Source organism: Natator depressus, chromosome 25, assembly GCF_965152275.1.
Source record: "Natator depressus isolate rNatDep1 chromosome 25, rNatDep2.hap1, whole genome shotgun sequence".
Classification (NCBI taxonomy): Eukaryota; Metazoa; Chordata; order Testudines; family Cheloniidae; genus Natator; species Natator depressus.
Genome location: NC_134258.1, coordinates 2,051,084 through 2,190,949, shown reverse-complemented (window position 1 = coordinate 2,190,949; position 139,866 = coordinate 2,051,084). Strand labels below are relative to the sequence as shown.

Sequence of the window (139,866 nt, the reverse complement as noted above, 5' to 3'; positions counted from 1 at the left end):
TCATTTCTGGCCCCATCCCAGAGTCTGCACCCTCAGCCAGAGCCCTCACCCCCTCCTGCACCCCAACCGCCTGCCCCAGCTCAGTGAAAGTGCGGGACAGCGAGCGACAGAGGGACAGAGGATGGCGCCTCCACGAAGGGGCAGGGCAGAGGTGTGGCCTCAGGGAAGAGGCAGGGCTTGAGTGATCAGAAAGTTGGCAACCTTATTCCCCAGCAGCCCAGCTTCTGCTTTCCTTCCCCCATTGTCTCATTCTTTGTCAGCTGCTGGGCTCTTTTTCCCTGGCTTTTCCAGTGGCTGCCCAGTCTCCCCCACCATTTGTGGGGGTCTCCCTCACCCCACAGTGGCCCCCCATGGATGCAATGTGCTGCTGCTGCTGCACAGCCCCAGGAAGCTGCGGTGGAGGCCTCTCCCTCGGTTGCTGCCCCATGCATGGCACTGAGGGGTTTGGGGGTCAGGGAGCCAGCACAGAGAAGGGGATGAGGAAGCCTTGGCTGTACCCTCAGAAGCCCTGGGAGTAGCCCGTAGTAGCAGAAAGGAGGCACTGGGGGGAAAGCCCAGTGCAGGAAGGGGGCACGAGTCTGACACACGGGGTGTAACAGCACTTGGGCTGGGTGTGCAATTCCCATCTTGCGGAAACACACCTGTGCTAATTCTTATCGAGCTAGTGTAACACCAGCAGACCCCCAATCTGCGGCGGGGGTCAAACCTGGGAACCCTGGAGCTTAATGCATGAGCTTCAAGATACATCTCTCTTGGCCAAGGCAGTAGCAGACTCATCACTGTCTAGCTGGTCTAGCTGCTACTAGAGGGGGACAGAGTGCCATACCAAGTAGGCGTGAGCTACACTAGCACGCTAAAAACTGAGGGTAGCTGTGGTGGTGGCTCATTGCCCTGGGGTTGACCCTATCCTGACCTGACACTAGGTAGGTACTGTGGGCAGCTAGCCCCTTCGACCGCTCGCATCCCGCGGCTACACTACATCTCAATCAGAGCGAGTGCTAGTCTGTCTCCTCGAGCTGGGAATCGCCTTCAGCTCGAAGTGCAGCCAGACCCTCAGAATCAGGGACCTTGGCAGGCAGGGCTTTACATGCTCTGCAAGAGGAAGGATGGCCTAGTGATTGGGGTGCTCACTTAGGATGTGGAAAACTTGGGTTCAATACTCTGCTCAGCCACAGACTGCCTGCGTGACCTTGGCCAAGTCACTCAGCCCAGCTGGATGTCAGTTCTTCTCTGTACAATAGAGACAACTGCCCTGCCCTGCCGCATCGGGGTACCATGAAGTGCTCCTGTATATGGTAATTGGAGTTGTATAAATATCTTGGGTAGACTAGAGCTGTGCTTTGTAGTGAGTATGTGAATTAAATACACCCAGGATGTTGAAAAGGGTTTTCGATGGGCATTGGCTTTTCACAGAAATGTCTGTGTGGCTCAGAAGGCTCATATTTCTTGAGGGAGCAATTCAGAACCAAAAGGTTTTGTTCCAGCTCCACCCCATCCACGATGAACACTCAGTTCTGTATCTGTAGCTGAAAAATCAGAAAATTCCAGGGGAAAATTTTGTTTTGATTGAAATGATTCATGGAGAAGAATTCCCATTTTTCTAGCAGCCCTGGTGGAAATCTCTTGAGCCAGAAACACTATCTCTGCCGGTGGCACAGGTGAGGCCTGTCCCCACAGAGTACTCTGTTAGGAGCCACTGATGTCTTTCACACCTGGGTCCCCATTCCCAAATCCGGTCTTCCCGCCACACTCTGCTCCCTCTAAGTTATCCGAGCTGGACAGCCACTGAATGCATCCAGTGAAGTGAGCTGTAGCTCACGAAAGCTTATGCTCAAATAAATTTGTCAGTGTCTGAGGTGCCACAAGTCCTCCTTTTCTTTTTACGGATACAGACTAACATGGCTGCTACTCTGAAGCCTGGAGGCAGTGGCTAGCCCTGTTCTGTGGGTTAGCGCTGCCCTCTGCTGTCTATCCAGCAATTTGCATTCATGTTTATTTTCCATTCTCTCGTCCAGCAGCAGTGGCAGGATTTAGAGCAGGGGCGGGCAAACTTTTTGGCCCGAGGGCCACATCTGGGTGGGAAAATTACATGCAGGACCATGAATGCAGGGCCAAGGCAGGGGGTTGGGATGCAGGAGGGAGTGTGGGGTATGGCAGAGGGTGCAGGAGGGGTGTGGCAGGGGGCGCAGGGCAGGGGGTTAGGACACAGGAGGGGTGCGGGGAGTACAAGGGAGCTCAGGGCAGGGGGTTGGGGTGCAGGAGGAGTTTGGGGTGCAGGCTCCGGCCTGGCACCACTTACCTGGAGCAGCTCCGGGGTGGTAGAGACGTGCAGCAGGGCTAAGACAGGCTCCCGCCTGCCCTGGCCCCACGCCACGCCGCTCCCGGAAGCGGCTGGCACCACGTCCCTGTGGCTCCTAGGGGAGGGGGGGCAGAGGGCTCCGCGCGCTGCCCTCCCCTGTGGGTACCTCCCCCGAAGCTTCCATTGGCTGCGGTTCCCCGTTCCTGGCCAATGGGAGCTGCGGGGGGCAGTGCCTGGAGGTGAGGGCTGTGCATGGAGTCCTCTGCCCCCCCTCCCCCAGGGGCCATAGGGATGTGGTGCCGGCCACTTCCAGAAGTGGCGTGGGGCCTGTGGTGCCACGGGGATGGCAATCCCGTGGGCCAGATTCAAAGCCCGGATGAGCCGGAACCAGCCTGTGGGCTGTAGTTTCCCCACTCCTGATTTAGAGACTGGGACTGAAATTTGAGGCCAGATGTTAAATACAGATAGAGCCACCTGAATCAAATGCAATGCCTTTGGCCCACTGCACTGTGTGGTCTCCGAGGCCCCTTTATGCCAGTGTGGTTGGAGGACCATAGGAATTACAGCATGAGCTAGAGCATGAGGCTGCTATAATTTACACTGTGGGCTAGACAGATGCTCAAACAACCCCAGAATACAGGACAACAAGGTGAAATCAATGATGTAACTGATTTACACCAGCTGGGGCACTGGCCAAGGGAGTACAAAGGCGCTATATAGCTACCTTTGTCCTAACTGTCCATCCCCCTGGTCCTGTGCTGCTCCGGGACAGGGCACCTCAGAATTGGGGCCATGGTGACTGATCACCCCGTGCTGTGGTGTCTAAGTGCTGACATAGCCTAAGAACTTCTCTGCTTTTTCTGCTGCTTCACACTTGAGATCCTGCCAGAACTGAGCAAAATGGCTGAGCTGGCAAACGCCTGCTGGTGTTAAAACCTTCTGTGAGATCTTAATGAAAACAGATTTTTTAACAGTTGTCCTGTACACCTAACAGGGAACAATGACCTCAGATGTGTCAGGGATGTACGTTAGGCGGATATATAATGGGTATAGAACCAACTTCTCACTCTCAGGTTAGACTAGCTCTGTTACCATGGGTGGTGGGGATAGGAGGCCAGGGGAGGCTAAGCCTCCCCAAACAGGACACGGCGCTCCTCCCTCTGGACGTGTGCTGGCCCGCTGCCGCCGCTAGGGTACTGGGGCCTTGGCCCCACCCACGCTCCACCCTGTGGCCCCACACACGCTGCTTCTCTTCCCACCTCCGCTCCACCTCTTGCCCCCGATGTGCCCCCACCTTCCATTCACGCCTCTCCACTCCTGGCTGGCGGGGAGGACCTCTGGGGCAAAGAGGAGTGAGCAGTGGGGGGGGGGGTCTTGGGGGAAGGGAACAAAGAGGCACGAATGGGAGGCAAGGGGCCTTGGGGGAGGAGGCCGAGTGGGGATGGGCCTCGGGGCAGAGCAGGGGTGGAGTGTGGGCAGGGCCTCAGGGGCATGCGGCGGAGTTGGGGTGGGCCTTGGGGTGGAGTAGGAGGTGTGGCCCCCCATTTCTAGGGAGCTTCCAGCACTTGCTCCCAGCCTCCCCAAATGCAGGAGTCACGTGCTGCCCATGTCCATTATGGGTACAAAGCCAACATCCCACCTCGACTCTGGTTCGGAATTTTTCCTCGAATGTGTCCCTCGGTTTGTTGCCAGCAGTGTGTGTGTGTGTGGGGGGGGGGGTGTCCTGAGCACAGCTGCTCTGAGAGCCATGAGATAAGTCTGTTGTTTTATTTAAGTGAAAATGGAAAATCAAACCAGTCTTGACATGACTGTGACGGCTCCCTTTAAAGCTTTGTCTAGACTGGGGGTACTCGCAACAAATGTTTTGGTGGCCTCAAAGTGCGGCCACCAACTCTTGCTGGTGGCCGCACTTACACTTTTTCCTAAAATTATTTATTTTTCCTAAAGTTAATAAAGTAATATGCACATATATACATCCAAATCATTGTCATTTATTTATGTAAGGTTTGGGGGGGTATTTTTTGCAGACTCGGTAATAAAAATCATGCACTGTTCTCTCTATTCTTTACTGGACGTAACAGACTAGAAAGACAAATAAGGTGCTTTGCACGTTCTTGTCTTTTTTATTATTGATTCTTTTGCTTTTTTGGTAAAAGTGGTTGTCTGTATAACAATTCTTAAGTAAATTTTAAAATGCTTTGACATAATAGAAGTCCAAATAATAATGAAAAACATACTTGGGTGGCTTGGGTCTGGGGAGAGGAAGGGAGGGGAAGGGAGACATGGCTGCATCTGGCCTGGGGCTCCTCCGGGCAGGTTGGGAGGCTTGGGGGTTCTCCAGGCAGGGGGCTTGTGGCTCCAGGTGCAGGGGGTCTCGGGGTTCCAGCTGCCGGGGGCAGGAGCACAGGCAGAAGGGGTGCAGTCAGGAGCTAGCCTCCCGAAAGTGGGGCTCCACCTGCTGCCCATGCTCCCCTGCCACAGACACCCCCGTGCCACCCGCAAGAACTCCCACTCGCTGATGGCTCACTGCTCACCTCCTCACTGCCCCGCTCACAGCCAGACCCCCCTGCCCTCTCCTCACCCTGCTGCTGGCTCACTGCTCACCTGCTTATTCTTCCCCCAGGGCCCCCTGCCTCCTCAACCCCCCCCCCCGCTCGCCTCCTCAACCCCCCCCCGCTCGCCTCCTCACTGCTCCGCTCACAGCCAGACCCCCCTGCCCACCTCCTCACTCTGCTGCTGGCTCGCTGCTCACCTCCTTACTCTTCCCCCAGGGCCTCTCGTCTCCTCAACCCTGCCTCTCGCCTCCTCAAACCCCCGCACTCGCCTCCTCACCCCCCTGCACTCGCCTCCTCAAACCCCCCCCCCCAGCTTGCCTCCTGCTTCCTCAACCCCCCCACCACCACTCACCTCCTGCCTCCTCACCCCAGTGAGATTGTTTTATGTGATGCACAATAGATATAATGATTTTCTTTTAAAGGGTTAAAGAACTGGCTGAAGACTACTATAGATCTATTAACTAGTCTACTAAGGGGTAAGGAATGGGAACTACTCAGTTGTCAGTCCCCATTCTGCCTTGGCAAACTCAATAGTATGATTGTCTGTCCAGAATAGCAACCTCATTTTAAGCCAGACGTGCAGAATAGCCCTTTGATGAGTTTTCAATGGCAGATCTCTAAGATTTCTGCAGGGAGGTACCCATCACCACTTTATTGACCCCTTCTCCAAACCTCCCCCTTTAATAATCAGGGCCCGGCCTTCAGCTGAAAGGGGACCTGGCTGCTCCCGACCCAGGGAGGAGAAGGGCCACTCTGTGTGCAAAGACACATGGCTGTTTTCAGCTTTGTCTGAAATGTCAAAGGAAAGTGGAAAAGCCCGTGACGTAAACCCGAAGCCTCTTCTCAGCTGCAATATGCGGGTGAGTCAGGGTGTGGGGGGGGAGGAGAGGGGGGCACTAGAGGTGAAATCATAGCTGAGAGGAATGGATGATGGATAGACTGGGTTGAGGTGGCAGAAATAACTCTCCAGTTCTACCAGTGAATGGATACAGAGACCTGATTCCTACTGGCGTTGCCTAGTTCTGAAGGGCACCGTATTCTGAGATCCTGGGTGTACAGACTCTAGCTTTGTCATGAGTACATGGCCAGAGCTTTTCCTGGCACCTAAAGGAATGATCTTCAGAATGAAAAGGTGTTTCTGAGCAATCATTTATTTTTCCCTCTTGTCCCTCTGGTAGCTACACCCCCAACTTCAGAAGAGCATCCACAGCAAAGCTCCCGGTGAGGCCAGTGGGGCAGGGATGAGCCCTATGACCACAAACATGAAAGGCAGAACGAAATTTGGGAGAGCCACTCTATCACACAGCCATGGAGCCAGTGAGTGTGTAACACCAGAGATGGGGAAAGTTCAAGCTAGGATCAGGCAGCTGAATCTGAGTCTGAGACGGGCAGCCCCATGGCCGGGTAGGAAATGGCGAGACATCAGATAAAGCACTGCCAGGACTTTCACTTCTGGGGAATCCATCTCCAGTGCTCACAACATGCTCATTACCAAGAAGAGACAGAACCAGTGACCAGCCCTCAAGGGCGGAACCACAGGTTCCAGGGTGATGCGTGGTGCGGTGTAAGAATGGAACAGAGCAAACTGAGAACAGAGGGAAGGAGGAGCAGAGAAGCTGACCCCACCCCCGGCCGAGCCCCCAGTAGCCACTGTAATACCCTAATGGGGCTCTGGAGCACCTGGTTGTGTGTGCACACAATTCTGGTACTACACTGATGAGCAAGTCAGACTAATCATTTACAAATCTAACCCCAGCTATGAACCAAGGAGGAGCTCTGAAGATCCCAACAGGTGAGATGGAGATCAAAGCCATTGCATTAGGGAGATTTTCTGGGTCTGAATGAGGGTTAAAATCACTTGTTCCGCTGCTCATGTGACATGCCATATCCTGTGCTTTGTTGTGTAGGTAATTGGACCATACTGAAGGGCTCATGTTTGATTTCTTGCTGGCAGTCTGGTGAGGATGAAGGGAAATCTTGTTTAACCTTTCATCTGAGTGCCGAGGAGCTTGCGGCTTGAAAGAGCATGAGTCAGTTTGGGCGAGTAAAGTAATGTAGATAGAAGCAGGAGCAGATAAGCCCCCACAAGCCCTTTTATTCAAACACCATTTCACTTTGATGTAGGTACTTTTTGCCTCCCAGTACACTAGAATGTGCATTTTATTGTTCTTCATAGCTCAGCTGGAGCCAAAAGCCCAACCGCCAAGGAGGCTGAGGAGCAAAAGCAGAGTTTTTCACATGCATGCTCTAGCGTGGCATCTGACGGCCTCCTCTGCCAGCCAACTTGTGGGGCAAGTGGGCCAAAGTGATGATCCCTTGGGTAGGATTTGCCGCAGCTGGGAATCTGTCTTGTTCCAGGTGAAAGGAGTTTTCTGATGCCTGAAAAAGCTGCTTTTCATTTTCAAGAAAATTTTCAAGCCAAAACAAAAAATGCTCCTGTGTTTATAGAATCTTCAGAATAGGGTGAAACTTTTCCAAGGAAACGTTTTTGGTGGGAAATGTAGATTTGGTGATGCCAAAACATTTTGCGAATTCATGTGGGTGTCACCCAATGATTTGTTTCATTTTTTTAAAAATTGAAATGTTTCATTGAAACACTTCCGTTTTTCCCTTCAAAATGACTTTTCATTTAGAAATTTCTCCTAATTTAAAATGTCCTTAATTCTCTCAGCACTGTTTCAAAATGCTTGGAATTGAGACAAAACATTTTGTTCAATCTGAAAAGATTTCTTTGTTTCAACTTTTCAATTCACTGAAAATTTCAAAACATTTTGTTTTTGGTTCAACACAAAATATTTTTTTTCTGGAATTGCCACAAAACTGAACCACCAGTCTCCCAGCTCCTCTTCAGAGCTGGGATTTCATAGCATTTAGTGCCAGAAGGGTCTGTCCTGATCATCTAGTCTGAACCCCTGCAGAACTCAGGCCAGAGAACCTCACCTACTGATTCTGCACTGACGCCAATATCTCATGGTTGAGCTAGAGTTGATCTGCTAGAAAGACCTGTCTTGATGTAAAGGCTCCAAGAGATGAAGAATTCACCATGGCCAGGAAAGTTGTTCCAATGGTTAATTTCTCCCAATGATTAATTGTACTTATTTCTAGTTTGAGTGTATCTAGCCTCAGCTTTCAGCCACTGGATCTTGTTAGGATTATGTCTACTAGGTTTAAGAGCCCTTTAGTATCAGAAAAGTTCTCCCTCTGTTGGTATTTGTACACTCTGACGCAGTCACTTCTTAGCATGCTCTCAGAGAAGCTAAACTGATCAAGTGCCTTAAAAGTCTCTCACAGACAAGTAGGTTTTGCAGATCTCAGATCTTGTGGCCTTTCTCTAAACCCTCTGCAATTTATCAATCAATTGCAATTCTCCAGCACTGACCTTTTCTTTCTTCCTTTTTTTTTTTTATACCCAGTTCTAATCAGAGTGCCAGACACCCCATGGCTCAGGCGCGCACTGGGAAAACGCTGGTGCACAGGGAAGCTACTAACATCCAAGGTCTGAATTATTCATAACAGAGACTGGACTTAATCCAGCTCTCGTTAGGCTGCTTCCAGCACCAAAGGAGAGGTAGGACCCCCAGCCATGGGAAGTCTAGTTGTCCTTACATGGCCCCACTCACCACAGTATCTAAGCAGCTGAGACTCTTCCAGTGGTACACCCTGTGAGGGGGGGCAGGGTGATCATCCCCATGGTGCAGATGGGAGATATAAAACACAGCAGAACTAAGTGACTTACACTGGGTCACATGGGAAGCCTGTAGCAGAGCAGGGAGATGAACTGGGAGTGGCTCCGTGCTAGGGAGAGGCCCTAACCACTGGGCCATCCTTCCACACATCAAAACACAGCCGTGGCTACCCGCAGATGATCTTACTGAACTGTGTGCAGACAGGCACAAGGCACAGAAAAAAGATCCTAGTAAAGAGGAGCCCTGCAAAGCCTGCATGAAGGGTGTCACTGTCTGGAACGGTTCACAGCTGTGAGTGTCCGCCTCAGGGCAGGCTGTCAGAAAACAGGGCAGACACCCCAAGCTGGCGGCGTGTTCTGTACTTAGATTTCACCAAACCAGTAACAAATGTGAACTCCTGGTCACTATCCCAGTCTTACCGTGGAGTCACAGACAGTCCCCTTAGGCCCTCCAGCCTATCCTGCCACCCAGACAAACTGAACTTTGTGATAAAAGGTTACTCAAACCTGAAATCACACCCCAGGTTGCTCCCAGTCCCAAGGGACCAGTGGCTTACCCCAGATCAGTTAGTACTCCAGACCTTACACCAAAGGCAGCCAATTCTGTAGTAAACTAACTATACGGTTTATTAGCTGAGAAAAAAGAATGAGAGTTATTGAGCAGTTAAAGAAGATAAAATATAATAACAAGTGTGTCACAGTTTGTAATTCCAAATGGTGGCAGTGATGTAATAAATTGCCAGTTTCCCAGGAGTCTTTTCCAGAGCTACCCAGAATAATTCTGGGGATCTACATCTTCTCATTCAGTTATTTTTCCCTGTTAGAATCCAAGCAGTCCAGAGATAAAGGAACTTTCTTTGAGTCCATATTAATAGTATCTTCACACAGAAAGAAAACTGACAGTGTCTGTACCCTTGTGGGTTTTTTCTTTGATGACTGATACTGAGGAATGCACTAAGAGTCCTTGACCTGGATCATCACACACAATGGCCATTTGTTTTGAAATTAGCATTTTCTGTTGAAGACCTTAAGTCCTTCATTAGCATTTCACAAGCTTTCTTTGGTGAGTAATTTAGGTACAGGGCTATACACAAATGTAAATGTTTGCTGTTGCATTATAATAAGACTAGCTAACAATACAAGTAATGATCCATTAGTTTTCATGAAGTTTAAACATCGGAATACACACTTATACATTAACAATCGCCTTGATCTACACTAACACAAGTGAATTGACCTGTGGCCTGGGACTGACCTAGTTTGCCAGCGTCACAAAGGGTAGGAGCAAAGCACCAGGTCTGGTGAGAAAATGGTTTTTTTTCCCATGGAAAATTTAAACTTCTCATTGAAAAACCAGAACATGACATTTTTGATGGGCCCCGCACAGCATGGTATCTAGGACATTAATGATCAGCAGCAATGCGGGGATAGGACACAGACTTTACAAGTGTGTTACAAGTGCAGATTCAGAGGCCTTGTCCTTAATTGTTCCATGGTTGGTTACAACTTTGTTAGCCACATTTAACAATCCGAAACACAGAACACGGTCACTACCCTGATATCCCCTGCTCCCAAGAGAAAACACCAGGCCTGGCCTTTGGGCTTGCAATGCACTATTGGACTCTTGGCCCTGGCCACCTTGTTGGTCTACAGCTACCAAGTCTCCTCTTGCCCGGCCCAACAGAAAACCCCGTGCCTAACCCCCGGCAAACAAACACCATCACCCCAACTCGGGCTGATTTGTTCCACCCGCTCAGCCACCCCCAGGTGGGTGAAAAGTTCACCCAAGTCCTGAGAACGTAGGTGCTGACTGGGGCCCACAATAGCCCTATTGCATTTACTGTGACGGGGGGATGGTGTAATTAGCTGGTGGGTCTTTCCTGTCCTTTCTCATGCAGCTGCTCTGCTAATCATCTGTTTTATCCCCCAGTCCTTCTGCTGGCAGCCACGCTGACATGACAGATACAGTCATAACAGTAAGCTGTCAGGAGGGAGCTCTGGTAGCTGTGACCAAACCTTCCCAGTTTAAGCTGTCTCTCTTCACGGCCCTTGTTCTTTGTGTTGCTGTGTTAATTCTGCAGGCCGAGTGCTCCTGGTGAATGCTGAGTGCTCTCCTCACATTTTGGCTCCTCACATGGTTTAACAGAAATAAATCTCTGTCAGTACCCAGCTCGTGCCAGCCCCATTCCAGACTCACAAGCTGTTGTGAAACAGAGGAGGGATTTAAGGCAAGTTAGAGGTGGGGACTCACAACGTTATCAGAAGAGAGTTTCCTGCATGGCAAACAACCAGAGAGTTCGGGGACAGGAAGGCAGCAGAGATCCTGCCCATTGGCAAGTTCCAACAGATGCAGAGCCATCATATGGAATCGAGAACAGCTGCCAAATAATCCAAGAGTGTCCCAAGCTGAGTATATGCATCTGCATCATTGAAGGGTGCCCCGGAGGGTTAGCTAGGCATGCAGCGCGCTGGGGAGGGATTTGTTCTGCAGGGGCAGGCCAAGAGGCTGAAGCAGAAGTGAAAGATGGGAAACCAAAGGCCAACTCACACAATATTGGGTGTTTTTCTTAAATTCCAGCTTCTGGAGTCCTGTGATTCTGGGAGAATCTAAGTTTTCATTTTAATAAAAAAAATATTTCTAGCCCTTGTGATTGTGGGCGAAAGCCTGAAAACATCACAGGAGTGTGAAAAGGCCCAAAGAAACAGCACCCAACAGCTACTATTTTGTAGAAATCTCATGATTTTGGGGGTTGGTGACTCGTGATTCTGGAACACTTGGGGTTGGGCTACTGGCAATCATGGAGCGTGCTCCAGGAACTAGCTCATCCTGTGCCCCCTCCCCAGGCAAAATGTGCCACAGGGACTGTTTGCAGCGTAGTCGTGTTGGTCACAGGCTATTACAGGGACAAAGGGGGTGAGGGAATAGCTCTTATGGGACCAACTTCTGTTGGTGGAAGAGACAAGCTTTCAAGCTCCACAGAGCTCTTCTGCAGGCCCTTAGGTGACCTGGAGCTTGCAAGCTAGTCTCTTCCATCAGCAGAAGGTGGTGGACAAAAGGCATTATCTCACCCACCGTGTCTCTTCCACAAGGCCTGGGCAGTTCAGAGACAGGAAGTGAATGGCCAGCCAACAACAATGTGCTGAGCCTTTAAAGCCTGGAGCGTCACAGCTCAGAAGACCCTCAGAAAGGGAACATTCAGGGTGAAGATAAGGAAGTGGCTCCTGGCAAGGAGTGGTATCAGATGGGAGAATCCCTCCCCAGGGAAAGGAGGGAGGTGCCAAAAGTGGACACAACACTCAGCAACGTCATGTCGGGGGACAGCTGTGCCTTAGCCCCAAGGAGATGGAGCAGCAGGTCTGATAGGCCTTTTCTGTCCCCCTCTAGTGGGATTCCAGGGCCCCTCCTGAGGAAGTTCAGACAGAAGGAGCTAGGGAGCTTGGATGGCTATGTAAACTTGAGAATTAGCATACAGTATGGAGTCTTTCCTGGGCATGCACAAGCAATGAGGGAGTGTCTAACATATTGCCAGCCAAGGCTTGGACCCTGGCACAGCAGGGGCTGAGCGATTGGTCTATTGCTTTTGGGCTCTCTGGCATTGCACGCCCATCATGAAGCCGTGTTTCCCTTGTTTTACATGCAGGCTTTTCCCCCCAAGGCTTCGGCGTGTTTATGGCAAATCAATGGCAGGAAGTCGCCCGGGCCGAGGGAGCTGGCGGAGCAGTGCTGACTTTGGGTCTGGAGACTAACCAAAGTAACACCCTGGACTTGAAAAGCACAGATGGCATTTTTCTCAGATTTGCTCCCTCCAAACTCTTGATAAGGCTGAAATGAAACTTTTCCCAAACAAAGGAGAAGCCTCCAACCTTTCCCATTTGTTGATTGGATAACTTGCCAAGTGGGCTAAATATTGACTGAGATAAAAGGCTGCACTCACTCCACTGTGCCAGCAGTAAATGCCACCTGCAGCTGATTAGTATCAGTGGGAACTGGAGGGAAGGTAACAAAAGGACAGGGGCTTTCAGCATTGGGACCATATTTCCCGATGCTGAATATGGGAAATTACTCATATTCAAGCGAGTTCAATGGCAATCAATCAGAACTATGCAGTACAAACGTTCAAATTAACATCAAGCTGACTGAGCCCCTGCTAAAAAGAAATACTGTGTAGTTGGATTCTTTTTATTAACCTTCTTATCTTTAAGGCTTTAGGGTTCACACAGGGCGGGATGATACACCACCCATATCCCCCCACACACACACGGGGAGAGGCGACAGACACACGCACACTTCCGTACGCCTCAGTCACACAGGGGGTGACCGACTGACTCGATCCTTCCTGCCCAGTGCTCTCTGTCTTCCATGCCGGGCTGGGCCCCCGCGACAGACCCATCTTTCCCAGTACCTGGCACCACATCTTGCCAAGGTAACATGTGGGGGGGCACGCAGAGTCACATGCCCTCTCACCCCACCCCACCGCCAATTTCTGCCAGGGTTCACACCAGAATGTGGCCAGCAGCAGCCTTTTGGCACTGTGCGGTGGGGAAGGGACAGGAAGGGATGCCCTGGCCCATGTCTTTGCAGAGCTCATCTATTCTTCTTCTGCCCCCTCCACCCGGCTGGAAGCTGCTTGTCCCTTCCTGTCCACACAGTGTCAAAAGGCAGCTAACACCTCCAGGCTGCTGCTGGCCACCCACCTAACTCAGCCGCCTCCTGTGTCCCCCCGCTCCCCACCCCCCAGCTACAGCGCGGGTAGGAAGGGGTTAAGCTCTAAGGATGCATTGTGCACCAGGGCCCAGGGAACCTGACTGCAGGGTCTTCAGCAAACTGGCCAGAGAGGTGGCTCAGCAGGGGAGGGTGCCTAGGGGACGGAGCAGCCCCACACTCCCTGGGGGCAGGACTTCGGGTGGGGGGGTGGGTGAAGAAGGTGCTAAGCCCCTGCCCTGGGGGCTGCCTTGCAGCCTGCAGGTTTGGGGCATGAACAGGCTGAAAATCGCTTCCAACCCCCTCCCCCACCCCCTCCCACTGCCACCACTCCAAAGCTTAGCTGAGGGGCTGAGGGGCGGAGAGGCTTCCCCGGTGCCAGTGCTGCATGGGGCTTCTGCACATGCAGGGCTCAGCTCCTCTGGGCCAGCGCCCCGGGCCAGAGACTCTTGGGCTTTCCCGGGGCACCGGCCCAGCCAGAGGCAGTGGGGGAAGGAAGGCGCCTGCAGGCCAGGCTGCTGGTGAGCTGAGCGCTCTGACCAGGGGCTGGTTCTCCACACAGCGCTTGGAATGGGACATGCCCCACCAGGGGAGATATGGAGGAGCAGTGTGGCTGCGGAGGGCGAAGGGGCAAAGCAGGGCGAGGACAGCGAGAGGGGGAGCACGTAAAGGGCTGATGGGTGAGCAGCAGAGGCGACATGTAACTGGCTGCTGCCTGGCGCCTGCCTGCACTCACCAACCACCGCAGCTCTCAGAGCACAACCAGTGCCGGCCGGAAATGGGATGTGGGGCAGGGCCCTGCTCGCTAAGAGCCAGCACCAGTGGTGGCTGCGCTGACGGACCGGCAGGGGGAGCAGCTGGCCCTGCATGCTGCATCTTTGCCCCGCCACCAGCCTTGCACACCCACCCCCATCGTCAGCCACTGGACCCCCCCACTCACTGCTGGTGGGAGGGCGGCTGGCAAGCAGGGAACTGGCCAGCAGCAGGATTCGCCAGTACTGACTGGGGGGAGACAGAAAATATGGGACAATTTGCCCGTTTTTAAGAAAAAGCTGGGACACCTGCAGGAGGGCTTAAATACAGGACTGTCCCTTTAAAAACGGGACCCTGGTCACCCTAGTTCAGCAGCTGTGCTAGGGACTGGTGAATTTCATGGTGGGAGCCTTCTGAAGACAGGGGAATATGGTCTGTTTGCAGGTTTGTCCAAATAACTCTAGGGAAATGAGAGGGTGCTTCGACTCCCCCTCCAGCCCTAGCACCAACACCAGTATACAGGAGCAGTCCCACTGTCTCTGTCTGCTCTATATCCCTGCAGATGCTGTGGTAATGCTCTGTTTAGACTGAACCTGTGAAGGCACAGAAATCAGGTGGTTCCCACAGTGAGACTAACTGGGCCCCAATGCACACGTTCGTTCAGCGCTTGGTGGGGATGGGGACTGATGCCAGCATTTTCGGGGGTGTTCCCTTATAGTGGGAGAGGAGGAACGGGGACCTTGCCTGTGCTGGGGGAGGGGAGAAGGGGCAGTTTATAATAGCCCCATCGTCTCGGCACCTGGACTCTTAGCCAAGAGGAAAGAGCTATTATCAAAAACCCAGACACAAGAGCAAGATTCCTAGCCCAGCTCGCTGGAGCTAAACTGATCTCAGAGTCCTGGCTGAACAGCTCTTACACTGAGCCCCGGCATTTCTGAAATGGGGGGTCTGGTCGGTGGGCGGGAGGGAGCGGGATCCAGGGGAGAGGGTCCCTGGCATGGTTACAGGGCTAGCTGCACCTCTCTGGGCTCTCTGGATTCACCCTCTCAGGTCTCAGGCCTCCTGCTTTCCCCTCTCAGGGTGGACTCCTATGATTCTCCCACTCTTGAACCATGCTTATCCATCAGCTTCTACAGGGTTCCTGCAGTTCTTCCCTTCAGAGTCTGCGACCAGAGCACTGCATTGACCCAAAACTATCTTCTGAAAACAAAGCGTTGTTTGTTTAACCATAGGAACACTGCATAGAATGAGACAAAAAGGTTTTAAAACAACAAAAGGTCTGCAGGCATGTCTACCTTCCCTGGAAGTTGCCTTCTATCCTTATCCTAGCCTAGCCCACTGAAGTCTGCATTCTCCCTTTCCTGGGCTGGATCTGCTGCCCAAAACCCCTCTGGGGAGTTCAGCTGGGTGTTGGAGATAGAACTTCACAGCATGTGGCTTTTGCATTGTCCCTGAGTGTTGGGAGCTGCGTGGCTCTCTGAAGCCATTGTCCTCTTTTCTTCCTACATGCAGCCAGCCTCTTCTTGAATTACCCCCACCTTTTCCTACAGCAATCAGAGCAGAGAGTATTCATTACAGGCAGCTGCAGATCCCCCACAGCCGCCTCTGAGAATGCCCTAGAGATCTCAGCCCCTGAGGCACGAATCCAGACTGACCCAGTAGCCCCCAACCACCACAGTAGGACACAGGAGAGAGGCAGGACAGAGGGACCATGGCCTACCCCAGCAATTTACCATCAGCTTCCCACTTTCCTTCTTTTCAAGGGCGGCTGTCCCTCTCTGGGCCCCCGGCTCCTTCAGGCTGACTCTGTAAAGGTCAAAGAGGGGTAGGAGGAATCATCCAGCTCACAGCAATGCCAGCCTGGCCCGCCCGTAGGGAGCTGTCTCTGAAAAGCTTCCGGTCTGAGTTCAGGCCCGTCTGAGTCTCTTGCCCCTGTGCTGTTTTCCTGGGGGAGGCAGGACTGGTCTCCTTGCTCCCTTCTCCCCGCCATGGCCAACAGCTCCTGGGACTCTTCCATCTTCCCCACAGCCTGACACGCTCCACAACCAGGCCCCAGAGGGCCGTGGTTTCACTCAGGCCTTGTCTACGCTGCCACTTGACGGCGCTGCCACGTTCTCACTCAGGGCTGTGAAAAAGCACTGGGGGGGGGGGTTTACAGCGCTGGGGTGGGGCTCTCTCCCAGCTCTCTGCTGTGACGACCCAGCCACGTTCAGGCACTGCGTTGCTAGTGAAGACACACCCCTGTCTGTGGGAACGAGCTTAGAACTTGCACAGACCCTCTTGTGCTGAATTGGGAGGGGTGAAGAGAAGTATCCGGCAGCTGCCCCAAAGAGCACTGGCATGGCGAATTCCTCTCCCAGGCTTGCGCTGCCGAGACAAGGCCAGAGCTGCCCTCCTGGGCAGGCACGGTCGTCCCTGCACTGTTACCTTGATGCTTGCTTTGCTCCCTCGTCCCACTTATTAATGGAGACAAGACCAGACCTACCAGCTGGCCCTTGCCAGGGCCCGGCCCTGCCCCCATGACCTTGCTCGGCTCCCTGCTCTGTCTGCGAAACCCTCGCAAAGGAGGCCAGACTGCGCTCGGGCTTGGCCCCCTTTCATGGGAAGCCTCAGCCCAAGCACAGCACCTGCTGTAGTCCCGCGGACTCCGCGGGAGTTACGCCAGCCGGGGAGCTGGCCCGGCACGTGTCGGCGAAGCTCTGGACTGTACCTGTCCCCAGACAGCGCAGTGTCTCACCCTGGGGCTTTGGTGGGGAGAGAGTGACCCGTACTCAGCCAGCACGCTGCCACTGGTGCCTGTGTGAGGACAGGGGTAACGCCAAACGTCGGACCATCACAGCCAGCGTGTGGGGGCGTAGGAACGGGGCGAGGGCTGGCATGTGGAACGTTGTGGGGTGGTAGGGACAGATGATCTGGCTGGTGTATGGGGCACTGTGTGGGGGTTGGGCCAATTGGGGGGCTGGTGCACTGGGTACTGTCTGGGGATTGGGGCAGTTGGGGGGCTGGTGTAAGGTGCATTGTGTGATGGTTGGGGCACTTTGGGGGCTGGTATATGGGGCACTGTGTGGGGGTTGGGGCAGTTGGGGGGCTGGTGAATGGGGCACCGTGTGGGGGTTGGGGAAGTTGGGGGGCTGGTGTATGGGGCACTGTGTGGGGGTTGGGTTAGCTGGGGGCTGGTGTATGGGGCACTGTGTGGGGGTTGGGCCAATTGGGGGGCTGGTGCACTGGGTACTGTCTGGGGATTGGGGCAGTTGGGAGCCTGGTGTAAGGTGCATTGTGTGATGGTTGGGGCAGTTTGGGGGCTGGTATATGGGGCACTGTGTGGGGGTTGGGGCAGTTGGGGAGCTGGTGTAAGGTGCATTGTGTGGGGGTGCAGGCAGTTCGGGGGCTGGTGCATGGGGCACTGTGTGGGGGTTGGGGCATTTGGGCTGGCTAGCGTATGGGGCACTGTGTGGAGATTAGGGTTGTTGGGGGGCTGGTGTATCTGGCACTGTATGGCAGTTGGGGCAGTTTGGGGGCTGGTGTGTGGGGCACTGTGTGGAGACTGGAGCAGTTGGGCAGCTGGTCTAGGGAACACTGTGGGGGGTGAGGGCAGTTGGGGGGGCTCATGTGTGGGCAGGGGTGTAATTAACTTAAAGGACTTACCAGTACACGGGAGCCCTGAGCAGGAGTGTGGGGCCTTACCCAGAAGGGGCGGGGCTTTAAAGTTTTAAAGGGCCCGGGGCTCCGGCTGTCACACTGGCGGCAGGGAGCCCCGGGCCCTTTAAATCACCGCTGGAGCCCCCCAGTAGCAGTAGCTGCAGTGGCGGCCGGGAGCCCCGGGCTCGGGCTGAGATTTAAAGGGCTCAGGGCTCCGCTGCGGTCGCAGTGGCTGGTGCCCCGGGCCCTTTAAATCGTTGCCCGAGCCCGGGGCTCCCGGCTGCAGCTGCTACCCCGGGGCTCCGGCAGCAGGGCTCTGGCAGCGATTTAAAGGGCCGGGGGCTGCGGTGGTTGCTGGGAGTCCCGGGCCCTTTAAATCACTGGTCTGGGGAAGCTGCCCCCTTCCAGTACGGTCGGCTGTGTACCGGCTTTTGCCCGTACACCGTACCGGACCGTACCAGCTTACTTTCACCTCTGTGTATGGGGCACTGTGTGGAGATTTGGGAAGTTGCAGGGCTGGTGTATGGGGTACTCTGTGGGGGATGGGGCAGTTTTGGGGGCTGGTGTAAGGAGCACTGTGTGCGGTTGGGGCAGTTGGGGGGCTGATGCATGGGGCACTGTGTGGGGGTTGGGGCATTTGGGAGGTTTGTGTATGGGACACTGTGTGGGGGATGGCACAGTTGGGGGTCTGCTGCATGGGACACTGTGTGGGGGTTGAGGTCTGGTACATGGGGCACTGTGCGGGGGTTGGGGCTGGCGCATGGGGCACTGTGTGGGGGTTGGGTCAGTTTGGGGGCTGGTACATGGAGCACTTTGCGGGGGTTAGGGCAGTTGGGGGGCTGGTACATGGAGCACTGTGTGGGGGTTGGGGCTGTTGGGGAGCTGCTGCATGGGACACTTTATGGGAGTTGGGACGCTGGTGTATGGGGCACTGTGTGGGGGTTGGGTCAGTTTGGGGGCTGGTATATGGAGCACTTTGCGGGGGCTAGGGCAGTTGGGGGGACGGTGCATGGGGCACTGTGGGGATGAGCTTGTTCAATAACACTGCCGTTTTTGTACTGCTCTGCAGCTGGTGTTAAATTCCTAAGGGGAGGGATTCGAGGCTGGATGCTGCAGCTCAGGAAACAAATGTCCCATCCGTCCCCCTGCCCCAGCCTGCAGACACAAAGGGGCAGGAGACATCCTGCTCAGGGCTTACCCCATGTGCAGCTCAGCAGAGGACCAGAAACCCCCCCTTGCTGCTCGCCTTGGTTTATTTATTGAGGTGCACAGGCTTTCCCATCGGGGGACGGGGGCAGACACAGAACATAGGGCCTGACTCTCCCCTCCTCCCACATGTGTGGCCATTCACACCTGTGCGCAGTAAATGTGAAATGTAACCACGTCCGAATGGCCGCATTTCGCATGCTCTTTATACAAAAAGAAAAGGAGGACTTGTGGCACCTTAGAGACTAACAAATTTATTTGAGCATAAGCTTTCGTGAGCTACAGCCCACTTCATCGGATGCATTCAGTGGACTCTAAGGTGCCACAAGTACCCCTTTTCTTTTTGTGAATACAGACTAACATGGCTGCTACTCTGAAACCGCTCTTTATACAGTCAGTGAGGATGCAGGGTGCCAGGCAGTGAAGACCCAGTCCCCAAAGAGCTGACAGGCTGGAGGCCCTGGTGGGTGCAGCGCAGCATAAACAATCCCTGATTAGCTCCAACTGCCAGGCAACAGCTCAAAGAAGATAACAGACCTCTTTCCAGGTGCACCTTGAATAAACACAGTGCTGTGCCTGGTTCTCTCCTTCAGCTGAGAGAACCAGGTCAGCTGTCAGGGAACTGATACCGGCTCCCTGATTCTCTGGGCAGGCCTGTTCTCCTGGGCTCTTCTAACGCATGTCAGCAGCATGTGCAAACACAATGGAGGTAGCCGTGTTCTCTGGGCATCTGTGGGGGTAGAACCTGGCCTGTAGAACAGTTATTCTGCAAGAAGGAAGGAACCCAGCTTGACTCTCAGGTCCCAGACCTGAGTGCAAAGCTGGCCAGTGCATTTATATGCAAATTACTGAAAGTCAGTAAACATGGACGTAATGATGCCATCATTACAGGGTCACTCTTAAGATGTCTTTTACCCTAAGACAATTTTAAAAACAGTTCAGTGTCCGAAAGCCAACCTTGGCAGGTTGACAGCCGCAACGAGCAGTAACTGCGCTGCAGATTTAGACTAAAATATTACTTCTTAAATAACCAAAATACCTGTGTTTAGAAATAACACTGGGAGCTCTGAGTCTATGGCATGGGTGGATGGGGGGATTTGCTTTAGGAAAATTTAAATAGAAATCGAATTTAGGAATTAAGAACACAGAGAGATCATAGAATCATAGAATATCAGGGTTGGAAGGGACCTCAGGAGGTCATCTAGTCCAACCCCCTGCTCAAAGCAGGACCAATCCCCAATCAAATCATCCCAGCCAAGGCTTTGTCAAGCCTGACCTTAAAAACTTCCAAGGAAGGAGATTCTACCACCTCCCTAGGTAACTCATTCCAGTGTTTCACCACCCTCCTAGTGAAAAAGTTTTTCCTAATATCCAACCTAAACCTCCCCCACTGCAACTTGAGACCATTACTCCTTGTCCTGTCCTCTTCTACCACTGAGAATAGCCTAGAACCATCCTCTCTGGAACCACCTCTCAGGTAGTTGAAAGCAGCTATCAAATCCCCCCTCATTCTTCTCTTCTGCAGACTAAACAATCCCAGTTCCCTCAGCCTCTCCTCATAAGTCATGTGTTCCAGACCCCTAATCATTTTTGTTGCCCTTCGCTGGACTCTCTCCAATTTATCCACATCCTTCTTGTAGTGTGGGGCCCAAAACTGGACACAGTACTCCAGATGAGGCCTCACCAATGTCGAATAGAGGGGAACGATCATGTCCCTCGATCTGCTCGCTATGCCCCTACTTATACATCCCAAAATGCCATTGGCCTTCTTGGCAACAAGGGCACACTGCTGACTCATATCCAGCTTCTCGTCCACTGTAACCCTAGGTCCTTTTCCGCAGAACTGCTGCCTAGCCATTCGGTCCCTAGTTTGTAGCTGTGCATTGGGTTCTTCCGTCCTAAGTGCAGGACCCTGCACTTATCCTTATTGAACCTCATCAGGTTTCTTTTGGCCCAATCCTCCAATTTGTCTAGGTCCCTCTGTATCCTATCTCTGCCCTCCAACGTATCTACCACTCCTCCCAGTTTAGTGTCATCCGCAAATTTGCTGAGAGTGCAATCCACACCATCCTCCAGATCATTTATGAAGATATTGAACAAAACCAGCCCCAGGACCGACCCCTGGGGCACTCCACTTGACACCGGCTGCCAACTAGACATGGAGCCATTGATCACTACCCGTTGAGCCCGACAATCTAGCCAACCTTCTACCCACCTTATAGTACATTCATCCAGCCCATACTTCTTTAACTTGCTGACAAGAATACTGTGGGAGACCGTGTCAAAAGCTTTGCTAAAGTCAAGGAACAATACATCCACTGCTTTCCCTTCATCCACAGAATCAGTAATCTCATCATAGAAGGCGATTAGATTAGTCAGGCATGACCTTCCCTTGGTGAATCCATGCTGACTGTTCCTGATCACTTTCCTCTCCTCTAAGGCTTCAGAATTGATTCCTTGAGGACCTGCTCCATGATTTTTCCGGGGACTGAGGTGAGGCTGACTGGCCTGTAGTTCCCAGGATCCTCCTTCTTCCCTTTTTTAAAGATTGGCTCTACATTAGCCTTTTTCCAGTCATCTGGGACTTCCCCCGTTCACCACGAGTTTTCAAAGATAATGGCCAATGGCTCTGCAATCACATCCGCCAATTCCTTTAGCACTCTCGGATGCAACTCGTCCGGCCCCATGGACTTGTGCACGTCCAGCTTTTCTAAATAGTCCCTAACCACCTCTTTCTCCACAGAGGGCTGGCCATCTACTCCCCATGTTGCGATGCCCAGCGCAGCAGTCTGGGAGCTGTCCTTGTTATATAGATGGCTTCTATTATTGGCCCTTCTAGTTTCCTCACTTTGAAATGAGCAATGGAGATTATCTAGTCCAACCCCCCGCTCAAAGCGGGACCAATCCCCAATTTTTGCCCCAGATCCCTAAATGGCCCCCTCAAGGATTGAACTCACAACCCTGGGTTTAGGAGGCCAATGGTCAAACCACTGAGCTATCCCTCCAACATTCATTGACTTTAGCAAAGCTTTTGACACGTTCTCCCACGGTATTCTTGCCAGTAAGTTAAAGAAGTATGGGCTGGATGAATGGACGATAAGGTGGATAGAAAGCTGGCTAGATTGTCGGGCTCAAAAGGTAGTGATCAATGGCTCCATGTCTAGTTGGCAGCCGGTATCAAGTGGAGTGCCCCAAGGGTCGGTCCTCGGGCCGGTTTTGTTCAATATCTTCATTAATGATCTGGAGGATGGTGTGGATTGCACCCTCAGCAAGTTTGCAGATGACACTAAACTGGGAGGAGAGGTGGATACGCTGGAGGGTAGGGATAGGATACAGAGGGACCTAGACAAATTAGAGGATTGGGTCAAAAGAAATCTGATGAGGTTCAACAAGGACAAGTGCAGAGTCCTGCAATTACGACGGAAGAATCCCATGCACCGCTACAGACTAGGGACCGAATGGCTAGGCAGCAGTTCTGCAGAAAAAGACCTAGGGGTTACAGTGGACGAGAAGCTGGATATGAGTCAACAGTGTGCCCTTGTTGCCAAGAAGGCCAATGGCATTTTGGGCTGTATAAGTAGGGGCATTGCCAGCAGATCAAGGGATGTGATCGATCCCCTCTATTTGACATTGGTGAGGCCTCATCTGGAGTACTGTGTCCAGTTTTGGGCCCCACACTACAAGAGGGATGTGGAAAAATTGGAAAGAGTCCAGCGGAGGGCAACAAAAATGATTAGGGGACTGGAACACATGAGTTATGAGGAGAGGCTGAGGGAACTGGGGTTGTTTAGTCTGCGGAAGAGAAGAATGAGGGGGGATTTGATAGTTGCTTTCAACTACCTGAAAGGGGGTTCCAAAGAGGATGGATCTAGACTGTTCTCAGTGGTAACTGATGACAGAACAAGGAGTAATGGTCTCAAGTTGCAGTGGGGGAGGTTTAGGTTGGATATTAGGAAAAACTTTTTCACTAGGAGGGTGGTGAAACACTGGAATGCGTTACCTAGGGAGGTGGTGGAATCTCCTTCCTTAGGTATTTTTAAGGTCAGGCTTGACAAAGCCCTGGCTGGGATGATTTAGTTGGGGATTGGTCCTGCTTTGAACAGGGGGTTGGACTAGACCTCCTGAGGTCCCTTCCAACCCTGATATTCTATGATTCTATGAATTTAAGAGTAGGTGCAAAACTGGTAACATTTGCCTGTGTAATACTATTGGGAGTCACCAGATGGCACTATCTCAGAAAGTCTTGCTTATTTATAGGAGTTAAAAATTACAGTAATGCTTATCAGTCAGCACTAATGCGGTTCTTTGGAGAAGCATCGCATACCACCAGCAATGTCTGTTTTGTCTTGAACTAACTAAAATCATTCATAGGTACAGAGCTGCTGCAGAAACAGTACGCAGTGCCAGAACATTACCGCTTGGTTTGGACCTCTCTTTTCGTGCCCCCTCATACTAACAATGACAATTCACTCAAAGGATCAAAAAAATGTCGAGATACAAGAGTTCCATCCTTCAGCAGCCACCCACGGTCCTCAACATAGCCCCTGGGCTATCTGGGGGGCCCCATGCCTCTACCTCATGTTGTGCCTCTCTCCGTGCACCGTTGCCCCATGTCTCCTTCGGGTAGCAGCAGGTTGCAGAATTAAGATGAACTGGGCCCTTTATACCTCTTGCAAGCTATTGTTTCAGGCTGTCAGCAGACTCCAGCAGGTATCAATTACACTCAGTTTAGGAAAAAGAACAGGAGGACTTGTGGCACCTTAGAGACTAACCAACTTATTTGAGCATAAGCTTTCGTGAGCTACAGCTCACTTCATCAGATGCATTCAGTGGAAAATATAGTGGGGAGATTTTATATACACAGAGAACATGAAACAATGGGTGTTACCATACAGACTGTAACAAGAGTGATCAGGTAAGGTGAGCTATTACCAGCAGAAGAGCGGGTGGGGGGTGGGGGGGGACCTTTTGCAGTGGTAATCAAGGTGGGCCATTTCCAGCAGTTGACAAGAAAGGCTTTTCTTTGTATCCATGAGGAGGATTAGAAATATAAAGCTGAGATTCTCATCTCATTGTTTCAGAGTAGCAGCCGTGTTAGTCTGTATTCGCAAAAAGAAAAGGAGGACTTGTGGCACCTTAGAGACTAACCAATTTATTTGAGCATAAGCTTTTGTGAGCTACAGCTCACTTCACTGGATGCATAAAGTGGAAAATGCAGTGAGGATGTTTTATACACACAGACCATGAAAAAATGGGTGTTTACCACTTCAAAAGGTTTTCTCTCCTCCCACCCCACTCTTCTGCTGATAATAGCTTATCTAAAGTGATCACTCGCCTTACAATGTGTATGATAATCAAGGTGGGCCATTTCCAGCACACTGTGTGGCTCCAGGAGCTAGAGTCATAGGCATGGGCTAATAGTGTCTATACTTTAATCAAACCCTGCTACCATGTATCACCCTGGAAGCACAAGACCCAAGAGTGAAACTCCAGCACTGATGAGAATGGGCACTTTCCATTAAAAGAACATCTTTAAATAGGGATGAAGGGGGGCCAAAAGTACAACTGGGTTCAAAAGAGAACTAGGTAAGTTCATGGAGGACGAGTCCATCAATGGCTATTAGCCAAGATGATCCGGGACTCAATCCCATGGTCTGGGCAACCCTAAACCCTTGACTGCCAGAAGCTGGGAAGGTAAAACAGAGGTGGATCACTCCAGCTTCCCTGTTCTGTGCACTCCTCCTGAATCAGGTACTGGCCTCTGCCAGAGACAGGATACTGGATTAGATGGACCATTGGTCTGACCCAGTATGGCCGTTCTTACATTCATATTTAAACATTTTATTAAAGTTAATGTTTAAAATCAAATTTACACAAGTTAAGAAAGAAGGTACTGTACATCTGGGGTCAGGCTTGGGTTATGAGGGATTACAAGAGTCGGTTACAAGGTTCACAAGACACATTCATAGTACATAACCAGCATAGACCCAGATTGGGGTGCGGGAGTTTTAAAACGTCAGTGGATAAGTGATCTCAGGTAAGCCACCCATAGAATGTATTTAGAATCCAAGTTGGTGTTGGTGTAGTGAATAAGGACGTGGGTGGGGTGTGTCCCTTGGTTTGTCAGGGAAGGAAGGAAGTGGGTTATTTTCCCTGACTGCCGGTCTCGATTACTCGACCTGGTACTGGCGGGGTCCCGTCATGTGCTCCGTGTATATGTCTCTGGACCACCATGAGCTGTCTCATGAAGCTACACTTGGGCTTTTGCCAGCACAATTATATGGGGTGGGGTGGAAATCCCCTCCATAGCCATGCTGGCACCACTTTTAAATGTAGACAAGGCCTTAGGAAGAATCACTGTGGTGTGTCCTGCAGCCTGCTGTGTCCCTGCAGCACCTGGAGCAATGGCGGCCTGATCTCACTTGGGGTCCCCTAGGTGTCACCCTAACGCAAATAACAATGAACAGGCGCTGCAAAGTCCCTGAGCCCAGAGCTGACACTCCAGAGGTCCATTGCTGGCTGTCTGGGCAAGGCCAGCCTGGTTGGTACAGCGCCTAGCACAGGCGGGCCCCGGCCCCTCGCTGGGCGCTGCTGTAATGCAAACAAAGACCTAATCCCCCGCTGACAAGCCAGGCGGCGGGGAGGCTGCAGCCAGGCAGCGCCGTGGGCGAGCTCCGCAGTAGCTTGCGCGGGCTCCCCAGCTTTGCAGGGGTCGCGGCGGCTTTGCCCCGCGGGTGCGGCGGAGCCGGCTGCGGGCAATGCCCAGCGCCCTCCCCCAGCGCCGCTCGGACCCCAGCTCCGCGCCCGGCCCGGCGCATTCCTGGCAGGCAGCGCCCCCGGGCGGGTCCCACCCCTGGCGCGCAATTGGCCAGATGTGAGCGGAGGGGAACGGCGGGGCCGGCCGAGCCGCAGCCAGTGTCGCGGGGCGCTGCGCGGGGCGCGCCGGGCCGGACGGGAGGCGGCAGCTGCAGGTCAGGAGGGATTCTCTGGGCGGCGCGGAGAGCCGGGGCTCGGGGCAGCTCGCGGCGCTGGGTTCGCGGGGAGCGGGCAGGCCGGGGCCCCGGGCTGCTGGGCGCGGCGAGGCGAGCCGGGCGCGGCTCTGGCAGCCGGCGAGCCCCGCGCCGAGCCCAGTCCCGCTTGCACAGGTGCAGCGGGGGCCGGGGACCCGCCGGTGCCTGACTTCGGGGACCGGTCCTGAGGCTGAGCAGGGCCAGGCGCCCCGGGGCGAACGGCGCTGGCCGCTCTGGAGCCGCTGGGCTCCGCTCCCAGCCGGCCCCTGGCGGAGCCGCGGGCTGGTGCCCCACGTGGGTCCGTGTCTGAGGTGTGGACGGGCCCCGGAGGGCTGGGAGCCTGTCCCCTGGCTCCGCGCTCAGACACCGGGGGCTCCGGGCTGCCCGCTCAATGGCCCCCGCTTGGAGCCTCCCTGACTAGCTTAGAAGCCGCCACGGGGCTTTCCCGGGGGCTGCTTTGGTGAGCGCTGCGGCGGGGGCGCTGGAGCAGAGCCCTGGGTCCATCCCCAAACCCCAGCTCCTGAGAGGAGCCCAGGGCTGGAGGTTTCTCCTCAGGGGCGCTGGAACAATTTTTATAGTGGGGTGCTGAGAGCCATTGAACCAAACTAAACTCTGTATATAATGGAAATGGCTTCAAGCCAGGGGATGCTGCGGCACCCCCCCAAACCCCCAATTCCAGCGCCTATGTTCCTCCTTCCTTGCCTTTGCTTTGAATGGCTCGGAAATGCTAGCCACAGACGGGGGGTAGTCCCCAAAGAGCAGTCAGCTCTGCTCATGGGGAGCTCCCATCCCTGGCCATGGCTGTGTGGAGCGGGGCAGAGGTGAGATCCTGTCTCACACCCAGTTCATGGGGTAGCTCGTTTACGTCCATGGGGCCTTCACACCACAGTGGTGGGCACTTCTGAAAGGCAGGGAGGAGGAAAGACAGGCAGATAGGTTCTGTCCAGGTTTCATGTGACTGACATTCCTATGGTACCTTGTACAGAAGTGCCTCGCTGTGTCCAGATTAGCCACTCCATACATGAAGTACGGATGTCAATGAAATACTATCTTAGGCACCATATTTATCTATGGTTCATATAGAAATGCCCTCCCTGCCCTGGGCCAGTGGCTCTGTTAGACGCCTATCAGAATCTTGCCAGAAGGACCCTGTCAGCTGGAGCTCACTCTGGGGTTTGGCAGCTCTGAGTGGTTTTGCAGAGAAAGGTGGAGAGTGATCCAGTGGCTGCAAGTTGAAGCTAGACAAAGTCAAAGTGGAAATAAACTGTACATTTTTAATGGGGAGAGTACTTAACCACTGGAACAATTTACCAGGGGTTATGGTGGATTCTCCATCAATGACCGTTTTTAGATCAAGACTGGACGTTATTCGAAAAGCTCGGTATTAGGAATTATTTTGGGGAAGTTCTGTGGACTGCGCTATACACGCAGCCAGGCTAGATGATCAGTCATCTCTTCAGGGCTTAGGATCTATGAATCTATAAGTGTGGGAATTTGGCAAGGAGCGACTTGATCCCCAGCTTCCCATAACTGCCTAGGTTCCTGCAGCTACAGTCTGAACCTCCTGCTGCTCTGTCCTTTCTTGTCTGTCTGATGCAAATGATACCAGAAAAATGGATTATTTGCAAAGGCTGATGATTTTGTGTCCACTGTTATTAAGCAGTAATAAAAGGAACAAAGTGGAAAGACGGTGAGGGTAAGAATCTGTTCTTCTCCAGTTTTCTGGAAGACCATTTAAAAAGAATACAATGACACGGCCCTAGTGTAAGGGAATGTCCGCTGGAAATACCCACCCCAGGAAGGGGGAGATCTTCCCATACTGAAATCAAATGCAAGGCTTGTTAGGTTAGACTTGTGGGGCCATATCCTCCAATGGTGTAACTCACTGTTGCTCTATTGAAGCTAAAGGAGCAATGCTGATTTACACTGTAAATCTGGCCGCTGTGTTTAAGGAAACATATGTAGATTCCAAGAGGCAGAGGAATGGAACAGGCCAGACCCACTTTGGGAGTGAACCCTTTTAGCTCCCACAAGGTATCTGGGTTGCAACCAAATTGCTCTGCTTTTCTGTATTGATTTTATCCTCTACAGAGGAGAGAGTTGTTATGGGCTGAATGGCCTCAGCTGTTATGGCTGAACCTGAATTCTGCAGGGTGGACAGGCCACCATTTCCCCTGTACTAAGGCTCCAATCCTGTTGATTACCTCGTCCCGCCATGAAGGGCCTCTATGTCCCACTGAACCACCTCAGATTCACTTTCCCAGGATAATTGCTCTCCCTGGAGACACGCCAGCTGCCATAAGTGCATACACCTGCCATCGACGCCGTTGTTAGTCAGAACGCACATAGCACTGGAGCTCTGCAAGGCATTGTGCAGACGGCTACATGAGAGGTACCTGTGAGGATCCCTTCATTGATGCCATACACAAGGTCTCAGATATTGCAGTGGTGCGGCCCATGTCGGTGGCTGCACAGTTCATTGGGCTAAGCCCTTCGTGCCTAATGAGGATACAGGTGGGGTGGGTGCACATCATAGCAAAGGAGAGATTCTCTCACAAAGGCAGGAGAGGTTAGCTAAGGTCCTCCCAGAGCTTTGGGAAAGTGCTCAGTAATAGGAAGAGAGAACAAGGGCTTTTATTGTTGCCTGCAGTAGGTTTATTGCTGAAGCACAAACATGTTATCTCGGACTGTGAAACAGCAGTTAATTTGCCCCACCCTTTCATAAGAATCCTAGGCCAACCACAGTATCAATTCATAACCACTGGGCCTGATTCTGAACCCCTTGCCCCCATTTGACACAGGTTGGACTCTATTGTTCTCAACGAGGCTACTCCTGATTCTCCCCAGGGTTAGTGAGTTCTGACTCAAGCCTGGTTGTATGAAGTATAATTTAGCAGCAGGGCCCTGGTTACAAAGTCCAGCAAGGCCATTCAGGGCTGCTGGAAACGCGTGGCTGTGGGGTTCGCTGGCACACTCTTTCTAGTGTCTGATGAAAACCTGCTTGCTGGAAAGCTGCAGCCTAGGAACCTGTTTGAACTTGTACAGTTGTTCCTGGTGGTAGAGTTAAATTATTGGGTATTAAACACAGTTGTAAAGTCTGATGAACGTTCATCCCCAAGGGAAAGAAAAAGGAAAATGAAAACATGGCTGGCAGTTTAGAGTTTATACTGTGTATACATGTGCCTGGAGACAGAAACACGCACGTGTGTCAACCCAGCTTGGGTATGCAAACGTACCTGCATGCGTTCAAAGGAGGTGTGTGCACGTGCAAATGTATATGTGAACCCACGTAGTAATAACTGCAAGCACACCTTTAGACACGGGCCCTGCTGAACCGAGACATTCTCAGATGAATACAAATACACATACATGTGCCCAGCCCACACATATACAAACGTGCAGGTTTTCACAGATTGTGTGCGCACATTCTGACCCAGGTAATGTAAATCACGAGTCATCCCGGCTGAAAGTGTGCGTTTACTCTTTGTAAAATGTAACCATTTCATCTACAGACACTTTACTCCTGACTCTCCCATTGGTCTCACGTAGCCTGGGTCACCTGCTGCAAGCCCGTTCATTCGTCTCCCGTTGGTGGGAGATGCTCACTGTGCTTTTGCTGTTGGATTGGTTCAGGTTCAAGCCATTGTCTGTTTCGTTATATGTAGATTCCAGGAATTGACAGGAGCCTGCAGAGAGGGGGATGGATGGATGTCCTGTTTTACTGGACCATGTGCATGCATAAAACTAAATAACTAGAAATGTTGGGCCAGATCCAAGCTGGTGTAAATCAGCATGCCACTTACACCAGCTGAAGATCTGGCCCAGGTGTCACAAGCTCAGGATGGTCCAACAGTCCCTTTGCAGCAGAGCCTTTTTTGCGTTAGTGTAGACAGGCCCACTGTCCTGCAGAAGGAAGAGGGTTAGATTGTGACGATGATAACTCCATAAATCATTATTTCACCCTGGAATTAGACGACTGAGGGTATTCAAGCTTGCCTCCTTCCCTCCAGTCCTGACTTCAGTGAGTCAGACCAGCTACACCCCTTCCGATGTGGCTCTGGCTCCTGAACGCACTTTGGAATAGTTGAGAACCTTAACAAACATGCCTGGGATGTATGTCCCTGGGTTGTCTTGGAGACGACATGTGGGCCTCTCAGACCACTCTTACCTTCCTGCTGTCAGTCAGACAAAGCAGGGAGCATTCCCCTGCAGACTGATATGTGGTATGTCAGGCTCACTGGTGGGTCCTGGAGAAGAGGTGAGAAGTGAGGTGCATGGAGAAGGCCATATGTGGAACCAGCCTCTAAGATGGAACAAGAAACTACTGACAAGTGAGCCTGTAACTTCAGCACCAGGTCCAATGCTACAACAGCTAACAAGGCAATTGCCCAGGGAGGCATTCGGGTCAGAGGTCTGGGCATGACTGAAGGACCTCTCTGCTGCGTACTCAGCATGGTTACTGCTCTCCAGTGGAGTACAATGAATTCTATGGTGAGGGACACACAAGACGTTTCCAGATTACATCATGGGCCTCCAGGTCTGGAGAGTGCACTTTTAAGCCCCCAACTAATTGCAGGCGTAAACGACCTTTACACACTTGGGCCCAATGTTTCCAAGGGTGGCCACTGCTTTGGGGAGCCTAACCATGGAACTGTGCAGACACAAGTCAGAGAGCTTCTGGAGAGTGATTTGATTCGCAGAGTGCACTGTAAGAGGTCCAGCGGGATGCATGTTTACAGCCAATGGAAGGGGAAGGTGATGGCAGGAGAACACGAGGGAGGAAACAATTGTCTTGTGTGGAGGATGTGGTATCCTGGGAGCATCAAAAGGACCATTCATCTCCAGAGATTCACAGAGGATAGTACGGGGCTGGCTACTTTGGTTGCAAACCTCCTGTATTGGAGAGGACACATGAGACGAATCTGAGACACCGAGTGCCTGGCGTGGCAGAGCCACCCCCAGCTCCCCTGGACAGCAGCCTGCATTACATCCCTTCTGAAAAGCAGGCCCGAGCAAGCTGTGCAGCCAGCCCATCTACCCTGCTCCAAGCTTCCCCTGCTGTTCTCGCCTGGCTGGGGCCTGGCACTCCCAGCCTTGCTCTGGCAGCTCTTGGTGAGGATTTCTGCCCGCTCGCTGGAGAGGAAGCAGCCTGCTTGCTCAGTGGTTTCCCTTTAACTCTGGAACAGCCTCAGCGCTGGATCTTCAGAGTTTATCTCCATGACCCAGCTCAAGGGGAAATGTGCTTTGCAAAGATAAATCAGCCTGGGGCTGCTCTGGGCACTGTCCCCCTCACGCTCTTGATGACCTCAATGATTTGGCAGAGAGCGAGGATCAGCTGGAGCCCACTTCTCGGTCACTTATCCCACTCGAAATCACCTGGAGAAGCATTCCCGGGTTCCCAGGAGCAGACTGTGCTGCCGCTGGGGGGAGCAAACATCAGAGTGACCTCTCTGGAAAGTGGCTTAAAGGAATTTGAAGCTTTTACAAAAGCCACATAATCCCACACCCCATCTGACAACACACTCCAGACTCCCCCCAAAACACACGGAGCCCACCCAGACCTGCTGCAGCCTGGAAAGCCAGAAAATTCAGAGTTAAGTTTCCATCTATCACAATGTGCTGAAACATGAGACCGCCTCCTCTTCTCCCACCTGCCAGAGAACCTGCCACTCCATCCCTCAGACAGAGCCCCTGGCATGGCTCCTGTCCCATTGGAGTGGGACAGCCTTGGACCAAGGATGCCTGCTGATCCTGTTGAGCAGGACTGAGTGCTGCTCAGTTTTAAACCCATCCCTGGACCGGGAGTATAACACTGAGCTCGTGCCTTCACCTTTCCCTCCCACTCACCAGCCCGAGCACAGCTTTATCTCACCTGGTCCTGTGTCAAGCTGGTACCTACAGTTCTCTGCATCCCACTTGCCCAGCCCTGTGCTAAGCTGGGATCTACAGCTCCCATCCCAGTGGACATTCTGTACGAGGTCTGTGCTGTCCCCCTGCCATGGCAGCCTCTTTCCGGTGGGCCCATGAGCTCAGAGCCTTCCTGCCGTTTAAGGATTCTGCCACTGAGCCTTGGGACGGCCGGTGACAGAGCCGTGGCCCTGTAGGACACTCTGCTGAAATACGGGGTGTTTCAGCTCTCCCTACCGCACTCCTGGCCCTCCTTCGCAGAAGTGATTTCAGTTTAATCCTGCAGCTGGTGTGAGCCCCCCCCCCTTCAAACGCTTTGTGCTGGCTCACGAACCTTCTGTTTGGGCTTACGTTCCACTGTCTATCTGAACTGTGGGTTCTTTAATGCAACTGTGGTGTTGTTTGATGGAATCCTGAATGGTGTGATGCGATCAGGTTGTTATCTGGTTATTATGTAGGAAGAGCAAAGTGTGTGTGTGTGCGCGCATGTATATACCATTGACCCCTGCTGGGCTTGGACATACACTGGGCTAGCTTACCAAGAGGGTATATACAGGCTCTAATGCTGCTCTCAGCTGGTGTCTCCTGTCTGTGTTTAATGCACAGTGAGATCTAGGTGCTAGTGGAGATTGTCCTGTGGCACGTGATGGAGAGCAGAGAACCCTGCATTCTGCTCCCTAGGCTGCCTGGGTGCAGCTTAGCTTGCAGCCTTGGTGTATGCATGCTTGCAGGCAGCCACAGTGATTCTGTCTCACTTACTGAAGGAGGGAGAGGGATGCTTGGAAACCTAGAGAGAGAAACGATGGACACCTACAAGCAGGCAGAAGGAGAAGGATGAGAGGCTGAAAGAGAAGGCAAAAAGCCATCAGCCACGGACCCAGCAGCCCAGCCAAGGGCACGGTCACTATTATGTATTATTTATTTGCACTATGCTGGAGTCTCGAGATTCCAGCTGAACTCAAGGGCCTTCTTGTGCTAAGCCCTGTACACACACAGTGAGAGAGAGCACCTGCCCCGGAGCGTTTATAGTCCAACTAGAGACTACCCAGCAGAGTCGAATGGAACCAGTCCCAGTAGGGCTGATCCCAAATGTTCAAGAACCAGGAGTCAGGCCCTCAAATATGAGAGTGGCTTTGACATCATGAGATTTTTAAAGATTTTTTTTTCTTTTTAGCTTTCTGAGCTTTTAGGTTGCACTGTCTAGGGTCACATGTCCAACTTTACTCCACAGCCAGGAGGGCTAGAAATGTTTTTCATAAATATAAGCTGAGATTTGCCTGTATTCACCTGCCTCCAGGAGCTGGGGCTTTGCCCCAATATCACGGCACTCATGATAAAATTGTGAGAGTTGGCAGCACTGCAGTCTGTTTCTGCTAGACAGAAGGTGTGGTAGGGGCCAATATTCCAGGGCCTTGGCCCTCAGCTGACAACAGTAAATCTTCTCAATCAGGGTTTTGAACAGGGACTCTGAGAACAGCTTCCTTGAGCCTGGCGCCTACCTGATCTTAGTCAAAAAAGGACAATGGGTGGCTTTGTGCAGCCAAGGTTTGGACCTGGCAAGAAACCAATACAAACCAGTAGGGCAGGAGGCAGGCAGGGTGTCAGTTCACACAGTTTCTATGAATGATCCCTGGTTAGGTCTTCGGTCTGCTCCAGGAGTTAAGGCTTTTACTGCCATCCCCTGGATGGGCCCGGTACATCTCCCCACACATGGTTATGAGTAATGGCCGGTCTTTTCCTTGCAACCCCAACTTGGGAGCCAGCTCCATCTCGGATAGCAACATGGCTGCATTTCAGGGTGGGCTCAGTCCTTCATGTACAGTAACAGGCAATCGGGTGACGTTCTAAGTGCTTTGGGATCCTTGAGGATGAGACTGTGTCGGGGCAGCGAGCAAGAGACCAGGCAAGGCAGATGCTGGGGGAGCTGGAGTGGAGGAGAAGGTCTCATTAAGGTCAGTGCCTTCCACATGTAGCTTGATTCTGCAGCTGTGCATGTGGCCACAAGATTCTCCTTATCCTCAGGTGTCTGCAGTAAAGCCGCTCGCTGCCCTGTCAATTCCCACAAATGCTCTCGCCTCCTCTGACTCCTCCTCTCCACCCTGTGCTCTTCTCCTGGGACGCTCCCCTCCTTCTCCCTTAGAAGGTCTGCACATGGGCAAAGGGCCTGCAAGGTCTCCTAGAGCATGGCTCCACATTTATTTCTGTCCCTTGGGCAAGGGCTGCTCCCCTGTCCCCTCAGCTGGACACAGGACCTCTCCAGCTGCAGACCTTCCATGGGCTGAGGAGGAGAGTTCTCTGTTCCTGCCACAGCTGCGGAAGGTTCCTGCGGGGCTGTACAAATCCAGGGGGGGTACCATATAAAAGTGGGAGCCTGCTGCATAACTTAGGTGCAGTGTGCTGCAAAGGATTTGGGACCTCACTTGTGGCCATTAAAAACACAGCAAGGAACATTCAGAGAAATAAAGACAGAGAACCGGGGCCTGGTCTGTCCACAGTGCTTTGTGCCAGTGTCACTCAACTGACTTGGAATCAGGCCCCAGGAGCCCCCAGATTTCTCCACACACCTGCTGCTTACCAGGCGAGAAATGCAGAGTCTGTGTCCAGGCTCTGTTCCACTTGCACATTCCCCAGTCTTGGCTCCCTGGACATTTCCTGCCATTGTACATGGTTTGGGAATGTGACTCACAGTGGACGTGTTTATGGGAGCTGGGCTGCATTGAATTCTCCGCTGCCTGGCCCGGGAGGGTTTGCAGCGATGCTGTATGGAGCTGGCCCTGCTTCCTGAGCTTTGCACAGATGGCCACAGAGTGTTTTCATTTTTATAGCCGAGGCCAACTCCTCAAGAACAGTCCAGCCCTTTGAACTCATGGGGGGACGGACTGGAAAATCAGGGGGAGGTCCATGAACTGTCCCCACAAAGGCCAGAGAAGGGCAGCACAGTCCCAGAGCTAGTGACTGCTTGGGCAGCTGATGAGCCCTGTCGTTCCCCATCTAAACATCCGAAATGAGGAGAAAGAGCCGAGCAAAGCACGTGCTTGTGTCTGGGGGAGCCGGGGGCTCCGTTTCCACCCCTGCATTTAAAAATAACAGCACAGCTTCCTCTCTAGCAGGGTCCATGGGAAGTGCCAAAGAAGGGCTTGGAGGTGACTTAGTGCTGTTGTGTGAGAAACCCCGGAGCGCAGGAAACTGGAGAACAGACCTGCCCAGCATTTGCGGTGATTTCTAGAGGGGAGACGTGCTGAGAGCTAAGGCCAGGAAACTCTTCCAAACCAGGGGTGTTTGCTCAGATACAGCAGGGGTGGTGGGAAGGGCCAGTGTGTGTGTGCTGAAAGATGAAGGGCCAGATTTTCAAATTCTCATCTCTTGTGTAGGCACCTGAAGAGCTGGGTGCTAAGCCTTGGAAAGCGTGGCCTAGAACTCCTCCCAGGTGCGAAGGAAGTCTCTGAAATGAGCGAGCCCCTTATATCCCCCCATGCCGATTGAGGCACGGTTCGGTGGCATCCCCTTCCAGTCTATTGTGATGGTGAGAGGCGCTGGTGAGCGTGCAGCGACCTCTGTGCTAAGGAGTGACCCGGCGAGGCCTCTCAGCAGGGTCACTGGTTCTCCTCTTGCTCCTGCTGGGCTAAATGGGGAGTAACTCTGCTGAAGTCAGTTGTGTTCCCCAGTGGGAGTGAGGGACTGAGCCACCTGAGTTACACAAAGAATGAGTCACTGGGCTGGCACTCAGGAGACATGGGTTCTAATCCTGGCTCTGCCATTGGCCTTGAGCTTGACCCTGGTGCACTCACTGGCTCTGCTGCCCATCCTGCTGTGTAAACTAGACTGGTCACTGGGGCAGGGATTGTCCCATGCAGTGGGGATTGGCTGCTACTGAAATAGAGCTCGAGGAGAATAAGGGGAGGTGCTGGGCTGGGCGCGGTCACCCCTCCTCAGAAAAGGCAGCTGCGCGGTGGAGAGGGACTTCGCCAGAGCTACTGTCCTGGTTCCATTTTCTTGGCCGTGCTGGTTAATGTTTCACTGGGGCAGCCGATGCCACGTGTCTGACACACGGATCACTGCTCTCCCTGGGGAGGAATCGCTCTTTGCAGACAGACTTGATTGGATTCAGGACTGGAGAGGATGGGGGTCTCTGCCCCAGGTACCATGCCCACCTGCTGAAATGGCTGGTAGAGGGGCTAGGATCCTGCCTCAGTGACATCTGGCCCCTTTTGGTTTCAGCTCTGTGCACTCTTACTCTGGATTGTTCCTGAATGTGTCATCCAGTCAAAGAAAGGAGCAAACTAAAGAACGGTGGGCCAGGGTTAACACTGCTGCCTCTACAGTGTGATGTGGCTATTGCAGATCATAGAATCATAGACTATCAGGGTTGGAATGGACCTCAGGAGGTCATCTAGTCCAACCCCCTGCTCAAAGCAGGACCAATCCCCAACTAAATCATCCCAGCCAGGGCTTTGTAAAGCCTGACCTTAAAAACTTCTAGGGAAGGAGATTCCACCACCTCCCTAGGTAATGCATTCCAGTGTTTCACCACTCTCCTAGTGAAAAAGTTTTTCCTAATATCCAACCTAAACCTCCCCCACTGCAACTTGAGACCATTACTCCTTGTTCTGTCATCAGTTACCACTGAGAACAGTCTAGATCCATCTTCTTTGGAACCCCCTTTCAGGTAGTTGAAAGCAGCTATCAAATCTCCCCTTATTCTTCTCTTCTGAAGACTAAACATCCCCCATGTGTTCCAGTCCCCTAATCATTTTTGTTGCCCTCCGCTGGACTCTTTCCAATTTTTCCACATCTTTCTTGTAGTGTGGGGCCCAAAACTGGACACAGTACTCCAGATGAGGCCTCACCAATGTCGAATAGAGGGGAACGATCACCTCCCTCGATCTGCTGGCAATGCCCCTACATATACATCCCCAAATGCCATTGGCCTTCTTGGCAACAAGGGTACACTGTTGACTCATATCCAGCTTCTCGTCCACTGTCACCCCTAGGTCCTTTTCTGCAGAACTGCTGCCTAGCCATTCGGTCCCTAGTCTGTAGCGGTGCATTGGGTTCTTCCGTCCTAAGTGCAGGACCCTGCACTTATCCTTGTTGAACCTCATCAGATTTCTTTTGGCCCAATCCTCCAATTTGTCTAGGTCCCTCTGTATCCTATCCCTGTCCTCCAGCGTATCTACCACTCCTCCTAGTTTAGTATCATCCGCAAATTTGCTGAGAGTGCAATCCACACCATCCTCCAGATCATTTATGAAGATATTGAACAAAACCGGCCCCAGGACCAACCCTTGGGGCACTCCACTTGATACTGGCTGCCAACTAGACATGGAGCCATTGATCACGACCCGCTGAGCCCGACAATCTAGCCAACTTTCTACGCATCTTCTCGTCCATTCATCCTGCCCATACTTCTTTAACTTGCTGGCAAGAATATTGTGGGAGACCGTGTCAAAAGCTTTGCTAAAGTCAAGGAACAACACATCCACTGCTTTCTCCTCAACCACTCAGCCAGTTATCTCGTCAGAGAAGGCAATTAGATTAGTCAGGCATGACTTGCCCTTGGTGAATCCATGCTGACTGTTCCTGATCACTTTCCTCTCCTCTAAGGCTTCAGAATTGATTCCTTGAGGACCTGCTCCATGATTTTTCCAGGGACTGAGGTGAGGCTGACTGGCCTGTAGTTCCCCGGATCCTCCTCCTACCCTTTTTTAAAGATGGGCACTACATTAGCCTTTTTCCAGTTGTCCGGGACTTCCCCCGATCGCCAGGAGTTTTCAAAGATAATGGCCAATGGCTCTGCAATCACATCCGCCAACTCCTTTAGCACTCTCGGATGCAACGCATCCGGCCCCATGGGCTTGTGCTCATCCAGCTTTTCTAATTAGTCCCTAACCACTTCTTTCTCCACAGAGGGCTGGTCACCTCCTCCCCATGCTGTGCTGCCCGGTGCAGTAGTTTGGGAGCTGACCTTGTTCGGGAAGACAGAGGCAAAAAAAGCATTGAGTACATTAGCTTTTTCCACATCCTCTGTCACTAGGTTGCCTCCCTCATTCAGTAAGGGGCCCACACTTTCCTTGTCTTTCTTCTTGTTGCTAACATACCTGAAGAAACCCTTCTTGTTACTCTTAACATCTCTTGCTATCTGCAACTCCAGGTGTGATTTGGCCTTCCCGTATCCCCCAGAACTATGGGGAGGTGATGCTGCCCAGTGGGTAGAGCACTGATTGAGACTTGCGAGACCTGAAATTCTGTTTGCAGCTTTGCCACTCGCTGACCTGCTAAATGACCCTGGGCAAGTGACTTCACCACTTTGTGCCTCAGTTTCCCCATCTGTTACAAACTGACTTGTTTGTAAATTGATTTGAGATTCTCTGATGAAAAGAGCAAGGTTTTATGATTAGATATACCCAGCTTCCTAGCACATTAGCAGCCACTAAGACCATTCTCACTATCTCCATTTTAAATAGATCTAATCAACTGGTGAAAACCCCTAATGCAAACAGGCTTAAACCAGCTAAACCCTCAGTTCAATTGGTTTAGCTTCATTCAATAATTTACCCATGCAAGCCAAAGCAATTTAAGAAAGGGTTAAACCTGTCCAAGTGCATCTACATGAGGAGTATGCACTGGTTTAACTAGATTAGTTTTAAAAGATGTAGTTTAACCTTCGCAACTTTTCTACTATAGACAAGCCCTTAGTGACCTAACCAAGAATAGTAACCAGTGCGAGGCCTAAAAAATATGCTTTAGTTCAGTGGTTTTCAGCCTGTGGTCCATGGACCTCTGGCGGGCCAGAGACTAAGGGCATGGCTACACTTGCAGATGTAGAGCACTTTGAGATAAACCAGCCTTCGTAGAGCACACTGACAGCTGTAGCCATGGAGTCAGAGCGCTCTACGTGCCTTGCCAGTGTGAATGGGTCGTGAGCTAGGGTGCCCGGGGCTCCTTTTTTGCACTGTAACTCGCAAGTGTAGCCAAGCCCTAAGTCTAAGATTTCCAAAGGGGTCGCACCTCCATTCGAAAATTTTTAGGGGTCCGCAAATGAAAAAAGGTTGGAAACCACTGGGCTAGTTCAAAAGGGTCTTATCAAAAGGGGGAAGTTCTCTGGTCCAGGTTATGCAGGAGGTCAGACCAGATAATCACAATGGTCCCTTCTCGCTTTATTGTCTATGAAAGTGGCTGAGATGCTGAACTGCTCTTCAGCAAGAGAAATATTGGAAAGACGTTTGGCCAACGAGGTAAGTAATGAGGACCTGGTAAGAGAGAGAGAAAGCACAGAACATCCAGAGAATGATAACTCATTCAAATCCATCTTGATTGTCTGGTCCAGAAGCTGTGTCCCCCAGAACAATGAGGGAATGCGCTAAGAAATGTGGTACTGTACCATTGACGACTGAAAAGTCATGGAAAACCACGGAGCTACCAGGAGATTGGAAAAAGCAAACGTGGTTCTGATTTTCAAAAGAAGTCAGATGAGTGATCCTGGTTCTGAGGACTTGGGAATTTTCTGTAACATTTTCATGAATCCTATGTGTGCCCCAGTTTCCCCTATATGCTGTACTGTTATCCAGTGGGTGGGACAGAACTGCTTGTTCTCGGGGCAGGCTAAGAGACATAGGTATGAATAAAAAGAAAAAAGAAAAGGAGTACCTGTGGCACCTTAGAGACTAACCAGTTTATTTGAGCATGAGCTTTCGTGAGCTACAGCTCACTTCATCGGATGCATAGCATATCGTGGAAACTGCAGAAGACCTTCTCTGAGCCTGGATGGGTCATTGGAAAAAGACTGGCTGAGGCCAACCCCATATCAGTGGAAAATCTCTGAAGACAATGACAAAGCCAGTCACCAGGACACTGACACCAAGCAATCATGGGGGAGGGGGATCTCCCCACCTCTCATCAGGGAAGCTTGAGAACAAAGGACTGGGAGGGGTGAGGTGGGGGCATCAGAGCTGGCTGCTGGAAGTAGTCAGGGCTCTCACCTGATAGACAGACAGACAGACAGAGCTTGAACAGTGGGGTTCACTGCAGCTTGGCTGGGCTCTGGGCTGACCGGGATGGTCTCTGTTTGGACCTTCACTTCTCTGCTAAGCTAAGGACTCACCATGCAGCCTTCCAGGTAATGAAAAATCCCAACTGTTTTGACAGCGCTGTGTGTGTCACTGCAAATGCTTGGTGAGGTGCAGTAATGCCTGCAGAGTGCACACATCTCGCCCGGTCTCAGCTGGACTCGCTGAACAGAGCTCAGGGGGTGACGCAGGAGGGCTGAAGTCCCATAGGTCCAGTCTCAGGAGGGGGTGGCGTGGCTCACTCTGGAGGAAGAGCGATGCCCCTGGGGGTCTGCCACACTGAAGGGTTCCTCCTAGGGACTGTTCCAAAGCTGGGGGCGTAGCCCCAATCCTGTGGATCTGTGACATGGGCCGTGATCTTCCAGTCAATTTAACTTCTCCCCAGGGTTGATCGACACATAACAGTGGTATCAGTTTAAACCAGCTGGAGTAAACACAGCAAGGCTGCCCTCACCGTGTCTGTCGCACCTTGAGGCTACAGCAATTCTGCCAGTCTAGCACCCGATTTCTGCTAGCAACTACCTGGGTAGCTAGGAGAGGGGACCAGGAATCCACCCCACCCTCGCACCTCTGCACAGGGGCTGACCAGAATCTCCTTTGGGAATGTCGCCATGCAACAGGGGCAGGGAGGGACTGGGTCACAGCAGCAGAGTGGTGCAGCGGGAGCTAGGGTACCTTGCTCATCTGGAGCTTGGCTCCAAGAAGAACAGACTCTGCTAGGATTCCTCCTGGCAGCTTCATGTGTAGTGCAATCTCTGACGTGCCAGGACTCCTTGCCCGTGACTGCAAGTGCTGTGAGATGGGACTGGACTCTAGGAGAAACCCACTCTCCCTGGCTGGCAGATGACATGGATGCAAGTTCTGGCTGGAGGGCGGGAGGGAGGACAGGGCAGCTGGGATATTTTCAAAGGCAGAGTGGCTGAGCCCTGGATTGTCTCCCAGACAGTTTGTTTGAAGGCTGAAGCTCCTCAGGAAGTCTGGGATGGAGTGCGGAAGGTTTTTCCTGGCATGCTCCCCGCACAGGATAGAGCCAGGTTTCCCAGCGGATGGGAGCTGCTCCACTGTTTCCCTTCTCTCAGGAAGCAGGGTAATTAATTGTGATGCAAGAGATGGCTACATAGCTATTGGTCTGTCACTGTCCCTTTTCCTCTGGTCTGATTTATTCTGTGTGTGAAACCCCGCGGGAGGGTTAGCCTGCCCTGGAGTCTGCTGGAGGAAGAAGTGTTAAGATCTAAGTAGAAGGATGTTAGTGATTTCCCAGCATGCTCTGATGCTTTTAGACTGTAGAAAGAGGGAAACTTTCAAAAGCACCTAAGGAAATTGTGCTCCTAAATCCCTTTGGCTTTTGATGGCATTTGTGCTCCTAAATACCTAAGATGCTTTTGAAAATCACCCCAAAGAGGTTTAAAGCAGGTGTTTCTCTAAAGGCCCGTATGTGGCCAGGTTACTAACAGAAGCACTCGCTCACCATGCCGAGGAGTGCAGTAAAAATGCCTGGAGAGACAGACAGACGTGCCCTTTGGAGGGCAGGGAGCATGGGAACACCAGATGAAGACAACCAGTAAAAAATACAGGGTCAGGGTCTGCTTGGAGCCTCAGGGGATGGGGAAGCCCCTTAGGGAGATAGTTACTGCTGCAAGTTTCTCTGCTTGGCCCCAGCACAAGTTAGAGCAACCTGGGGGCTGCTCTAATGCGTGCTGGCCAGTAGTGGTCCCTGAAGAACCATCCACCAAGCTGCGCAAAGCTGGATTGTGATATGTTCCAGCCACTCCTCCTCTCCTCCTGGCCCCCAAGATTCCTTCTGCACCAGGGGCTGCTGGGAGGGAAGCTTAAGAGCTGGCTCTGTCAGCTGGCTCTGTCCGCCTGGCCTCTGAGAGTCAAGCTGGGCCCTCCCAGCCTTCATGTCATCACCAGTAATAGAGATTCTGCAGCCAAGCTAGGCCCCTGGTGACACCTGTGCAATCCCTTTGGTGTGGATGGATTTGCACAGGTCAGCAAGTGGAACGTAATAAGCCCGTCGCTGGTTGATTTGTTATTAGCTTGGATTTGTAAGAAACCCTGAGGCCGGGTGATTGCCCCATGCAGGAATAGAGCCCCGCTCGTTCCCCCAGAGCTGGCTTGACAGAGCTAGCAGGGGTAAGAAGCAGCACACACTTGTTTTGGTCACTCAGGTCGGTGGATGTGGCCCAGAGGTGTGGGGAGGCAGCCTTCTGGGGTTATTTTAAGGAGTCACTGTTCAGAGAAGAGCAGCATTTAGTGACGAGTTAGATCACAGGATCTGCTTCATGGGGCCAGAAGACAGACAGAGGGGGAAGGAGCTGCCTGCTTCCCTCCACCCTGAACGTGCTGCCTTGACCTGGAACCTGTCACGGTGGAGTTGGTGGAGTTCCTCAGCCTTCCTGCACTGCCTTGCTCAGGCTGAACGTCTCCAGGACACAGATTTCCTTGCTCGGAGCAGCTTCCTCTCTGGGATGTTTTCTAAAGGCTGCTGTCTGCATGGAGATGCTGCTGTCCTCGAGCACAGGCCGTGCAGCTCTCTGAAAGGCCTGGATTTACTGTGACTCAAGGGAGGAAAGTCCTGCAGTGTCTGATTCCTCACGGTGCGTCCCAGAGCCTGGCGGGTGCTCTGGCAGATAACGGCACCAGGCTTTTCTGTCTAAGTGAGCAGAGAGACTCAGGTAGTCCTGCCTTCCGGGAGTATGTGATGAGCCAGTGGCCGCCCTCAAGCCACACTCCTGGCAGCAGGAGCCTTTGTGTGAGGGACTGTCAAGGCAGTTCTCCTGGCTTTGGTATGGTCTCTTGGCTGCCGGAGAATGTCTGTCTCCCTCCCCTCCTTTCCCATGCAGTAGATGCAAACAGGGTGAGGTTCACCCCTGGGCATGGGGCCAACCCGAGTCCTGTGCTCCTTGTATGTCCCGCTTGAACCCTCTGAAAGGAACAGAAGCTGTGCACAGGCCCGGTGCAGGGGAGGAGAATTTCACCCAGGGCATTACTCTGCCCATATTTGAAATGCATAGGGCCCCTCCACTCCCAGGATGGGGCCAGAGCAGCACTCTGCATGGGGGTGCCAGGAGACCCCCCTTCCTCAGATTTATATAACCACCTTCCACTGCATCAGAGTTCGATGCTCTGGGTGGTAATGTCCTCTCAGCCTTCAAACCTGCCAGCGTGTGCTGCCAGCTGTGGAAATCCATGACTTCTTTCCCCTGGGAGGAAGGATGGTCCAGAGGCTAGACCCTGCTCTGCCACAGACTTCCTGTGTGACCTTGGGCAACAAGAAGGGTTTCATCAGGTATGTTAGCAACAAGAAGAAGTCAAGGGAAGTGTGGGCCCCTGACTGAATGGGGGAGGCAACCTAGGGACAGAGGATGTGGGAAAAGCTTATGTACTCACCTTTTTTTTTTTGCCTCTGTCTTCATGAACAAGGTCAGCTCCCAGACTCCTGCACTGGGCAGTACAGAATGGGGAGGAGGTGACCAGCCCTCTGTGGAGAAAGAAGTGGTTCGGGACTATTTAGAAAAGCTGGATGAGCACAAGTCCATGGGGCCGGATGCGCTGCATCCGAGAGTGCTAAAGGAGTTGGCGGATGTGATTGCAGAGCCATTGGCCATTATCTTTGAAAACTCCTGGTGATCGGGGGAGGTCCCGGACGACTGGAAAAAGGCTAATGTAGTGCCCATCTTTAAAAAAAAGGAAGAAGGAGGATCCTGGGAACTACAGGCCAGTCAGCCTCACCTCAGTCCCCGGAAAAATCATGGAGCAGGTCCTCAAGGAATCAATCCTGAAGCACTTAGAGGAGAGGAAAGTGATCAGGAACAGTCAGCATGGATTCACCAAGGGAAGGTCATGCCTGACTAATCTAATCGCCTTCTATGATGAGATTACTGGTTCTGTGGATGAAGGGAAAACAGTGGATGTATTGTTTCTTGACTTTAGCAAAGCTTTTGACACGGTCTCCCACAGTATTCTTGTCAGCAAGTTAAAGAAGTATGGGCTGGATGAATGCACTATAAGGTGGGTAGAAAGTTGGCTAGATTGTCGGGCTCAACGGGTAGTGATCATTGGCTCCATGTCTAGTTGGCAGCCGGTATCAAGTGGAGTGCCCCAAGGGTCGGTCCCGGGGCCGGTTTTGTTCAATATCTTCATAAATGATCTGGAGGATGGTGTGGATTGCACCCTCAGCAAGTTTGCAGATGACACTAAACTGGGAGGAGTGGTAGATACAGTGGCAGGTAGGGTTAGGATACAGAGGGACCTAGACAAATTGGAGGATTGGGCCAAAAGAAATCTGATGAGGTTCAACAAGGATAAGTACAGGGTCCTGCACTTAGGACGGAAGAATCCCATGCACAGCTACAGACTAGGGACCGAATGGCTAGGCAGCAGTTCTGCGGAAAAGGACCTAGGGGTGACAGTGGACGAGAAGCTGGATATGAGTCAACAGTGTGCCCTTGTTGCCAAGAAGGCCAATGGCATTTTGGGATGTATAAGTAGGGGCAGATCAAGGGACGTGATTGTTCCCCTCTATTCGATATTGGTGAGACCTCATCTGGAGTACTGTGTCCAGTTTTGGGCCCCACACTACAAGAAGGATGTGGAAAAATCGGAGAGAGTCCAGCGAAGGGCAACAAAAATGATTAGGGGTCTGGAACACATGACTTATGAGGAGAGGCTGAGGGAACTGGGATTGTTTAGTCTGCGGAAGAGAAGAATGAGGGGGGATTTGATAGCTGCTTTCAACTGCCTGAAAGGGGGTTCCAAAGAGGATGGATCTAGACTGTTCTCAGTGGTAGCAGATGACTGAAGTAGGAGCAATGGTCTCAAATTGCAGTGGGGGAGGTTTAGGTTGGATATTAGGAAAAACTTTTTCACTAGGAGGGTGGTGAAACACTGGAATGCGTTACCTAGGGAGGTGGCGGAATCTCCTTCCCTAGTGGTTTTTAAGGCCCGGCTTGACAAAGCCCTGGCTGGGATGATTTAGTTGGGGATTGGTCCTGCTTTGAGCAGGCGGTGGGACTAGAACCTCCTGAGGTCCCTTCCAATCCTGAGGTTCTGTGGTTCTATGAAGCCACTGGCTCCCTGTGTCTCAGTTGCCATCTACCCTGCCCTGCCTCACGAGTGGTTGGGAGGGTAAGCACAGTACCGCCTGGCAGGTGCTCAGATATCGTGATGAGAGGGTCAGATATGTACCTTAGATAGATGGATAAACATCTGACAGATGCGCAGAATGTGGGCCATCTGAGCTTTGTTGCATGGCCCACCATAAGTGCCAGATCATGACTATTACTCGCTGTTGTTTTCTCACTGTGTCAATGCAATAATCAATGTTTTTCTGAAAGAGGAAACTGGGAAACCAGAAGTTTTGTCTTGGGCAGCTGTAAGCTCTGCCCATATGGCCCATCCTTAGTGCTTTGAACACAGGACTTTCAGATCCCCAGACTGCTACCACGTGAGGTGAAGGGGCAACTCATATTCTTTGTGGACTTACCATTAGGATGTGTGTGACATTCCCTTTGCCAGTGGGTTACACAATTATTTGCCAGACAGCAGTAGAATGCATGTGATCGGGAACCTGGGCGTCTCTTCCTGGCTTTGTGAGGGTAGGGTAGAGACAGGACAGCCACGCACATAGATCTGGTACAATCAGTCTGGACGGCAGTGTGGCTGAGTGGCAGAAATCTGGGTTCTATTCTGCACTCTGCCAGAAATGATCTTGTGTAACCTCTCATTTAGTGTGTTTATCAAACGAGGGAATGGTACTGCCTAGGACAGGACATGGGGCTTCGCCCGATTGCAAGAGCTGGGAAGTGCATAGTGACATGAACAGCAATCAGTAGCTGGGATACTTCAGCGCAGGGTCTCCTTGCTCCTAGTTCAGTGCGCTTTCCCCTAAGCTGCAGAGCATTCGGATGGTAGGTTGGTCTGTCTGTCCTCTGCAGAACAGGGAACCCGATTGAGCTGCATTGTGGAATACCCTGCAAAATTTGGGAGCTCCGGCCTTGGTGCAGTTGGACTGTGCTGTCAATCTAGTGTAAATCTAAAGTGACCCATCTGAATTCAGTGGGGATGTTACTGGGAGCAAAATCTAACCCAGTGTGTTTGGGAGCCTGCGTCGCTCAGGAGGACACAAAGTGGGAGAATATTGATGGGCTTTGTTGGCTGCTTGGGGCTGGCTGCGGAAGGCGCTGGGATTCTGCAGGGCTGCATGTAACACAGCCTGGCCTTGAGGGCAGGACCAGCTGGAACGAGGCTGCGGAGCTGTGGCAATGGGAAGGAAAGTGATGTTATTCTCGTGGCCACAGTGTTTCCTTGCAGCAGCTGGGGGAAAATCCAGGGTGACTGGTGGGTTTCCGTGCTGGCTGCTCCCCTCAGCCTCCGTCTGTCCGGAACAGACTTGTGTACAAAGCTGGCTGTGGCCTTTCAGCTTTAACTTGTGAACTCGCTGCCTGGCAGTTGGGAGGGGGAAGTGCCTGGTCCAGAGCTCCACGCTGCGTGGTCTGTCTGCACCACACCACTCCTGATAACAGTGGGCCGAGCCCTGCTCGAGTGGCATGCGAGAGCTTTGGGACGGGCTTGGAGGCTGAAGTAGTGACACTCAACTCAATGTCATTCTGCCCTAATCCCAGAAGAGCCTCCCGGAGCCTCCCGGAACTGGCAGCGGTGGTCTCCAGGAGACATCGTGCCAGCAGAGGGTCTGATCTGACTCCCGCTCCAGTCAGTGGAGAGACCCAGCAGGATCCGGATCAGGCCCCTGGAGAAGTGGGAACCTGAGTGGCTGCTAGCTGCCTGGGTCTCAGACTGGACAAATAGGGCTAATCGACGGGGGGCGGAACAAACCCAGACACAGATTCAGGGCTGCCCCACTGATGTGGCGCCAGGCCGTACCCGTCAGACCTTGGTCTGGCAAAGGTTGTTCCAGCCCTGTTGGCTGGGGGCATCTGACTTCCTGGATACCGATCAGTGTCTGGGCACCTGCCAGGGCAGCAGCATTGCCCAGAGCACTGATTCAGCTGCACCTGGCTAGCCGGTTGTGACCTTTCCTCCTGCAGGCAAGCCCTGGCCCCTGGAGGCTGGATCCCAGCTGTGCACTGTCCGGGGGTTGCACCTCGAAGCCGTTCTGGAGCTGGTGCCAGACGCCGTGTGTGCCTCTCACGGTGACTCAGGGCTGGTTGCCAGGCATTCCTTGTTGTAGTTCAGAGGGACCGTGTCCCCAGCGCTGCCTCTGACCTACTCCTTCCATCCCGGCCCCATGTGTGGCTCCCGGTCTCTGCTGGCCCAGACTGGGAGGGCAGGGGATGCTATGCAGATTAGGCTGGAACCCCACCATCCAGGCAGGACGAGGAGCCCCTTTAGGTACCGATCCCAAGCGAATTTTCCCCTGGCCAAGCGCTGGTGACTTTTGCCATTTCCATGATGTCTGTATGTGGGGCATGGCTCACTGAACAGCTGGGAAGGTCAGGGAGGGCCTTGGCAGAGGTTTAAGGCCCTTTCATCTGTAAAACTGGCAAGTCTGCCATGTGCCAGATGCGTTCGAGGACTTGGGTGGAGTCCAGCAAACATAGCAGATAGCGGTTACTATATTGTGCTTGCAGGTGTGGCTGGAGCACCTGCAGCGCTCCTGGGAAGAGCCCCTGGGCTGGAGGCCTTTACGAAAAGCTCAGGTGAAGCCTGGAAGGAATATTGGAACAGCTGTAGCAAGCAGGGGTACAGGACTGGAGAATGAATGCCCATGAGCAGCGGTAAGGTTCAAACCTCCTGTCTTTGGCCATAGGTATCACACCTTCTCTAGGCACATGGGGCCTATAAACAAGGAAACCCACAAGCTCCAAATGCATGTTCTCTGTGAATGTAACTGATTCCTCGAGGAACTGGCAGGCTGCATTAGGCTGCTGTCTAATGTCTGTAATTAGCCGTGTAATTATAGGGCTTAGAGCAGGGCACTTCATTGCCATCGTGTCTGAAAAAGTATTCTCTGCTGTCAGAGGGAGCTGGTTTGAAGCTCTTCTGCTGGCAATTCCCAAAGCAGGTGCGACTCTGTTAGCTGGCTGTTGTTCCAGAGAGCAAGCCCTCCTCTTCTCTTAGCAGCCCACGCGGCAGCTGTGCCGTGTCCACCCACTAGGAGCGCTGAGATCTGGGCTCCCAGGGGCTGCTTAGTTCCCCAGTGACTAATCCTTGTAGGCGGAGGTGTGAGATTTCTGATCAGCAGCAACAGCATCACTGCCCAGCGTGGCCCCTGGGTGCAGGCAACCAGACTCAGCACCAAGGGCAGGCACCTTTGAACGGCTAAGAAGCTGGCTATCTGGGCACTGCTACGCCCTCTGCTTTGGGAATTCACGACCCCCGCTGTGTTCACACACTGCAATGGTTAGTGGCACTAGGAGGCAGGCTAGCCGCAGAGACCCAGCACCTTCATTCCTGGCTCAGTCACTCAGATCAGTCTGAGGCTGCTCAGACATCTAGAAACCTGCCCCGATGCTTGCAGAAAACTGCAGGGGGTGATTGACGACGACCCCTGGCTGAGGCTGCTGATTGGCTTCTTGCTCCCATGAATGGGTCACACAGCTAGTCTGTATTACCGCTCCCTGCTATGATTGTTCCCCCCACCAAGCCTGCTCTTCTTGACCTCTCAGGTCTGGTGGCTCTGATCTTTAAGCTCCCTGGGTCAGGAATTGTCACATTTATGCAGCACCTAGCACAATGGGGCAGGGATTTCCTCTAAGGTACTTACCTGGCTCCATCACCGTAGGAGCTGAGCCCTACACAATCTTTAATGTATTTACCCTGTGCGGTAGGACAGAGCTCTCCGCCCTGGCATAGTCTGGGCAATGGCACCTCTGTTTCCCCCTTGTGGTCCGGCATGGGAACCCACTCTAGGTACCTGGCTCCTCAGATGACCCCTCTCTTGGGTGGAGAACTGCTTCTGTCTCCTTCCTGACCAAGGTTTTTCCCCGCTGCATACTTCCCTGCCTACACTGTGTTATTCCACAGCAAGACAGATGGCCTGAACAGGTTTTTGCTCACTCTTTGAAGGCTATGATGACCGGCATAATTACCCACAGGCACAAGTTACCTCACAGCGCTTTCTAAGCATGTACGTTTATTCTTAAGGTTAAAGCATTACAGAGAAAACACCACACTGAAAACAATAAGAACCTCCACCCATGCCAGTAAACTTATTCCCAATTCCAGCCAGGCTCTGGCTGGTGACCAGCCCTTTCAACGCCACCCAGGGATTTTTCTGTGGTCACAAGTTCATAACAGCTGCTAGCTCAGAACAAGCCCACCCATGACTCTGCTAGGACGTCCGTTTATCCAATTTTGTGTGTGTGATCTGCAGAGCCCGTGAATAAGTAACCAGCCAGACAGTGGGTTTCTCTGCAAGGCCTAGCTTTGCAAGAACGGGACCAGAGGTGAGTAATCTTCATTCCCCGCCTCCCAAGTATTTCCTGGGAAACTCACCCAACAACAGTTCAGTCTCGTCTGGCCCATTCTTTTACGAATCGTTTGACGCTCAAAGCACTTCCTATGTAGTTTTGGCTCCCCCTTAAAGGGGCTACAGACAGTCCCACGATAACATTCAACATTTGCACTGTTAATACAATGACCTAGGAAGACACTGAAACTTACTTTGGTGAGGTTTCTCCAACAGAGTGCAGGAAATCGCCATGTTTGTCACAGTCCCCGTTTTACAGAGAGGTGACCAAGTGGCAGAGAGGCCAAGGCCCAGACCCGAAAGGGTATGGAAGGCTCCTAACTCCCATTGGAATCAGTGGCAGTTAAGAGCCAAAATACCTTTGAGGAGCTGGGGCTAAGCAACTTGCCTAGAGCAGCAAATTGAACCTGGGTCTCCTGTGCCCCAGGCTCATGCCCTTACCATGGGGCCAGACTTCCTCTTCCGGGGAGTCCTCTACATGCTTCAGCAGCAGAAGTTATATAGTTATAACTTGTTCCGCAGGTTTGTCCCAGTGATAAGAGTCCCAGATACTGGGCTATTTCTAACAAATTTATTTGAGCATAAGCTTTCATGAGCTACAGCTCACTTCATTGGACGCATCCGATGAAGTGAGCTGTAGCTCACGAAAGCTTATGCTCAAATAAATTGGTTAGTCTCCTAAGGTGCCACAAGTCCTCCTTTTCTTTTTACAGATATAGACTAACATGGCTGCTACTCTGAAACCTGGGCTATTTCTGTGTGTCCGTGACTTTAATAGAGCAGTGTTTCCCAAATGGTGGATTGCTGGCCCAGTGTGAAGAGGAGGGCCCAGGTGGTGGAGGCTGAAGAGCGTGCCTGCCCTGCACTCATCCTGCAGTGGTGGCTGGGACCTGCTCTGGTGTACGGGGTTGCAGCACCACTCGGGTTTGGCCTGGCTGCCCCTTCATCATGGCCATATATAACACAAGAGAAAGTAACTATTCAAAGAAATTGAAAGATCGGCAAACTGATCAAAGGGAATGCTTTCCCCACCCAATGACCAGTGGAACTCACTGCCACAAGATATCACTTAGAGCAGGATTCAAACTGAGAATTGACATTTCTGTGGATAATGGGCCCATCCATCATCACACTAGGCAGACGGGCTATAAACCTTCCAGCTTCAGGGTATAAGCCAACCACTAAGTGACAGGGAGTAGGAGCAAACATTCCCTATGAGCAGGATCACCAGGGGGTTCTTGCACCTTCCTCTGAAACACCTGATCCTGGTTGCTGCTGGACACAGGACCCCGGCCTAGCTGGACCCTGCTCTGACCCCATCTGGACCTGGCTGGGGGCACACAAGGTCTGGGCTGGCATGTCCTGTTCTCAGGGGCAGATGCAGAGTCTGGGCCACAGGCCAATGCCAGTCCTGCTGTCAGCAGCTTCCCTGATCTGATTTTCTTCCTTTCTGATCAGGAGCAGAGTGTGGTGCCCCCTGCTGCCAGCTGCAAGTATTGCAGCTATCAGACAAAACCTGCCTTCCCCCTCCCCAACACTGGGTTTTTCTTGTAAACATACTGCAGAGTGTTTAAAGAATAAACATCTCCTCTGATAATGCTGGAGATCTCTTAGTCCATGCACAACCCGTGCCAGTCCTCCTTGAAGAGAGATTCCCACCCCCTGCCTTGCCCGGGTGGCTGGTAGAGTCTTTCCCTAATGGTCACCCTCATTTTTCCATTTCTTATTTTTATCCCCTTTTATCCTGGCAGCTCCCAGCCTGCCTTTTGGACCCTTGTATGCCCCACATCACTGCAGGCTCTGAGCACATCACAATCATTAGTCCTCCCCACACTTGGCCAGGCAGGGACGGATCATTGTTCCCATTTCACAAATGGGGGAGCCGAGGGAGGCACAAAGAAATTAAGTGACTTGCCTGAGGTCACACACAGTCTGTGGCTGAGCTGAGAATTAAACCTGGGTCTCTTGTGTCCCAGCTGTAATCACAGGCTTCTCCTCTGGCATGCCGGAGCCCCATGATCTCCACGGGAGACAGGGTGTGCCAGAGCCTAGAGATTTCAGATTTCTGTATGCGTCCATCAGGTGAAACCTGTACGTGCATCAGTCCAAAGATGGACTGTACCTGCCGAGAATGGGGTGGAGGGGAGGACCGGAGTAAGGGCAGTGGCTTTAGCAGATGTTACTGAGCATGCTCACGAGCTGCAAATCTGGGGGTGCACATGACCCTGCATGACACACATACCCCCATCGCCTCTGCATTGGTCTCTCATGTCACTGACATGTTTGGCGTGACCATTATTTGGAACAATTCTGCAGTCACTGTGGATAGCAGCACATCCACGTATCCTTGGTGTAGGAAAATTCAGGGGAATCTAAGTAGCTCTGGCACATTCAGGAGACTCTGAAACTGAGGGATATGCTGCCACGTGGCTGTGTTACATCTCGTTCCTAGTGAGGGGTTGAAACCAAACCCCAGATCTCAGCATCCTGGACTTCGGGGAGTCCAAACCTAGCTGCAGATTTCACCCCAAACTCTGGATCCAGCCCCACTGCCCTTTGCGGGAGTCAAAATCCAGAAGCGGAGCCAAGTCTGGTGACTGGTGCCCATCTCCAGGTGTAGCAGGAGGAGGAGGACCCCAGTGGGAAGCTGGGGCTGTGCTATGTTTGAGATACTGCTGCATTCACTTTGGATGGGGTTTGTTTCGCATTCTGTGCATGGGCTTGTTCTAATCAGCGGCCTGTGGGACGCAGTACATCTCTGTTGTGATTGGCTGAGCGGCTTTCAGTGATGTATCACATCTGATAAGAGGGTTGTTTTTGGAGCTGAAGTTTATCATGAGCTGTTGGGGCTGGGGTGCTGGCTGCTCCGATCTGGCACTGGTTCTGGGAATTACAAACTCCCCTCCCTTTCGCTCCCCAAACGGCGGGGTTGTTTGTTCCAGCAATTTCCCACAAAAGCAAACATCGCTGTTCCTGCAGCGCCGGTGCAGTCGGCCAGCAGATGCAGACAGATGTTTCAGCAGGTCAGCGCTGAACAACTGCATGTTCCCTGCTCCCCAGCTAATTAACTCACTTCTTGGAATTCTTTCAAAAACAGATTTTTTCCCCCACATTTCATGGAATTCTCTGACTCGCTTCTGGAGCTCTGCTCAGTTTCACTGCCCTGATCTCTCCCTCTCGTGCTCTTACCCCCTTCCCTCCTCACTCCATGTTCCCCCGCCGCAGGGAAGGAGGCAAGGCCTTGGCTACAATGTTACTGATCCCCATTTGCTCTCAACTCCAGCCCGCCATGTGCATCTGAACATCGGGTTAGAAAATCTGTCTTTGATCGACTGTGCAGCCCCAGCACTCCCTGCCATGGGCTCAGGGGTGGGATACTGCTGGGGCCCGGGAGAGCTCAGTCCCATACGACCAGAAATTCCCGTCCTTGCAGATCTGCATGGCCTGAACACGCTGCTGAAGGAGCCATTCCTGCTGCAGGTCACCTTGGACGCTGCAAGTGGAAAGCCATTGAACCTGTGGAAACCCTCCTGCTCAGGGGGTGTGGTCACCAGGAAATTATTACAGGCTGTGTGCCTCTCGCTCCTTTAGTTTAGCTCACACCAGCCAGACTGCACCCCCTGCAACTGCCTGGTGACACGCTCTGAGGTTCCTGCTAGCTGCCCCTGCTCTGGCGCTGGGAGTGTGGTTCTCAACATGTCCTCATGCCATGCATAGTGCTAGCCCGCCCCACCCAGCCCTGGCAGCCAGGAGCCACTGGGAATGGTCGGACATTGCTTGAGCCACCTTTATCAGTGCAGGATGTTGGAGCAGATGCTCTAGAAGCTAGTCAGGTGATCTGGTCACATGGGCACGAGAACACAGGAACCCCACCTGAGCCAACAGGGAAGAGACAAGTGGGACTCTCATCAGACCCTGCCGAGTCCATTGGACGCCGTGATCTCCCCTGGGGCAGCAGCCTTGTCATTGGTCATTTGCATTTTAGCCGCCTCAGGCTGGGTATAAAACAACCTGTCTTGGTCCCAGACAATCATTTCCTTAGAAGCGAGCATCCAAGTTCCATAAAGCCCCAGGCTACACCCTTGGAATCCGCACCCAGCTCCGAGTTTAGCTTCTCTGACCTGAACGAGTTACCCTGATTGTCCTGTGGCTAGCTGGGGAGGGTGACGGAGGCATCTGGGAGGTGTCTCTGGGGCATCTTCTAATGAGCCTTCACTGTGATGGCAATATGCCAAGTACACGGATTAATAGAAACACTAAAATTGTTCAGCTGTGCACCCCTCCGTGACCCATTTACTTTTCTCTTCCTCTTCTTTTTCTCCTCTCATCCTCTCCCTCTGCTTCTCCTCCCTCCTCATCTTCACGATCTGGCCATGCAAAGGGTGAGAAGAATTCCAGGCCCTCTTGTGGCCTAAGCTCCTCAAAAGTCTGATTTGCTGCTTCTTGCATCCCTGGCTACTGTCCCTTCCCATGCACCCTCCCTGGCAATGACTGAGATTAGGCCTCATCTCTGGCACCTCTTGTGTTATCAGGGGAGCAGGGGCAGCGTTCTCTCTCTCTCTCTCTCTGCACCTAGTATGGAATTGCTCCATGTACAAGGAGCTAATTTTAGCAGGCATGACTCATAGAGCAGCAGCTCGGTGGAGAGCTCATGAACAGCCCCTTGCAACAGAGATAACCAGCGAATGCTGAGTGTGGCGAGATGTGGACAAGGTGAACGGAAAGCCCTCCACACCGACCTCTACATTGACACTTGGAGCAGGGCAGTCTCTGGCTTCTGCTTCAGGCCCAAAGCGACCCACTGGCCACCCTTCCATTTATGGTTCCTGCTCTGAGCCTGTCAGACATCCAGGAAACCTCCATCACTCTTCATGTAACCATAGTTAGGCTCCAACTGTCCTCATGAAGACCCAACCCACAACTGATGGGAGATGCCCTAGATCCAGCAAACCTTGGGAACGAAGCAGGGAGACTAACAGGCCAGAAGTGAAAAGTGGGAGATCTTCATTTGCCTGGCAGGATTTCTGGACTGACACTAGATCACTGGTGCAGGAACCAAGCTACATAATAGGAAGTAGGGATGTAAATATCGGGTTAAAAAGTTAACTGGTTAAACGATTAAAATTATATCATTTAACTGCTTAACCGTTAACTGATGTCACTCAGGCGGTGGGCTGGCGTGGAGAGGCAGGAGCTGGGGTCCTGCCAGGGCTGGGGTCTCGCCAGCCCGGTGCAGCTGGGGCTGGGCACGGTGCAGCTCACCCAGCAGGGCCGGGGCCGCTCCAGCCCGCCCACCACGGCCGGGGATGGTGTCCCGCAGGCACGGCTGGGGCTGGGGTTCCGCCAGCCGGCCAGGCGCAGCCAACCACGGGGGTTAACGGTTAAGGTCCAGTTAACGGTAAGCCTAATGCTTATCAGTTAACTGGTTAACCTTTTACATCCCTAATAGGAAGTCTGCTTTATGCTGCACTGGGGGTGCAAAGCAACCTCAACCCAGCTGGAGACAGCCCAAGATCTGCACCAGCCTCTTCATGCTTCAGTCTGCCTTTAGGAGACTGCAGCATTACAATATGTGTGTTGCTGAAGCCCAAAAAGACCAACATTGTGTCCTCCCCAAAGCAGAGAGAATGGAACAGACGCAGGCCTGTTACCTGGGAAGTACAAGCTGTCTCTTTTGGTGTCCCTCAGTTTGATCACAACAATGCCTCTATAGTAGCCAGAGTGGTATAGAAAACTACAGCCAATTCTGTAACCAGGAGCCCAATAGAAGCCAGTTCCCCCTGCAGTGCAGCCGAACCCAGCTGAAACAGAGACTCAGCCTGCTACATAAGGCCTTAAAGCAGGGCAAAGTCCCAATGGACAAAGCTCCTGCCAGGCCAGCCCCGCGCCGAACCTCCACATCACCTTGTCCAAACTTCCCCTCGACACCAATGAGATCCCTTGAGCCCCGCTGCCATCCTGGAGGGGAGGGCTGCTGGAGAGGCCTGGGCTGGCAGGGGAGAAGTGGGATATGAGCTGTGGGGAGGGAAGTGGCCATGGTGTCCTGGGCCTGAATGTCTCTGTCCATGTGCTGCACGGAACAGGCACAGAGTGAAATGCTCGTAAGGCCCCAGCCCCCGCTGCGGGTGAGGGTGTCATCAGCAGTGGAGAGCAAACCTCCCTTTGAGGTGGGAGACAGGCCAAAAAGCCTTTCAAACGTTCCAGAAACGGCTTAGAAAACATTCCAGAAATGCACTTACAACCCCAGGCCTTGCAGACAGTTTGATTCTAAAAATGTCCCTGGTGCCCAGGGAGCCAGGCTGCAGCGGGAACTGAGAAGCTGAGAGTGGCCCCCCCATAAGAGCTCATTTCAGTGTGTGCATCATGTCCCACTTCACCGCCCTCTCTCCAGCCAGCCCCAGGCCCTGCTCAGACAGAAACCCCTCCACCTCCATTTTGTTATCTTAACTATGGCCGCAGGGCCTAGTGGCCAGGGTCCTGGTCTGGGACTTGGGAGACCCGTGTTCATAAGACCGGCCATACTGCATCAGACCAATGGTCCATGTAGCCCAGTTTCCTATCTCCAACAATGGCCAGTGCTAGAACTTTTGGGGGAGTGCACAGAACAGGGCAACTATAGAGAGATCCACCCTTGTCTTCCCCTCCCAGCTTCTGGCAGTCAGAGGTTTCAGGACAACCAGAGCATGAGGCTGCATCCCTGGCCATCTGAGATAATAGCCATTGATGGACCTATCCTCTGTGAACTTATCTAGTTCTTTTTTGAACCAGTTATACCTTTGGCCTAGCAATGAGTTCTACAGATTAATTGTGCATTGTGTGAAAAAGTGTTTCCTTCTGTTGTATTAAATCTGCTGTCTATGAATTTCATCGGGTGACCCCTCTTGTTTTTGTATTGTGGGAAATGCTAAATAACTCTGTGCACTTTTTCCACACTATGATTTTATAGACCTCTATCGTATCCCCCCTCAACCATTTCTTTTTCTAACCTGAACAGTCTCTTTAGACTGTCCTCATATGAAAACCATTTCATATGCTCGATCATCTTTGTTTCCCTTCTCTGGACCTTTTCCAGTTCCACTCTGTCCTTTTTGGAATGAGGTGACCAGAACTGGACACAGTATTCAAGGGGTGGGCGCACCATAGATCTGTGCACCATAACAGCTGTGTGCCCTTGGGTGAGTCATTTCCTCTCTCCGTGTCTCAGATTCCCCTGTACTCCCAGTCTTCAGCAGATAGGGCGGCTCTTGCTCAAGCCTCCTCCTTGTCTCCAGGACGGTTTTCTCCACACACAGATTTTGCATTAGGGATCTTGGGGAAGGTGATCTTTATTGTAAAGCATTTTAATAATCATCCCTACCTCTTATATGGTGCTTTTCATCAATAGATCTCAAAGTGCTTTACAGATAAGGTCAGTGTCATTCTCCCCATCTTATAAATGAGGAAACTGAGGCACAGAAAGGTGACATGCACCTATGGTCACCTAGCAGCAGAGCCAGGACTAGAACCCAGGTCTCCTGAGCCTCAGTCCAGTGCTCTCTCCAGCAGCCCTTACGCTACCTCAAGATCTCCAGCTGACAAGTCCTGAACAGAAGCTGGGGCATGGCACAGATTGCCCTTTCTCTGATGCAATTGGTTCCTGTTCAGGGTGGAGGGGCCCGAGCAGGGTCTTCTCCTCCTTTACCTTTCAGGTTATATTTTCTTTTCCAAGTTTCCACTTCAGGTCTCCTCCTTCTCTCTGTTCCCCAGAATGCATTGCGGAGTCTAGCTGCAATTTCCCCTAACCCTCCTATGCTGTGCTTTGAGGCAAGCTGCCTAGAGTGTGTGGGGGGTGGCTAAAGACTTCCAGGGCAGGAGCCAAGACAAATCCTGTGGAATGGAGTTGGGGAAAGGAAGACAGAGGGTGGGAAACGCAGGCTCCTGGCTCCCGCTGCGTCGAGTGTTCCATGAGGCCGTCTCTGCAGGAGGAGGAATGCTGAGTCTGTCTGGGCACAGAGCTCTGTGAGGGAGGTGGGTTGCACCGTGTGATGTGGCGGGAGGCTGTTTCCTTGTGATTGGGGTTTCTTTGTGATGTTTTGACGTATGAAGTGGAATTGGGGTGTGAAGCTGGGAGGGCAGTTGGGGTGGCATAGACGGGCTTCCTTCCAGTCTGTGCTGCTGAGAGTCACAACCCATCTACCGGGAGGGAATTCACTCCAGCTTGTATTGTCTTTTCAGATTTGCAGTCCGCTGGTCTATGGTTTTATGATCCCCTAAGAGAAGATGGCACAGCCCATACACCTGAACCAGAATCTCCCAGGTAAAGACACAGGCAGCTCCTACCTAAGGGGTACCAAGATAATGTGTTCTCCTAGTGCTCACCTCTGAATGTAGAGATGGGGCACCCCCTGCTTTCCCACAGAAGGAGATGAAAGGGGGTGACCAACCTCTTCCATGAATGCAAATGGCAGGGGCTGCAGACTAATCAGAGCCGTCAGCACCTCCAAGGCTGCAGCCAGGGCTGGCCTTAGGGAAAACAGCACCCTGGGCGAACTTGTGTTTTGGCGCCCCACCCCCCATCACTCCTGGCCCCCACAGGCTCCCTGGGCTTTCCCCCACCTTCCCCCCCCACATCACCTCTGGGCCCCGCTGCCTCCCCTAGTGTTTAATTTGTATTGAAAGAGCTGCCAGAGGCTAGACCTCAGCCCTGGCACAAATTAAGCACTGGCAGGGTGGCCTGATGCTGGCTGGGCACCCAGCTCTGAAGGCAACGCTGCCAGCAGCAGCCACGCAGAAGTAAGGGTGGCCTGGCATATGGTGTATTGCCACCTTTCTGCGCTGCTGCTGTGGCTTGTGGTGCCTGATGCTCGGCATGTGGCTTTGCGCTATCACATGGGGGCTGCATCTTGCCAGAGCCCATGGCCCTCCTGGCTCACCCAGGGCACCATTTCAGATCTGGGGGGAGTAAACTTTAACCATGATTCCAGGGACTGCAAAATATTCCGAATCCCAAGCCTTGAAGTATCCGTTTTGGAGCTTTAACTTAGATATCAGAAACACACATTTGATACTTTGTACACTATCTTTATTAGAGATACATGAAAATAAATAAAATCCGCTTAAAATCTGTGTTACTCCCATTATCTACTGTAGTCAGTTGTTTTTCACTAAAAACATAATTTTAACATATGTGATAAGGGTTTTTTTCTCTTTTATTAAGAAAGGGAATTTAATTTTCTAATTATTTTGGCATTTACATTTACCAATCACAATCATGTGTGACTCACTGACATTGGACTCCATCATTGCTATTGGTATCAGAGCTGGAACTGCGTTTATTTTCATGCAAATTTTAAGTTATTTTACAGATATAACTAAAAATACAATTTGAAATAAACGACCTTCATCTGCCCAGTGTCTATAGTTCTGTGTTTAGCTAACGTTTTTTAAACGGGCACTGCTATGGTTAGTACAAGCTAAAGTTACATTCTAGGAGGATACTATTATTGGATTGTACCACTTTAAATAATGACTGACAAAGCACAATATGACAATAACAGTAATAATGATAATTACTCCAGCCAGGACAGGTTAGGCATTTTAGACCTCACTACTCAAAGAATTCAATGAAAGCATAAAGAGAAGAAATAAAATGACGAAATGCACAGACCAGTCAAAACACTAAAATAACAGCACTTTGAAAGAATAAAATGACGGAGAATATATGTGCATTGCAGGAAGTACCAACAAGTAACAACAACAAGATAAGTATGTGTTGGGGGGCGATGAGTGTGAGAGAGACAGCGTGTCTGAGCTGGGGGAGTGTGTGGGAGACCTTTAAGAGAGCGGCACTCACCAGTCTGAAGGTTTCTTCAGACACAGCAGCAGCTGCCAGCAGCTCCGTCCCTCTCTTGGTGAGCCCTGTCCTCACACACACACCCCTCTCTGTGGAGATGGGGTACATAGGTGGGGGGCAAGGGACACCCTGACATCAGCACCCCTCCTCCCTCTGCCTCGTACAGCAAATGGGAAGCTTCCAGGAACAGTTGGCAGGGGACAGGAGCCGCGGAGCTGCAGACACCAGCAGAGCAGCAGGGGGAGGGGCATCCCTGCTCCGGAGGTGCCCTGTTTATAACGTTACCCTGGGCTTTCTCCCAGTTCACCCCTATGTAAGGCTTCCTCTGGCTGCAGCTGTATCTGTCTGTGGGCTGTTGGTAGAGCTGAGCAAAACCCAGCATTTCCACCCAGCAGGAAATTCCTGTGTGTCAACATTTGTTTTCACACAAATTGGGATGAAAAGTTGAAATTTTGAACTTTTTCATAAAATGGAAAGTCTGAGAAATTTTGATTTGGAAATGTTGAATCCTTTCACTTTGTTCAAATGACTCGAAATGCTTCTTTCCAGTCATTTTAACATGAAACTGCGTGGACTTGTTGTGGTGCATTGCCTCATGGGATTTCAGGAGCCTGATGCTCCCATTCTCCCTATGAACCAGACTCCCTGTCCAGACTACATCTCCCATGATGCACCACACAGCTTGGGCTGAGGGAAATCTACCCTGCATTATGGGAGATGCAGTCCTCCAGGGAGGTTGGCTCATCGGAGAGAACGCAGGGGCAGAGGCTGAACTACAAGGCCCTGTGCTTTAGGGAAATGCAGTTTAATGTTTTATTGAACAGATTTGAAATGACCTGTTTTGGATCAGTTCAACAAAATGAAATATTCTGATTTGGGTCAAACACAGACAAAATGGAATATTTTATTTTGATTGATCACTGATGGGAAATTGAAAATTTTTGGTAAAATCAAGATTTTCCCACTGAAAACTTCAACTTTGTGGAAACTGCATTTTATGTCAGAAAATCACTGTGGCAGAAAATTCCCAACAAGCTCTACAATGATTCTAGTCGGGATTCAGCGCTAATCCAGTGGGAGGGTTGCACACCTGAGTCAAGTGGAGAGTGGACCCTGGGGGTCAGACACCCTCGCTGTCTGTCCATTCGTGCTAATGACAGAGGGTTTCCCTCAGATGCTCCGGGGCTGGGCCATACACCTGATTTGACTGGCAGCTGCACCAGGCAGGGATGGGGAGCTGGGCACCACCACCCCCTCGCTGCTCCTCTCTACCTTAACCCCAGAGTGAAGGCCTTTTCATGAAGCGTAGACTCCTAACTTCTCTCTGGGTCTGATCCACACCTATTGCCACCACTGCCCTCAATGGGCATTGGATCAGGCCCTAGGTCACTTTGTCTCATGGCTCTGTCCCTGCTGAATGTGCCCCAGTTCAGCATCCTCTGACCATGGACTGACCGGGCTGCTTCCCCTCCCTCTTAAAGACCCTGAATTAATCCTCACCCTCTAATTTGGGTGTGACACTCACATGGGTCCAGAGCAGAGGGCACCTGGGGTTATTCCAGACCCCTGCTTCCCATCTTCTGCCAGGTGAGAAAGCTCCAGGCCTTTTCGTCTAGTCTGGGCACCTACGTGAACTTTCTGTGGCATCAAACACTCACCCTGCGTCCAGCAGGAAAAGCTGAGAACGTGCAGACACACGGGTGCTGGAACAATGTGTATAGTGGGGGTGCTGAGAGCCATTGAACCGAACTGTAAACTCTGTATGTGATGGAAATCACTTCAAGCCAGGGAGTGTGGCAGCCCCCCTAGTTCCAGCACCTCTGGAGACAGGGACAGGAGATGGGTTTGACGAACTTGGTCTTTCTTGACTGTACCAATGGTTTCCCTTTGGCTTTCCTGGCAGATTTAGGTGGCCCCTTCTTGTACAGAGATCAGGACGATGGGGAGAAGAGCTCCTACTCTGTGGAAACCCCCTACGGCTTCCTGCTAGACCTCGATTTTCTGAAATATGTCGATGACATTGAGAGTGGCCAAACTCTCAAGAAGGTGCCATTGTACCGGAAAGCGAAAGGGCCCAAGCAGCAGCCCAGTTCCCTGAGAAGCCCCAGTGGCCACACCAGTGGATGGACCTCCACCGAGTCCCTGGCATCCACGGCCAGCGAGGAGGGAAGGAACGTGCTCTTATTATCTCCATGCATCAGAACGCAGTCTGGGTCCTCAGAAATGAGAGAGCCCCTGAGCAAACAGGCTTCCAACCCTGTGTCTCCAACTCCAGTTATAAATCTCCTCCCACCCCCTGCCCCCAAATCCTTCATGCAAAATCCCCGGGTGGAGAAAACCTTGCAAGAGACAAGTAGGAGGTTAGAGCTCGAGCAGCTCCATTTGCTGATTAGTGGAGGTGCCCAGATGCCTGGGCCACCCAGCAGTCCCTCTAAAACATGCATCTCCGTCTCCAGTACCGCTTCTTTTCACCAGACCCACTCCTCCTCTGCTGTCCCTTCGAATGGAAATGGGGACAGCCAAGCCACACCTCCGACGGGCTCTATGAGAATAAGCCCTTTGAATTCTGGAAGGAGCACCCCAGCCACCAACATCAGCCCAGCGCATTTGCAGCATGTGCGGGAGCAGATGGCTGCTGCCCTCAAACAACTCAAAGAGCTGGAGGAACAAGTCAAGACGATCCCAGTCCTAGAAATGAGAATCTGCAAACTGAAACGGGAGAAGGAGAAGCTGATGGCGGGTTTGCAGGAGCCACCCCTGCCCGAAATGAGCGAGGCTTCTGTATTCAGCTTTCCATCCAGATCTCTTGGCGCAGGGGTTGCCAGGGCAAGCCAGGAGGCTCCCGTGGAACTGGAAAGGGAACTAGAGTCAGTGAAGGCTCGAGCAAGTAAAATCACGGAATTAAGGAGACTCACTGAGAAATTGTCTGCTTCGGACAGGAACGTGCGAGCCAGCAGTGCGGCTGCCCGCCCCGCAAGGACCATGGAGAAAGCGTGTAAGTCTGTAGGTGTGGGTGAGGAGGTGAACATGAACGAGGCTGTGTTCTACTACCGATCTCAGAAGCCATGCCATGAGATTCCCGTCGGCCAAGAGACTGAGACCAAGGATGCTGCAGTTTGGGTCGTGGAGTCCCTGTTAGGGCTTCCTACGGAAGCAGAGAAGGAAATGGAGCTGCTGCAGCACACGATTGGCCACCAGAGAGAGGTCATCACCATGATGGAAGGGCACTTGAAGGATGCGACTAAGGAGCTTGAGGAGTTAAGAGTAGAGGTTTGTTCTAGAAGGCCAAGAACTTTGATAGATAAGGAAATAATGGCCAAGCCTCAGATGGTAGAAGCACACGCAGAGGCTGTGGTACCAATGCAGAGCCAGGGGGTGGGCAGCCACCTGGAAATGATCGATAAGGGTGTGGATTGCTCATCACTGATGTTGTGCAGTGTTGGAGTCAACTGCAATTTGGAAAGTAGAGAAGTTGCTGTAGGTCCAGATTCAACAGCCCAGTACGAAGAGAAGGATACCCAAGCTGATCTAGAGGCAGGAATCGATGCAGCAATGGAAGAAACCGACCAAGGTGTGGCTGGTGATAAGACAAAACAAACCCCCAGTGGTGCCGGAGAAGGTGGAAACCAGATGGACGTTGCTGAGTCTGGCGTCACCAGTGGAACTAAGACCGCCATGCCTCGGGGAGGGACAGGGACAGTGGAGCAAGGTTCACGTTTAATTCCCCAGGACTCCAGGAAAGGCGTGCACGGGTCTATGTGTGCACCACAGGAAATGCCTTTGGAGAAGGACAGTAGCACTCCTCTGAGTCCTGGGCCTGGTGAGTCACTTACGCCAGCATCTGCTGCCTGCTGACAAGCCTCGCCCCTGCTCAGGCCCTGGCAGAACACGCCCATTTGCATTTCTTTTCAAGCAGTAATTGGACAGAAACCAGGCTGTTAGCTGGAGCCTGAACCCCCAGGATCCTGGTTCTCCACTCACTCACACCGGTTTCACACCGTCCCATTAACTTCAATGGAGCTACTCAGCGGTGTCAGTGAGAGGAGACCCAAGGTCCCTCCTTCCAACCTGAGAGGAGGCTGTGTTGATCAGGCACCTGGGCAGATGACCTCATCATAGGTCATGTGACAGCGATTCTAGTAACCACGTGCTTCCAGCCCCCCAGTGAATCAGCCCAGAGGTTTGTGGGGTGAGTGAGGATCTGCAGGCTGGGGAGGGGGAGCGCTGTGTTTGTGCAGAGCAGGACAGGTGGAGCCATTGTGTGTGGGGGGGAGGGGTAAGAGCGGCAGGGATTGTGCGCTTGTGTTTGGGGGCACAGGACCTGGGCATGGCTAGGAGCTCCCACACCAGGGCAGGCAGCCATTGAGAAATTGAGCCCCGAGTGCTATGGGTTAGAGCTGCCCTCCTCGGCACATGCAGGACGCGGCCCGAGCCCGGGGCTCTGCTGAAGCTCAGGGTGTCCAGACGGATGGCGCAGCAGATTCCCCTGTGCTTTGTTACTGTCTAGTGAGACGAAGGCAGAACAAATTCCAGGCCTTCGGGGCGGGAGACGGAGCTACAAGTGGCGAATCCCCCAGCCCAGCAGGCTCTGGGCAGGAAGGCTCCTTGCCCAAACCCAGCCTGTTCTCACCCCCAGCCTCTCCTGGACAGCCTCCCGTCCCCACCCAAACTCCTTTCCAGGAACTTGGGGTAGGGGGGTGGGTGGAGTAAGACTCTGGCCCTGTGTCTGTGCCAGAGGCTGGGCTTTCCGCCGTGTGACTTTCCCATCTCTGTTTCCTCAGGCGCCCTGAAGTCGATCATGAAGAAGCGAGATGGGTTTCCGAAGAGTGAGGCCGAGGGCGGGAGGAAGAGTCTGCAGTTCGTGGGGGTGCTGAACGGGGAGTACGTGCCCTTCATTCCATCTCTTGCCAGGGTGCAAGCTCCAGCACTCGCAGATCTCTGTAAACCTGACCACGTCCCAGTCCCACAGCAGGGCAAGAAGCTGCCATGATTGCAACACGCCATGTGTGTGTTGGGGGCAGGGAGCAGCGTGACCTCAGCTCTCCCTCTGCACAGTACGGGTGCCATGGGAGAAGGTGGCAGATCTCACTGCAGTGCCCTGACTCTGCTTTCCCTCACGGCAGGTACGAGAGCACGTCCAGTGAGGAGGAGGAGGAGGACAGTGGAGACAGCTCCTCTGAGAAGATTTCACCCACCAGCTCTGACAGCGACGCGGAGGGCGACGCGAACACCTGGAACGAGGAGATTGGTGTGAACCCGGGTGAGACTGCGAGCAGCGTGGAGGGTCCAGAGCCAGGCACAGAGCAGAGGAAGAGAAAAGGGGAGCACGAACTGGGGACAGAGAGCGCACCAGCCGTGGACCCCACCGAGGTGAAAGAGAAGTAAGTGCAGTGTAGCCTCCCCAGGGCTGGAATTCCTGCCTGGCACCCACCAGCAGCCAAGCTTAGTCAGAAAGGGCCAGTTATATGAGAGCGGTCCAGCCCGAAACCCTCTGGAGCCAGAGGGGAGTGGGGCTGGAGGAGGAGTTGTCTACAGCTCCTTCCACAGAAACATCTCCCTCTCAGCAGCGTCCAGGGAATCTGGGCCCAAGCTGGCCAAAAAAGCCAATTTTATTTCTGTGAAAATGTCCAAGGAAATGATTTTGTTCTAATTTTGCAATAGAAAATTCCTTCCCTCCCCCAGTGAACACCACAAAACAGAGCCACAACGTTCATCTCGTTTCTGACTCTTTGTGGCCACAACTGGACCCATTTGGTGAAACATTTGAATTGTATTTTTTTGACAGGAAAAATAATTGAGTTTAAAAAATCCGGCCAGCCCTAATCTCAGCTGAATTGGTTAGTAAATGGATTGGCCATTGAAACTTATCCTCCCACCCCACCCCACCCCAGGGCAAGCCAGCATCTCCCAGCTGGGCGCTGCCTGCAGAGGCTGTTAGAGCCATCACTCGTGGCAACCGGTGAAGCTAAGGTTGCTAAACAGTTTGCATTCTCCCCCCATTTCCACATGCTCCTAGCTTTGTAAAACATTCCCCCTTGGGGGCTGGCATCTGCCCTGGTTGGGCTCTGCTAGAAGGTGAATCCTTCAGGAAATTGGAGCAAAACTCTGCCAGCTGTATCTGTGTTATGGGGGGTGCAGGGGGGAATTCTCCCTGCTTGGTGTTTTGAGTAGGGTTTCATTAAAACAGTGGAAAGTTGAAAACAGGCCTGGGTGCAAACTACTCTGGGGACATTGTTCTGTTGGGGGAAAAAACAGATTTCAGTTTAGCAACCTGCCCCTTTGAAATCTGTGGTGAAGCATGCACAAAGAAAGCCTCCTTCGATCTGCAGGTGCACCCAGTTTGCTAAAGCTGCAGTAACAGCTCCTAGGGCCAGAGGGAGGAAGTGCACTGCCCTTGGCTGAGGCTCCTAGCAAGAAAAGCCATAACTCCTCCAGGGGCAATCAGGGGAGCATGTGTCCAGGAGAGCCTTGCTGTACTTTTGAGAAGGGGTAGCATGTGTTCCCCCGTGCAGCCCTTCCCCTGAATGACTGGAAAACCATTCATAAACGGCAAGGTACAAGATACATGTAATTTAGACAGAAAACAAATAGGAGGGAACATGATAAGGGTATAGGAAATAATGAATGGTACAGAAAAGATGGATCGGTCACTACTGAAACAAGAACAAAGACACCTCCAAGGCAGAAAATTTAAAACGGAAATAGGGAGACTTCCTTTTTACACAACACTCACTGCCTCTGGATATAATTGAGGGCAGTTGCACAGCAGGATTAAAAAATAGATACAACGTTTATAGGAGAACATCCACATTGGCTAGGATTAAAAAACCCACAAAGCTTGGAATGGATAAAAACCCCATGCCTTGGGCATCAGCCAACCACTAAATGATGAGTTAGGAAGACATTTCTGCTGTGACCATGTTATACCATAATTGTCCACTTTAGGGTTTTTGCATCTGAGACTGGCCAGTGTTGGAGACGGGATACTAAACTAGATGGAGCTTTGGTCTAACCCAGCTGGGCAATCCCTCTATTCCGGTGTCGTTGCTTGCTAGGGCCTGTAGTCATTTCTCTGGGAGCTCCTGGGAAGCAGAGACTGAAACACACGCTCCCTCAGTGCTGCAGTCCGGGAGCCTTTGGGCCCACGCAGAACACAAATGGGATTCTGAATGATGGAAATAACGGCATAATAATAAGGGCAACCCCCCAGGAAGGCAGGAATCCAGATCGGCCCTTTGACCCCTCTAGCCTGACCCTCCCTGCTGCACCGGCTCAGATATTTGTGCCTTTACTCTGGGATCCAGTCTCTGGCTGTTACCAATGTCTGATGTGTCAGAATCCCATGCCCAACACCTGAGTGTTGACAGCGTCCCTGCTGCAGAAGAGGAGGGATAATCTTGTGGCTCTGGTACTTGCCTGAGACCCAGACATTTTGGTTCAATGCCTCACTCCGTTCCATGCTCCCTGTGTGACCCTGGGGGAGCCGTGGGCCCTCCTATCTGGGCCTCGGTTTCCTGTCTGCAAAACGGGAAGTAGCAGATGAATCTGTGAATGTTTGTGAGGTGCTGAAATCCGCTGGCAAGGGGAGCCACCGATGCATCTGGCCAGTAGTGCCAGGGTGTACGGAGGGAGAGGTCATGGCTGTCTCCACTCATGCCTGGAAGCAGCACATGGATCGTTTTCTTTTCTCCGAACAACCTGTTGAGTCTGTTGCTGATGAATTCCCCCTGCCCCACACCTCCCGTTTTGTGCTTTAATTAGCAACTAACTCAACTGCTGCAACCCCCCCCCCCCCCCCAGCCTGTTCTGCCAGAGATTGAAAAGCAGTTCCTGGCTGCTCCTCGCGCCCTGAGGCGTGGCTAGAAGCTGGCCTGATGTTTATGCACATGTCCGTCAGGAACTCTAGGATCATGTTGTTAGCCAGCATCTGCGCCCACTCGAGGCCTGCCCCTGCTGTTCTGCAGGCCACCTCCTTCTCTGGGGTAACACTGCAGACAACTCTGTCCCACTGCTGCTTTTCACAGGTTTGAACTGAGCCCAAGGATGAGAGAGGCCTGCATAATTGTGAAGCACCACCTCAGCCATCCCAGTGCCGTGAAGAGCAAAGAGGTGGTGAGTAGCAGGGGGTGCCGAGAGGTGGAGCAACTGGGCTTGCCCTAGGTGGTCACTTCTGCGGTGCCCATAATCGGCAACACTGTGCATGAGGAAAAGATCTGTGAGCCAGGACAAAGGAAGACTAGTCGTTCCCCTGCATGCCACACGCTGGACGCCCTGCTCGCCCCGGAGCGCCCCTTTGGGTGTTGGGGGGCGTATTTTGCTCTCGTGCAGAAGGAATTGTTCTGGGCAGGTCTCTGGCCTGTCATGCAGGAGGTCAGATGAGATGATCACCGTGGGTCCCTTTGGCCTAGGAATCTATGAATCCCACCCCCAACCCCTCCCTGTCCTTCTCTGTGCTGCATGAGCCTTGGAGTCATGGTCTGAGTCACTAACCCCTCCTTCTGGCTGGGCTCAGCCTGCCATTCCAGGCATCACAGACCCTGAGAGACTGGAGGCTGAACAGTCTGTGCTCCCTGCATCCCCATAACCCCACAGGATTTATCCAGGGCTCTCTTACCCAGCACACACAATCCCCTCAGCATGCTGGGAAAGCCCTGCGGCCAGGTACAGAGCCAGCTGCTGCCTGCTACCCATGTCTCCAGAAATCTGTGCCTTCCCTCCTGGGGCTTCCTGTCCATGGCCACTCCCAGCCCAGGGAATGCCTAGCGCCACGTGTAAGGCTTCAGTCCAGAAGGTTCAGCACTGGCCTGTCCTCCAGGGCCTTGGTGCAGCTCGGATCCGTGCCATGTTATCGAGGGGGAGAGGTGTAAGGAATTGCACTGCTTTGCATTTGTGGCAATGGGAGGACTTGGCTGGGGATGGCGCAGGCTAGGGCCACAGCTGCTCGTGGGAACGTGGCTCCCCGGGCTTTGTGTTAGGGTGAAACTTAGCAGAGGAAGTGCTGAGAGCAGAAAGGGCTTTGGCTGATGAGCACGTTCCCTTGGAGATAAGCATTTCCCAGCTTGAGGCCTGCCCTTCTCCTTCCCCAGCTGTCCAGCAGCAGCATCCTCCTCCAGGAGTGGTTCCGAGTGTCCAGCCAGAAGTCCTCCGTCCCAGAGATGGTCGCCAACCATCTCCTGGCCTTCACGGAGGTCTCTCCGGGAATGCTGGCCCATGTGGTCAATCTCTCGGATGGGAACGGTAACACAGCTCTCCACTACAGCGTCTCACACTCCAACTTCCAGATCGTGCAGCTGCTCCTCGACACTGGTTAGTAGCCTTCTGCTTACCCCTGGGGCCCTATGTAATCCTGTTGAGCCGGGAAGTGGGGATGGCTCAGCTGAGGGTTCTGCATTAGGAGACGGGAGCTGAGACCTTGGATCCCTTTCCAACAGCTGCCCTGCTCCCTGGGCTCCTCTTGGCTGCTGCTCCCCAGCCCTCCCAGGAAACACACCCATCCGGGAGCCCTGACCCACCACCTCCTCCTGGCAGCCGTATCTCCCTCTCCTAACGCCCCCTAGTGGCCAGGCTCTAGCCCGAGAAACTAGCCTGTGCTCGAGGTGTAGAACGCGTCACTGGCCCATACCCTGCGGTTACAGAGACATGTCAGGTGAATTAGGCCTGAAAATGAACCTATTACACAAGCATTTCCCTGCCCTCAGCATCCATCCCAGGGTCCCCCATTCCTCTGCCAGCAGATTCCTGCGGTGGTCGAATCTGTTGCAGGAGAGCTGCCCATGGGCACTGCAGGGCGGGTGCAGTTACAAACACATGGACGGGGTGTTGGTGTCTGTGCTGTGACAAGGGGCCTGATCTCGCTGCCCTCATTCGTGCCCCACCTGCAGTCCAAGGTGCCACCTGAGTACAGAGTGCAAGACGCAGCCCCGGCAGTGGCCATTGCAGGGGCATGTGAAAGTGGGTCCCTGTGCAGAGCACTGTTCAGTGCAGCCATTAGGCATTTGTCATGAGCTCAGGTAGCTGAAGTAGCTTCTGCGGGCCCTGACGTGGCCCACCCCGGCAGGGTGGGGAACAGAACAGGAGATTCCATGCGGCAGCAGATCCTCCCGTCCCAGTCTTGCTCCATGCCCTGCATAGAGCCGCTCAGGGCTCCGTGCTGCACAGAGCATGTCAAACCTCCTTTGCAGCCCTATGAACCCAGCAAGGGGTTCCCCGCAGGACCGCAGCTGTGGAGGAGGGGGGTGGGTTTCCCCTTACATGCCCAGCAAACATGGACCATAGGGAACAAGGCCTTTCCAAACTGCAGAGCAGCCCACGGCGAGTGGGTCTGACCCCTCGCCTGAGAAGGGTGGGGCCGTGCGGTCTGGTGACCGCACCATGGCCTAGCAGGTCCAGCGCAAGAGGTGCTCTGCATCCAACGCACAGTGAGCATTGCCGTCCAGAATGCAGACTTCCCAGCGCGCAATAGCTCAGCAGCCGCAGTCCTTGACTTGAGACAAGCTCTTGGAATCAGAACCGAGGGCAGTTTGGCCTGCTGGGGTCTACAGCACTCCCCCACTTCTCTTTCTGCAGGGGTTTGCAACGTTGACCATCAGAATAAAGCCGGCTACACGGCCCTCATGCTGGCCGCTCTGGCCTCGGTGGAACACGAAGATGATATGAACGTGGTCAGGAGACTCTTCAGCATGGGAAACGTCAATGCCAAGGCGAGCCAGGTCAGCGCGAGCAGGGCTGCTCCCTGCAGCACAGTCACCTCTACTCGAAACCCCCAGATTCAGCCCTGCTGAGCTCCCAGGCCGTGCCACTGCCCTCCACTGTTGGAAAGAACAGCTTGTGAGCAGGTGGGCCGGCTCACCTGAGTAACATGGCTCCTTTCTGTCCCCTGATTGGTTGCCCTAAGTTTTGGAAGCTTGTCAAGGTTCCTCCCCCACTCTGAACTCTAGGGTACAGATGTGGGGACCTGCATGAAAAACCTCCTAAGCTTATCTTTACCAGCTTAGGTCAAAACTTCCCCAAGGTACAAAATATTCCACCCTTTTGTCCTTGGATTGGCCGCTACCACCACCAAACAAATACTGGTTACTGGGGAAGAGCTGTTTGGACACGTCTTTCCCCCCAAAATACCTCCCAAAAACCTTGCACCCTACTTCCTGGACAAGGTTTGGTAAAAAGCCTCACCAATTTGCCTAGGTGACTACAGACCCAGACCCTTGGATCTTAAGAACAATGAAAAAGCATTCAGTTTTCTTACAAGAAGACTTTTAATAAAAATAGAAGTAATTAGAAATAAGAAATCCCCCCTGTAAAATCAGGATGGTAAATACCTTACAGGGTAATTAGATTCAAAACATAGAGAACCCCTCTAGGCAAAAACCTTAAGTTACAAAAAAGATACACAGACAGAAATAGTTATTCTATTCAGCACAATTCTTTTCTCAGCCATTTAAAGAAATCATAATCTAACACATACCTAGCTAGATTACTTACTAAAAGTTCTAAGGCTTCATTCCTGGTCTATCTCCGGCAAAGACAAAATGTAGACAGAACACACAAACCCTTTGTTTCTCTCCCTCCTCCCAGCTTTTGAAAGTATCTTGTCTCCTCATTGGTCATTTTGGTCAGGTGCCAGCGAGGTTACCTTTAGCTTCTTAACCCTTTACAGGTGAGAGGAGATTTCCTCTGGCCAGGAGGGATTTTAAAGGGGTTTACCCTTCCCTTTCTATTTATGACACGCCCCCCAAATCTCAGCTAGGGTGAAACACTGGCTGGGATTTCTTCCTGGAGCTCTAGGAAAACAGAGTTAATAAGACACATGCATCTCTAAATATACCACCAAGTACATAAAGACTAACAATATTTTCCACATCTCAAGGACGATTTTAACCAGTTGATTCTGGGAAACTTTCACGTGAGAGTGCATCAGCCACTTTGTTAGAAGCTCCTGAGATGTGTTGGATGTCGAAATCAAAATCTTGGAGAGCTAAACTCCACCGAAGAAGTTTTTTGTTAGTTTCTTTGACGGTGTGAAGCCACTTCAGTGCAGCATGGTCGGTTTGCAGGTGGAAACGCCGTCCCCAAACATATGGGCGTAGCTTTTCCAGAGCGTAGACAATGGCGTAACATTCTTTTTCAGTGATTGACCAGTTGCTTTCCCTCTCAGACAGTTTTTTGCTGAGAAACACTACAGGGTGGAATTCTTGATCAGGTCCTTTCTGCATTAAAACTGCTCCCACACCACGCTCGGACGCATCTGTGGTTACTAGGAACGGTTTGTCAAAGTCTGGGGCCCTTAGTACAGGGTCAGACATGAGTGTCGCTTTAAGCTTGTTAAAGGCCTTCTGACACTTTTCGGTCCACTGCACAGCATTTGGCTGTTTCTTTTTGGTTAGGTCTGTCAGTGGGGCGGCGATTTGGCTGTAGTGCGGTACAAATCGTCTGTAATAACCGGCCAAGCCTAAAAAGGATTGAACCTGTTTCTTTGACTTTGGGACAGGCCACTTTTGGATAGCATCCACTTTGGCCTGTAGGGGGCTGATAGTTCCTTGACCCCCCTGGTGTCCAAGGTAAGTCACTTTGTTTAGGCCTATTTGACACTTCTTAGCCTTAACAGTTAGTCCTGCCTCCCTTATGCGCTCAAGGACTTTTTGTAGATGTTCCAGGTGGTCTGCCCAGGAATCCGAAAATATGGCCACATCATCAAGGTAGGCGACTGCATATTCTCCTAATCCCGCTAGGAGACCATCTACAAGTCTTTGGAAGGTGGCGGGTGCATTTCGCAGCCCGAAAGGGAGTACATTAAATTCATACAGCCCGAGATGTGTGGTGAAGGCTGACCTTTCCTTGGCAGATTCATCTAGCAGTACCTGCCAGTACCCCTTGGTTAAGTCCAAGGTAGAGATGAACTGGGCCCGTCCCAGTTTCTCTAATAGTTCATCTGTGCGTGGCATTGGATAGTTGTCTGGGCGAGTTACAGCATTTAGCTTACGGTAGTCCACGCAAAAACGTATTTCCCCATCTGGTTTGGGAACTAGAACCACTGGAGATGCCCATGCACTTTCAGAGGGGCGGATTACACCCATCTGTAACATATCCTGGATCTCCCGTTCTATAGCAGTTTTAGCTTGAGGAGACACTCGGTAAGGTTGGACTCTAATTGGGCGAGCATTACCTGTGTCAATGGAGTGGTATGCCCGTTCAGTCAGTCCTGGGGTGGCTGAGAACGTTGGCGCGTAGCTAGTGCACAGCTCCTGGATCTGCTGTCGCTGCATACGCCCAAGGGTCATGGAGAGGTTCACCTCTTCCACACCACCAGCACATTTCCCTTCGTAGTAGACACCTTCAGGCCACTCAGCGTCGTCTCCTCCCTGGGCTGTAAACTGACAAACCTTTAATTCTCTGGAATAAAAGGGCTTTAGAGAATTAATATGGTACACCTTAGGCTTTCGGTTGAAGGTGGGGAATGCTATGAGATAATTAACAGCTCCCAGGCGCTCCTGGACCGTGAATGGCCCTTCCCACGATGCTTCCATTTTATGGGCCTGGAGCGCCTTTAAGACCATGACCTGGTCCCCTACTTTGAAGGAACGCTCTCTGGCATGTTTATCATACCAGGCTTTTTGCTCTTTTTGAGCATCCTGTAAGTTTTCTTTAGCAAGGGCTAAAGAGGTTCGGAGGGTGTTTTGTAGGTTGGTTACAAAGTCCAGAATGTTAGTTCCTGGAGAAGGTGTAAATCCCTCCCATTGCTGCTTCACCAACTGCAATGGCCCCTTAACCTCACGGCCATATACAAGTTCAAATGGGGAAAACCCTAAACTGGGGTGTGGTACAGCTCTGTAGGCAAAGAGCAACTGCTGCAACACTAGGTCCCAATCATTGGAGTGCTCATTTACGAATTTACGTATCATGGCCCCCAAAGTTCCATTAAACTTCTCCACCATGCCATTTGTTTGATGGTGGTAAGGAGTGGCAACCAAGTGATTTACCCCATGAGCTTCCCAAAGGTTTTTCATAGTTCCTGCCAGGAAATTAGTCCCTGCATCTGTGAGGATGTCGGAGGGCCAACCTACCCTGGCAAAAATGTCTGCTAGTGCCTGGCACACACTGTTAGCCCTGGTGTTGCTTAGAGCTACTGCTTCCGGCCATCGGGTGGCAAAATCCATGAAAGTCAGTATGTACCGCTTTCCTCTGGGTGTCTTTTTCGGAAAAGGACCCAGAATATCCACAGCTACTCGCTGAAATGGAACTTCAATGATGGGGAGTGGCTGGAGAGGGGCTTTGACCTGGTCTTGGGGCTTTCCCACTCTTTGGCACACCTCACAAGACTGGACATAGGTAGAAACATCCTTGCCCATTCCCTCCCAGTGGAATGACCCCCCCAAACGGTCTTTGGTCCGGTTCACCCCAGCATGACCACTAGGGTGGTCATGGGCTAAGCTCAAGAGCTTGGCCCGGTATTTAGTTGGAACTACCAACTGTCTCTGAGGATGCCAGTCTTCCTGGTGTCCACCAGAAAGAGTTTCCTTGTATAAAAGTCCTCTTTCTACAACAAACCTGGATCGATTAGAAGAGCTGAGAGGCGGTGGGTTGCTCCGTGCCGCCGTCCAAGCTCTCTGGAGGCTTTCATCTGCTTCCTGTTCGGTCTGGAACTGTTCCCTCGATGCTGGAGACATCAGTTCCTCATTGGATTGTGGACCTAGGCTTGGTCCCTCTGGAAGCGATATAGGGGATGGAGCTGTTTCTGTTGACTGTGAACCGCTCTCCGCTGGTGCACTATGTTGGGGTTCAGGCTCCGGCTGAGCCTCTTGTGTCGGGTTATCGGCTGCTGCCAGTTCAGGGTCGGTGGGGCCCTCTGGTGTTGAGGTTGCAAGTACTGGATTCAGTGCTGGCAATGGGTCTGGTGTTGGTTGTTCGGCTGGTTCCGGTTCTGGGACTTGTTCCGTCTGGGTCTCTGGGACTGGATCCACTACTGCTGTTGCAGACATTGGTCTGGGGTCCGGGTCCATCACCTCTGACCAGGTCCTGATAGAAGTTTCCGGAACAGAGCTAGGCCTCACGGCTTGTTTAGCCTGGCTGCGGGTGACCGTTCCCACCCTCTTGGCCTGCTTCACATGATTGGCCAAGTCTTCCCCCAACAGCATGGGGATGGGATAATCATCATAGACTGCAAAAGTCCACATTCCTGACCAGCCCTTGTACTGGACAGGCAACTTGGCTGTAGGCAAATCGAAAGAGTTGGACTTGAAGGGTTGAATCGTCACTTGGATCTCTGGGTTGATTAACTTGGGGTCCACTAAGGAAGCATGGATAGCTGACACTTGTGCTCCGGTGTCCCTCCACACGGTGACCTTCTTCCCGCCCACACTCACAGTTTCCCTCCGCTCCAAGGGTATCTGGGAGGTATCTGGGCCTGTGGACCTCTGGTGCGATTCCGGTGCAATGAACTGTAATCTTTTGGGGTTCTTGGGGCAGTGGGCCTTTACATGCCCCAGCTCGTTACATTTAAAACATCGTCCAGCTGACGGGTCACTGGGGCGAGGAGGGTTGCTGGAGAACGGGGTGGTGGGACGATAAGGGGTCTGGAGGGTTCTTTGGGAGGTAGGTGGGGCTTTGGGCGGCCCCCGGTAATAGGGTGTGGTCTGGGGTTGTCCCTTCTGGTCTCCGCTCCAACTGCGACCAGTTTTCTTCTTCTCTGCCACCTCCACCCATCTGGCTCCAATTTCTCCTGCCTCGATTACAGTTTTGGGCTTCCCATCTAGGATGTATCTTTCTATTTCCTCAGGAACACCCTCTAAGAATTGTTCCATTTGCATTAGGAAGGGCAAATTTACTGGAGATTCAACACTTGCTCCGGATATCCAGGCATCCCAATGTTTCACAATGTGGTAGGCATGTCGGGTAAATGACACGTCTGGTTTCCACCTTAGGGCTCTGAACCTCCGACGAGACTGCTCGGGTGTTATCCCCATTCTGACTCTCGCCTTGGATTTAAACAGTTCATACTTGTTCATGTGTTCTTTAGGCATTTCAGCTGCCACCTCAGCTAAGGGTCCACTGAGCTGCGGCCTCAGCTCTACCATGTATTGGTCAGTAGAGATGTTGTACCCAAGGCAGGCCCTTTCGAAGTTTTCTAAGAAGGCCTCAGTATCATCACCTGCCTTGTAGGTGGGGAACTTTCTGGGATGGGGAGTGGTACCTGGAGAAGGATTGCTAGGGTTTGTTGGTATATTCTGCTGAGCCTTTACCTTCTCCATCTCCAGTGCATGCTTCCTCTCTTTTTCCTTCTCCTCCTCCACATGCTTCCTCTCTTTTTCCTTCTCCTCCTCCACATGCTTCCTCTCTTTTTCCTTCTCCTCCTCCACATGCTTCCTCTCTTTTTCCTTCTCCTCCTCCACATGCTTCCTTGCCTCCATTTCCCTCCTGTGGGCAGCCTCCTGTACCTCCTTTTCCAGCTGCATGAGTTCTATCTGTCTTTCATGTTCCTTTTGTTTTTCCTCAGCCTGAAATCTGGCTAATTCCATCTTTTGTTGTGCTGTGGATTCTGTCATCCTAACCTCTCTGTTTTTAACTAACTTTACACCCGAGGCTTAGAAATAAACAAACAAAACTTGGCTGTAAAATTTTGCTGTGCTGGAATAGAATACCTATTCTCTGATAGTGATTGTCAGCCTACAGAAAAAGACAATTCCCTTGTCTCTGCTCTGGGCCCGAATCAAAGCAAAAACTTCCAACTACTTTGAAACCTGTTTACCCAGCCCAAAGAAAAAACAAGTTTCCTTTTTAAACTTGTGCTCCTTGTAAAAAATCAAAATCCAAAAAAAAAACCCCTGCCACTTTTGTCTCCAGGCAAATGGGTAGAACACCCCTCCTTCTATTTACTTTTAGGGAAACAAAAAACTCTGGGTTGGAAGACTGTGAATTTCCCTGCAGGAGTTAAGTACCCTGCCTCCAGGCAAAGAAAACCTGCAATTCACAAAGATAATCCCCTTTTGTCTCTGCTTGGCCACAAAGCAGAGAAAAACAAGCTGCTTTCAGTTTCAGCAGCTTCTGGACTTCCTTTTTTTTTAAAATCTGTATTTCTAGTTCAAAAAAATCTCAACTGGATCTCAAAATGATTTCAGGTTAATCCCACCACTATGCCACCATGTCAAGGTTCCTCCCCCACTCTGAACTCTAGGGTACAGATGTGGGGACCTGCATGAAAAACCTCCTAAGCTTATCTTTACCAGCTTAGGTCAAAACTTCCCCAAGGTACAAAATATTCCACCCTTTTGTCCTTGGATTGGCCGCTACCACCACCAAACAAATACTGGTTACTGGGGAAGAGCTGTTTGGACACGTCTTTCCCCCCAAAATACCTCCCAAAAACCTTGCACCCTACTTCCTGGACAAGGTTTGGTAAAAAGCCTCACCAATTTGCCTAGGTGACTACAGACCCAGACCCTTGGATCTTAAGAACAATGAAAAAGCATTCAGTTTTCTTACAAGAAGACTTTTAATAAAAATAGAAGTAATTAGAAATAAGAAATCCCCCCTGTAAAATCAGGATGGTAAATACCTTACAGGGTAATTAGATTCAAAACATAGAGAACCCCTCTAGGCAAAAACCTTAAGTTACAAAAAAGATACACAGACAGAAATAGTTATTCTATTCAGCACAATTCTTTTCTCAGCCATTTAAAGAAATCATAATCTAACACATACCTAGCTAGATTACTTACTAAAAGTTCTAAGGCTTCATTCCTGGTCTATCTCCGGCAAAGACAAAATGTAGACAGAACACACAAACCCTTTGTTTCTCTCCCTCCTCCCAGCTTTTGAAAGTATCTTGTCTCCTCATTGGTCATTTTGGTCAGGTGCCAGCGAGGTTACCTTTAGCTTCTTAACCCTTTACAGGTGAGAGGAGATTTCCTCTGGCCAGGAGGGATTTTAAAGGGGTTTACCCTTCCCTTTCTATTTATGACAAAGCTACTCCTGGTTTGGACCAAAACAAGCTTTGTTTTACCCCATGATCTCTGGGTGGACAGGCTGGCTGCAGGCGGCTCCCCACGGGGCCAGGAACACGAGCCAAGCCAGCTTACTGCAGAGTCTCCGAGAGCTTTCCAAATAGCGCTTGTCACTGTCAGCAGCTGCGGACCGGATCCTGCGTGTGCTCTGTGCTGAGCACCCCATGCTCTGTCGCTGGCAGGACCAAGCATGTTCCTTGTTGAGATTTGCCTTCTGTGTGATGCTGCCCCTTTTCCGTGCATGGGGCCCTGAGGGAACCAGGACTTGGGGGGAAGGAGGGTAGCCGGCAGACTTGGGGGATGGGCAAAGACATACAGGTCCTCGGGGGAGAAGACCCCGGGGAAGTGGAAAGAATCCCTCCTCCCCCTGTGGGGCACATGAGCCATGGCTGAGTAGTCCCCGTCCTCTCCCTGCAGTCGTTACCCCCTCTGGCCTAGTCTGAGTCTGTGGGTCCTGGGGACATGTCTATCTAGGAGAGGTCCAGCTGCTACTAATATCCCCTCTCCCAGCTGGAGGGGACCAGGCCAGGTCTCTTCTGAGTCTCCGCCTGCATTCGGCTCCCCTCACTCTCCCCTTGCTTGCAGGCTGGCCAGACGGCGCTGATGCTGGCAGTCAGCCACGGCAGGCAGGAGATGGTCGAAGCTGTGCTGGCCTGCGGAGCCGACGTCAACCTGCAGGACGAGGAGGGCTCCACAGCCCTGATGTGCGCCTGCGAGCACGGGCGAGTGGAGACCGTAAGGCTGCTCCTGGCCCAGCCAGCTTGTGAAGTCTCCATTGTGGATAACGTAAGTCACTGCCTGCCCCAAGGGACCACAGTGCTGGGTTCTCTCCACTGCCGCATCATGCTGCATACGTTGATGTGCAGCCACCTCGCCAGCCCACTGTATGACAGAGCTGGGTCAATTGCTCCGGGCTGGGGATTTTCACCTTTTGTTGGCCTGCAAATTATCCACAAACAGAGTTTGATTTTTCCCCGTGTATTTGCTGTCAGTGATTGTTTGACTAACCCCTTTATGTGAACAAACTTCAGCCTGTCGGGAGCTCACAAACCGCCCACTTGGCCTAGTCACCCAACATGGCATCTGATTGATCATCTCCAGCCTCAGGTAGTGTTTCTGCTGCCTGATGGACTAACCGGGAATAGAGCACAGTGCTTGCCCTTGTTGGCACGTGAAACCAAGGATTGTAAAGATCAGCTGTGCCCTGAACATTCAGATACTGCAAGGCCAGAGGGGCCCATAGTCTGATTTATACAACACAGGCCAGAGAACTGCCCCATGGAAGCACATGGAAACACAAACCCCTTCAAACAAACAGCCCACAACAAGGGGGCCAACCCGGCTGAAGCCGGCAGCTGCACTCCATGGCCAGGCCAAAATCAAGAGGGGAGGTGGGTCTGGCAGGCCCTGCTTTTTAAAAGCCACGCCGGTTCCCATTTAGAACCTGTCTCCTATGTCATCACACCATCCTTTATGCCGGCCCCCGGACCTTTACCTGGGAGAGAAGTTCAGTAACTTGCCCAGCCTGTCAGGTCCTGGCGTTTGCTGCCTGTTCCAGGGCGTTGAAAGCTCCGAACGCTCAGTATTGTGTTACTGAAACTGTACCGCTGTGAGCTCTCTGAGGAACCCTTTTCCTTTTCTTCCCTAGGATGGGAATAACGCTGTGGCCATCGCTCTGGAGGCCGGTCACAGCAACATTGCAGTATTGATTTACGCTCACCTCAACAACTCCAAAGCACAGTCACCCGTGAGTACCCAAAGGCTCCCCCAATGGAAACCATGACAACTTTGGCCCCATCTAGACCGTCCAAAGTGCTGTGTAGGAAACAGGTCACCATGCTCACCGGGACCGGCTGAAAACACAGTCCAGACATTTCCCAAGCTGGCTTTTAAATGCAAATGACTGCTGAACTCTCACTGGGTGATAGGCCAGGGGGGTTAGCAGAGGTCCCAGCATTGGCCCTCTCCAAGCTGGGAGGCTTATGAAAACCTGAGACAACAGCATGGTGAACTGACTACAAATAAATCCAGCCTGGATCTCTCAGGAATTGAACTCTGTGCTGCCATCTTATAAAAGGGAGGGATCTTGCAGGGTGGGGTTCAGGGAGGAATAACAAGAAGTCACCCAATGGATCTGCCTAAAGGCAAGGTTAAGATGGATAGGAACTAACCTTTCCCATCAAGGTTAGTGGCGAGGTCTCCCAAGGGAAGTGGTGAAAGCCCCAGCCTTGGAATTGTTTAACCCTTGAGCAAGACCGAGCTCCAGGGTAGGCTCTGTGCGGACCAGCCTGCCCAGGCTGAGGGAGAATTATTTGTATTGAATATATTAGGAATTGTTAAGCGGGCAAAACAAAAGCTGGGATTTCCCATATGTGCGAGAACTATTCATGAGAACATAAGAATGGCAACACTGGGCCAGACCAAAGGTCCATCTACCCAGTATCCTGTCTTCTGACAGTGGCCAATGCGAGATTCTTCAGAGGGAATTGACAGCACAGGGCAATCGTCAAGTGATCCGCTCTCCAATGTATGTGAAACTGGCTTCTGACACCCAGGAAAGGGAGAATTCGGAAAAGGCATCTTTCAGAATGGCCTCAGAACTATGTGCCATCCACCTCAATGAGTTTGTGCTAAGGTCCCACTTGGTGTTTCATTGGCTTAGTGTGGTGTCACTCAACCACCTGGTGGAGAGATGAGGGGGTGGAGTTCTAAGGAACATCCCAGAAGTTCCTCTCTAGCGCTCAGCTCTTCTGAAATGCAGTTGTTATTTTTCCATCTTGCCTCTAGACTCAGTAATTATTGCTCTCAATCAGAACAGCAGCTTTACCTAGTGCCCCAGTGACATACGCATACAAATGCATGTAAATCACAATACATAGGAGGAAAGCAGAATCTAGGAAGTAAATTACATTATTATATTTGAAATAATTATTAAACTGTATGCGATTTTCTGCTGTTTGGTGCTGATTGTATTATAAAGTTGGACTAACTGCCAGAGTTTTCAGCATATGTCCTAGCGCTGCAGCACTGACACACGAGGAAGACTAAGAGCTAGGCTGGTATTTCTCAGGGTGGTTCTTAGCTGGGATGCATATTTTGGGTGAAAGTTTGAAGCAGACAGGTTCAGCCATTAGGGAGTTCTCTGAGTTTGGAAGCGGAGGGGTAATTTCATGCACTCAGATATATTTTCAGATGCTTTTTTTTGCACTTAGTTGACTCTGAAGCAGCATTAAACTTTTAATTGTGTCCTGTCCTTGGGCCGGGTGTAAGAGCCACTCTGCTGAATTGATGAAATTAGAAGAGATTTTTTTTTAAACCCCCGTCCAGGCTTCTTCTGCAGTGACTGGCGTTCTTCCCGGGGCTCTCCCAGAGATGCCCAGCTGGGTTACACCCAAGAGAAGGGGTGACTCGTAATATAGATGAAAAATTCTCATAAGGCATCAACAAGGAATTGGCTACTGAGCAGAGCTTATTTGCATGCTCCCCAGACTGACCTGCTGGGGCTTGTCCTCCCACTGCCCTAGCTGAACAGCACATTGGGGGCTGGATCGAGAGGATCCCTTTGGTCCCACACACAGGAATGGAGGCTGTTGTTTCTGCATCCTAGAAAAGTTTAGTGACTGATGTTCTCTCTCTCTGCAGCAGGGGACCCCACCGATAGCCTTGAAGAGCTCTAGCAACCTAACGAAGAAGCATTAGAGCAGCCTTCACATCTCAGGCAGCTGGATTCTCCGGGCAGTTACTCTTCATAGTCCTGAAATTGGAAACTCCCCCATAATCTCATAACATCCAAGAACTCGAGCCAGGTCCATATGTTGGATCATCGCCCAAGGTTCCGTGTGTTTATATTCCTGTCCAGTGTGACAGGCATCTATTCTCAGCCTAATTAACCCAATCTCCACTGAAGGGAAGCAACTTGCACTAATCTGTGTCATGGGTGCTGCTTGTAGAGTGCAACTGCTTACAGTGAAACAGAGGGTCACTTCCAGCATTTCCTCTCTCCTCCCCACCTTGATGCTCGTCTAGGCTGAACTGGGCAAGTTGCCCTACACGGGGCAGCCGTGAGCACTGTTTATAACATCATACTGAGAGCTGGTAGAAAAGTTGGGTTTCACCATGGAGATTTTCAGCAAAAATAGGAAAAAATCATCTGTATCTAAATTTTCCACAGAAAATTTCAATTTTTCAGTGGAAACTTGAATCCCAAAATACCTGAGGCTGAAAACAAAACAAAAGGCCAAAAATGAAAAGTTTGATGGGGAAATGCAGCTGTAGTTGCTCAGGTCCCGTTCTCCTTTGCGGGCTGTGTGGTTCTGCTGCTTTACGGCAGGGACACTCTGTCGTGCCAAGAACTCTTATTTAGCATTTGAAACCTAACTGGGGGTGGTGGCTGGGCTGCTGGTCACTGCCCTGCTGCCAGTTCCTGCAACGTGTCTGGCTGCCACTTCCTGGGTTTGGGCCCTTGCCATGCATATGTATGACTTCATTAGCATACTCCACGTCTTTCCTTTTTTTTTTCTTTTTTTAACAACTAAACAAACAAACCAATACCCTCATCGTGCATACCGTGGGGAGATGTGATTCTGCTGCTGCTCAGTAGCTTTCAATGAGTCTTTTTGGTTTTTTTGACCATTGGGTCGTAGTGTGTTCTCACCTCCGCTGGGAGTCTTGGAACAGCATCAGTTTCCCTTGGTCAAGCCGGCGTGTTTCCTGGATAACCGACCCAGGTATCCAATGATCTTGTGTCTGATAGGTCCACATCCCTTGCAGTCCCAGCAGGCGGCATCCCTTTGCTCGGTGTCGGTCTTATCATCAGGATGTTCCTAGTTTGGTGTGTAGGTGGCTTTACTATTAAGTCCTGCACTGTATGTGGAGGTAGCTCATCCGAGACGTTTATCACCAGTACCGGGAAGAGATGCTTGTGGCTCTGTCTCAGCAAAAATCCTTCTTTTGCTCTCATGTGATCTTGGAGCAACCGGACAAATCACCTCAGCCTTATCCCCCCATGAACCATTATTCCAAATGTCAACGGATTCCCCAGGGCGTCGTTTCCTCGGGGGCACCGCGGTTTTGTCGTAGTAGTACATTTTTATGCCTTCATCTTTCGCTTTCCTTCCATATCTGTTGGTGCCTCTGTTCTTTAGCTGCCCTCTGTTTGATCTTAAGCTGAGAACGTTGATTTCGTACCTAACACCCTAGCACAAGCTCTACAGGCAACTTACCACATTCTAAACACTCTTAGTTTTCATGCCCCATTCTGCAAGGCCAGGTTCCGAAAGGCAGAAGTTTGAAGCAGTATCTGCCAAAAGGAGAGTTACAAGTACTGTACACAGCCGTGAGCTCTAAGAGATCTAGAAGGGTGAAAATGTTGGCACCTGCCATCTCTCCCAAGATTTCATGTAGGTCCGTCTGTGATAATGCTCCCTTCTTATGTTAGTGTTTAATTCCTTGGGTTTGAGACACAAGCGAAAGATCCAGATTTCTTTTGTACTATCACCAGTGAGTGCACCCAGTCTGTGGGTTCCTCAGCCCTTTCAGTTACTTCCATGGCTTGGAGACATTGCAGTTCTTCCTGGAGTCTGCCTCTCAGGGCCACAGGTACCTTCCTGGCTGTGTGTTTTAAACGGTTTACATCCTTCTTCAAAGTTATTTTATGCATGACTGCCAATTTTCCCAAGCCTTTGAACACATCTGTATCTGTATCTACTGAAGTTTTGATGCCTTGCGACAAGTTGTGTCCTGTATTAATCAGCTTGCATATTAGTCCCAACTGTTGACCTGATTCCAGGCCCAAGATAGGTGTTCTATGTCCTATAAGAAAGATGTATTTAGTCTTTTCTTTCTTATATGTGAGAATGAGCCAGCATCAGCCCACCACAGGACTACGGAGTCCATTATAAGCTGTCCGGACATTTGCCTGTTTTGTCAGTGGGGTCTTGTATTTTAAAGTTCACACCGTTGTGCTGGTTGTACATTGGGGTCCATGCTTGTATCTACATTATATGTGATTTGTGAGCCATTAGTATTCCGAGTGATGAACCAATTCTTGTCTACTGGCAGCTTTATGGTATCAACGTGCACTGGCTCCTCACTGGAGCTATCACCATATTCCTGCATTGCATCCACCATTTTCTGTTGGCTGCATTGGTTAGCAAAATGGTTGTACTTGAGACACACACTGCACTTCTGTCCAAATGCTGGGCATTGTTTGTACACAAGTTTGGTTCCACATGTCCCACGTTTGTTCGGAATGGCCCTTCCACAGACATTTTTTTTTGCCCTTTCTTATATTGATTGGTGTCAGTTTATCACTTTTGTGTATGTGCGTCTCCTTGTCCTGCTATGCAGTAACCTCCTGCACCAGGTCCCTGGTACCCTCTTTGCTTAAAGCCCATATTTACAGTTTTGCCTATTCTGCTGCTTTGCGGGTGTTTATGGCTTTTTCCAAAGTTAAGTCACCGTCTCTCAGTAAAGATTCCTGTAGCGTTAGATTATTGCAGCCTAGCTCTAATCAAAGAATTCATTAGGGGCCCAAAGATGCAAGACTGACTCTTTTATGCTTGAAGTCTGTGACGTAATCCTCAGTGCCTTTGTTTTCCTTTTGCACTCGTGTGGAGAAGATTTAAGTGTCCTTCTTTCTAGGAATGCGATGAGTCTGAAATTGTGCTAGGTCCTTATCAAAATCTTCACTGCCTCAGGGGACAGCTAGAAGCTGTTAAAAAGATCTAGAGCTTCCCTTCCAGTTACAGTTAGCAATGAGGCTACTTTTGGGGCTTCCACTCAAGGAGCCTGCATCTATTGCCATCACGTATAGAACAAACAGTGTTTAAACCTCATCCAGGATTCCTCTATGTTCCCCATTAACCTGAGTTCCAGTGGTGGCTTTATGCTATCCTTTTTTTTTGTCTGTGTTACAGAGGAGGTGGGTTTATGGAGCAGGGAGAGGGGGGGAGCTCCTCTGATGTAAGGCTGCTTGAAACAATCCCTCTTTCCTTAACACGCTGCCTTTAAATGTTCTCCAGACCGTGCTCTCCCCTCTGGCCACTTCTGGTACCATGTGTTGTTCTGCTACTTTATGAAACGGATGCTGTTTTATAGAAAGGATTTTATTTAGCATTTGAAACGTAACTGTGGGTGGTGGCTGTGTTGCTGATCACTGCCCTGTGTTCTGGCTGCACCTGGCGCTCAGGTGCTACAAGATATCAGGCTACCTCTTTCTGGAGTTGTGCCTCAGCACATAGGCTATGCTCCCTTGTTGGACTACACATCCCATGATGCACCAGTCTCCCCTCGTGGAGAAGTCTGCCAGGGTGCATCATGGGAGATGTAGTCCACCTGGTGAGGCAGGCCCATAGAGGATAATGGGGACATGAAGCACCTGAACTACACCTCCCATGAGGCACCCTGGCAGTATTTCCAAATCCAAATACTTTGGTTTTCAGGCATTCAGTTTTTCAACAAAAAAATTCTGACATTTCTGTAGGAGAACCTGCACTTTTCATGAAAAAAATGTATTTTAGTTCCAAAACAGTTTCAATGGAAAATTAATTACTGACTTAATCAGCTTGGCAGGAACTCGCTCTTGTGTTTGCTGTAGTGCACTGGTTTGGGAGGTGGATGGAGTACCAGAGTGGGGTAGCCCCATACCCATGAATCCACTCAGACTCGCCAGCTGGAGTTTGTTTGGAGTTCCCACAGCTGGTACCGCCTCCTCCCACTTGGGGCCGGTCCCCTTCTCCCAATTGGGGGGGGGGGCGGGGGAGGAGGCAGGGAAATTCCCTTTAAAACTTTTCCCCCCTCTTTTAAAGAAACTGGCAGCTTTTAGCTGTGAAGGCAGCTGAAGCTCCTCTTGCCGCTTACTCACCCTTCCATCCAGCTCTGCCAGAGACAGCTTGGGGGGAGGAGCAAAAGGGCAGAGGCAGCTGGGAAGGTTACATAAGTGAGCAAAAAGTGGAAGTAGCAGCTGACAGGGCGGCCAAGCTTGTGCTGGGAGGGGAAAAGCTAAGATTATAGGTCCATGGGGATGAATGTGGCCGGGGACAACAAACACATGGAATGTAACCGCAAATATCTAAACCAGAGCAGGGCTTTCCTGGGACATGTCACTACTGGGCTTTCAGGTTCTGCTGCTCAGCTACAGTGTGAGTGACCCTGCCAGTTTCCAGTAGCCGGAGGCCAGGGGAGCAAAGGGCAAGCATTCCCAGAGCCCTGCCACCTCACTTTACCCCCCCCCCCTTCCTTTACTGGGGCAGGAGCTGGACCCAGCCATTGAAAAACATTTAAAAGCTCTATGACCTCCGGAAGCAGCCTGAAAAGCAGGTGGAGAGTCCCCTTCCCTTCCCTTGATCTCCGCATGGGCAGACACACTGTGCGGGCCTCACACCAGCACTGCACCTTTCACCCACAATCCAATAAATCATAGTCCATGACCTCCCAGTGCCCCTTGCGTATGGGATGGGATGGTATCCCTGATTCCAAGAGGGTTTGCTCACTTAGGCTTATATGGGAGTTAGGCACCTAAATTCAATTGAGGATCTGGTCCTTATCCCCTTTTCAGTCCAATTTTTCACTCAGCCCTTCTCGAAGGACTCAGAACCTGTCAATCAGTGTTAAACGCACTGCATGGCTGAACATACTCCGCTTACAAGGGGCGTTACTGGCAACTGCACTGAGTTTCACTAACTCCCTGAGGGGGCCTCCCGCCAGCCATAAAAGTCAGAATATTTGGTCACGAAAATTTTAAGTGGGTTTGAAAAAGTGATCGCCTCCTCTTGTGGCCAGCAACGCAGTCCAACAGCTCTGTGAGAAACAGGAACCTCCTTTACAATCTTCCCGTCACATGGCAGGTGTGTTAGCTCAGAACCACAAAGGCTGAGCCAGGACACACCTATATGTCCTTGAGTTAGTAGACAACGATGCTGGAGCACCTGGGGCATTTGAGAGCTTACATCTGGGTTTGTTACCACTGGCTGCTTCTATGTTATCAGTATAGAGCAGTGGTCCCAAAACTTTTCCTCTCCCCCACCCTCACCTCCCACTTACCAGTCATGGGATGTGTCCACATTCCCCCGGCCCCAGCTGGGAGCCAAATCATGGCTGGGGGTGAGGACCAGGGGCTGAGAGTGGGGGCTGAGCCGCGGCCAGGAGCAGGGCCAGAGCAGAACTAGGGGCAGAGCGGGGATGGCCTGGGCAGCCCCTGGACATTCCTCCATGCCCCCAAAGGGGAGCGCACCCCACAGTTTGGGGACCACTGGTATAGAGCCAGCAGTTCCAGCCTGACTCTCCCAGACCAGTTATTTGTCCCAACCAGACTTTGTCTGAGCCAAGTTTATAGAATCTGAGAACTGCTCTTCTGATAAGCAATGGGCAAAAGCCCAGAGCCTCAGAGGTATTTGGGCATCTAACCCCTATTGATTTCAGTGGAAGTTAGGTGCCTAAATACCTTTAAGGATTTGGGCCGAGGCTCCCATGCTTGTTGCACCAGACCTGTCTGCTATACAGTGAAGTGGATGTAGGATGTTCACAGCAGCTCTCTAGCACTGAAACCCAGCTGATTACACTTGCTTTGTATGTTCCACCCATGAAAATGCTTTCGCCTGGTGTCTCTGTTTGCTCATATTTTAATATGGTTTATTTTTAAAAATATAAATAAAATGTAAAATTAAATATATTTTAAAGTCAAGGTGCCATCAGCATCCCCTTAACCATTTAAGGCTGCCTCCAACTGAGGTGTCCAGAACCTGAGCTTTACAGAACAAGGTTACCAGCTCGTGGTTTCACATGATTTCTTCCAAGTTTCTTATGCATTGGCTGAAGCAATTATGCCTGCTTCCCCCAGGCAGCTTTCCAGAAGGTGTGGGCTGGACGTAAGAATCACTGGGTGAAATATTCAGCTGTGTTAGGCAGGTCAGCCTAGCAAAAATGGTCACGTTGGACTTTAAAATCTATGAATTAATTTCTCAGTTGCAATTCCTGGCCCCTTTGCTCTGTCCTGATGTGCTGGTTAGACTAAGGCCCCCGTGGTCATATGGGAGGCCGGCCCACGTGCTAGCATCATCTCTTTGGTATTTGTGCACTCAGCACTCGCTGCTACTATCAGTAGGGCCCTACCAAATTCACATGTGTCAAGAGACCGTGAAATCTGGTCTTTTCTGTACTTTTACCCAATACTCTACAGAGTTCACCGGGGAGACCAGCGGTTCTCAAACTGGGGGTGGGGTCCTCAACCCAAAAGGAGGTTGCAAGGTTATTGTGGGGGGGGGGAGCGGGGGGTTGTAGTATTGCCACCCTTACTTCCGCGCTGCCCTCAGAGCTAGATGGCTGGAAAGTAGCGACTGCTGGCCAGGTACCCAGCTTTGAAGGCAGCACTCCTCAAGCAGTAGCACAGAAGGGTGGCAATACCCTACCAGGCCATTCTTACTTCTGCGGTGCTGCCTTCAGAGCCGGGCTCCCGGCCAGCAGCCGCCGCTCTCCAGCCGCCCAGCTCTGAAGGCAGCACTGCCGCCAGCAGCAGCGCAGAAGTAAGAGTGCCAATACCGCAGCCTGGCTGTAATAACCTTGTGACCCCGCTGGCCCCACAACCCACAGTTACAACTCTGAAATTTCAGATTTAAATATCTGAAATCATGAAATTTGTTATTTTTAAAATCCTATGATGATGAAATTGACCAAAGTGGACCGTGAATTTGGTAATGCCCTACCTATCAGACCTGCTCAGCCACCTTGGAATGGGCTATCACCGCACTGACTAATTCCCACAAACAGAATAGACAAGGGAAATCAGGGGCTGAAGATGACTTATTATTACAATTGTTCTTGTTACCGCCGAGGCTGCGGTCTGCCAGATGAACAACCCGTGGCTGGGGAACTCCTCCCATGCGCTAGCTCTGGTTAGTGCATGAGGCCTGGATCCACAAAGGGACTTAGGCAGCACAATGCTCAGTGTAGCAATGCTGAACTTTAAGGCAGCTAGTAAAATCATCAGGAGCAACAAGTGGTAGCCACAAGGCTGAGTCAGACACTTAGGCTCCTGTACAATGAAGGGCTAGCTAGTGGGCAATGCCAACCACAGGTGTGGGCTGAGCCCTGCCCCCTCACAGAGCTAAGCACCTGAGTCCAGGGGGCAAGAATGGGAGCCCACAGTGCTACCTGGAGTCAGGCAGCTTCTTGCGGGCCTGTTAGGTGCTTGCCTCACTCCACACAAAACAGCTGGAGGAGCTGCCATCCACCTTCCAACTCACCTGGCACTTCAATTCTCCCTTCTGCTGGCAGGGGACAAAGGCTACAAGAGGAGGTCTCCCACATCTCAGGTGAGGGCACTAACCAGAGAGCTATGGGATACTGATACCCCTCAGCCTGGCCTCATGACATTGCTCCACTGTGGATTAAATATTTAGCTAGTCGTTGGGCCAAAAGCAAGAGTAAGAAACTGCATGTGAGGCAGAGAATGTAGCCTGGTGATTAGTGCACCCAGGTGGGCAGCCTTGGGTTCAGGCCTCCTGCTCCAGTGAGGCTTTATTTTCCCACAGCGGAGCAGCCTCATCAAGGCAGACTGAGGGGAGCCGGACATGCAGCTATCCCATAGCACAGCAGCTACAGCACAGCCGCTGGGAGATCCCCTCTTCGAAGCCTTTCTCCCCCTCCAGCAGGAGGAAGTGAACCTGGTGCTCCCACATCCCAGGCAAGCGCTTGGGTCAGTTATAATGTGGCAGCAGCACCTCCTCCTGCCAGAGTTTGAAGTGGACCCAATCCAATAGGCAGTCTCTGAGCACACCCACCAGACAGGACCCTGCCCCCCAACTCCGGTGGACGAATGTGTCTTCCCCAGCTTTGGGAAATTGCTTAAGCAAGGGATAGGCCTTCAGATAGCGAACAGGAGACAGCAGCACATGGCTACAGGCAGGAGCTTAGGCACTGAGGGGACTTTTACCCTGAAAACTTGGGTGCCAAGTAAGGTTACATGCCTACAGTGCAGGGTGGGAGCTTTGTGGATTGGAGTGGACCCAGAACCAGGAGACGGACCCCTTAAGTGCCCAAATGCAGGATAAGTGTCATAAGGCCACAAAATATACAGCCCCAGCTCTGATAAGTGACACACAACAGGAGGGGACAAAACAGGGTGGGGGGGACACAGCAACAAAATCAAGCAGAGGATCATAGGCTGTGGGCACAACCAGGTGAGATTTGTTTTTATATTACAAATATACTGACAAAGACCCTTGGCTAACTCTTTCTTTATGGATGTTGTGGGAACTTGAGATAAGAGGGAGTGGCCTGATATGCCATCTTAGGGGAAGTATTCTCTGCATATGCTATGCTGAGGGGAAGCCTGCACAGATGGCTGTGAAAATAAACAAATGGGACATCATTAATGAAGCAGGCTGGAGGCACCTCAGTAAGAGATTGGGTAGGTGGGAAGCAGGGACTTGTGTGCCAGAAGCAGCTTGAATTTGATGTAGTGGAGGGGTGAAGGTTATAGGATCAACAGGAGAGTGATTGACTGGATGGGGCAATGTCTGTCAAGTAAACCAGAAGGGAGGCTACAGTAGCCACAGTGAGAGGTAAGAGGGCCTGCATGCATATTTTGGCTGTAAGAGGCAGGTCCAGAAAAGCATACAGACTCTTGATGAGTCAGTCAAGATGCAGGTATTTGTTCCCAGAATGGAGGGAAAAAATGGCTCAGTGGTTAGGTTTTCTAGTCCTGATAACTCTGGGGTAACCCAGCATACAGGAGGCAGAATGAGCTAGTGAAATGGAAGTAGGACACCTGGCTTCTTGGCCCAGCTCAGCCGTTGATCTGCTGGGTGACCTTAGCCAAGTCCCCTTATTTTGGGCCTATGAGAAAGTTGCACTGGTTTAACTAACTCACACCCTAAGTTCAACTGGTGCAAGTTACCCATAAACAGAAGCTCTTAGTTTAAGACCGGCACAGGGCAGCTTTAAGGCAGGGACTATCATTCACTAGGTACACGTGCAGCACCTAGCACAATGGGCCTCTGATCTATGTTGAGGCCTCTAGCTACTACTACATAAAACACAGCTATAATCCTCCCACCAAAAAGGGCATTAGAGCTAAAGCTACAATTTTGTCATGGATATTTTTTAGTAAGTTATGGACAGGTCACGGGCAATTAAAAAAAAAAAAAACATCCCATACAAAATGCGGAGGGAGGGTCCAGCACCTTCCCCGACCCCCACCCAGCAGCTGGGAGCTGCAGGGACTCCATTGCCCAGTGGCTGGGAGGTCCCCCCTGCCACCCTGCGGGGCTGTGAGCTGCAGAGGACCCCTGCCAGCGCTGAGCAGCTCTAGGGTCCCCTCTGCCACTGGTGGCAGCAGCTGGTTAGCCAATGGCAGCTATCCGGCAGAGGCTGGGCTTCTGTGGGGTCCCCTGCTGTCGGCAGCAGCTGGTTAGCCAATGTCACGGAGGTCACTGGAAGTCACGGATTCCATGACTTCCACAACATAATTTTAGCTTTAATTACAGCTGAAAAGCTTTTGTTACCTCATGCCTGACAGCCCATAGTCTCAAAGCTTTTTTTTGTTCATTAATATTGTCAGTCTTGGTACTGCTGAGGTCTGAGAATGTATAGAAAAGCACTAGCTTCCAGCATGAAGTGTCAGCCATCACCAGATGGGATCTTTTGTACGGCAATTCAGCTACAGCACTTGTAATGAGTTTTAAATGAAAGAGAGGGACACGGTAGCTCAGAAGAGGTAGCCTCTGGAAGTAGTTTCAATATTTTCTTCCTATAGAACTTTGTTCTGTTTACGTAACCAGCAAACATTTGTTTCTTAAATAACTGAGAGCAAGGAAAAATGTCACTGGAAAAAAATCCTTTATTTTAGTCTCTGAAACACAACATTCCTCTTCACTAAGTCAAGCGGAGTAGGTATGAACTGTCGCTTCATTACAGGAAGTCAGAAATGGTAGTCACATCAGGCTTGCCATCTATAAAGAAATGCAGATCAGAGTCTCACATTATCTTCCAAGGCTTGTAGGGGAGGCGGGGGAAGAGGGACTAGAGATAACTGAAAAAATGAGAGTTTCATTTTGCTCCTATGGTTAGTTCAGGAGCCAAACAGCCCTAATATGGTTAATGGGGCATTTGCACATCACTGCAGTAAGTGGAATTCAGGATTTCACCTGCCTGCTCTCACCCACCATGTTTCATCGAAACTTGAAGACCAATTACAGCTTCCTGTGGACAGGAGACCATTACATAAATGGAAATATCCTGGGCCATTTTCAAAATAGTTAATTGCCCAGACACATGCCTGAGCCCCAGAAGTAGAACATTCTACAGAAACAGGCTGCGCTCTCCAGTTTACACATAGGAAAAGCCACAGCCAGCAGAACCTGAGCACTCAAACAATTACATACGGCTCCTCTTTGGCCTGAAGTCCAGCCTGGATCAAAGGCTGCACCTGGACAAATCACCTTCAAAAAAGTTTTTTATTTGTATTATCATAACACCTAGGTGCCCTAGACATGGACCAGGATCCCATTGTTCCATCTGTTTTTCCAAACCAATAACTTGCTCTATAGCAGCATGAAAAGGCTGCAGAGCAACTCTGGGCAAAAGCTGCAGTAAAGCAATTAGCCCTGTTCTCCCAAGCCTGCAGAGAGGGGCAAGTATCACTCTCTCGTGTTGTCCAAACGACAAAAAGTTACTGTATTTGAACAGTTATGAAGAACATCGTTCTATGAAGAACTGGGTTAGATGACAAGCAACGACTATGATTTTGCAGTTACTGAAGACAAAGACATATTGCGGTCAGTTTTTAGGACTGCTAACTCAATTCTTCACAGCTGTGTTCAATCTGTAGACATGGCTGGAGTGCAGACCAACACATGGAGTGTCACAGTTATATGCAGTAAAGTGATGGGCACCACTCCCAAGAGAGGAAATCTTAGGTTTAACCATATTATGTCTTCAAGACAAAGCACAAGACTCAAATATTCAGTATTAAGGTTGTTATGGCCTCGAAGCAAACACCTGTGAACACTCTACAGAGAAAGGGTCTCAGAACCCAGACACATGATCTAGGCCTAGACAGGCTAATGATTTTCTGGCTTCTTAACCAGAAACTCACTTAAAAAATCCTGACTGGGTGTTTAACATCTCAGATCCAAGAAGGGCTTGATCAGAGCCCGAAAACGAAATGAGTTACCCAGCTGCAGCACAGATCAGCGTAATCGCCTTGCTTCACGCTCGGACTCCAGCAGCGTCAGGACATCCCCCTCGCGGACGGGCCCCTTCACGTTCCGGATGATGGATCTGCTGGTGTCGTCCATGAATTCGACACGAACCTGACAGCCACAGCAGAGAAGGAACAGAAACGCTCGAAGCCCCCATTTTCCTGGGCCACCTGCCGCCGACAGGCCTGCTCAGCTCCCGGGCCCGAGTCCGCGGCGCCCCTGCCCCACGGAGCTGGGCGCTCGGCCCGAGGCCCAGGCCAGGCGGCGAGGAGCACACAACGCCGGGGGGCGTTTACAAATGGCAGATGGGGAAGTCCGTTCCCCCCCCCCCCCGCAACACGGGGACAAGGGAACCGGCAATTAAATTACACGGGGGACAAACCAAAGCCGTGAGAGGAAACTTTTCCACGCTGCGGGGGAGTAACCTGCGGAACTCTCCGCCACTGGCGAGCCCCAGCGGCCTGGGCACCGGCCCGGCTCCCCGGGGCTCAGTCCAAGGCCTGGGAGGGGAGCCCACGACGCTCCTGAACCGCTCTCGCTAGGGCGGGGCGAGGGGTCACTCACCTGGGTGCACTGGCCCTGCGAGCCCGTCCGGCCCAGCACCTTGGTGACCTGCGGGGAGACTCGGGTCAGCCAGGCGCAGAGAGAGACCCGCCCGCCCCAGCCCAGCCCAGCCCAGCCCAGCCCAGCCCAGCCCGCCCGCCGCTAACCCCCGGCCCGGCCCGGCCCCGCTCTCTCGCACCCGGGCCAGTTTGATGGGCTGCACGCGGCTCGTATCCATGGCGGCTGCTGTGGGTGCGGATAGGAGAGGGGGGGGGCCCCGCCCCCCCCCGCGCTTATATAGCCCCAGCTATCGCGAGACCCAGCGTGCACCGCGCTCTGTCCCCTTCCCGGCGTGCGCCGCGCACCTCTCCTTTCCCGACAAGCGCCGCGCCGCTTCCCAGCTCGCACCGCGGCGGCGCCCTTCACAGCGGCTAAAATGGCGTCCGCCACCCGCCTCATCCAGCGGCTCCGCAACTGGGCGGCGGGGGTAAGGGGCTCGCGCGGGCTTGTCGGAATCCCTGGGGCGCGGTCCGCGGGGCCTAGCACCGCCCTCGTGCTGGGACCAGGGTGGCGCGGCCCGCTCCCCCGGCTCTCCCTACTGCCCTGTGAGTCCTGCCCGCACTTGGACCCCGTCTCCCCTGCCCCCGGGCTCGCACCTCCCTGAGACCCTCTCGTCTTCTTTTACAGCGGGACCTGCAAGCCAAGCTACAGCTTCGGTACACGGAGATCTCCAAGAGGTAAGGCCGGGGAGGTGGGGACAGAGCTGGTCTGCTCCTAGGCAAGCCCTTCTCCTTGTGTTGGTATGCGTGGAAACCCCGCAAGCGCAGCTGAAACTCTCCAACCGCAAAGGGGAAAGGGCGAAGCGTACCTGGACCCAAACTGGTTTGAGAGTAGCAGCCGTGTTAGTCTATATCTGCAGAAGGAAAAGGAGGACTTGTGGCACCTTAGAGACTAACATTTATTTGAGCATAAGCTTGAATACAGACATGCAGCTTGGTGTAAGAAAGAAAACAACTGTTCTCACTAATCTTTCATGCATAGGAACCTTAAATGTAACAGCAGGAGATAAAATAAACTTTAGACAAAATTATCATAATATTTATTAGTAACTTTTTGCTACCAATTTAAATGCAAATCTCAGGAGCTGTTAAAGTTAAAGGAGGCCTTAAAGGTAGAAAAATGGGTTAGTGCTGTTTTCTGAGTTCAGTACATAAAGACCTGAAAGTTTCTCCCTGCCCTCTTTCTGCTTATTTTATATTAGAAATGCAAGTCTTGTTTCTCTCTTTTTGGGAGGGAGGGGGAGAAACTCTGAGGCTCTAACAGGGTAATAATATCCAATGCCACACAAGCAAAACTTGATTATGAGGGGAAGTAATTTTTATTCAGTTTACATCTGTAGTTTAAAAAAAAATTATTACAGTTAATTAAAATGTCGGAGAAACATATTGAATTTTTTAAGACTGTGCTCCAGCCAATCATTTTTCATTTAGGGAGTGCAAAACCAGACTGGACAGTCCTGGTATTTCTAAGGTAAATAACAAAGCTGGGGGGGAAAACCACAAAGTTTTCAGGCCTCTTTACTTTTCCTAAAGAAGCAATACCTATTTTTTCTTTTTTGTTGGTCACACGTAAGATTTCAATAGCAACAGTAGCTTTCTCTGTTGCATATAATTGCATGATAGTTACTCTTGAGCCTTGCAAAGAACTCAAAATCCTGTTTCACATAGCCGAATTAATATTGCTGTAGAAATATTAACTTTTTGTTTCCCAACTTTTGTATTTAAAGTTACAGCCTCACCATTGCATTGCTTGAAAAGAAAAAGAGGATGCAAACTCGCCCACATAATGGCTGATTGGCATCTGATAAGGAAAGAAGCTCAGACCACCACATCTGGGGTCATGGGGAGGATCAGCTCCTTACCTGTGATATCCCAGCTTAGGTCCATTTAGTGTTAATAGGGATGTAGACCCCTGCCTGGTAGGAAATGGAGAGTAAGACTTCCAGTTCATCTCTCCCGAAAGCCAACTGCATGCAAATGGAAACTTTCATTTGCTCCTCACTTAACTCGACCTGGTTAGTTGCTGATCAGTTAGAGAACATACTTGTTTAAAGTTGTGCAATGCTCCCTTATAACGTTGTTTGGCAGCCGCCTGCTTTGTCCACTGCTTGCAGAAAGAGCAGCCTGTTGGAGCTAGCTGGTGGGGGCTTGGAACCAGGGTGGATCAGCAGCTCCCCTAAGTTCCCTGCATGGCAGCTGCCCAACACGCTATCAATTGCACCCCCCCCCCCCCCGAGAGCCTCCTGCTTGCTGTGCAGACGGGGGGGAAGAGGGATGCTAATGTCAGGGTGTCCCCCGCTCCTTTACCCCATCTCCATAGGGGGATATAACATGGCTCAGGATGGAGGGAGCTTGCTGGCAGCAGCTGCTGTCTCAGTTTGCTGACCTACTTAAAAAGGCAATGTACTTAAGAGTGGCATCAGCGTACTTAACGGGGCAATGCGCGTCTCTCACACACATACGGGGTGTGTGTGTGTCTCGTGCTCACTCTCACACACGCACACATGGGGTGGGTGTGTGTGTCTCTCTGTGCCATGCTGTGTCTCCTCCCTCCATTCCTGCTGCCTTGTAGAGTGTGAGGCTACACTGTGTTAACCCTTGAGGGCTCAGCCGAGTGCTAGTTCAGCATTTAGCAGTAAGGCATTCCCTGGCAAATATCCCACCCTCTGACTCCACCATCTCAACCAAGCTTCATAATCATCATTGCTGTGTCCAGTATTAAATTGTTTAAAACTTATACTGTGTATATGTGTGTGTGTACGTATATATAGTTTTTTGTCTGGCGAAAAATTTTTCCCTGGAACCTAAACTCCCCACTTTACATTAATTCTTATGGGGAAATTGGATTCACTTAACATCGTTTCACTTAAAATAGCATTTTTCAGGAACATAACTATAATGTTAAGCAAGAAGTTACTGTACAAGATATCAGATTCTGCCTCTTCTCACTCTCAGTTCTCTAAAGGTTTGGTTCCTGGTTTCTGTCTTCTCAGCAGCAGCTATACTCATGTTCTAGTAACTGGAATTAACTTGTTGCTTTCCACCTGTATGTTGGAACCCAGTAATGATGTTTTATTAAGAGATGTATTCTCATTTGAAGCAGGTCTCTCTGTTTTTAGTGTAGTCCTTTAAAGACTACAGGATTCTGCTGAGAGAGTGACAGTTTTCTGGATGTCCTTTTTGTTGTTTGCTCTTTCCTCAGATTTGTTAAAATAGTCCAGATACAGGCTACTTGCTGTGCCCTTCACTTCTAGTTTGGTACTGGGTAATGATGTTTCCTTAACTTTTAATATACTGCAGGGGAATTAGAACATACATGTTTGGAACTCTACCCTGTTTTCTATTTCTCACCCTGAGAGAGATTGGGCTGTTATTCTTTGCCCTGTGAGCCTTTGTTTACATTAACAGATGCTCTGAATTCATGGCCCCAGTTCTGTATTCGTAGCCATGACTGTGTCTAAGGCTTTCTGTGCTCATTCTGAAATCTTGGAAGGTGACTCAAGATACAATGCTAGCGTGTCCTGTGCATAACACTACAGTGCCTATTTCTCCTAACTCTCCACTCAAGAGTAAGACTGAGAATATGGTTCTCACTTAGCATGGTGTGCGCTGATGCTTTCTTTGGGTTGTTTGCTGTTTAGAACTCAACCACCTCCTAAACTTCCACTGGGTCCCAGTCACAAGTTTGCAAATAACTACTACTGTACTCGTGATGGACGCAGGGAATCCTACCCTCCAGTTATTGTTATGTCTCCGCAGAAATCCCTCGCATCGTGCACTCAAGATGCCAGGTAGGTCCTATTGATCCTATGATCAGCAGCCATGCAATGTCCGGCTGTGATATTGTGATCTTGCAAGCTAAGCGGAGTCAAGTCTGGTCAGTATTTGGCTGGTGCACCACCATATAATGCATTGCTGATGCAATAAATGATGTTGACTGTGCTAGTGAGTGAATGCTGAATTAGTGTGCCGTCTCTATGCACCTTCTTTTGAGTTAGAGGGGATGTTCGGGTTGGGAATGGTTTCCCTAAAATGTTCTGTTACTAACAAACCCTGTATTGCTGTTAAATATGAACTGATTATATAAACTAACAGTTTCTTAAGGCCAGTCTCTGTCTCTCCCCTAGCTCAGAATCTGCAGTAGCAACAACTGAGAAAAAGCCAGTGACACCAGGTGTTTCACTTGAGAAGTGGGAACTATCCAAAGATCAACCTTACCTGTGAGCTGGCCAAGTATGAAGAGAAGGCTGAATGCGATTGGACTTGATAGGATTAACTGAAAAGAAGCAGCCTGGCTGGTGATCCAGTGATGGGGTTAACTTCAGTAATGCTGTGTAGAATTTATTCTTCTGGAAAAGAGACCATTTTGCTGGGGCATGACTGATTAAACATATTTATCTAATGTATACCTAACGTTCTTTTCAGAACTTTCTTTATTCAAACGAAAGTTCGGAGTAAACTTGTATTTTATGGAAATGAGGGATATACAATCTCACAAGCTAAACAGATTCAATCCTGGTCACTCCTGAAATGAATCCTTAAAACACAGGTCATGTACAAATTAGAGCTGGTGATACTTCCCTCTGAATCATTATTAAAACAGTGGCTCAGTATGGTGCCAGAGGGTGCAGTTCTGCAAAAGGTGCCATAGTCAGAATGAGACTTACAACTCTGAGCTATATGCAGTGTTGTAGCCATGTTGGTCCCAGGATATTAGAGAGAGAAGGTGGGTGAGGTAATATCTTTATTGGACCAACTTACTCAGGGCTTGTGTACACTTACAGCGGTGCCACTGCCCCTGTGCCACTCTAGTGCTTACTGAAGACACTACCTATGTTGACAGGAAAGCGTCTCGTGTTGGTACAGATACTCCACCTCCCCAAGAGGTAGTAGCTATGTCGATGAAGCCTGACTGTCGACATAGCCCTGTCTAAACCAGGAGTTAGGCCAGTATAAGTACATTGCTCAGGGGAGTGGAAAATCCACCACCCTGAGCGACGTAGTTATACTAACATAATTTTGTAGCGTAAACCAGGGCTCAAAGTGTCACAGCTAAATACAAGATAGAACAGATTGTTTAATATAAGTAGTTAATACATTACAAGGGGTCATTCAAGGTGAAATAGCCAGTAAAAACAACTCCAGTCATAGGGAGGAAAGTAATGAGGTGTGGGGGTTGACTAGAATTTTTTCTGTCCGGTGACCTGATTGGTCAAACTCCAGCAGATTTAACTTGTTACTCACTTCTCCTTTGAAGAATTGTTGTGTAGTATTGCTAGTGTACAGTCTGTTTCATTCTATCCCAGAATAGTCAGGCTGTTTCCTGTAGACCGGGGTTCTCAAACTGGGGGTCAGGACCCGTCGGGGTCACAAGGTCATTACCCGGGGGGTCGCAAGCTGTCAGCCTCCACCCCAACCCCTGCTTTGCCTCCAGCATTTATAATAGTGTTCAATATACTTAAGTGTTTTTAATGTGTAGGGGGGTTCACACTCAGGGGCTTGCTGTGTGAAAGGGGTCACCAGCACGAAAGTTTGAGAACCAGTGCTCTAGACACTGTACTGCACTATGGTACCCTAAAGGATGGAGGATATTAATGTGCATAAATGATCATACTTGACCACCGTGCATTCGCCAAGCAGTCCCAGCATTTTTTTCACTTTCCCCAGGGCTGTGAAAAGTGGTTGTTCCGCTCACCAGTGCTGGTTGCATCTCAAGGACATGAGAAAAGCTAAGGATATGTCTTCATTGCACTTAACTCGGGTGATGGCACCTGGCTTAGCCTAGCCACACTGCAAATACATAATCAAGTCACTGGGTCCACAGTGGTGTTGCACTCACCTGTGTTGGTAGGACCTCTGGAAGACATATCCCATGATTCTTTGTGCTGTAGTAAGCCAAGTTGCTCTGATTCTGTCAGTGAATTATGGGAGAATATCTGCCCTTTTGGGCAGAGGCGGGGAGGGATTGTGGGAAGGTATTGGAGAACTGTCAGCCCTTGAGTGGCTTAGCCTACATCCTCCCTGTAAAGTGGGTGGGTTAGCAGCCTGAGTGAAAGCAGCACCAAGGCAAAAAACCCACACTCCCAGCTGGGCAAGCTAGCTTGGGTTGAAAGCACAACCAAACTCAAGTGAGAGGGTATTGTGTGGGGAAAGGAGGGAGTGTTAAGGGCAGCACCCAAGTAAGAGCTGAATTTCTGGACAAATGCACCAAAGAACCAATGATCTACCTGAGATAAATTGATATTTTCATCCTCTGGAGAGAGGACCTAAATTCCCTCAGATTTCCACTACATCTTCAACAACCAGAACCTGTCTATCAAACTCTTTGTAGAACTCTGCCACGCCAGCATCAACTTCCTGGACACCAGGATCAGCTTCGACAATGGAACCCTATAGACAACTATATTCAAGACATCCACAATCACCTTCATATATCTGGTAACCATCTCAAACACACCAAGGTGTCTTATCTACAGGTAAGTACTCAAATACCAGGAACAGGCCACCCAAATAGCTGGAGAGAACCTGATGGGAGAAAAAACCCACTGACCCTCACACCCGTGGTTGTCACATACCATTCCACACTGGAACCCAGATGGGGTATAATTAAACAATCATAACCCATACTCAGTGGGGATCACATCCGAAAAGAAATCTTTCCCAAAGCCATTTTCTGGCCTTCAAGCAATCTCCAACTTCACCAAACATCATCAGAGCAAGCTCCCCACAGACCAGAACACAGGAACTTAAAATAGCACCAGCCCCTGCCAGAACAGATGCAAAACCTGTAGACCTATCCGCTATGATGATCAGTATCACCACCCCCAACACACCTTTCAAGATCCATGAATCCTACACATGCCTGCAAACCCAGTATGTGGTGTACCTCATCCAGTGCACTAAATGCCCCACTAATGACTATGTGGGTAAAATGAGACAATCACAATGCTCTTGAATGAACTCTCTCAGAAAAATAAGACAAAAATACCATAACATGCTTTTCAAAGAGATCACTCTATATCTGCAAAAACAATGAGGAGTCCGGTGCCACCTTAAAGATTACCAGATTTATTTGGGCATTCTATATCTGACCTCTCAGTTCTCATCTTCAAGGGCAACTTGCACAACATCTTCAAAAGATGAGTCTGGGAGCTTAAATTCATGACTTTTAGATGTGTGTAGTTGCTGGTGAGTATTTGCTTCAGGTTGCGGGGGCTGTCTGTAAGCGAGGACTGGTCTGTCTCCAAAGGTCTGTGAGAGTCAGGGATCGTGCTTCAGGACAGGTTGTAGATCCTTGATGATGCACAGGAGAGGTTTCCAACGTGAAGCTGCAGAACTGGAATTAATTTGCAAACTGGATACCGTCAGATTAGGCCTGCATAGAGATTGGGAGTGGTTGGGTCATTACAAAACCTAAACTTAATTTCCCCAATACTAATTTCTCCTTAATGTTACTCACACTTTCTTGTCAACTATCTGTAATGGGCCACTCTCTTACCACTTCAAAAGTTATTTTTCCTCCCTTTGTATCCTGCTGGGTTAATTGATTTATCTCATTAGAGTGATCTCAGACTTGATAAAGCAACCCCCATCCTTTCATGTATTTATACCTGCTCCTGTATTTTCACTCTATGCATCTGATGAAGTGTGTTCTAACCCATGAAAGCTTATGCCCAAATAAATTTGTTAGTCTCTAAGGTGCCACAAGGACTCCTTGTTATTTTTATGTATACACTAGCACTTCTGTCCAGTGGGGTGGGGAAAAAAATCACACACACACCCTGGACTGACAAAAGTTTCACTGACAAAACCCTGGGGTGGACAGCGCTATATTGGCGGGAGACCGTCTCCCACCGACATATCTACTGCTGCTCATTGGGGGTGGTTTAATTATGCCAGTAGGAGAGCTCTCTCCCGCCGGCATAGAGCAGCTGTGCAGGAGATCTTACGGCAGCCCGGCTGCAGCAGTACAGTTGTGCTGCTGTAAGATATCTAGTATAGACATAGCCTCCAGATCTGAAGAAGAGCTTGATGTTGCTAGGGCTGCAGAATGTTGTTAAGGCTGGTAAGTTTTTACAGCTGCCAGTTTTGCTGTTCTAGAAGGTCTGATGTCAGCTGTAGTAGCAGACCTCAGTGTTACTCATAAAGAAAGACCACAAGCTCGGTGGCAAAGGCGCTTGGCCAGATTTACTGTCGACAAAGCATGGTAGTAACACCCTGGTTCAATGGTTACAGGTACTCTAACATGTATGCCCGCAACAATGGTACCTGCTCAGTCAGTGCCCCAGGATGCTGCCCCCATGGCAAGTACAAAGTTGCCCCTCCTATGAATTCTCCTTTTATACATTGATACGAACAGCTTATGTATTACAATCTAGATGTTGTTAGTTACCACCCTTATCCCTGTACCTGCTAGTCTGAACAAAACATCCCCATCTACTATTCTATCATCCCATCTTTATCTTATGAGAGGTGTTTTCTTGTACCATCTCTTAGAAATGCATTTCTGTAGTTACTTGTGATGTGCATGTTTTTGTACCATGCTCTCCAGTCAGGAATGTGCTTACTTGGTGTTAGCTAATACCTGGAGGGCTGTTATTTTGCCAAGGCCAGGCTACTCTGGTTCACAGCCTTTGGTTCAAACTGTTAGTTATACCTGAGGCTTCAGCAAGGACTACAGGTGTAAACTCAAAAGCTTGTCTCTTTTGCCAACAGAAGTTGGTCCAATAAATGATATTACCTCATCCACTTCTCTTTGTAGTGAAGTTGTACCCACAAAACAACCTACTGATGCTGCAGTTGGAACAGTCACTCAGCAATGAACATTGTGATCCCCCGTAGCAAAAACCTTTATCTCTCCCTTTCCTTGCAAAAAGCGATACTGCTGGGGGAGATTGGTCTAAATCTCAAAGCAAACTGAACCAGTTTGACTAAGGCTGTGTTCACTGCCAAAAGAAAGTGTTTTTACACAAGATAGCTAGTGCATGTTATTTTGCTGTAAAATCCTAGTGGAGACATGGATCTGTAGTTTTTACTGTAACAGCAAGGTCAACCACAGATTTGGGTGGTGGTTGGGTAATAGTGTAGATTTTGTCTAGCTATGTTGAATTAAAAAACACCTGTACTATGTCTCCACTAGGTATTTTACTGTTTAAAAAGCACACTTTTTTTGGCCACAAAGACAGCTTAAGTGGGGAAAGTTAGAGGTCCTGGGGATTACAGTGGATGAGAAGCTGGATATGAGTCAGCAGTGTGCCCTTGTTGCCAAGAAGGCTAACAGCATATTGGGCTGCATTAGTAAGAGCATTGCCAGCAGATTGAGTGAAGTGATTATTCCCCTCTATTCAGCACTGGTGGGTGAGGCCACATCTGGAGTATTGCATCCAGTTCGAAAGGATGTGGACAAATTGGAGAGAGTCCAGTGGAGGGCAACAAAAATGATCAGGGTTCTGGGGCACATGACTTATCAGGAGAAGCTGAGGGAACTGGGCTTGTTTAGTCTGCAGAAGAGAAGAGTGAGGGGGGATTTGATAGCAGCCTTCAACTACCTGAAGGGGGGGTTCCAAAGAGGATGGAGCTTGGCTATTCTCAGTGGTGGCAGATAACAGAACAAGGAGCAATCGTCTCAAGTTGCAGTGAGGGAGGTCTAGGTTGGATATTAGGAAACACTATTTCACTAGGAGGGTAGTGAAGCATGGGAATGGGTTACCTAGGGAGGTGGTGGAATCTCCATCCTTGGAGGTTTTTAAGGCCAGACTTGACAAAGCCCAGGCTGGGATGGTTTAGTTGGTGTTGGTCCTGCTTTGAGCAGGGGGTTGAACTAGATGACCTCCTGAGGTCTCTTCCAAACCTAATCTTCTATGATTTCACAGCAAAGTGGTGGTTCTTTTTGCAGGCTAAAAACTCTAGAGGTGAAGGGGGTGGGGAAATTAAGGTAGGGAGTAATAAAGAAAGTTACATTAAAAGATGGCCAAGTTGTGTTGTAGGTCAAATATGAGACCTTACTGCATATCTAGGAAAAAGTATTTTTTTATGATAGGGTACCTTTTAAGCTCATCGTAGTGGCCTACCACTGATTAGATCTAGCTGTGTCTAGGCCTCGTTGCAGAGCAGTAAGCTGAATTTGCCTTCTCTGAATCCTTTGAGGTTTTCAACTGGAGATGGGATTCTTAGTCATAAAATCCTGGAAAGTAGAGATCAAAACAGATTCCAGCTCATCATCTAATGCATTTTGCTTCTATTGTCTTTGGGACATTATTCTGTACCTTAATATACCTTTCACACTGTCAGGAAGATTTTTTTCCCCTGATATTTATATTTATATCTAACTTGCCCTTTAGCTTTATCCCATTATATAGATAGCATGAGGGTCATTCCTGTTTGAGGTAATAAGTGTATCCTGGGGTGAATAAACTCAAAGGCAGTAGGAGACATTTAGCCCAAATATGGTATTAGAGTTAACAAAAAACACCATGTTCTACTAATATATACAACTAAAAATTAAGTTTTAAAGAAGAAAAGGAGTACTTGTGGCACCTTAGAGACTAACCAATTTATTTGAGCATGAGCTTTCGTGAGCTACAGCTCACTTCATCGGATGCATACTGTGGAAATTGCAGAAGACATTATATACACAGACACCATGAAACAATACCTCCTCCCACCCCACTCTCCTGCTGGTAATAGCTTATCTAAAGTGATCATCAAGTTGGGCCATTTCCAGCACAAATCCAGGTTCTCTCACCCTCCCCCCCCCCACCCAAACTCACTCTCTTGCTGGTAATAGCCCATCCAAAGTGACTACTCTCTTCACAATGTGTATGATAATCAAGGTGGGCCATTTCCTGCAGAAATCCAGGTTCTCTCAGCCCCTCACCCCCCTCCAAAAACCACACACACAAACTCACTCTCCTGCTGGTAATAGCCTATCCAAAGTGACCACTCTCCTTACAACCTGCATAAAAATCAAGGTGGGCCATTTCCAGCACAAATCCAGGTTTTCTCACCCCCCCACACACACACAAACTTACTCTCCTGCTGGCAATAGCTCATCCAAACTGACCACTCTCCTCACAATGTGCATGACAATCAAGGTGGGCCACTTCCAGCATAAATCCAAGTTTAACCAGAACGCAATTCCCACAGTATGCATCCGATGAAGTGAGCTGTAGCTCATGAAAGCTTATGCTCAAATAAATTGGTTAGTCTCTAAGGTGCCACAAGTACTCCTTTTCTTTTTGCGAATACAGACTAACACGGCTGTTACTCTGAAACCTGTTTTAAAGAAGGAATGCTTTCAAGCAAATATGGCAGGGCTAGCTGCTGAAAGGGAAACTGTTTAAATGCCCTTTTGCCTTGTTTCCCCACATTCCCCTAGCTCTCAGCAAAGCTTTTCTCCCAGAATATTGATCTTTTCTATTTTCCTTTAGCTTCCCTCTCAAACCCAAAAAGTGTTCTGGGAAAAGAGCCGTGGTGCCTTAAATGACCACAGACAGAGGGAAGTGGGTTGAGGTTGAACGTTTAATGCTCCAACAGTCCTTGGGTTTGTGTTGGGAAATGTAAGAAAGGGAGTGAGAGCCAAAAGGCCTGCCCCAACTATCATTTGACAGCAATGCAGCTACATGGAAATCAGTCGCGTGTCGTTTTGCCTTGTCCTGTCACGGGCAGGAAAGCCCACGTCAGGTGCAGCCACAGACACTAAGCAGATTGCTGCTGCCGCCACGAGCTTCTCCTGCAGCGGCCGGGCCTGCTGCTTCCTTCTCTCGTGCCGTGTAACTCGCAGGCTGCCGCTGAGCCGGCGTCTCCACGGCTGCAGGCTGCAATGCGGGCGAGGCGCTGGGGCACGCACGAGGCACACCGCACAGCTGCTGCAGGGCAGTGAATTGCCTTGCACGCGCCTCGTCGGCTCACCTGCGCATGCGTGCTGTTGGGGGGGGTGGAGAAATCCTCGGCTCCCGTCCCCCCTTAGTCCTCTGATGCGCATGCGCCGCACCTCCAAGCGTGAACGCGCTCTTTCTGACCGGAGCGGCCGGTGCAGGCGGCATGTGGGCGCTCCTCGCGCTGCTCCTGAGGCAGTTGGTCGCCGCGGGGCTGGAGTCGCCTGCGGGGAACGGTGAGGACCCGGTCCGGGGGCACAGGCGGAGGGTGACCGTGACCGTGACCGACCTCACTGCCGGTCACTTGACACCGCCCCCACGCGGGGGCCCCTCCTCTCAGAGGCGCCCATTGGTCCCGAGCCGCCCGGGGTCCTGTTCTGCCCCCTCCCTATTGGTCGCCGCGGGCTCCGCACCGGGGCGACACTTCTCGGCGCCGGCAGCAGCCACCGCGCAGCGCCCGCACGGGCCGCAGCGCCCCCCCCACCCCCCACTGCACGGGCCGCCGGGCCCCCGCCCCCCCCCCCCCGCCGGTGCACGGGCCGCCGCCGGGCCCCCGCCCCCCCCCCCCCCGCCGGTGCAGGGCTGGCGCCAACAGGCGGGAGCGGGCACCGCTGGGCTGGGCTAACCTGCTTCTCCTCCGGCTTCAGCGTCCGGCCTGCCCTGCAGCCCCCGCGGCGGGCCGTGCTGGACCCCGGCGCTCGTCCGCAGCCTGCCCCAGGAGCGGTTCTGCGATGGCCGCTCGGATTGCCCTGACGGCGCGGACGAGTCGGCAGAGGCTTGTCGGCACTGGGGAGTCCCGCCAGCCCCGGCCTGCCCCTGCCTGTTCCAGTGCGCGGAGGGCGCGGAGTGCTTTCCGTCCGCCTGGGTCTGCGACGGCCACGCCGACTGCCCGGGCGGGCAGGATGAGCAGGGCTGCGGCCCGGACTCGCCTGGGACCGCCCGAGCCCCGAGCGCTGCCGGGACAGGTGAGAGGCGCCGCGCGGCCGAGTCGGTTACCGCAGGTTGGGAGCCGGGGTCGCGTTGGGCAGGCTGGTGGCTGGGATGGACGCGCTGCAGGGGACTGGGACTTTAAGCACTTAAAGGAACACCACCAACTTTTAAATCTTCCTTTAGTCTGTAAACCTTATACCTGTACCCGTGACACCAGGGATTCCTGCCTCTTGGACAGCTGAGAGAAAATTAGGGCTGGTGTACACTGGGAACTTCCAGTGGATAGCTATGGCTCTCCCATCCCTCAGAGACATTGCCATGCTGACCGAAGCCCTGGGGTAGACCGCACTAGGGAAGGTGAATTACCGACATTCACAGGAGAACCCCTCCTGTAGCCATAGATAATGCCTGCTCTGAAGTGCTACAGCACTGCAGTGGGCTGCCACAGGAATTTAAGAATAGCCATACCCTGAGTTTTCTCCATTTTTTTCCTTAGTTAGTTTCTTTTATGCCTGTGACAGTGCTCTGTGGCAACCTCTCTGCTCCCACCCCCACAATCTCGTCCTTTCTGGTCCTCCACTAAACTGGGAGGAGAGGTAGATATGCTGGAGGGTAGAGAAGGGATAAAGAGGAACCTAGACAAATTAGAGGATTGGGCCAAAAGAAATCTGATGAAGTTCACAAGGAAAAGTGTAGAGTCCTGCACTTAGGGCGGAAAAATCCCATGCACCGCTACAGACTGGGGACCGAATGGCTCAGCAGCAATTCTGGAGAAAAGGACTTGGGGGTTACAGTGGACGAGAAGCTGGATATGAGTCAACAGTGTGCCCTTGTTGCTAAGAAGGCCAATGGCATTTTGGGATGTATATGTAGGGGCATTGCCAGCAGATCGAGGGTCGTGATTGTTCCCCCCCATTCGACATTGGTGAGGCCTCATCTGGAGTACTGTGTCCAGTTTTGGGCCCCACACTACAACAAGGATGTGGAAAAATTGGAAAATGTCCAGCGGAAGGCAACAAAAATGATTAGGGGACTGGAACACATGACTTATGAGGAGAGGCTGAGGGAACTGGGATTGTTTAGTCTGCAGAAGAGAAGAATGAGGGGGGATTTGATAGCTGCTTTCAACTACCTGAAAGGGGGTTCCAAAGAGGATGGATCTAGACTGTTCTCGGTGGGAGCTGATGACAGAACAAGGAGTAATGGTCTCAAGTTGCAGTGGGGGAGGTTTAGGTTGGCTATTAGGAAAAACTTTTTCACTAGGAGGGTGGTGAAACACTGGAATGCGTTACCTAGGGAGGTGGTGGAATCTCCTTCCTTTGAGGTTTTTAAGGGCAGGCTTGACAAAGCCCTGGCTGGGATGATTTAGTTGGGGACTGGTCCTGCCATGAGCAGGGGGTTGGACTAGACCTCCTGAGGTCCCTTCCAACCCTGATATTCTTTGTTTCTATGATTCCCCTTGTCATAGAGACAAGATGAGTAAGGTTATCTGTATATTACCTCACCCACCTTGTCAGTTTCTCTGCTTTCCCTTTTCCCCTACCCCAGTAGTCAGGGTCTCTTAGTTGCTCTTGTGGGCTTTTCATACAGCAATAAGGCAGAGAAGACATTTTTTTAAATACGAAAATCTGGTGGTGAAAACCCCAAAATTGGCAAGGAAACTGAAGGTGAGGTGCAGAATGGGAACTGCTTTGAACCCCTTTTTGAGCTTAACTCAATCTCAATATGACAGTGACCTTTGAAAGCCCAATTATTGAGAGCCCTTTGCTTTCGTTTCAGAGAATCCAGCGATCTCCGAACCTGGGAAACTAGTGTTGTCTGAGACTCGAGGCACCTTGTGGGTGATAGCTGTTTTTGGTATGTGAGAATCCAAAGGGTGCTGCAGGACTGATGTTGGCTTTTGCTGAGTAGCGTTAACCAAAAATTGAACTCTGCTCATATCGGATTGGATAGGATGTGGTTCATTCAGTAATGGCTGCCCTTGGACTTCCTCTAACCAATCCCGCTGCAGTGTGGCTTAGGCCAACAGTGGCATGTTCTAGGCATCTTGTTTCAAGGGCTTAGGTGGCAAAGTCCAAGGTTCTAAATTTCCAGCTTTGGGAAAAGGCACATAATTTCCTTCTGTTGAAAACGGAGTCCCACTGCATGGGACTTGGCACTAATCATCCCCCCAGGGGACACAGCCCCACTTCTTACTGTTTGAGTTACTGATTTGTCTGTCTAAATGCTGAGGCACTAGCATAGGGCAGCTTAGCCGCAGTGCTGCTGCCTAGTCCAGGGGCAGGAATCACAGCAACTCATTGCCTGTGTGTTCTTCTCTCTGCAGTGCTCCTGAGTGTGCTGATGGCTGCAGGCTGCACTGTTAGATGGGGCCAATTGAGAGCAAAGAACAACTTCTCCACCTTTAGCCTCGAGAAAGCTTCCAAAGAGCAGCTGGTGCCGGACAGGAGACCTTCAGACTCATTTCCCTGATGGGTATGTCTCCCACTCCACACTGGACCCAAATTCCTCTGTATAGGGAGGGAGAGGGGGTCCCTCCCCCATGCCGAGCTTTCCTCCCCTTCCAACCCCTTAGCCCTCCATTAGCTCTCTGGTGGGGTGGAAATCATTTCCTACCGTCCACTCTGCAGTGAGTTCCTTTCTCTGCGTGAGGGACAGGAAAGGGGTCTCCCCCCACACACAAACCCAGCTTCTCTGTGCTGGGAAGACTGCTGGCATCTCTTTCAATGACTGGCTTGTTGCAGTGGGGAGATAATTGGGGTTGATGAACCCAGAGGAAGCTCTGAGTCCCTAGACACTGAGGGACTGCTAATTTTGGAGCTTTTTACAATGGATGGCTTCCCCACAAGCTTTGAAAAATAAAATGAAATAAAAGCCTTTGGCACAGAGGATATTAAATAACCAGGTGTCTTGGTTTTTCTTCATCTTTCAGGAAGCTGCAGTGCTGCGAGATGGTGAGATGGGACCCAACTCAGTGATCCTCATCACACTCCCTCCAAATGCCGATTGCACAGTTTCTGGGACAAGTTTTCTGGGGTTTGATTGGGTGACAATCACACTGGAGCAATCAAGGACTCTTCCTTTGGCACAGGGAGCTTAGATTGTGGGATTATAATGGCAGTGGGAAATCAGAAATGACTGTCACTCATGCTCTAAAATCAACCCTACAAGAATGTGATGGAAACACTTGGAATATCAGAACGGGTCATCCATTTTCCCCCATCCTAAAGACACACGCACACAAAATGTGGGTTATTCCACAAAATGCTTCTCGCTGGAATAGCTCTGGACAGTGCACAGTGTAGCCTCTGCAGTACATTTGGCTGCTGTCCCTTCCATGCCCACCCAAGAGTCCATTGAAAACTACCTCTTCCTACCATGCTGTATCTTGCCTGTAAGCAGAGCCATTTGCTCCTGTTCCAGGGCAGGCCGTTCCATTCCACACACCTATGTGGGGCAGAGCTCAAAGTGACGTGGGTGTATAATTTATATCCCCGAGGATACTGCTCATATTTCTAACACATTAGCTCAAACTTCACATACCAGAAGTTCTTAAAACATCATGTGACTGCAGGAGAACTGTCAAGGAGATGGATTACTGGAGAGTCTCCTGTATGCTTCACTTTGCATTGGGTCACAGCCCGTGCAGCAGCCCCTAGGCACAGCACAGGCATTCAGGACCCGAGTGCCGTCAACTCCCAGTGCAGGCAATGCAGGAGGTGCACTAAGCTCCTTGCAGGATTGGGCCTGTAGTTTCCACTTTGAAACTGAAATCTCTGGACTTTGCATCCTCTGTGCAGTCAGAAGAGTTTATTAGCAGATGTTTTAAGTTTTGACAAACATCTGGAGCCAGCTTTGCTCTTCTTCGCTTTTACCTCTGAGTAGTCTTGTTAGCTGCAATGTGTCTCCATTTCAGATCTTGGTCTGCCCAACATTTTTTTTGTGGACTGTTATTTAAATATGTGTAAAACACTAATACTGTAGAGGGAACTAGTGTTCAGTGTAGAAACCTGGTCCTGGTGGAGGGCGAGCACTGTCTTGTCCCTTGACTCCATTGTTGACATCCAAGACCTGTTATATTCTTTGCACAGGTGCTTGCTGAATATGCACACATATGGTAGAAACTTGCTGCCCTGTTGGCTGAATGTGGTGCCTTAAAGGTGAGGTTTCAGCTTGCAGGGCATACACTCCAGCCAGTAACCTGAGAGGGCAGGACTCCCTGGGGGTTTGTATAGTGGACATATGTGCATACGTAATATGAGAGAGAGTTTGTAAGAGGTATGACATATTTAGAATCTTGGCTCTTCCCAGCACTGAAATAGAGCACTAGCAAGAGGCAGAACCCCTGAGGGCTCCGTGTGTTGTGTTCTGTATAATGGATGAAAAACCACAGTTGGCAATTGGGTGGGTGCTGAATGACAGTGGGGGAATTAAAGATCTTTAGAGAACTTGTGGTGGCTTCCTGGATTTTGTTTTGAGGGTCATTTCCATTATTGTGATTGATTCAGTCGCTGCTCAGCATTGAGACAGACAAGTGTGTGGACAGAAACATTCCAATACCAAACGCAGAGGATGGCGGAGTCCGAAGTGCAGCACAAAGCTTTTTTGGCAGGGAATGTGACAATGTCACTTAGTTTGGAGGGTTAACATTGATAGCTGCTCAGGAGATGGGAGTTAAGGAAGGATTTAGCTAGAGGTGGCAGAAGTAAGTTCTGTATACAAGTCCCAACATGGGGGGGAAAAGCACAAAGCCAAGAATAAGCAAGAGAAATACAGGGAGCAGAGAGGCTTGGCTGAAGCAAAGGGAGCAAAGCAAGGAATGGGGAGATGCAGCCGGAGCTTTGGGCAGAGGCACAATTGTGCATAGCTGTGATCGTGGTAAAGAGTACTCAGACTTGGAGAATGAGGCAGCAGCGGGCTGGTCAGTAGCCAATGAAGGGGCTTCTGCCTGCTGTTGAGGGGAGTGAGAAGTAAATTGGGTGTGGCAGAGAGGAGGAGGTTGCAGTCATTGAGATAGTGTGACCTAGGCCTGTGAGAGTGCTTTACCATAGCAAAGGAAGAGAAGGGTGGTATTTTGGGGAATGTGAAAAAACTTCAAGTGTATCCAGTCAGTTACCAACTCCTGGCTGCATCAGGGGTATTAATCAAGCTCCCACTTCAACTCCACACATTAAATGCAAAAAGCTGCGACCTGTGGAATAGGACTGCACGGTTAAATATCCGAAAGTGAGGCAATGCCTATGTTAGTGCACCATTAACTCTGCCCACTTGTGTGTCTGTCGTTCCCATACAGTCTGTTGGCTGTGATCACCTGCCATCTCTCAGGTAACACAGTGCAACATACCGATTTTTCTACAGTCTTACATGCACCTACCTGTCCTGCATTGGTACTGCTTATGGTAGTTTTAATGTCAGTCATAATGGTCTGGTCCATCTTTATAATTTTAGGCTGTGATTTTCATAGATTATAAAACCAGAAAGGACCATTGTGATCAGCTAGTCAGACATAATACAGGCTAAAAAACTTCCCTGCGTTAATTCATATTTGAACTAGAGCAGATCTTTTGAAAAAACATCCAATCTTAATTTAAAGATTTTCAGCAGGGCTGTCGATTAATTGCAGTTGACTCACATGATTAACTCAAAAAAATTAACTGCGATTAAAAAAATTAATTGTGATTAATGGCACTGTTAATAGAATACCAATTGAAATTTATTAAATATTTTTGGATGTTTTTCTACATTTTCAAATCTGTTTATTTCTGTTACAACACAGAGTACAAAGTGCACAGTGCACACGTTATATTATTTTTGATTACAAATATTTGCGCTGTAAAAATGATAAAAGAAATATTTTTCAGCTCACCTCATACAAGTACAGTGGTGCAATCTCTTTATCGTGAAAGTGTAACTTACAAATGTAGATTTTTATTTTTTTGTTACATAACTGCACTCAAAAACAAAACAGTGTAAAACTTTAGAGCCTACAAGTCTATTCAGTACTACTACTTGTTCAGCCAATTGCTAAGACAAACAAGTTTGTTTACATTTATGGGAGATCCTGCTGCTTATTTACAATGTCATCTGAAAGTGAGAACAGGTGTTCAGATGGCACTTTTGTAGCCGCCGGTGCAAGGTATTTACGTGCCAGATCTGCTAAACATTCATATGCCCCTTCGTGCTTCGGCCACCATTCCAGAGGACATGCGTCCATGCGGATGATGCTTGTTAAACAAATAATGCCTGGTTTCCTAGCCTTTAATCGTGCATGCAGCCACAGGGAGTTAGGTGCCTGACTCTCTGACATTCAGTGGGATTTGAATATCTAAAGGCCAGATTTTTAAAGGTATTTCAGTGCCTGAATATGCAATTGATGCTTTTGGAAATCCCTTTATACACCTAAATACCTTTTAAAAAAAAATCTAGCTCTGAATCCATTAGACTCCTTTGAAAGTCCCTTAGCTGTTTTAAATGATAGCTTCTCTCTAGTGTATATTAAAAATTTTGTTTGGACCCATGAATTGTCCATATTTAATTTAAGGCATTTTAAAGATGCCCGTCAATTTAGGATTTAAGTGTTAATACAGTCATTCAAATTCTCAAGTGATATTTAGCAAATTCAGAGGTAAGTTATTTATACCAACTCCCTTTCAGACTCCTTTGGAGCTACTTACACATGTTTATAGGATTCTAATGTGGTCTACCTTGTGTTCTGGTTCTCCATTGCTGTGCCCAGTGTGTTTTCATTTACATTGTGCGGAGTGGTATACATTTGTGTAAATGACTGCACAAGGTATAGGGAAGCACAGCAGATTCTCTGCTACCAGAAGAAAAAGTAATTTAAAGCAGGGTTAGGGCTAGTTTAAGTTCCACTTCCTTACAGCTTCTAACTCCTTGGCTTGCAAGTTACACCAAATGTGGGACTCCCTTAGACTTTGATAGAGTAGGTGCAAGTAGGTTTAAGGGGTGGGCATTTCTATGCCAGTGTAAGGGGCTCTAACTCACATGCCACCTCTGAATGCACCACTGTGCATCTAGAGGAAGTCTAAGTAGGCAAATCCACGGAGTTATTAGACCCAGCTGCTTCAATCCAAAAAGCATGGTGGTCTTAGCACAGTCACTAGCTCAGGGTTCTGAGTGTATTATAGTAGCAAGAGACAATGGGCTCCATGCAAAGAGGCATCAAGTCATGGAGCAGGTAGCTCCCTCTGTGCAGTTCTGGGCACTTGATTACCAGAAAGTTACAGACAATTTATAGTGTTCAGAGAAGTGTGACAGGAATGTGTGAGATGGGAGAAGGGCTGGATATGTAATAGAGCATTGTCTTCCTTTAGCATCTAGCCCCTTCCACTTCACAAACAATTAATTAAGCCTCTCTGAAAAGTAGGTCAGCACCAGTATTCCCATCTGACAGAAGTGGTGGAAGCCCTCTATCATTTATAATTGAACTGTACAAAGCATCGAGCGATACTACAGGGAGTGCCCTGGACCGGCTTGGGAATGGACTAGGAGCCAATAGGTCTCTTCCATCCCTAGTCTGTGTGTTGCAGTGTCTCTTGTTGCAATGACGCAGAAAAGTGATGACAGAATGGAGAGGTAGCAATTGCTTTAAAGCACAGGTGCTTGATGAATGACTAAATCTCAGAGCAGTATCTCAGCGGGGGGTGCCCATGGAGGTTAAAGCTGGTAGAAGTTCCCAGGCAGTTCTATTCCTGTTGACTCCTTGGCACTTGAGACAGTAGCAGGAGTTAAATGACCATGAGACAGGTCATGTGCCCTTCAATTAGGGTTCAGAAACAGAAATGATAAATGGCTGTCTCCCTACCTGAAAGTGGGCTAGTTTGTGGGAGAAACAACCAGCTAAAATAGAGGCAACAAGAAAAAGAATGAAAGAAATGCTTGTATGGAAATAGTTCCTTATATAAAGGGTTAAAACGTCAATCTTATTATTGTCTTAAGGAGCTAGAACTTCGCTATCTCCTGCCTCCGCAGTATAAGCCCAGTTGCTCAGTCTGATAAGCAATCAGCTTTGTCAGACCAGCAGGGCAGGGGATCAGCGCATGAAGCGCTGATGCAGATTGTGCCCGTGGAGGCTGAAGGTGGGGTGCTCTTGGTAGCCTCTTTACAAGTATAGGGAGCTTTTCTTAGTCAGCACACGCCTAATGGAAGCATTACCATGAAATCAAAGCTGTCAACCCTCAGGCTGTCATTGGATCTTTGATGTGAAATGCCAGGTACCATGAGGCAACTGGGGAAGAGGCGCGCAAGCCTCTCTGCCAATCTGAAAATTGGGGACCACCATGGGTGTTGTCGGACCCCAGAGGAAGAAGAGGTCTTCTTCCCGTTTGCACAAGACAGTCTGGTGAAGCAGTGGAGCTCCATGCACAATGTGACTGAGAGGAACCAGGAGAAAAGCAAGGCTCCTTCCCGACAGAGCAGATGCTTCCTCAACATCAACGTTGGGGGCAAATCTTTCCAGATCGCTTACAAAATGGCTGCCCGTTACCCCATCACCAGAATCGGGAAGCTGGCCATTTCCACGGACCCCATGAAGAAGCTGAAACTTTGTGATGACTACTCGGTGCAGAGGAATGAGTACTTCTTTGACCGAGACCCTTTAATCTTCCATTACATCTTCCACTTTTACCGCAGTGGGGTCCTGTGGATCATGGAGGAGCTGTGCCCCACTAACTTTGTGGAGGAAATTGAGTACTGGGGTATCCACCTGAAATATTCCCAGCAATGCTGCCGGATCCTGTTTGAGGAGAAGCAAGATGAGCTCAAAGAGTACCTGAAAATACAGCGGGAGCTGGAGGCGGAGCTAGAGCCCCTGGAGCGGGAGGAGCACTTTGAGGGCAAGTGTCTGGGGGAGTTCCGGAAAGCTGTCTGGAACCTCATTGAGAAACCCTACTCCTCCATCCCTGCTAAGATTATCGCCGTCATGTCCAGCTTTTTTGTGCTGATCTCCATTGTGGGCATGACGCTCAGCACAGTGGAGGAGATGCAGCACAAGACTGGGAAGGCATTAATGGAGCAGCTGGAGACCATCTGTGCCATCTTCTTCACCTCCGAGTACCTCATGCGGCTCATATCCACGGCCACCTTTCAGAAGTTCCTGCGGGCAGCGTTCAGTGCCATTGACCTGGTGGCCATCCTGCCCTTCTACATCCAGATTCTCTTTGAGCACCTGGATGAAGGGGATGCACTTTACCACGAGGAGCGGCACAAAATGGAGAGTGTGGGCAAGCTGGGGAAAGTCCTGAAACTCATCAAACTCATGCGGATTTTTCGCATCCTTAAGCTGGCACGCCACTCCACTGGCCTGAGGGCCTTTGGCTTCACTATGCGCCAGTGCTACCAGCAGGTGTGCTGCCTTCTCCTCTTCATTGCCCTGGGTGTTTTCACTTTCTCGGCTTTGATGCACTCCGTGGAACATGATGTCCCCGGCACCAACTTCACCAGCATCCCTGATGCCTGGTGGTGGGCAGCGGTAAGATGGAGTCACCCCGCGTAAAGGGAAATGTGTGGGAGGGGTACAACTGAATCTGCTGGGGCTGAGCTCAGTGCCATAGGAACATTCACCATCTCTGCTGGCCAGGAGTCGGAACCATGCCTGAGTCTCCCCCAATGGAAGCAGTAACTGCTGGGCTCAGGCCTGAATTCAGAGGCTGCCCAGGCCCCTGCTGACTCTGGAGGGGAAAGTTGGCAACGGGAGTATGGCAGCGCAGCACAGTGAGCCCCTTAGAAAGCTGCATGGGTCCCGAAACAAGCCTGGCATCAGGGAGTGAGACAACAGGCTTGGGGGCTCCTGCCTCACAGCATAGGACACTAGCGATGGTGTAAGGGATACCAAGGTGGGGACAGGCAGATGGACTTGGCTCTGTGGCACAGCACTTCAGAGAACTCAAAGACAGTGAGGAGCTGTAGCTGAGAACCAAACCCTGGCAGGGCTAGAGTCTAACCAAGCCGATGTGAGCCAGGAACTGCTAGCCTTGTGCCAGGGAGCGAAGGACACTCACGCCCCAGGCACCAGGACGATCTGTGCAGCACTGGGAACATGCAGAGCACCACGTCTGGTTATTGGTGTAGGGTGCTAAACCCTCAGGATCCAGGGACAGTGAGCATCTGTGACTGGTGCTCATGGCTCCCATTCTCTAGGGCACAGGGAAGGGAGTTCCCGCACGGCGTACAGCGGGAGGGATGGGGCAAGAGGGACACACACAGCAGTGCCTGGGATCATGTTGGAGGGGAGAGCTGTGGAGGGGGAGGGTATACCCTGAACAACGTCAGAGCTGGTGGCAGGGGACGGAGGGCATGGAGATCAACTATGAAGGGAGCAGAGCATGGGGTTTGGGTCATGGCTCCTGCAGGGAGGGGCACACAAGTCAGGTTGCAGCCTGGGTGTAAGGGGGATGCACAGATCAGGATCCTGGGGACTGAGGAAGGTACATGGATTTGTCTGGGGCTCATGCAGGGGAAGGGAGACACATGGCTCAGCCCTGGGCTCATAGGGCCTAAGGGAAAGATGCACAGCTCAGAACCCAAACACATGGGTCTATGAACAGGAAACAGATTGGCCTGGGGTTTGTGCAGGGGGAGAGCGACACAGGTTGAGCCTGGGCTCGTGGCGGGCATGAGTGGAGAAACCATTCTGGCCTGAGCTTCGGTGGGGGAGGAGGGGCCCAGACTGGGGCATAGGGAAGGACTCTTGTATTGATACAAGTTGTCTCAGGTCCAGTGGGGGTGTTTATGGAACCTTGTGTGGTGTGGGGTCACACCAAGTTGTGGCCAGTGATTCCCACGCTAACAAGCACCACTGAAAACATGCTAACCTTGTATTAACACACAGCGGGAAGGAAATCAGTTAAAGCACTGGAGACTGAAGGGTTAAGCAGGGCTTTCAATAGTTTGCCTCATTCCCTTCCCTGCAGGTGTGTGGTGTCTTTTCTCGGGGAGAGCCCATAGCTTCCGCTCTCTTTAGATGGTATGGGAAGTTCCTGTGGGGATGCACATTGGGTCAGAGATTATTCTGAGTTGCTAAAGTCCACTCTTGTCTCTTTCAAAGACAAGAACTCAAAGGAAAAAGAAAAGATACGAAGGCTCAGCTCAGCTGCTGGGAGAATTACAGCTGTAGTAGCATGCTCCTATTAAAACTCTCAGAGCTGGCAAACTTTTACCAGGTTTGGGATAAAGGGATGTGGAGAGCTGGCCTTGCTGGCCAGGGGCTCACAGTCAAAGGGGCTGCTGTCCTGGCCAACGAAACCAGATTCTGATTTGACAGAAGGAAAGAGGTGGAGGTGGAAAAATTCCCCGCCAGTGAGTGGGTGTGATCAGGAATCTCAGGTTCACAGCCCTGGAGTTAACCAGACACATGCAGTGATGGCATCTGAATCTCTGTGCTGGGCTGGTCAGGACATCTGTTAGGGTTAGGAGAGTGGAGGCCCAGGAGTATGATGGTCCATTCTGGGTTCCAGGGGAATGGCTGATGGAGCTCACTCCTTGTCCTGAAGCAAGAAGTCCACTCCAGCCTCTCAGGCCAAGCTTCAGCAAGTGACCCTCTGAAAATCCATGTCTAGAAAAGTCTAGGTGGCAGCAATCTCACCACATCCAAACTGCACAATCTAAACACCGAGCCAGTGATTCTATTTATGTTCCTTTCCTGTTGTTGGTTTGTTTCCTATCATTCTAACACCATCTTGGTTGGTAGGAAAATAGTAATTTTGTGACCTCGCCAGTAGCCTTGAAGACCCCCCAATGAGTTACTTTATCTGAAGCACATCTACTTTGTACTGAACTCCTGGGGCCTGGATTGCCAGTGCCCTGCCATTGCTTTGTGTAGCCATTTATTCACACCAGGGCACAGTGGGTGTGAAACTCTTCCCTCCTGATCTGGAGGCATCTGTCACGCACCTTTCACTGCCATGAGCATCGACACAAGGGGTGGGAGACGGGTGGATGGGAATCAGCCCCCATGTCTCCTAGAAGCGTTTGTCACCATTCACCTGATTTGGGCAGTTAAGGGCTTAGCTACGCTTGGAAGTTGTTTCTGATTAAGGTGGAGGGTCGATGTAAAGTGCAATAACTGTGTTAGTGCATTCCAGAATCAGAGTCTACACATGGAGCTAATCAGGAACAACTCCTTCCTGCGTGTAGACGAGCCGGATTTAGACATTTGCAGGACAGAAGCTAAGAAGGGGAGTGTTGGTGTAGCCATGTTGGTCCCAGGCTATTACGGAGACAAGGTGGCTGAGGTATTATCTTTTATTGAACCAACTTCTGTTGGGGAGAGAAACACGCTTTTGAGCTACACAGAGCTAGACCGGAAGAAGAACAAACTAACTAAAAGTTTATTAACTAGGAAAAATAAATGAGAGTTGTTTGCAACGTTAAACCAGGTCAGCATACACACCCAAATGAGATACAGGCAGGTTTCAGAGGGTTTCAAATGACTAGAAACTTCTGTAGTAAGCAGACTCTGTATCCTTTGGGGCTAATCCAGGTAAAACAGGTGAAGACTCCTTGCTTATGCTTAGAAATCTTGCCCCTCAGAGTACAAGCAGCATAGGAATCCAGTTTCTCCTTGTCAGGGATTTTTATTGCTTCTCTCCAGTGTCCAAACTGATAGAACAAGTGTTGGTGCTTGACTCTTCTTCATGTGAGTGGGGAGGGCAGTCAACAAAGTCTACGTCCTTTTGATGTCTTACAGTGGCTTGTTTGGTTTCAAAGGCCCGCTTGTCTGTAGGCCTGTCACTGTACACCAGTGGTCCCCCAACTTTTTACCTCATGCCCCCCCTTACCCCGGTCCATGGTCCCCCTCCCCCAGGATGAGGAGTGGGGCCACAGCTCTGGGAGACGGGGGTACCTGCACTGGGATAAGCGGGCCAAGGCTGGGGTCACAGCTAGGGGCAGGGGCAGGAATGGAGCCCCGGGTGCAGGGCCAGCAGCTAGAGATGGAGCTGGGGTCAGGAGTGGAGCTGGGTGGCACTCCCTCCCTGCCCCCTGTGGGGGCTGGCCTGGGCCCCAGACATACACCCATATATAAAAGATTGTTTACACAGTTTCAGGGCAACTGGTCCCTCAAGGTCTTCTACTCTTAGGCTTTTGGCTCCCAGCCATCACCTCTCTTGGGAGGAGACCTGCCTCTCCCTCCTGACGGGCATTTCCAGGATACACAGTGATATCCCCAGCAAGCCAGACTGTGCTTTGTTTTCTCTCCAGAGGCTATGACCAGTGTTTTGCCTGCAGTCACAAGTTACCACATAGCTCTTTCTAAGCAAGCACCTTTATTCTTATGATGAAAGCATTACAGAGAAAACACATTAAAAACAGTAGAAGAACCTACACGCATCCTGAAAAGCTTATGAGAGATCATCCCCCAACTCCAAACACGGCCTCTGCTGGGAGTCAGTACTTCAAACCCCACGGCTGAGTTTTCCCCATGGTTACAACTTCATAACTGTCTTGGATTCAGAACCAGAGCACCGGCTAGGCAGTTCAGCCATTTCTTTACACAGCTTGGCCTTTGAGCTCCAGTCTCCAGGAATAGGTAACAACAAATAATCACCCCTTCCTAAGGACATAGCTAAGTCCATTCTTGCCTGGCACATTTTCAATATAGTCCTTTGAACTCCTAAGTCTCACATCTGTCACATCTCCCCCTAGAGAGATTACATCCAATCCTGGCCATCCTAAAACAGAAGCCATTCACTTAATACAGTGGACCCCAAACATACTTAAACTTAATTGGATAAAGTCTCCCAAGGATAAGCAGGAAATTGCCATACCTGTCACCGTTGTGATAAAGAGCACGGTGATCAATTGTTCTTCATGTCCACTGAGAGCAGGACAAGAGGATTTGGCTTGGTTTACAGCCAGGGAGCTCTAGGTTGGAAATTCAGAAAACTTGCTAACTCTCAGGGTGGTTAAGCACTGGACCAGGTTACGAAGGGAGGGTGTGGAAGCCCCGTCACTGGAGGGTTTTAAGAACAGGCTGGACAGACACCTGTCAGGGATGGTCTAGGTTTACTCAATGCTGCCTCAGCACAGGGGGATGAACTAGATGACCCCTTGAGGCCCCTGATTCTATAAATAGTAGCACTCAAGGGATTTAGCCTTTATCCTCTTTGCAATGCAGGCAGGTTACCAGCCTGTGTGTCCCAGCTAGCCCGAGTGTGAGGGGTTTATGTGTGGAGAGGAGGGGGTTAGGGACAGCACCCAGATAAGCGCCCACCTAACTGAAGTGAAGACCTTCCCAGGAATTTGGGTCAGAGATGGGGAACTCATGGATTGGTGAGCAGCTCTGAGGGCAGAAGGGGTGACACGTGGGCTGATGCCTGGACCCCTGGGGCTGAGAGAGACACTGGTCTGGTGTTCAGGTGGTGGGGATGAGGGTGACGTGGGATAGTGGGTGTGAGAGGGACAGGCAGGCTGGAGGGAGGGGTGACAGGGTGAGGTGGACCCTCAAGCTGGTCGCAGGGTTGGGCCTAGGGGAGACACCTGGAGTGGTGCCCAGCTTGGGTGAGTGTGGGGAGAGGACCCTGGCGGGCTGTGACTCAGCTGTCAGGTGCAGGACGCAGGATCAGGCTGTGGCAGTGGGGGTGGGGTGAGTTTCTCAGTGGCTCAGAAGCTGAGCAGGCCCAGAGGAGCTTGCTGGGATGTGAGCTCACGGGGACTGATCATTTCCCTCTCTCAACCCCCTTCCAGGTCAGTCTCTCCACAGTAGGCTATGGAGACACCGTGCCTGACACGGTGCTGGGCAGGATGGTGGCGTTCGGGTGCATCTCCTTCGGCATCATCCTCAATGGGATGCCCATCTCCATCCTCTACAACAAGTTCTCCGATTACTACGCCAAGCTGAAAGCCAATGAGAACGAGACCAGCCTCACACTCAAGTTCACCAAGAAGATTCGGTTTAAGGAGCGAGCCCTGAAGAAGCTGGCTGAATGCTGCAGTGGTGACGCCCATGTACACTGCTGAATGGGCCACCACGCGGGCCACGTGCCCAGACTACTCTGAGCACCCACCAGGCCACCTGACCTCCCACCTAGACACCTCTCCCACCACCAGGGCCATCCAACATGGCTACCCCACCCACCACCCAGCCCGCCCGCCCGACCTGGGTAACAGAACTCCCAATCTGACTACCCAACTACCCCCGCATCAATTTGGTCACCAGACCTCCCAGCCTGGCTACCCCACCTCCAACCTAGACACACACACCCAGCTGGACCATCCGACATGGATACTCCACCCTACAACTAGGCCATCCATCTGGCTAGGCTACACACTCAGCCCCCTTGCCCAAGTAGGCCTCCTGGAATTGTCTGCCTACTTCCTTGGCCTGGCCACTTCACCTCCAGGGAACATGCACATTTGCTGTGAGGGAGACCCTGGGATGTAGGAATGAGTGAGTGAGAGCGGCAGGTTAAGCTGGCGTTTGCAATGTGATACGGCTGCAAAACTGTCCAGGCTGTTTGTAGGGAGGCGACTGAGCCTCTGCTGTGACCTGCCTGGAATGCCACGCTCATTCCTGGACAGCACAGTCCCAGGGACAGACTGCCAGTGGGGCAAGAACTCAGAGAAGAGCAACAAAAAGGACCCAGGGGCTGGAGGAATGGAATGTGGGGCAGAGCTGCAGCTGCCCGGCTTGGCTCAGGGAGTTGAGTAGGGGCTGAGAATGCTCTCCAAGCCATGAGAGGAAGCAGGGAATTAATGTGACCCCTGGGAAAGAGCGGGGCACAATTAGGCTGAATGGAGGAACGTTCCCCAGCAGTCAGATGTATCAGGATGAGACCTGGTCACCTCCCAGGAAAGCGTGGAAGCCCACTGCTGCTGACACAACTAGGTGAGACAAAGCCAGGTAGGATATGCTGCCGAGGGCTGCTCTGCCCTGGGCCCCAGGGGCTGATGGGACATCAAAGTCTTTTCTAGCTCTAGTACCCCAGCAGAACCCAATGGATGCCACTGAGAAATCGTGCCTCTTCCTCAAAGAAGCTTTTACAATTGGAGTGCCGGGCAGGCGCACAACATGGCCCCAGCATCAGCCCAGCCCGAGCCTGGGCCATGGCACAGGGGACGTGCTGCAGAGCGAGAAGCGGGGGGGGGGGCCAGGGGGCACAGTGTGGGCAGGGCCATGGTTGGCTGTTTGGGGAGGCTCAGCCTCCCGCAGCCTATGATACCCACTGCCCATGCTGGCAGGGGCAGCGGTGGCACCTGCTGAGCTCTTCGGCAAACTCACTTTTCGGGGACCGTTCTCACGCTGCTACTCCTTTGGCTCCTGGGAAATCTCTCTGCTGGATAGCTGAGTCTGAGACTGCATCAGCAGGAATGTTCATCCAATAAAACAGAATGGGACAGTGTGTCATATTCACTGGCAAATGTCTCTGTGCCTGTACCAGGGAGAGCAGGTTGGCAGAGCCAGTACTGTCTTTAGATTAGCCAGGGGAAGCTGTTTGCAGACTTTGAACATAGATTCCCTTCATAGTCTGCCTTCTATGGACCCTGGGCTGAATGTTTTACAAGGTACCCGCTGCATTCGTGGGCAGATCTTGTCTTTTGGTGCAAGAGTCCAGTGATCTGTCTGTATGCAGGTGTGTCTGTGGGTGTCTGCTCATGCTTTAAACTCTTGGTTGTGCAGACTCAGCTGTCCTTATGTATCAGTGTGTGAGGGCACTCAGCTGCACACTTCCCTGCATGTTCCTTGTGCACGTGAGGAGATTTTCTGTCATGGCCAAACCTTGAAGCCAGGTTTCAGAGTAGCAGCTGTGTTAGTCTGTATTCGCAAAAAGAAAAGGAGGACTTGTGGCACCTTAGAGACTAACCAATTTATTTGGTTAAATAAATAAATAAAATAAATAAATTGGTTAGTCTCTAAGGTGCCACAAGTACTCCTTTTCTTTTTGCAAACCTTGAAGCGTTAGTGGGTAATTCAGAAAGTTCACACTCTTATAATGCCAAAACTACTCCAGCTAGAAACCACAAACCTGTTGTGTTATGGGCCCCATCAGGGAATAAACCTCATGCGAAGTGTAAAGAAAACTGGTTTGGTGTTTCCTTTTCTTTCCTTTTCTTTAATTTTTATTGAACTAAACAACAGCTATACAAGAAAAAATACAAATGATAAATCAGAGTTTGCCATAAAGCCATTGCTGCTGGCCACAGACTACATCTCAGCAGAGCTCTCCTGATTCTGATCAGCAGAAAGATCAGTAAGATTTACCAGGGTTTGGGGTATTTTCTATGGGCCCAGTTTGGCCCCCCGTACATGAGGTAGTGCCTTTCCTCGCGGCAGCAGTGGGGGTTACTCACTGCTCAACAGATGGGCACCAGGCTTATTCTAGCCATGTGTAGGGCCAGTTTGTGCTCACTGTAACACAGCCGTGCGGGGAGCTAAGGGTTCCCAATGCTCACAAGTTTATTGCATGCGTCCCGATAAATGGTGTTTTCCTTAAAGCACCAGCTCTGGGTGTATGGTGATTACACGAGAATCTCAGCTTATAGCTAAGTTAAAACCTTGATAATGCCAGCCCTACAGTCTCACCTCCCAGAAGGCAAATAAAAGAACCCAGAATTTATCATTTAAAAAAAAATCTCATGATTTTTAAGACAATCTCGTTATGCGGGGGGTCTGACTTGTGAGTTCTGAAGCTGGTGACACGGTGAGGGGAAATACCTGCTGCACACTCGCCCTCTGCCTGAACAAGTTGGGCGGGGGGCTGGGGGGAAGGAATGCTCAGCCCCCGCCAACTCACTGGCCAGTGGAGCAGAGCTGGTGTGAAGGAGCAAATAAGCTGTTTCCTCTTTAGGGCTGCAGTAGTTTACTCTCCCCAGAGCCAGAGGGGGAGCAGGGAAGGACTGAGTAACCAGACACTCTGGGCTCCCACAGAGGGTGGCAAGGTCTGCATCAGCCTCGCTGGCTCAGTCTAGCCCTTAATGCAGAACTATGCTGCTTGTGCTATTGAGATCAAATCACCCCATTTGCTGAATGAAATATTCTGGGGAAGGTTCCCAGTCTCCCAGCAGTGAGGAGTGCCTTCCTAAGGGGGAGAGAGAATAGATCTGCACTGAATCTATCCTCTTATGCGCCAGTACCCAATCCCAGGGGAAGCTTAATTTGTGCTTCAAAGATTACCCCCTGGGGCGGCGATCATCACCAGCAGAGATCAAACCTGCAACCCCTGGACTTTGAAGGCTGAGTTCCTACTGCCTGAGCTATAAAACCTCCTTTGCTAGCTCCTCCCGTGGCAGGTGCAGTGTCTGCCCAAACGTGGCCCAGCCACCACTAGCTGCGGGGACATTGCTACACTGCGTGGGGGTGGCTCACACAAGGAATGACCTTTGCCCTCCAAGGGATTTCACAAGTGCACGACTCTCAAGGCCAACTCTGAAGATTAAAACACTCCTGGAATTGGACCCAAAACTCAGGAGAGGGGAAGAACCCCAGGAACTGCAGGAGGCGCAGGGGAGGGGCACAGAACTAGGCTGGAGCTCGGAGGCAGAACTGATGGGGTGCATGTGAAAGAACAGACTTAATTTCTGGACAGGGGTGGGATCCTGCAGCAGAGGCCAATATTGCCTTAGTAAATTTGGGCAAGCTGGCAACCCCAATTACCACCTACATGTGGGGTGCTGGCCACGGGGAGATCAAAGGACCAAACTCTACAATATTATTATTATGAATTTCAAAGGAGTTGAACAAGTGCCCAAAGTCACAGTGGAGATCAAAATCAATGTGATGAACCTGCAGGAACCTACCATTCTCACCAACCCGTTCCTCAGGGATCTGGGACCCTCCAGGGTGGACCCACATCTACATAAGAACATAAGAACGGCCATACTGGGTCAGACCAAAGGTCCATCTAGCCCAGTATCCTGTCTTCTGAGACTGGTCAATGCCAGGTGCCCCAGAGGGAATGAATAGAACAGGTAATCATCAATCATCAAATCATCATTCCCAGCTTCTGGCAAACAGAGGCTAGGAACACCATTCCTGCCCATCCTAGCTAATAGCCATTGATGGACCTATCCTCCATGAATTTATCTAGTTCTCTTTTGAACCCTACTATAGTCTTGGCCTTCACAACATCCCCTGGCAACGAGTTCCACAGGTTGACTGTGTGCTGTGTGAAGAAATACTTCCTTTTGTTTATTTTAAATCTCCTGCCTATTAATTTCATTTGGTGACCCCTAGTTCTTGTGTTATGAGAAGGAGTAAATAACATGTCCTTATTTACTTTCTCCACACCTGTTATGATTTTATAGACCTCTATCATATCCCCCCTTAGTCGTCTCTTTTCCAAGCTAAAAAGTCCCAGTCTTATTAATCTCTCCTCATACGGAAGCCGTTCTATACCCCTAATCATTTTTGTTGCCCTTTTCTGAACTCTTTCCAATTCCAATATCTCTTTTTTGAGACGGGGCGACCCCATCTGCACACAGTATTCAAGATGTGGGCGTACCATGGATTTATTTAGAGGCAACATAGAATCATAGAATATCAGGGTTGGAAGGGACCTCAGGAGGTCATCTAGTCTAACCCCCTGCTCAAAGCAGGACCAATCCCCAATTAAATCATCCCAGCCAGGGCTTTGTCAAGCCTGACCTTAAAAACCTCAAAGGAAGGAGATTCCACCACCTCCCTAGGTAACGCATTCCAGTGTTTCACCACCCTCCTAGTGAAAAAGTTTTTCCTAATATCCAACCTAAACCTCCCCCACTGCAACTTGAGACCATTACTCCTTGTTCTGTCATCAGCTCCCACTGAGAACAGTCTAGATCCATCCTCTTTGGAACCCCCTTTCAGGTAGTTGAAAGCAGCTATCAAATCCCCCCTCATTCTTCTCTTCTGCAGACTAAACAATCCCAGTTCCCTCAGCCTCTCCTCATAAGTCATGTGTTCCAGACCCCTAATCATTTTTGTTGCCCTTTGCTGGACTCTCTCCAATTTATCCACATCCTTCTTGTAGTGTGGGGCCCAAAACTGGACACAGTACTCTAGATGAGGCCTCACCAATGATATTGATACATGATATTTTCTGTCTTATTATCTACCCTTGTCTTAATGATTCCCAACATTCTGTTCACTTTTTTTGACTACTGCTGCACATTGGGTGGATGATTTCAGAGAACTATCCACAAGGACTCCAAGATCTCTTTCTTGAGTGGTAACAGCTAACTTAGACCCCAGCATTTTATACGTATAGTTGGAATTATGTTTTCCAATGGGCATTACTTTGCATTTATCAACACTGAATTTCATCTGACATTTTGTTGCCCAGTCACCCAGTTTTGAGAGATCCTTCTGTAGCTCTTCGCAGTCTGCCTGGGACTTAACTATCTTGAGTAGTTTAGTATCATCTGCAAATTTTGCCACCTCACTGTTTCCCTCTTTTTCCAGATCCTTTATGAATATGTTGAATAGGACTGGGCCCATTACAGACTCCTGGGGGACACCACTATTTACCGCTCTCCATTCTGAAAACTGACCATTTATTTCTATCCTTTGTTTCCTGTCTTTTAACCAGTTGCTGATCCATGAGACGAGATGATGTTCCCTCTTATCCCATGACAGCTTACTTTCCTTAAGAGCCTTTGGTGAGGGATCTTGTCAAAGGCTTTCTGAAAATCTAAGTACACTATATCCACTGGATCCCCCTTGTCCACATGCTTGTTGACCCCCTCAAAGAATTCTAGCAGATTGGTGAAGCATGATTTCCCTTTACAAAAACCTTGTTGACTCTTTCCCAACAAATTATGTTCATCTATGTGTCTAACAATTTTGTTCTTGACTATAGTTTCAACCAATTTGCCCAGTAGTGAAGTCAGGTTTACCGGCCTGTAATTGCTGGGATCACCTCTGGAGTCCTTTTTAAAAATTGGTGTCACATTAGCTATCCTCCAGTCATTTGGTACAGAAGCTGATTTAAATCATAGCTTGCATACCACAGTTAGTAGTCCTGCAATTTCACATTTGAGTTCCTTCAGAACTCTTGGGTGAATGCCATCTGGTCCTGGTGACTTATTACTGTTTAGTTTATCAATTTGTTCCAAAACCTCCTCTAATGACACCTCAATCTGGGAGAGTTCATAGAATCATAGAATATCAGGGTTGGAAGGGACCTCAAACCCCCTGCTCAGATTTGTAATATAAAAAGAATGATTCGGGTTTGGGAAACTCCTTCACATCCTCCACCGTGAAGATCAATGCAAAGAATTCATTTAGTTTCTCCGCAATGGCCTTATCGTCCTTGAGTGCTCCTTTAGCATCTCGGTTGTTTAGTGATCCCACTGGTTGTTTAGCAGCTTCCTGTTTCAGATGTACCTGAAAAATGTTTTGCTATTACTTTTTGTGTCTTTGGCTAGCTGTTCTTCAAATTCTTTTCTGGCCTTCCTAATTGTATTTTTACACTTTATTTGCCAGAGTTCATGCTCCTTTATATTTTCCTCACTAGAATTTAACTTCCACTTTTTAAAGGATGCCTTTTTGCCTCTCACTGCTTTTCTTACTTTGTTGTTTAGCCACGGTGGCACTTTTTTGGTTCTCTCACTTTGTTTTTTAATTTGGGGTATACATTTAAGTTGAGCCGCTATTATGGTGTCTTTAAAAAGTGGCCATGCAGCTCGCAGGGATTTCACGTTTGGCGCTGCCCCTTTTCATTTCCGTTTAACTAACCTCCTCATTTTTGGGTAGTTCCCCTTTCTGAAATTAAATACTACAGTGTTGGGCTGCTGTGGTGTTTTTCCTGCCACAGGGATGTTACATGTAATTATATTATGGTACCCAATTATATTATGTACCCCATTCCGCTGGCCAATAGGCGGATGGGGCAGAAACTCTATGGAAAAACCCTGACCCAGGAATGACCCTCTGGCTTAGCTGGGCTGCACAGAGGTTTATGGGGATCAGGGGCAAATCTGAAACTGAGCCCCCACCCCCCGCTTCCAAAAAAATTACTGCTGAGAGAAGACCAGGGGACTGGGGAGCCAGCCCGGCCCGCACTCATCCCACAGCATCCCTTCGGGCCTGCTGGGCTTAGTCCAGCTTCCTGCTCTGGGCGTTGCCGCATGATGAAGGGGCCATGAGGCAAACCTCAGTGGTGCTGTGACTTCACGTGTCAGGTCACAATGCCACTCAGTCTGGGGGCCCTCTCAAAGGTGGGGGCAGGGGCAAACTTGCTTGGGGAAGTGGCAGCTGCATAGCATGCCTAGAGAAGCAGGGGAAACTGCCAGAGAGCTGCATCCAGAGCCAGCTACAGCAGAAGCCTGGGAAACACATGGAAAAGGGTGTGACAGCTGGGTATCAGTGCAGACACGGGTGTGACAGCTGGGTATGCGTGCAGACCTGGGTGAGAATAGTGTGTGACAGCTGGGTATCCATGTAGACCTGGATGAGAACAGGGTGTGATGGCTTGGCATCAGGGCAGATGCGGGTGTGAATGGGGTGTGATGACTGGCCATCCCTGCAGACCCACATGTGAACAGGGTGTGATGGCTGGAGAATGCAGAACTGCAGGATCAGCCCTGTGCAGAACTTGTGGGGAAGCATCAGAAGCGGGACAGGTAACCAGGGCAGGGGGCCCCAAGGAGACACCCCAGTAACTGATCAAGGTCTGGAAACCTAGAAACTCCTGTTTGTCTCTAGTGGACGCTGGACTGAAACGACATCTGAGGCATTAGGCCTCAGAAGCCTTAACCTAGTGCACTGCCCTCCCCGGGGCCCTCATGGGAACCATTATTGTTTTACATTAAATTGCAGCTATTGAAGCCATTGCACTGAGGGTATTTGCAGCTTCCCCTCTCTGCCAGCCCCAGTTAAAAACCTCTTCATTTAGCCACCTGTCGGAGTCATTGTGGGGCTCCCCAGGGTTAGTGCCCATAGGGCTTAGTGATTGAAGCGCCTGCCTCCAAGCCATGCCATGGTATATTTTGGAGGGTTGGTTTGCCACAGCCCTGGCAGCTGCAATAATTACATCAGTCCCCGCACAACCGCTGCACCCCCTCGCCCCCCACCACCTCAGACAGGTTTGGTGCAGGACTTTGGGTGGCTTACAGTGCAGGGGAACCCCGGGAGCAATGTAACCTACCAAATACACAGCCAGCAGGGAAATGGCCAGTGAAGGCAGCTTGTACAAATATTTCATCACACCGCTCACACTTTCACGGAATGGCAGGGCTGACGAGTCACTGCACATTCCACGAGCAAACTGCCCAGAACGTGTGTAGGGAGCTGATATACGTTGGAGCCACCATTAACTAAAGGTCTGAGCTGGAGAGGAGCTGGAATATCGATGTTAAGACCCTCCACTGGTTGTTGCTGTGCATTTAAACGCCCAGGTATTTTCCACTATCCTGCTCTTGGAGTGTATTTTGCATGAGGGTTATAACCATCCCTGAAAGGACCCTGAGGCTGGCTTGGCACATGGTGTTCCTGCTTGTACAGAGCAGGCATCTGACCAAATGGACAAGGCCCAGCCCCCAGTCTGCGCTCCTAGTCAGCACAGATTTACGCAGTGTTGTTTTGCCATCAAACCCGACTCTAGGTAGGAATTCAGGGATTAGCAGGTGAGGGAGGAGGGTTGTGTCCTCAGGCTAAGCAGCTGCTATTTTTGAAGCCATGTTTGAAAGAGGATTGAGACGGGCTTAGCCTTGCTCACTGCCCGTGCCAGGAGACAACGTGTCAGGATCCCTCCCAGGCTGGGCACCGAATGTGACTGAGGGGTGTCACATCAGGAGCTGAAGGGTTTTTGCAACATGATGAGCCCGAAGGAGGTGAAGGAGCCTCATCAGTCCCACCTCGTGATTTATCAAGCTAGGGTTCAAAAAAGAACTAGATAAATTCATGGAGGATAGGTCCATCAATGGCGGGGATGGTGTCCCTAGTCTCTGTTTCCAGAAGCCGGGAATGGGCGACAGGAGATGGATCACTTGATGATTACCTGTTCTGACTGACTGGCTAAGCAGCAATTCTGAAAAAAAGGACCTAGGGGTTACAGTGGACGAGAAGCTGGATATGAGTCAACAGTGTGCCCTTGTTGCCAAGAAGGCCAACGGCATATTGGGCTGCATTAGTAGGAGCATTGCCAGCAGATCGAGGGACGTGATTATTCCCCTCTATTCGGCACTGGTGAGGCCACACCTGGAGTATTGCATCCAGTTTTGGTCTCCCCACTACAGAAGGGATGTGGACAAATTGGAGAGAGTCCAGCGGAGGGCAACGAAAATGATTAGGGGACTGGGGCACATGACTTACCGGGAGAGGCTGAGGGAACTGTAGTTATTTAGTCTGCAGAAAAGAGTGAGGGGGGAATTGATAGCAGCCTTCAACTACCCGAAGGGGGGTTCCAAAGAGGATGGAGGTTGGCTATTCTCAGTGGTGGCAGATGACAGAACAAGAAGTAATGGTCTCAAGTTGCAGTGGGGGAGGTCTAGGTTGGATATTAGGAAACACTATTTCACTAGGAGGGTGGTGAAACACTGGAATGCGTTACCTAGGGAGGTGGTGGAATCTCCTTCCTTTGAGATTTTTAAGGCCCTGCTTGACAGAGCCCTGGCTGGGATGATTTAGTTGGTGTTGGTCCTCCTTTGAGCAGGGGGTTGGACTTTCCAGAGGACTGTACCCCTTTCAGGAGTCAGATTTGTCTTGTGAACCCCCAAGTTACACCTCACTTAACAACAACTTGCTTACAAAATCAGACATAAAAATACAAGTGTCACAGCGCACTATTACTGAAAAATTGCTGACGTTCTCATTTTTACCATCTAATTATAAAATAAATCAATTGGAATATAAATATTGTACTTACATTTCACTGTATAGAGCAGCATAAGCAATTTTTAGTTTGTACTGACTTTGCTCTTCCTTTTTATGTAGCCTGTTGTAAAACTAGGTAAATATCTAGATGAGTTGATGGACCCCCTGGAAGAGCTCTGCATACCCCCAAGGGTACACGTACCCCTGGTTGAGAACCACTGGCTTAGAAGAAAAGCAGCTCAACAGAGCTGTCCAGGAGGAGGCAGAACTGGGTGGAGCCCAGAGGGAGCTAAAAGCGGCATTGAAATCCACAGCCATCTTTCCCAGCTACACTGGCGCCGTTTTCCTTTCACAGGCATTGGCTTCTTACAATCTCTTTCCAAAAAAATTTTTATGTTGAATTTTTTTGTTGAAAATTTTCGATCATGAAAACGATCGAAAATTTCCATTTAACCAAAAACAGCAGGTTGCGAGTAAATTACACTGCTCCATAACCATTTCCAGAGCCTTCTTGCTAAAATCATTGTATGAAAAGCTCCATGGAAAGTTTAAGAACTTGGAAAAAAAATTCAGTTTTGACAAAAGATTATTTTTCAACAAGAAATCTCTGCACTGGAAAGATGTGTGCAGAGAGCTTCTCTCTGTGTGTTTTAAAAGCCCTCATTTGGGGTGGGGGGGCCAGTCCTGCTGCCACTGGAGTCAGTGACAAAACTCCCATTAACCGGTGGGGGCGATTGGGGCCCAGCTGGGTGTGATTGTGCAGCACCTGAAACACACGGTGGGGAGGGCACATTACAAACAACTGGACTTTCCTCAGTAGCAGGGGGTCCAGCTGTAACTACAGTGTTTGCCTCCCCCTCCCCTTCTTCATAGGTCCTAAAACTGCCCCCCGCTGCCTGGGGCCAGGCTGAAAAGCCATCTCTGCAGTCTCAGTGTGTGGCTTAAGGAAAGGAAGATGCCAAGATCATTTGGTTGTGAAGCTCTCTCAGAAACCTGGAGTCAGAGACTGACCATGACGACTTAACCTGCAGGCAGACCAGATTCGCCTCCATCCCCCTCCCGCTGCAAGCACCAGCCTCAAATCAGGATCCCAATCCCACATTAAATGGCCCTTAACAGCTGCAGTTTCTGAGAAGACGTGAACTGTCTCAGGGGCAGAAGGAGGCAGCCACATCTTCCTGTCTTCGGGGGCTGTTTGCTCCTTTGGGACCCCCAGTTTGGGGACTTTGGGGGGTACAAGTTATGGCTACTTGCTTGTCATGTTCCTATCTTGTGCTGCACTGAGAGGCAGACGAGAAGCCAGCAGGGGGAGGTAGAGAAAGCTGCCCCCTAGTGGCTGGGAGATGGAATTTGCTCACCCCAGGAGCCCTGCGGGTGTGTGACATTTCAGCTGGGATGAAGAGTAACAGCAGGTGCAGGGACAGGCTGAGCCCACCAGCTCATTCCATACACGGCACCTCACAGCATCAGAGCGGCTGCTAACCTGGACCACGTGACATGGAGAAGAATGACTCTGTATCCCAGACCTAGGCCCCATGAACAGCCACCAGGCTACTGCCGCCTTGCCAAAGGAAACCCCACTCCAAGAACTTCTGTCCTATGTTTAATAGTTACTCTGAATTCATTTTACAGGTTGCATAAGGCAGAAATGTACAGACATTTACAGGCACACTGTACAGGAGTTTTCCATCATATATTAGTGCTTTTGCTATATACATATCGTACAGCCTGCAAGGAGGCCTTTCCATGGATAACGCTTCCCAATGGTTCTCTCCACCACACTCTGTGGAACTGGAACCAGGTGTGGACCTGGTTTTAGCCCACAAAAGCTTATGCCCAAATATGTTTGTTAGTCTCTAAGGTGCCACAAGGACTCCTCGTTGTTTCTGAATGGACCTGGGAAATTTAATTCACTCAGTTTTATTTTAAATGCACCAAGTCCACAGCTTTTGAATTGGTATGTAGGCTTTAGCCATGTGACAAAGGCCACAATAACAATTCGAGGGGACCAGGGGCACGCAAAGGCATCTCAGGCTTAGGCTGCTTGTCTTTAATCAAAGCATTTCCCAGGTGCTTTAGGCAAGCTAGGTGCCATTTTGGTGTAATTGCCCCACTGAGCCAAGTGGTGGCAGCTGGAGATGGGGCAGCATAGCATAGGCTCACACTGGTGAGTGGCTCTTGGAGGGTTGGTTCCTGGGAGCAGATTGCAATTGAGGGAGGGAAGTTCCTTGTTGCCCTGACTTATTCCTGCTCTTCCTATGGGACAGGCATCAGTGGCAGCCACAGCTCCCAGCCACCATGTCATCATATTGTTTAAGGACAACATTCTCATCATCATCAAAGTAGAGGAGGTTGATGGAGAAGAGTTTGTCTGGGACACAGCAGGGGCTGCTGACGTCCTGGCTCAGTTTGAGGGCGTTGATGATGGACTGCACTGTGGCGTGGTTCGTTGGTCTCATGTTCTCGCCCAGGGGGAAGGGACAGGATCCTTTACAGTGATATGCGTTGTAGCTTTTCGGGGAGATTATCCATCCTGACCAGCCGATTTCCTCAAAGTCCACAGATAGGAGTTGTCTCTGGCATGGCAGGAACCGATCCAGCGAGCGGGCAGTCCGCGCCCCACTCACTTCTGGTGCGAGCGGCTCAGCCGGGAGGTCTGGAGTCTTAGGGCTCAAATCTAGGGGGGAGTAACGAGATCAGAATAACATCCTTATTGATCAGACAAACCTGAAATGAGACTGAAAGCAAGGTAGCAAGTGTGAACCACCCCCTTCCTGCACTCACTATCAGCCTCCTCATCTAGTCACTCAGCCCCCTTCTCAAAAATCCCAGTGTTGATCTGAATCATTGAGCACTTTGGGACTGATTCTTCTCTCACTCATACAGGTTTAAATCAGGAGGGACACCACTCGAGTCCATGGAGTTGCAATGGAGTAGAGAAGAGACTCAGGTCCAAAGGGTTTGCATCCATCATGGAGCTGACATAGCATGAGAGAAAGGCAGATACATGCCTAAAAGGCTGCACCCATGTCCAAGCCTAGTTCTCTAAAGAGTTTGTTCTGCTGCACTGTAGAAAGGAACTGCAAACTCTTCATGTTCCATTGTTTGCCATGGAGCTTTAGAAAGCAGGATTTGCTTTACCAGATCAGAGCATTGGTCTGTCCAGTATCCTGGCTCTAACTGTGGGCAATTCCTCGAGGCAGCCATCCCTGCAATACACCTGGCTAATGCCACGGTGATCTGTGTAAGGAGGAAAGATCTGATCCTTTTGGAGACCAGCTGATGAGCCTGAACCATGACATTTCATTAGCCCATCCCAGCATAATTACAAGTGTTATTATCCAACAGCAGGAAATTCCACTGCTTGATCACTGCCACAAGCTGGAGGGAAGCAGCATTTCTTTTCATTTGTGTTAAATTTGCAACCACTAATTTAACAGTGATGCCCCTCCCCCATTCCTCTTTCATGGGACAGCATAAAAACAAGGGTCTTTAATACTTTATACTTTGCAGATAACTAGCCACTTCCACCTGAGGCTCGCACAATGCTTTTCAGGGGCAGGCTGGGGAGCGATTGTTATGCCCATTTCACAGAAGGGGGAAGCTGTGCAGGACAGAGAATTACAGTCCAGTTCTGCTCTGAGAGAGAACTTTACCCAAATGGCTCAGGGGACGGGGGGAGGAGGGAGTCTGCCTCTCACTCTATGTTGAATCTCCTCAGATTACACATAAATTATCTCAGCTGCCAGCCCTGCAAACTCGCCCTGGATCAGGGTCCCACTGGGTTCTCCCTGGCTCCTGCATTGCACCCTTGATGAACAAGAACAAGTATAGCTGGAACTTAGCTGGTGAGGCATGGAGCCATGGACAAGCCCAGCCCCCCTCCCACAGCTGGCCTGGGCTCCAAACGGGTTAGAAGAGTTCAAAGCAGTGACCCCTAGTTTAGTCAGCAGGGCCCAGATCCTCAAGTGTATTTAGGCACCTAACTCCCATTGGATGGAAGTTAGGTGCTTAAATACCTTTGCAGATCTGGGCCCCAGCAATCGTGACTTCGAATGGTGAGTAAGGAAGTGATTGCAGCCCCTTTGCAGAGAAGAGCTGCACTTTATTCCCTCATTATTTCATCGACTCTGTGCCCTTCCCTGCGGAGCATGGGTGGGTTTGCCTGACCTGGGAGGCTGCTGATGGGCAGAGCAGCTCCTCGTCTCCCGTCATCAGTGAACAGAACCAGCATGGGCTTCTTGCTTTCATGGTGATCTCTTCCTGATGCAAATCGCACCATGCTGGGATCCACTGGAGCACTCCCCAAGCCGCGGACAGTCACCAGCAGGCCGTGGTTACTGCTGTCCTCTTCCATCCAGTCACGAACCTGCAAAACCACACAACGGTCAGCATGGCAGCAGCACCTGTGAAGGGACAGGACCCAGCCCCCAGGAAGGCACCGTGAGGTACAGAAAGGAGATACTGGGTACCTATGCGTCTTCCAAACCAGTGAGGACGTCTCAGTCCTCAGATTGCGTCAATGCAAACACCCACAGCCAGCCCTGCCTGGTGATGGCTAACACACAGACCAGCAGTGGGCAGTGAGGCTCACCAGCCCTGCTATTCCCCTGTCCTGCGGTTGAATCCTGCATGCAGCCAAGGGGGACGAGCAGCACATGTGTCCCTGCCCTTGCCTGTGCTGAGCCCTGCAGTCAGGAGAGGAGATGAACTGAGCTTCCCTGAGAACAACTCCGCTTGGGTCTGATCCCAGATTGGAGCCGGAGCTCCCCAAACACCCCGGCCTGTGGCAAGGCTTACCCTGTGCTATTTCTGTGCAGCTCTCAGTGGGCCCAGAGCTCACCCTTTATTCTAGAAACCTGTGACCGATGGCTAAAGGTTGCTCTATAAGCGAATGGACACATTGCCTCTCAAGCCCTTACAGAGGAAGCCTGTCACATCTCCTTGGTGCCTTTTCTCTCCCGACTAGTTCTTACATTAGTTAATATTTCTGGAAAATATCTTCTTGTTTCATAATAACCATGGGTCTAGACATACCTGGTTTGTGATATTGAGCACATATTTTTTACCATGGTTCATATTAAAAATATGTACATTGCTCTTGGTATCACCCAACATATGTAGACACTGCACCGGATGTCACCCTGCAAATATACACATGGTGCCAGGCGTCTCTCCTGAAATACACACTCTCGACGCTACGCCACCTGCGCCTTGGCGTGGTGGGCTCAGTCTCTCTGGTTTCGAGGGAAGACGCCCCATTGCCAAGGGAAGAGCTGTTTGTTCCTGGTTGCCACCAGCCCTGCAAACTCAGCCGAGGATCAGTCATGGTGGGTTCTTTCTGGCTCCTGGATCATCCCTTCGGAGCCTGACCCAAATGGTGGATTATGGATGTGGTCAAGATAACCTTGAGCTGTACACCTCAGAATAGAGTAAAGAGCCTACAGCTGGAATGTAGGTAACAGTTCTGAGGCTGCTGCACAGGGCAGCCTGGAGCTCAGCTCACCCTTTCTCAGGCACCAACAGGACTGACAAGAACTGGTTTGGATCTGACAAGGCAGCTGCTCAGACTAAAGAAGCTGGTGTGTTTTTACATCATAGATATCATAGGTATCATAGAATATCAGAGTTGGAAGGGACCTCAGGAGGTCATCTAGTCCAACCCCCTGCTCAAAGCAGGATCAATCACCAATGTTTGCCCCAGATCCCTAAACGGCCCCCTCAAGGATTGAACTCACAACCCTGGGTTTAGCAGGCCAATGCTCAAACCACTGAGCTATCCCTCCCCCCCTTTCCTGATCATAACCTCACTTCAAACTAAATTTTAGCAGAAATCCAGACTTCTCTGTCCCTTTCTCAGGCTGTGAAGATTATAGCCAGTGTCCTAACGACATCTGTACTGTAACATCTGGGCTGTCCATGCTCACAGCTGTGTTACTCAAGGCCACATCTGGTTCTAGAGGAGCCATTTCAATACGTTTCAAAAGCAGTTCTGTAAATAAGATTTAAACCCGGCTGGCCTGGCTAGCACAGCCTCAGTGGAAACCCCTGAAGGTCACCTCTATTGATTCAAGAACCTAGGGTTGTGAAATGGCTGGATCTGCTGTCAAGGCTGCAGTGCCAAAGGAGAGGGCCAGCAGACTCAGCCAGCTTTTTCAAATGGTTGCACAGAAAAGCCTCGAAGGTGCCACAAGTCCTCCTGTTCTTTTTGCGGATACAGACTAGCACAGCTGCTCCTCTGAAACCTGTCAGAAAAGCCTTTGACAGACATCCCCTCGCCCCCCCTCCCCCCACAGCAGCTGCTCCTCTAGGCTGAAGCAGCTGGAGGCCAAGGAAGGGCATTGGGAGCTCAGTTTGCTGACAGAAGGGACAGGAAGGTTTCATTCTTCCTCTCTGTACACATCTGAATTTAGGCTGAAGACACTTACAGCTTGTGTGATGCCAAACACCTCCCAGCCAGAGCCCTGCAAAGCGATAAGTCTGGCTGCTAGCAGCTTCTTCCCTTCAAAGGAATCCAGTTTGTTCTTGTCCAGGACTTGATAGACACTCACCTGGGGATAGGGAATACAAGGCAGTTAGCACCAGGTGCCACTGGAAGAGGAAAATCTCATTGAAAGTCTATGTTTTAAAGGAGAAGAGATGGGGGAAAGTCAAGTTAGTCTAGTCAGAAACCTCTGTAATCTAAGGCCTGGTCTACCCATAAAAATTGCACCAATTTTTTAGAAACTGATTTACTTAAATTTGTGCAACTTATTGTGTGGACACTGAAATTGATTTAAAAGTGGTTTATATTGATTTAGCTTAAGTCAGTAAGGATCCAGCTTTGGTGAGGTCAGCACACAAACCAGGAGCCAAATCCCACTTTCAGTAAATGTACAAGAGTCACTCCAGATTCATAGTAGTGTCACTAGAGCAGAATATGGCCCATGCACTTTCAAAGTAGAGGCATGTGCGCTTCTCATCTCTCCTTACCTGGCAGAAGTGATGTCTCTTGTAGAAAGGTCCCTCAGCCGCCTTAGTCCGCAGTCTGAAGAGATGCAGCTCTGCTGTCAGGATCCTCTCGTTCTTAGCCACACTCGATAAGATGAACAGGAAATGCATCTCATCACTGTGAGCTGGACCAAAGGGTCAGATTAGAAACTTTGGTGACCCCAGTTTCAGCCAAACTAAAAGGAACATCACATGGGCACATTCTAAACACTCTATTCTGATGCTGCACATTCTCTGGGAGGATGTGCTTCATCAGCGCATATGGGATACTGCTTACTCCAGGCCTCCCCTTGGCTTCTAGGATTCAAACAAGCATCAAGAGCCCTGGAAAACTACACACAAACTCTAGCAGATCAGACCATTAGGGCAACCAAAGCCACCAAGAGTTCTTACTTTTATCCAAGAAGCTGCGGACGGTGTTTCCCTCCAGGATGTCAGGGTCTTTGGTGATGCCATCAGCTCCTGCTACCGTGTTGTACAGGTCCACCATGTACTGGGGAGGCTGCTTGATATGATGGGGAGAGCGGGGAGGGTCTTCTATGCCAAATACTTCCAAAAGCCTCCTAAGAGCCTCTGTTCTCGTGTCTTCTGAATCCTCCTCTGGAAGGACATTGGGGGGTCTGGGATTGCAGCTTTGCAGCCTGGCAAGAAGCAGCAGCAACAGGAGTCTCAGCATGGCTGTCCTCTTCCAGTCCCCCTGCATAACTCCCACCCTCTATCCAGCACCACATTTATAACAGGGGGGGAGAGATGGAATTAAGTCAAATATGCAAATGAGCCATCAGGAAGGGTAAAGAGAGCTAATTGCAGCGCTAACAAGGTGTGAAACTGGGCTACTGAACGCCTTTCAGCAATTAGCCCAGTACACAAGCTGTATGGAGCAGGAAGCCCACTTGTGTACTCTTGTTATTTGAGAGCAGAATGTGGAGGGAAGGGAGCAGGCAGGAAGGGCACCTGCGCTGCTCTCTGGAGTAAACATCCATGTCCATTGTAGTAAGGCACTGGCTGAGCCAAGTTTGCTCTCCATAGGAGACTAACTGCCTTCTAATGATGGCATTAATGGGGCAAACAGGAGGACCTTTGTGCTCAGGAATTGAACAGCTCTGAACAAAGAGTGGAGGAAAGGGTGGAACGGCCTCTGCCCCTCATGTAGCAGAGGTAAGAAATGCACCTGACAGATAAGAACCACTGTCCAGAGTGATGAAAGATCAGGGCCAAGAGACATTTTCTAGTGCAATGTTCAAGGAAGATACTTCAAACAAACCATGCATAACATTGGGGGGTGGGGGGGAAGAAAGAGAGGGCAGGGACAACAGACTGCCACTAGTCTGAAAACAAATACCTGGACCTCGGGAGAAGTGCAATAGACCCACCACCTTCAACCACCACCGTTATAACCATCTAGATCTGTTCTGAGCAGGGTTAGATGCTCAGGTGATTAAAATAGCTTAATACTGTAGACACAGTCCCATACTGACTGGATAGAGGGGCTCAAACCCCATTCCCTGCTGTGAAAACAACTCCTGGGCATATGGTTGTTGCACTGAACTACCTCCTAACAGCAAATCAGTGCTCAGTTGGGGCTAGTGGATCAGGCATTGCTGTGGGACAGCTCTGTCACTACCCTGCTGAGAAGTCACTTGCCCTCCGTTTCTCTTCCTACCCTTTGTCTGTCATGGCCATTTATAATGTATATTCTTTAGGGTGGAGACTGTGTCACTAAGTATCTGGACTACCATGGCAGGCTCCAGGTGCTACCGCAATACACATGAGAAATAAGAACCGTTTGCCAGGCCGGTGAGGATGAGATACACCTCAGGAATGCCAGGATGAAAAGCCAAGAGAAGTGTGAGAGCAACCCCAGATTGCTCATGAGCTCTTGGCCTTAACGTGGGCCCCTCCCAGCCAAATCTTCCACCATCCATAGCCACAAATGGGAAAAATCCCCCAGACCCAGGAGAAGCTGCCTCAGTGACACGGACACTGAAAGGGACAGAGCAGGCAAGGCCTCCTGGGCAGGGGACAGACATTCCTGATATGGGGGGGAGTGAGGGGATGGGTTCAGCCATCCCTGTCACAGGGGTGTGTGGAGGGGGTGAGGGGGTCAGCTATTCTTGTCACGGGGGTGGGGAGGGGAGGAAGGAGGAAGCAATTCCTGTCACAGGGTGTGGGGGGGTGGTCAACCATTCCTGTCATGGCGGGGCGGGGGGGGGAGAATCAGCCATTCCTTTCACAGGGGTGGAGGGGGCTCAGCCATTCCTGTCCCTGGTGGGGGGGGTGATCAATCATTCCTGTCACAGGGGTGGGGGGGGTCAGCCATTCCTGTCACGGGGGGAGGCTCAGCCATTCTTATTATGGGGGGGGCTTAGCTATTCCTGTCACAAGGGGGTGGGGGCTTAGCCATTCCTGTCACTGGGGAGGAAAGGGGGCTCAGCCA

The 139,866-nt window shown here is 50.7% G+C and overlaps 6 protein-coding genes and 1 long non-coding RNA gene across 9 annotated transcripts; 4 read left to right on the top strand and 3 right to left on the bottom strand.

Annotated features, from left to right (window-relative positions):
• Positions 1-25,753: 25,753 nt before the first annotated feature.
• Positions 25,754-86,683, top strand: KANK3 (KN motif and ankyrin repeat domains 3). Of its 3 annotated transcripts, none has more exons than XR_012636288.1 (12): positions 25,754-25,810; positions 57,470-57,551; positions 60,991-62,907; positions 63,869-63,968; positions 64,211-64,468; positions 67,112-67,199; positions 68,174-68,393; positions 69,654-69,796; positions 77,669-77,869; positions 78,732-78,830; positions 80,729-84,696; positions 84,850-86,683. XR_012636288.1 is itself a non-coding variant. In XM_074939538.1 (11 exons), exons 2-11 carry the CDS (start codon positions 57,515-57,517, stop codon positions 80,780-80,782), a joined length of 3,120 nt encoding a protein of 1,039 aa, XP_074795639.1. In that variant the 5' UTR covers positions 25,754-25,810; positions 57,470-57,514; the 3' UTR covers positions 80,783-84,714. The 3 variants fall into 3 exon arrangements, 1 of the variants encoding a protein (XP_074795639.1); XR_012636287.1 differs by having other exon boundaries at positions 80,726-84,696; XM_074939538.1 differs by lacking the exon at positions 84,850-86,683 and having other exon boundaries at positions 80,726-84,714.
• A 4,217-nt stretch (positions 86,684-90,900) lies between these two features.
• RPS28 (ribosomal protein S28) lies at positions 90,901-93,098 on the bottom strand. The gene is made up of 4 exons (XM_074939274.1): positions 93,026-93,098; positions 92,848-92,895; positions 92,256-92,394; positions 90,901-91,032 (listed from the first exon to the last, which is right to left on the bottom strand). Exons 1-3 carry the CDS (start codon positions 93,062-93,064, stop codon positions 92,272-92,274), a joined length of 210 nt encoding a protein of 69 aa, XP_074795375.1. The 5' UTR covers positions 93,065-93,098; the 3' UTR covers positions 90,901-91,032; positions 92,256-92,271.
• Positions 93,099-93,170: 72 nt separating this feature from the next.
• Positions 93,171-97,298, top strand: NDUFA7 (NADH:ubiquinone oxidoreductase subunit A7). Its single transcript, XM_074939541.1, has 4 exons — positions 93,171-93,313; positions 93,514-93,563; positions 96,527-96,676; positions 97,013-97,298. The coding sequence occupies exons 1-4, from the start codon at positions 93,263-93,265 to the stop codon at positions 97,107-97,109; spliced, it is 348 nt and encodes a 115-aa protein (XP_074795642.1). The 5' UTR covers positions 93,171-93,262; the 3' UTR covers positions 97,110-97,298.
• A 2,646-nt stretch (positions 97,299-99,944) lies between these two features.
• LOC141977826 (uncharacterized) lies at positions 99,945-105,076 on the bottom strand. Its single transcript, XR_012636289.1, has 3 exons — positions 104,796-105,076; positions 102,930-103,068; positions 99,945-100,260 (listed from the first exon to the last, which is right to left on the bottom strand). It is a non-coding gene; the product is annotated as an uncharacterized LOC141977826 (long non-coding RNA).
• On the top strand, positions 104,869-110,780 carry CD320 (CD320 molecule). The gene is made up of 5 exons (XM_074939540.1): positions 104,869-104,997; positions 105,409-105,726; positions 107,471-107,548; positions 108,018-108,166; positions 108,624-110,780. The coding sequence occupies exons 1-4, from the start codon at positions 104,928-104,930 to the stop codon at positions 108,161-108,163; spliced, it is 612 nt and encodes a 203-aa protein (XP_074795641.1). The 5' UTR covers positions 104,869-104,927; the 3' UTR covers positions 108,164-108,166; positions 108,624-110,780.
• A 3,138-nt stretch (positions 110,781-113,918) lies between these two features.
• LOC141977839 (potassium voltage-gated channel subfamily V member 2-like) lies at positions 113,919-121,437 on the top strand. The gene is made up of 2 exons (XM_074939558.1): positions 113,919-115,181; positions 120,395-121,437. The coding sequence occupies exons 1-2, from the start codon at positions 113,919-113,921 to the stop codon at positions 120,665-120,667; spliced, it is 1,536 nt and encodes a 511-aa protein (XP_074795659.1). The 3' UTR covers positions 120,668-121,437.
• An 11,272-nt stretch (positions 121,438-132,709) lies between these two features.
• LOC141977864 (bone morphogenetic protein 2-like) lies at positions 132,710-138,105 on the bottom strand. The gene is made up of 5 exons (XM_074939614.1): positions 137,823-138,105; positions 137,412-137,554; positions 136,868-136,990; positions 134,610-134,808; positions 132,710-133,116 (listed from the first exon to the last, which is right to left on the bottom strand). The coding sequence occupies exons 1-5, from the start codon at positions 138,103-138,105 to the stop codon at positions 132,710-132,712; spliced, it is 1,155 nt and encodes a 384-aa protein (XP_074795715.1).
• Between the last annotated feature and the right edge of the window lie 1,761 nt (positions 138,106-139,866).

What these genes read in the sequence shown, in the direction of transcription:
- KANK3 (XM_074939538.1), top strand. Translation starts at nt 57,515, where the DNA reads ATGGCACAGCCCATACACCTGAACCAGAATCTCCCAG. An exon ending in CCTGAACCAGAATCTCCCAG is followed by an intron (nt 57,552 to 60,990) that starts GTAAAGACACAG and finishes CTTTCCTGGCAG; the next exon opens with ATTTAGGTGGCCCCTTCTTG. An exon ending in CCCACCGAGGTGAAAGAGAA is followed by an intron (nt 64,469 to 67,111) that starts GTAAGTGCAGTG and finishes TGCTTTTCACAG; the next exon opens with GTTTGAACTGAGCCCAAGGA.
- RPS28 (XM_074939274.1), bottom strand. Translation starts at nt 93,064, where the DNA reads ATGGATACGAGCCGCGTGCAGCCCATCAAACTGGCCCGG. An exon ending in AGCCCATCAAACTGGCCCGG is followed by an intron (nt 92,896 to 93,025) that starts GTGCGAGAGAGC and finishes GTCTCCCCGCAG; the next exon opens with GTCACCAAGGTGCTGGGCCG. An exon ending in CGCAGGGCCAGTGCACCCAG is followed by an intron (nt 92,395 to 92,847) that starts GTGAGTGACCCC and finishes TGTGGCTGTCAG; the next exon opens with GTTCGTGTCGAATTCATGGA.
- NDUFA7 (XM_074939541.1), top strand. Translation starts at nt 93,263, where the DNA reads ATGGCGTCCGCCACCCGCCTCATCCAGCGGCTCCGCAACTGGGCGGCG. An exon ending in TCCGCAACTGGGCGGCGGGG is followed by an intron (nt 93,314 to 93,513) that starts GTAAGGGGCTCG and finishes CTTCTTTTACAG; the next exon opens with CGGGACCTGCAAGCCAAGCT. An exon ending in TACACGGAGATCTCCAAGAG is followed by an intron (nt 93,564 to 96,526) that starts GTAAGGCCGGGG and finishes TTTGCTGTTTAG; the next exon opens with AACTCAACCACCTCCTAAAC.
- CD320 (XM_074939540.1), top strand. Translation starts at nt 104,928, where the DNA reads ATGTGGGCGCTCCTCGCGCTGCTCCTGAGGCAGTTGGTCGCCGCGGGG. An exon ending in GGAGTCGCCTGCGGGGAACG is followed by an intron (nt 104,998 to 105,408) that starts GTGAGGACCCGG and finishes CTCCGGCTTCAG; the next exon opens with CGTCCGGCCTGCCCTGCAGC. An exon ending in GTGGGTGATAGCTGTTTTTG is followed by an intron (nt 107,549 to 108,017) that starts GTATGTGAGAAT and finishes TTCTCTCTGCAG; the next exon opens with TGCTCCTGAGTGTGCTGATG.
- LOC141977839 (XM_074939558.1), top strand. Translation starts at nt 113,919, where the DNA reads ATGCCAGGTACCATGAGGCAACTGGGGAAGAGGCGCGCAAGCCTCTCT. An exon ending in ATGCCTGGTGGTGGGCAGCG is followed by an intron (nt 115,182 to 120,394) that starts GTAAGATGGAGT and finishes ACCCCCTTCCAG; the next exon opens with GTCAGTCTCTCCACAGTAGG.
- LOC141977864 (XM_074939614.1), bottom strand. Translation starts at nt 138,105, where the DNA reads ATGCTGAGACTCCTGTTGCTGCTGCTTCTTGCCAGGCTGCAAAGCTGC. An exon ending in CCGCAGCTTCTTGGATAAAA is followed by an intron (nt 137,555 to 137,822) that starts GTAAGAACTCTT and finishes CCTTTGGTCCAG; the next exon opens with CTCACAGTGATGAGATGCAT. An exon ending in GCCCATCAGCAGCCTCCCAG is followed by an intron (nt 133,117 to 134,609) that starts GTCAGGCAAACC and finishes ACTCCCCCCTAG; the next exon opens with ATTTGAGCCCTAAGACTCCA.